At 45.8% G+C, this 108,222-nt stretch overlaps 4 protein-coding genes across 6 annotated transcripts; all 4 read left to right on the forward strand.

The window, feature by feature from the left end:
- Nucleotides 1-4,239: 4,239 nt before the first annotated feature.
- Nucleotides 4,240-32,861, forward strand: ZNF329 (zinc finger protein 329). Of its 2 annotated transcripts, XM_056136372.1 has the most exons (3): nucleotides 16,637-16,744; nucleotides 16,847-16,961; nucleotides 30,694-32,860. In XM_056136372.1, exons 2-3 carry the CDS (start codon nucleotides 16,922-16,924, stop codon nucleotides 32,304-32,306), a joined length of 1,653 nt encoding a protein of 550 aa, XP_055992347.1. In that variant the 5' UTR covers nucleotides 16,637-16,744; nucleotides 16,847-16,921; the 3' UTR covers nucleotides 32,307-32,860. The 2 variants fall into 2 exon arrangements, with proteins under 2 accessions (XP_055992348.1, XP_055992347.1); XM_056136373.1 differs by lacking the exons at nucleotides 16,637-16,744; nucleotides 16,847-16,961 and adding an exon at nucleotides 4,240-4,329 and having other exon boundaries at nucleotides 30,694-32,861.
- A 15,187-nt stretch (nucleotides 32,862-48,048) lies between these two features.
- Nucleotides 48,049-58,965, forward strand: ZSCAN18 (zinc finger and SCAN domain containing 18). Its single transcript, XM_056137189.1, has 9 exons — nucleotides 48,049-48,536; nucleotides 49,918-50,009; nucleotides 50,685-50,790; nucleotides 51,418-51,519; nucleotides 52,739-53,373; nucleotides 57,152-57,281; nucleotides 57,401-57,499; nucleotides 58,306-58,407; nucleotides 58,568-58,965. The coding sequence occupies exons 1-9, from the start codon at nucleotides 48,137-48,139 to the stop codon at nucleotides 58,963-58,965; spliced, it is 2,064 nt and encodes a 687-aa protein (XP_055993164.1). The 5' UTR covers nucleotides 48,049-48,136.
- LOC130043873 (zinc finger protein 606) lies at nucleotides 58,738-78,973 on the forward strand. The gene is made up of 7 exons (XM_056136360.1): nucleotides 58,738-59,070; nucleotides 60,009-60,089; nucleotides 61,413-61,469; nucleotides 61,928-62,016; nucleotides 73,260-73,386; nucleotides 73,630-73,725; nucleotides 76,719-78,973. The coding sequence occupies exons 2-7, from the start codon at nucleotides 60,059-60,061 to the stop codon at nucleotides 78,695-78,697; spliced, it is 2,379 nt and encodes a 792-aa protein (XP_055992335.1). The 5' UTR covers nucleotides 58,738-59,070; nucleotides 60,009-60,058; the 3' UTR covers nucleotides 78,698-78,973.
- A 7,734-nt stretch (nucleotides 78,974-86,707) lies between these two features.
- CUNH19orf18 (chromosome unknown C19orf18 homolog) lies at nucleotides 86,708-99,760 on the forward strand. 2 transcript variants are annotated; one of them, XM_056136395.1, is made up of 6 exons: nucleotides 86,708-86,790; nucleotides 91,989-92,087; nucleotides 95,263-95,346; nucleotides 95,971-96,073; nucleotides 96,998-97,161; nucleotides 99,430-99,760. In XM_056136395.1, exons 3-6 carry the CDS (start codon nucleotides 95,316-95,318, stop codon nucleotides 99,546-99,548), a joined length of 417 nt encoding a protein of 138 aa, XP_055992370.1. In that variant the 5' UTR covers nucleotides 86,708-86,790; nucleotides 91,989-92,087; nucleotides 95,263-95,315; the 3' UTR covers nucleotides 99,549-99,760. The 2 variants fall into 2 exon arrangements, 1 of the variants encoding a protein (XP_055992370.1); XR_008795373.1 differs by lacking the exons at nucleotides 86,708-86,790; nucleotides 95,971-96,073; nucleotides 99,430-99,760 and having other exon boundaries at nucleotides 91,847-92,087; nucleotides 96,998-97,101.
- Nucleotides 99,761-108,222: the final 8,462 nt, after the last annotated feature.

A 108,222-nucleotide genomic window follows, 5' to 3' on the forward strand; every position in this document is an offset into this window, starting at 1 on the left:
AAGACATGGGGCCAGGTGTTAACAAGCCTGAGCATAGCCGCAGCTTGAGACATGCAGAGACAGGACAGATTTTTCAAGTTTTTATTCACCCACACCGAAACTCACTTATACAAGGGACTCCGCACTGAGGGTTCACAAGCTGGGACCACTCCTTAGGCTTGGATCCTGCAACACGAGGCTGACTCTTTTATACATTTTACTACCAAGACAAAACGTATGTCCATAATTTTTCTGTCTAGGCAAAGCAGATGCACAGAAGCAAACCAACTGGTTAATCAGCTAATCCTGCCTTTTCATTGCAGGTTACAATTTTTTCTTGCTTTTTGCTTTTTGGTCACACCCAGTGATGCTTAGGGGTTACTCCTGGCTCTGCACTCAGGAATTACTCCTGGCAGTGCTGGGAGACCATATGGGATGCCGGGGATTGAACCTGGGTCAACTGTGTGCGAGGCATGCCCTACCCGCTGTACTATTGCTCCAGCCCCAAAAGTTACCAATTAAGCATTGTTTCAAACCATGTCATAGGGCAGAGGTTAGTCAAACATCTATATATCTTGAGTCATTACCTCCTTATTTATGGTTTGGCACTGAAATCTGCAAGTCACTGCCCTTTGGTTTTTTCCTCATTAATTTTTAAACTTACTACCTTTACATACAAAATGAATTCTAGTTTCAAAATGGAGCCACAGTGCTCTTGTTATCTTTCACCAGGGAGATGACAAATTGCTGGAGTTCAGGCTTTGCATGCATGAGACTGGGTTCAATCTCTGATACTTCAGGGTCCCTTGAACACTTCCAGCGGTGACCTTGGAGCACTGCACTGATAGTAGTCTCTGTGCACTGCTGTGTGTGGATCAAAAAGCAAACAAGACTGAACTACAATAAGATCCAACTTTGTGCTATGTACAAGAAACCCTCGTTAAGTATAATGATACAGGGAAGTTAAAGACAAAAGTATGAGAAAATATACATGGCAAGTACAAATGAAAGAAAGCTGCAGTAACAATTCCATTATCAAGGTACACTTCACAGCAAAGAAAATGATCAAGGATATTGTGGCCAGGGATGTGGCTCAGCAGTAGAACACTTACCTGGCAAGTATGAGGACCTGGGTTTCCATGCTCCAAATTTCCAGGAATATTACATTCATTATACAATGAGAGAAGGTGAAATTAATCATGACAAAATTTCTAAATATGTACGCACTTAGTACTAGAACTCTAAAATAAATGAAGCCAATATAGATAGAATAAAAGTGTCCTGGTCAATTAGCAGTGGTGAACAAGTTCAAAGTGCTGGAAGACTTTAATCAGAAGACTTTGATCTCTGCACTTCATGACTGAAGCATTACCAGGTATAGCCTGCTGTGCCCTGACCACTGCCCAAGGATCATCCCTGCAAGCTTCAAAAAATAAAGATGAACTAGATCGAAAATAAAGTTGGAATTCTAACATTCCTCTGTAGTAGAAGTTTGACCCTATGATAATAAACTGTAGGATAACACTGTTCTGTCCTTCCTGCATAACCTCAGGAATAGTTGCTAGTTTATTCCACTGAGGAAAAGAGAAAAACACCTTAAGAGGTATCTTGCCCTTGAGCAGTCAGGAAGGGCTTTCTTATGTTGATTTGGCTACCTGACTGGGTGGAGTGTCAGCCCAGACTAGAGGGGAGCTGGAGAAGGAGAGAGCAGGGCTGAAAGATGGACCACAGGGAGACTAGCTAGGGGAACATGTGCTTGAGAGAACCTAGGCCCTCCATAACATAAGGTTCTTCTATGGGATAAACTTCCTTGTAATAAACTGCCACTAAGATCAACCAGCCTGGCCCTCGTCTCTTCCTTCATTTGCCCTTGGCCAACAGCCATCCCGATGCAGGCCACACACAGCGGCTCTAGGGCACCAAACGCGGGCAGTGAGATAGAGCCGCCCAGAGAGCCCGCGAACACACAACCTTCTGCGTGCGTAGTTTTTTACAACTCATTTCTTCTTCCACTTCTTCTGTCTTGTGTGTAAGGCAAACCCCTACCTGCTGTATTATTGCTCCAGCCCCATAATTTTTCTAGCCTTTTAAGAATGAAAATGAGGGGCTGGAGTGATAGTACAGTGGATAGGGCGTTTGCCTTGCATGCAGCCAACCCAGGTTTGATTCCCAGCATCCTTTGTGGTACCACCGAGTAGCCGAGTACTGACAGGAGTAATTCCTGAGTGCAAAGCCAGTAGTAACCCCTGTGCATCTTCGGGTGTGACCCAAAAAGAAAATAAATAAATAAAAATGAGTCAATTCTGTTCAATTTTTTTGCTTTCATGATTTACTTAGGGCAGGAGCGATAGCACAGCGGTAGGGTGTTCGCCTTACAAGCGGCCAACATGGCCGACCCGAGTTTGATTCCTCCGCCCCTCTCGGAGAGCCCCGCAAGCTGCTGAGAGTATCTCGCCTGCATGGCAGGGCCTGGCAAGCTCCCCGTGATGTATTCAATATGCCAAACATAGTAACAACAAAATCTCCAATGGAGATGTTACTGGGCCCGCTCGAGCAAATCGATGAACAACGGGAGGGCCTTTACCTTTTACCTTTATGATTTAGTTATACTTAAGTGATTAAGTTTAAGTTTAGAGATTTCTTCCTGAATTTTTATTTTAGAAATAGCTCTACAGAAGAGTTTCAAAAATAGTAGTTTCTAGTAATCAGCCCCCCAATGTTAACACTTTTCATAACCATGATGTTTATTAAAACTAGAAAATTAGTTGATTCAAATAATGATATAATTACAAACTTTAGATTTTATGCTTTTTACATTGTGACTTATTTGGGGGGTTGTAGATTCAGTATCCCACATTGCATTTATTTTTGTCTCCCTGGTGACCTCAAACTGTGACAATATGTCATTCTTTCACATCCTGAACACTAGATTGCTACTCATTTTGCAGAATATTGCTCAATTTTGTTTTCTTGTTTGTTTGTTTTGTTTCATGATTAAATTGAGGTGATTTTTTTTATTTGGGTCACACCAAATTGGCGATGCACAGGGGTTACTCCTGGTTCTGCACTCAGGAATCACTCCTGGTGGTGCTCACGGGACCATCTGGGATGCTGGGAATGGAACCCGGGTTGGCCACGTGCAAGGCAAACGCCCTACCCTCTGTGCTAGTGCTCCAGCCCGTGATTTTTCTTTTTAGTCAAGAATTCCAGGAAACTAATGGCTAAAGTGGCACTTAAAATAGCATTCTTCCTGTGTTTGAGAATCGCCTTTGATTTTGCTTTGCTGGCAGGGACCTAGCGGGTTCTCTGGGTTTCCCACAACTCCTGTTCTTCGCGGTGAGCCCACGCCTTCACCCACTCCCAGGGTAAATGAGTGGTGGGAGTGTGTAGATTCATCATTTCTTTGGTGCACATCAGTGTTACTTTTAAATTTTATCTTACGTGCATACATAAAGCTGAGAAGTCCATTTTCTAGACGGTTAAGTTGATTTTTGTGTTGCTTTCACCCTGACACTGGTTTCTGAAATCCATCTTTAACAGTCTTAAATGTAACAAATGATGTGCATTTTCAGCTTCTAAGTAAAGACTGTTATTGAATGAACGTGCAGTTTAACATTTTAATTAAGAACATCATCACATGGAATGACTTTTGTACACGATGCAGTAAATAAAATTAAGGCTCTATGATAATATCTCCCAAGTGCAGGTTGACATAAAAACTGGAATTGTTGTCCCGAGGTAGTGCAGGTTTAGAGAACACTCTGCATAGCGCTGCAGGCACCTGTACCTGTCCGGGTGCCCAAGACCCTTGAGCTGACACGGACCAATTTGTCTGAGTACCCGGAAGTGGTCGCAGGGTTTCTTAGCATGGCTTGGGTGTTCCACCCTTATCAATAGAGAAGCCAGAGCAATAGAGGCAAGCGGGTAGAGTGCTCGCCTTGCACGCGGCCGACTGGGGTTTGATCTTCATAAGGTCCCACAGCACCGCCAGAAGCGATGCCTGAGTACAGAGCCAGAGTTATCCCCTGCGCTTTGCGGTGTGACCTCCAAATTAAAAAAAAAAACAAAAATGGTAAATGGGGAAAAAAAGTTGCACTCGCTGCTCTGGGCAGCTGTGCTGGCGAGACGCGCGGGGTCCCGGAGCGCGGAGCTGGATGCAGAGTCGGAGCGCGGAGCTGGATGCAGAGTCGGAGCGCGGGGACGCGCTCTCGGTCCGCCTGGGGATCCCGAGCTCGGGCACGCGCACATCCGGCGCGCGCGCTGCGTCCCAACATGGCGCCGCCCGCGTCGCGGGTGAGTGCAGGCGCTACTCCGGCCTCTCGGCCTGCGGCTTCCCGCCCGGCGTGATCGGTGAGTGTGTGGAGTCTCCCGGCGGGGGCTGGGCGCGTCGCGGGCGCGGCCGGGGCTGTGGATCCCGAGCCGCTTCTTCCGCTCGGGGTGGGTCCCTCTCCGCGCCCGCTCGGCCGCAGCACTGCATGGCGCAGGTGGGTCGTGCCCGTTGCCATCAGTCCGCGATCTGTATGGTTTCCAAACGTGCTGGAGTCACACCGGCAACCCAAAACTTAATTGGGATTAATCACCGTCCCCCTTCTCTCCCCCGAAATGTCCTTATTCTTGGCTAGTGAGATTTCGGTTGTTTGAAAGTTGGGCTCTTTAAGGTCACTTTTCTTTGTTTGGGTGCTCAAGGGCTGCCCCGCGCTCTGCTGCGGCCAGACACGCGGGATTTAAGAGAGGTCACTGGCGCGCCAACCTGTTAAGTCGGCCTCCCGGACCCCTCCCAAGGGCTGGCTGAGTCTCGCGCAGAGATACAAAGAGAGATCAAACACAGAAGCAGAGTTTATTCTTACTCACGTAAGGGATGGTGCTGCGGGTTCACAAGCCCCAAAAGACTTGGAACCCTGAGCATTGGCAAGGCAGACAATATATATTCTTTCCCAGGCTGATACAACAGTTTATCCAAACGGGACACAATTCGTCCTTACACATGGTGGTTGTATTTCAGTTTTATCTAGGTACAACAGATACCGATGCAGGTTGCCACATGTTCCTTTTCTTACCTTACACGGGACAGAATCTGGTGGTTAGAACTTATGGGCCACCCATCTTTGCATTATCTTCAGGGAGACATTTGTTAGAATGAGGCAACGATCTTGGGTGAAGTCTGTCTCTGTTGAGCTTAAGAGGAGGCCAGAGGAGCCACTCATTTAAAAATTGCTGCATTTTTGTCTCATATTCAAAATGGCTTCACTACTGCCTCACATTTCCCTCTCTTTGATGACCAACTTGAGTTGGTCATCAGACCCAGTTGTCCTCGTACTCTGGGCATTCTGATTCTCCCAAGAGTAAATACCACTGCTGAACTACCATAACCTTAATGCTGTCTAATCTGTCAGTTACAAACTTAGCCAACCTATTAAAAGTGCCTGGTCCAAAAACTAGCACCTTAAGAGCAAGCACAGAGGACCTTTATCTGCAGCGAGCAGCCCTGTTATCCAAGGGGACCAGTTAAAAAGAGATTCATACTAATTTATTTCATTCACAGTTCTTATCTTAGACTATGCTGGATGATTCCTGAGTTATTAGCATAAAACCAGCACCTCTCTCCTAGTGCCATACACAAGCCTGCTTGTTTTGGAAAGAGGGGATCCAGCCCTCTCCTTTTCTGGAGGGCAACCTCAGCTGGTATATCTAAAGAATGCTCCAAATGTCTCACATTTGATGCGAGTGTTGCTAAGTTGATTTACTCAGTTTACTCAGCTTCTTCCAATTCTGATATGCCTTTACTAGGGTGGCTGTTCCTAAAGCCACGATCACTGCAATTCCCAGACGGACAGCTATCAGAATGAGTACAGGGACCTGTTTCTGCCTGAAGAGCTCTAAATGCTGCTGCCCACCTTCACCCGAGTATGTTACATCTGGGGCATTATGTGTGCTAAGATGCCCACAGATGGGGGCTGGTCTTTGCCCACTATTAGTGAGGAAATTTTGCATGGGCTAAGGCCAAAGGTGCAGGCAAACTAAGAGCCTTCTGGGGCCGCCAGTAGATAGGGAGTCTGTTCATCATTGTTTGGACAAGACATGGATATTCCATCAACTTCCCTCAAACTGGGACCCTTCCAAGGTATACTTCTCTGAAAGGAAACATGTTCCTGCCCCCTGAAGGTCTCCTAAGGTAAGTTGGGGTTGTTCACCCCATGTACACCTGGGCAGGTAGAATCCTTGAACACTGCTCACCAGGGAAAGATTTCTTATTTCCCCTGAGGTATTACCCAGGGGTGTCTCAATCCTAACCCCATGTAGATGGGTGGCTCAGGTTTCACATACAACCAGCAGTACCTAGCTATTTCAGGGGCAGTTTGGTTAAACAGCTGATGAATCGAGTCCAACTCTTTTAGACTTGAGCTCTCTTTTACCCCTGTCCCCTCCTCTGCTTCTGATGGGGTAGTCTTGGTGGGGGCTGCAGTGGTTACTGAATTGATGAAAGTTGCAGCTTCCACGTCTCAGGGCCTATGACCAGGTCAGGGTGCCTGGGCTTGCCCAATTATAATTCTTGTAGGGGTGCCAATGGGCTGGTGGGGTTGGGCGACCCTCTTTTATAGGGTAAATAACACTCTGGGGTCCCGGCTGCTAATACATACCCTGATTCTTCCAGTATTTCCCCATATCAGTCAGCAGTCAACTATGAATTTCCTGTTACAGTTAGTACCATAGATTTCATGACCCTGCAGTGCAGTTCTTTTTACCAGCATCTCTCCTTAGATCTATCTCTTGGCTGCTATGCTTCCAGGGAGCTTCAGAAACACAGTCTTGAGAGACACAGTAAGTCTTCCTTCCCTCACCCCCTGAGGCAAACATAAAACTGAGTGCCTGCAAGGGCCTTTTCCAATCTCTTTTCCACACCTGTATGGAGCCATTAACCTGTTTTGTCATTACTAGCTATGGCAAAGTCAGTCACACAAATCAAACTGTGAGTGGGGATGCCTACTGTAGTCACTTTGCCAACAAATCCCCCATCAGTGGTGTGACTGAGAGTCCAGGTGTAGTGTTGAAGTAGGTTTGAAAGTATCCTCCCCTCCCACAGACTCACAGCCAGCAGACTCAGAAATGGTGGCAGGATCCAGGTGACTGCTGTTCCCAGGTCTCATGGCATCCTTTGGGGCTGAGTTGGAGGCCAGCTTAAGTTTCAGTGGGTCCTGTGGATCTGGGCAGGAGATTATCCACCTCCGAGTGTTGGATGGAGCAGCTGCCTACTTAAGTGAGTTCAATAGATCCACGGCCACAGTCCGTTCACCTTACCGACAGTAGGAGTAATAAATGACAGCATAAGGACCCTTCCATCAGGGCTTCAAATTACAAGCCCCATGTCTCTGTACCAGGACCCAGTCACCAGGGTTCACGGTGTTAGGACTTGGCTGGTCTGCTGTCTTTTTTGCCTTGGTTGCATTTTTCACATTCTTCAGTTCTGTAGAACTGGCTAGCTGCTGGAGCGACCTAGTGATCTCAGAGGGTTTAGTTAACAGGACTTCCAGGAGAGTTACAGGCAACAGTGGGAAAGGTCTGTCATGTTCAACAGGGGAAGGGTTTTCCAGGTACGGGGAGCACAGGACCCACAGCAGGGCAGAAGGAAGGTGCATCACCCACCTTTGCCAGTTTCAAGGGTTAATTTAGCCCACACTGCCTTTAGGGTCCGATTCACTCTTTCCACTTGTGTTGAGCTCCGTGGTCTCTCTGTACAATGTAATTTTCAATCTATCCCTAAAGCTTTTGCCACTTGCTGTAAAAACAGCAAAGGCCAGACCATTATCTGGGCCTATGGTGAGGGGAATTCCCCACCTGGGCACAATTTTTTCTAAGATTTTCTTGCTTACCACTTTTTTAAAAAATTTTTTAAATTTTTATTAGTGAAACACCATGAGGTACAGTTGTAGACTTACAAATTTTTGTGCTTGGGTTTCAGTTATACAATGATCAAATACCCATCCCTCCACCAGTGCCCATTTTCCACCACCAAGGATCCCAGTATCCCTCACACCCCCCATCCCTCCCATCCCACCCTGCCTCTGTGGCAGGGCATTCCCTTTTGTTCTCTCTCTCCTTTTGGGTGTTGTTGGTTTGCAAAAGAGTCATTGAGTGGCAATCAATGTTTGGTCTATAGTCTACTTTCAGCATGCTTCTCCCATCCTGGGAGGATCCTCCCAACACCCTTTCTTGGTGCTCCCTTCTCTATCTGAGCTGCCTTTCCCCCTAGCATGTGTGGCTCGCCTCCAAGCCATGGAGTAAACCTCCTGGTACTAATCTCGGCTATTCTTGGGGGTTAGTCTCCTATTTTGTTACTTTATGTTCCTCAGATGAATGCAATCTTTCTATGTCTATCCCTCTCTGACTCATTTCACTTTTGCCCCCTCAGTCCTGGTGGGAAAAACTTCAATCCAGAAAAAGTGTCAAACACTGACAGGTATTTATAACCATATTTCCCTTGCTTTACTTCCATAAGGTCCATCTCCCAGTGCCTCTGGCCTCCTGTCCCCTCTCCTGGTTTAACTCCTACATGGACTCAGTGTTCACCAGTTGGCAGGTTCTCACCCTGATGTACTCCTTAAGCCATCTCTGTTAGTTCTGAGATAATAAAAAATATCCCCATTGGTTCATCCAGTTTATTAGCTTTCAAGTTTGTGCTCCACTGTAAATCCCTCACCAGCCTCTCCCCCATCTTCCTAGATGAAAGGACTCTACCAGATTCAAGCCTCTGCCATTCCCCTGCTTCTCTCAGCCTGTCCTGCCTCTCCTCTTCCTCCTTACTGTGTATTGTATACGAGGGCAACTGGGGACCTGGGAAGGCAAGAAAGTGTCTGTCAGGACTGCTGGGCGGGCTGTTTCATCAGCCTTCTGGTTTCTCATGGCCTTGAAGGATTTTCCTTTCTGATGTCCAATGCAGTGCATTGCAGCTACTTTCTTCAGGTCCTAAACTGCTTTATTAGAGTCAGAACCAGGGGCTGGAAAGATAGTACAGTGAGTAGGGTGTTTGCCTTGCATGTGGCTGAACCGGGTTCAATTCCCAGAATCCCATATGGTCCCCTGAGCACCGCCAGGAGTAATTCCTGAGTGCATGAGCCAGGAGTAATCCCTGTGCATCGCCGGGTATGACCCAAAAAGCAAAAAAAAAAAAAAAAAAAAAGTCAGAACCAGTTCTTTGTGCTGAATCTCCTTCCCAGCTGGAGTTAAGAAACTTTGCTCCTTGTACAGTGCTCCATGGACATGTAGTGTGGCAAAAGCATACCAATTATCAGTATAGATGTTTACTCTCTTACATTCTGCCAGCTCCAGCACCTTAGTCAAGACTATCAGTTCAGTCTTCTGGGCAGATATATTTGGCACCAGCTTTTCACTACAGAGAACACTATCAGTGGTATATGACACACCCACTCTACTCGTTCCCTCTCCTTTATGGATGCTGCCATCTGAATAGAGAGTTCTTTTGGGGTCCTTTAGAGGCATGTCAGTCAGGTCTAGTCAGCTGCTGTAGGCTTGGAGATTACTTCACAGCAGTCATGCAGAAGTGGCCCTGGGTCTCGGGGTCTCCCTTGGGCAATAGTGGCTGGGTTTAGGCCAGTGGCCACACTCAGCATTCCTCTGGACTGATCCAGGAGCAGGGCCTGGTATCGTGTAAATTGGGTTTTGTGATCCACCCGTGGAGGCTCCCACAACAGCCCTTCCAGGGCGTGAGTTGTCACCACTTCCACTTGTTGCCCTAAATGACAATTTGTTGGCTTCAAGGACAGACTACGCCACTATCTGTGGCTATGATTCTCAGGCATTTAGGCCACCAGCTGCCACTGGGTCCAGACCTTTGGACAGATAGGCAGTGAGTTTGTGCCAGGGCCCAAGCCTCTGGGCAAGCACTTCCCGACTTATGCCAAGTCTCTCATCCACATGCAGCCTGAATGGTTTATCTGTGTGTGGTATTGTCAGTGCCAGGGCAGACACCAGGGTCCTTTTTGGCATCCCAACTGCCTCTATTGCCTTGGGAGTCATCTGCTAGTCCTTCTCCCTCCATCTTTAAGGTTTCAAACAGGGACCTCTCCAATTCAGTATAGCCTGGGATCCATAAATGGCAACCCACTGCTCCCGGGAACTCCCATGCCTGTCTTTGGGTCTAGGGGACAGATTGCTGCTGAATTCCCTGGATCTGAATCTCAGATAGCTTTCGCTTCCTCTGCATCAGTCTATAACCCAGATATGTTACCTCTTGTTGGCACAGCTGCGCTTTCTTGGCTGGTATCCTGTCATGGAGGTCACCATCCCACAATGACCTGAGGGTTCCCTGGTGTGTTTGGGACTGATCCGTGTGTCCCTGCACAGCCGATGTTGGACAAAGAAATGGGGACCACTTGGTTGGTATGTAATCAGTGCCTGTTATTCAAGTCTCACAGCAGTTAGTTATAGAGAAATTGTAACGGGTTGGAGGTAGCAATTACATATAGGTGTGGTTGAACATTATCGCAAACAATGAACAGATGTAAAACCCCTCCTTCAAGGTACGTTCTAGAAGAATCACCCAAGGATAGAATCTTTTAGAGGCTTAGCACTCTAGATCCCTACTAGGATATCTGCCCAAGAGTAGAATTCCATCTAAGGATGTATTGCTTTCTTCTTTCCTTACTAGTAATCCACTTAAATAGTCATCTTAAATTTACTGCTTAATAATATTTCTAGTCATTTTATATGGACACAGTAAGAGATATATTAAGTATAAAGGGTGGCTCTCCTGGGACCATCTCCCTATATATCCCAGATCACAGTCCTCAGGCCAGATTAGTCCTTCCTAACCCCAGAAGGGTCCTACTTCAATCATTACTTTTTGGGTCATATCAGAGTTTGTTTTATGACTGTGCTCTTAACTTATTATACTTCTTATGGTGCTTAGCCTTTCCCTTTTTGATGCCACGGTAGCTTGCAGCTTGCCCTGAGTCCATCCTCATCCTTCGCTTGAGCTCCCCCTCCCCACTTTTGGGGTGTTAGAAACTAAGGGAACTGAGGCTTAAGTGAGGAAAATATGAGGAATGCTCAGGAGTAAATATTATTCAGAGTCAATAAACTCCCAATTTACAAAAGCATAGCATTACTGTCTTCCTCTGTCTGTACAAAAAGGACATTGCACTAAAATAAACTATGCAAAGGACATAGGGAAAGAGAAAAGCAATATTTCACTTACGTATACAAAATCCAGAGCCCTAAGAAGAATTTGACTTTACAAGTTACAGAAGCAGAGCACAAAGAAGAGGTTATAGATAAGCACAGAAGATTGGGAGTGCCTGATATAGTACTGGGTGTGCCTCCGGAGCACTGTGATGGGTATAAATCAATAAACCTGAGCTCCTTGTAAGAAGCATGGTGGGGAGAGAGGACAAACCAAAGGTAAACCTAAAATGCTTGGAACTATAATCCAACAACCCTGTAGCCTTTTTCATCCAGTAATTTAAGCCACATCCTGGATGTCACTCTCACACATTGCAGCTTCAGGGCTGGCTAGTAGCAGATCGTCCACATACTGCAACAGCTGAGAATCCAGATGCTGGGACAGAAAGGCCTCCAGTCTGTAGCTGGAGCTTCCCCAAAGGGGGTTGGTCATTTCTTAAAGCCCTGAGGGAGTCTGGTCCGTGTGAGCTGATTGTCCGTGTCAGTATCGAGCTCTGTCCACAGGTGAAAGCAAATGGAATGACTGACCTGAGCAAGGGGAGTGGGGACACAGAAGAAAATAATCTTTCAAGTCTAACAGTATAGACCTTGAGAGTTGGAGATAGAAGACTCTAATTTTGTTTATTTATTTATTTATTCATTTATTAAGAGTATATGGGTTTGGCACCATGGAATGCAGGGTCTTGACTTGCTTGTTGACTTCCTGCATTGGGCAGTAATCCTGTGTCCCTGGTTTTTGGACTGACAGCAACAGGGTGTTACAGGGTATCAGAATGCCTCTGTGGAGCAGCAGCTGAATGTGCTTCACCATTCCCTCCTGCACCACTTACCGGAAGGGGTATTGGCATTTCATAGCTGTCCCCACTGAAGAGCTGGACCACCACCAGGGTGAGATGTTGAGCAAACCCAGGAGAATTTGTCCTGTGCCCAGACAGCTGCAAAAAGAGTCTTTAACATAGTCAACAACTCTCCTCCATACACCCCTTCCGTCTGTCCCACTTGGATGATGTAATAATCTTCCAAGGGAATCATCATAGCTATTACCTGGGGTTCTCCAAAAGTCACCTACAATCCTCTTCTTCTTCAAAAAAAAATGTTTGCCCTTACTTTGTGTAACAGGTCTCTTTCTATCAGAGGGCATGGGCAATCTGGCATCAGAAGAAATGAATCGGTCACATTTCGTTTTGCCAAATCTGTTGGTGGTGAATTTTTAAGTAGATATCTTCCCCATGTATCTTAGCTGTTTGTCCCGAGAGTGGTCCCAGTGGTTTCTTTAGGACAGATTTTGCTACTCCTGTGTCAACCAGGAAGTACACTGGTTGTCCCCCAACAGTAGCAGTGACCCTGAGTTCTCCAGGGGACTGAGAACACCGGCCTTGTTCACCTCATCCAGATTAAGCACCATAGTTGTCTCGGTCATCTTTCCTTGGTCTGCCTGGGACATTCCCTCTCCTGGTAGCCTTTCTCCTTGCAAAGGATGTACTGATCTTTATTTATTTATTTATATTAGTGAAACACCATGAGGTACAGTTGTAGACTTACAAATTTTTGTGCTTGGGTTTCAATTATACAATGATCGAACACCCATCCTTCCACCAGTGCCCATTCTCCACCACCACTGATCCCAGTATCCCTCCCACCCCCTATCCCCCCCATTCCACCCTGCCTCTGTGGCAGGGCATTCCCCCTTGTTCTCTCTCTCCTTTTGGGTGCTGTGGTTTGCAAAAGAGGCATTGAGTGGCAATCATGTTCGGTCTATAGTCTACAAAGGGTGAACTGATCTTTTCCCAGTCTTGGTCTCCCTGGTCGTCTCTGGTTAACCCCCTGTCTTCCCTCTCCCTCTCCTTTCCTAACAGACTTGGCTAGCTTCTTGGTCTACGTGTGCTCTGGAGAGTCTGTATTCATAAAGAACCATTGAGCATCTTCCATAAGCTCACTTGTTAACTTTCTTTTACATTTCTCCATATTTTCGCAACTTTTTCCAGATTTCTGGAGCTGATTGAGCAACAAAAAACAAATTTCATGCCCTTCTGTTTTCCGGTGCTTTTGAGTCCATGGGTGTAAGATAGGTAAGCACCTATCAGTCCTTCCAACAAGGCTGAAGGCCTCTCCGTAGGTCCCTGAAGGAGCATACTAACCTTGGACAGATTTGTAGGCCACCATGCAGACCCTGGAGGCCCCCTGAGAGAAACTGGTGATAGGTCTAAAGATGCTCCCTACCATCATTGCTGTTCAGGTTCCAGTTGGGGCAGTCTGCGGGGACTCTCAGCTTCTTGATGGCCTCAAAGGTGGCCATTGGCTATGAGGTCGTTCTTTACAGCCTCTCGCCTAGTTCAGTCTCTCTTCTGTGGTAAAGAGGTCCTCGCAGCTGCTGGCAGTCATCCCAGGTTGGCTGGTGGGTATAAGAAATAAACTCCAAGAGAGATAAGTCTCTGGGAGTCCTTCCTACAGGAGGGGTTCTTTACTTTGTGTAACAGGTCCCTTCCTATCAGAGGGCATGGGCAATCTTACTTCAAATTGTAAATATCAAATTGTAAATATCAGAAGTGGGAAAAGGTTGGTAAGCAAAGACAGGACCATGTGCAGCATCCCCAGCATGGGAGCTTGTCTCAAAGGAAACATAGGATAAGGGGCTCTCCGCTAAGATGCCCCTGACTGACCATACTTGCTGCCCTATTGCGTCTGAGGAGACAACAGAGCTTTCCCATCATGGTCTGGGGGCCATTCCAGATTCACAGAAAGTGTTGTGAGAGGAGGTGGTTTGAGCAGGAGTGGAGGAGACCAGAGTCAGATTGTCAAGGATATTGGCTTCAGAATCTGTCAGAACAGAGGCTGCGGTAGTGCTCTTTTTGAATGGTAGGGTTGAAGGAAAGAGTCCTAGTTAGCAAGGCGAGTAAGGAGAACCTTGAGGATCAGAAAGACTTCAACCTAGTTGGCCGGGATTTGACAATGTCGATCCGGATGATGGTGTAAGGAATTTGGCCAGGATGATCAGACTTCCTGAGTCACTTGCCAAAGATTATCTGCCTAACACGGTAACAGAGATTCAGATCGGTTGTTTCCCTGCTTAGGCCATTTCACCTCAAAGAGGGCCCTTCCAGTTCACAGAGCGTATGCAGACTGAAATGGTCAACAGTAGCACCAAGGCCCTTTGCCTTTTGGTCCCCTACTGACCAATGCACCATCTCCTCCAGGACAGTGAATTCCTTAGCAGATGAGTTGCCCATTGTCCTGGAGAACACAAGGATGGCTAGGCAGCTCTCAGATAGATGCTCACACGGCCAGACCCCCTCAGGATCTTAAGGTCACCTTGGCATTGAGGAGTATAGGTATAGTTCCCCCACTAGGTTGCCACCTGTCTTCATGGGGGCAAATCTCCATAAGCCTTTACGGTGTCCACTGAACTGTGGATTAGAGCCCACTCAGATTCCATAGCTGGCACTGTGGGACCACCAGGCTCTCACCACACCCTTGTACTTTTGCCTCCTCTCAAACCAGGTGACAGATGTCACATATCAGAGAAAAGTTTAGAGAACAAAAGTGTATACATTCACCAGAAGCCCTCGGTCGCAGGAGCAGCAAGGACCAAGAAGTCTCGGTGTAGCCTCCAAATGTTAGGCTCAGCCCTCACTGGACCTCTTCCAAGACCTGAGTCACTCAGAGATATAGAGACCAAACACTGAAGCAGAGTTTATTCTCATTCACACAAGGCAGTGCTGCGGGTTCACAGGCCCAAGAGACCTGGAACCCCAAACATTGGCAAGGCAGCAGTATATACTTTTTTCCAGGCTATACAACAAGATACAGTTTATCAAAGCGGGATATAACTGATCCTTACACATGACAACTGCATTTGTTTTATCTAGGTACAGCAGATAAAATGTTCCTTTTTATGCCACATGTTCCTTTTCTTACCTTACATGGGACAGAATCCAGTGGTTAGAACATATGGACCTCCCATATTTACATTATTTTCAGGGAGACATTTGTTAGAATGAGGCAGCAACCTTGGGTACTGTCCGTCTTTTCTTTTTTTCTAAATTTTATTGAATCACCATGAGATAGGTACAAGCTTTCATGTTTGGGTTATAGTCACACAATGATGGAACACCCATCCCTCCACCAGTGCACATTCCCCACCACCAATATCCCCGTATAACCCTCCTTTCTCACCCTCCCTCTGACTCCATGGCAGACACCATTCCACATGTTCTCTTTCTACTTTCGGGTATCATGTCCATCTTTCTTGAGCTTAAGGGGAGGCCAGAGGAGCCGCTCATTTAAAAATTGCTGCACTTTTGTCTCGTACTTCAAAATGGCTTCGCTACTGCCTCACAATGCAAGCACTAACCCCTGTCCTGTCTTGCGCCTCTACAGATCATTGTGCACTCCGGCTCCTCTAAAAATTATTTAAAATAGAATAATAGTAAGATTTGCCCTCCCCCTCTTAGCAAGTGACTATTAGCTCTTCGGCACTCTTTCCCATCCAACATTTTATTTTGAAAAGTTTTACATCTTTTTCAAGTTGCAAGTGTAGTTCAGTGAGCACTTGTGAAGTCATCCAGATTGTAAAGTTATGAATACTTTTCCACATTATATTCTTTCTTTTTTGCCTCAAACACAATTGCACACACATTTACTCATTTATTTTTGCAGCTGGGGTTGGACTCAGTCTTACACATGCAAGATAATTGTTCAAACACTGAGCTACATCTCTGACATCTTTTTTTTTCTTTTTTTGTTTTTTAGGTCACATGCAGTGATGCTCAGGTCTTATTCTTGGCTCTGCACTTAGGAATCACTTCTAGCGGTGCTCAGGAAGCAGAGGGGGTGCCGGGGATAACACCCTGCCTGTCTGTGTGCAAAGCCAACAGCCTACTTGCTGTATTATTGCTCCAACCCCTGACCTCCTTTTTCTTTATTTAAAATTATTTTAACTGAAAAATCTTTTCCTTTGTTGTTAGTGTTCCAAATGGGAATCACATATGACTGGCTGTGGCACTGAGTCATCTCAGTCATGGTGCTCACCAGCTGTCACGTGAGGATTCTGTGCTCTCATACTAGTCCAACTGAGGCACTTACTGAAGGTTGCTGCGCTTCCTTCATTGTGGTGCTTGCACACATACTTTTTGGGGCCACGGTTTCTCCTCCCCTCCCCCACATTGATTTTTAATGATAAAAAATGTGTATCTTTAGAAATAGCTAACAGAAGTCAATTTAAATGATCCCATTGTTGCTGGTAACATCTAAGGCATCGTGGTCAGAGCCAGCCAAACACAAGCTTGCTTTTCTCAGGTTTAAGGAGAGTGATTTGGTCACCTCAGTGATCAGTGTCACAGAGGTGCTTCCCCCGCTGTTTGATCCGGTGCTTGTTGACCTCAACAACCACAGTAAACACAGCTAGTTTGTCTTCATCTTCCTGACTGACTAGGTGCTCAGAGAGAACTTGGTGATGGGTCATGGTCCGGCTGCTCTCGGGGATGCTCTTCCAAGGAGACTGTGACTGCTGGATGAACTGCAAGGAGATTGGAACTGCTAGATGAGCTGCAGTGTTTTGGACTGGCCGAAGGTAGGAGAGACTACAGTCTTGTGTGTGTGTGTATGTTGCTGTGACATGTTTCAACATTGCTTTGTTGACCATAAAAGCTTGTTTTGTTGTTTTTGTTTTTAGGCTACACCTAGTGGTGCTCAGAGCTTACCCCTGATTTTGCACTCAGGGATCTTCTGGTGATGCTCAAGGAACCATATGGGATTCCAGGATCGAACCCAGATGGGCCATGTGCAAGGCAAGCGCCCTCCCTGCTCTACTGTCACTCTGGCCCCTGAAAGCTTTTTCTTTGCTTTATCTTGGGGAGGGCGCTTCCTTCATGCCTTTGTGAAGAGACTAGGGTTGCATTTCCTCCTGACTCTGAGCTTGGGCCACTCCTGGTGGCACTGGAGGAAACCATATATAACTGAGGAATGGAACATGGTTGGCCGCATGCAAGACCAGCACCTACTCCCTGTCCCGTCCCCCAAGTCATAGGGGTTCATTCTTGTGCTCACACACATCTTGGTTATGGTGCTTTTTGCAACTGCTTAGTACTAATGCATGTGCTTCTTGGGTCATACTTCTTGCCATGATGTCTGCACATCTTTTCATAAAATGGTGTTCACGCTTCCAGCATTCTGCACCCCTTTAGTTATGCTCAAACAGATCAGAAATTGTTGGGATGCTGGCAATCCAGAAAGCAAAGCTATTAGGACTGTGCTCAGTACTTATGGTGACTTCTGGGTTTGCACTTGCTCGCACTACTAATTTTTTTTTTAATGTAGGAGTACTGCTATTTATTCAGCCATTGATTAAGCTGATTGAATTGGGAATGAACTCCACGTTACTTTTTTTTTCTTTTTATTGAACCACCGTGAAATACAGTTACAAAGCTTTCATGTTCGAGGTTCAGCCATACAATGATCGAACACTCATCCCTCCACAAGTGCACACTTTCCACCACCAATGTCCCCAATATATCCCCCCCACCCATCCCAGGCCTCACCCTGCCTCCATGGCAGGCAATTTCCCCAATACTCTTTCTCTGCTTTTGGGCATTATGTTTTGCACGAATTTTCCCACCACCATTCAAGTCTGCCTGCCAGGGGCAGATGCTAGATTATTTATTGTCCATTGCTCATTTTGAATATTATGGGTGCCGTGGCCACACGCTTCTGGAATCCTAGATTGTAAATGGTTGGGTTCCAGAGACATTTCTGTAGGGCACGAATCCATTTTGGGATTCAGTTGGGTATCTCCGGACCAGGGCTGTTGGTGCACTAAGACAGTGCCCGGAGGCACATTGTGGGGGTGACAGCCAGACCGATGAGTGGGCGGGGAGCCAGGGAAGGATAGCCCTGTGCCTTTGCTGCTATACAGCATGAAGATTTAGTCCTGGAACCCGCATACCTGGGTCTTGTTTGTGGAAGCTCTTGTTCACTGGGATTCCATCTGGAGTAGGTGGGGAGACTGCACCTGCTGCATCTGGGGTGCCCCAGTGAAACTGGCTCGGTATGGGGCCTGGAGAGATCTCTGGCTCTGTGATGTCTTCTGGGACTCGTTGCTGTGGCAAAACTAATTTCTAAGCTGCTAAGGTATCCCTCACACCCTCCATACATGCCTTATATGTCACACTGTGCAACACACCAGCAGGTTATCACACAGTGAGGCCTTCTGGGGGAGCTTGGCAGGCTTCCCAAGGTAATTCAGAAGTAGACTGAGAACATGAAAGGGATACTGGCTGGGTCACTGTGGTTAGAAAATGGAGCTGGGATGAGGGTGGTCTGTGTTGTTGAAAATGGAAACTTCCTGCCAAGGAGAAATTGCCTGGACTTTAATGTTTACCTGCTTAGATATGGGGTGGAAGAAGAGGGGCAGTAGGTCAAAAATAAGGGAGCCTGAAAAGGAAAATAGCCAATCACTGAAAATGGAGTTAGGGCCTTGGGGAGATCTCAAGAGCTCTGGTGCACACCTGGTGTGTTTAAGGCCCAAGTTTGATCCTGACACTACACTACTGCAGTCCTCTGAGTATAATTCTCGTGGTCTTCACTAAACACCATGGTTTGTGGTCTTTGTAGAAAGGAGGGGATCAGATTATTGCATTGAAGATCCTATGGATCAGTAAAGGGCAGTACTAAAATTGGTAGTGACCGATCTTTGTTAAAGAATGCCTCACAAGGAATCATTTTCATGGTGGTTATTCACAGAGGTGGCAAATTGGATGTGTTTAGAATGTTCAGGCCAAACATAGCATTGGACCTATGTGGGTTCATTCGCAGAGTTTGAGAGACTGGGAAAAAAACTCTTAAGGGGCCAGGGTTGTAGCTTCATGGTACAACACATGCTTTGAAACTGTGCAGCCCATGTTCGATCCTTTGCACAGCAATGAACAAAACCCTTCAGAGATGAGTACCTTGGAGTAGAGTGGTATACAAGCTTTTATAGGTACATACCTATAAAACTTATTTTCTAAGGCTCGAGAGATGGTACAGCAGGCAGGACACTTGCACACTGCTGACCTGTGTTTGATTTTCAGCAACCTATATGGTCCCCTTAGACTGTCAAGAGTGATCCCTGAGCACAGAGTCAGGAACAAGCCCTGAACCCACCATGTGGCCCAAGCGCAAAACTTTTTTTCTCATGAAAGATTTTACTCTGGAGTTAGGATGGGTCTTCAGAGTGGAGCTCAGGAAGCCCAGGGCAGCCTTCCTGCAGTTGTCAGCCAGCTGGACCAGCAGTTCAATGCAAGAGCCGAGGATGTGGTGCTACTCAGGTGTGCAGTGCCAGGGATTGCATGGACCACCCTAGTAGTACTTACTGGTAAACTCCAGGCTGCACCCAGTAATGCTTATGTGCCAGGTATCGGGCTAGGATCAACTGCGTGCAAGGTGTGTACCTTAAGTTCTGGTTTGCCTCTCACTCAGGCTCCACAATAACACCTTAATTATAATTAAGGTGTATGGATCAATGGTATGTTGCTAGGTTGTATATTACTAGGTTGTGCATCCATCATTATTATCTGTTTCTAACATTTTTCATGATCCCCTCAGAGGAAAATAAGTGCCCCTCAGCAATCACTCCCTATCTCCTCCATCCCTCCCAGCTTTAGGCAGCTGAAATTATACTAAACATTTAGTTTAGTATATGTTTGTCACTGTATCACTTTTGGTCGATTTACTTGAGTGGGCGCCAGTAACGTCTCTATTCGTCTCAGTCCTGAGATTTTAGCAGCCTCTTCTTACTTGTCTTTCCCAACAATTGGAGGCTCTTTCAGGGTCAGGGGAATGAGACCTGTTATAGTTACTGGTTTTGGCATATTGGATATGCCACAGGGAGCTTGCCAGGCTCTGCCTGTGTAGGCGGGATATTCTTAGTAGCTTGCCGAGTTCTCTGAGAGGCATATATGTATATTTCTCTCTATGGTTTGTTGCCTACTGTCTGAACTCCATCAAATATGGGGTGGTAATTATGGAAAATGGATAGGAAGTGTCTTATGATGTGTCCAGAAAGCGGCCTGGAGCATGGTGGTGGTTGGGTAGTGGAGGTCGCCTGCTGGGGCTGGGTCCCTTGGGGTAGGGAGGGCTCTCACCCGACCCTTCTGGGGTGCCCCGAGTGAAAACAGCCTGGTGCGGAGTCATAATATATTTAAATAGTATATGTTTAGGATAATACATACATTGAATATACTATAAACTTTTAGTATACTATATATGTTGATTATACTATATTCAATGTTTCATATAAATGACCATTCATTTTCTAATCTTTCTGGGGGGCTTTCACTGAGCATGTTTTCAAGTTTTGTGTTGTAGTTTATCAGTATTTAGCATTTTTTTTTTTTTTTAGCTTTTTGGGTCACACCTGGCAATGCTCAGGGGTTACTCTTGCCTCTGCACTCAGGAATTCCTCCTGACTCTGCTCAGGGGACATATGGGATGCTGGGAATTAAAACCGGGTCGGGCACTGGCAAGGCAAACGCCCTACCTGCTGTGCTATCGCTCCAGTCCCCAATACTTAGGTTTTTGTTAAGGATGAATAAAATTCCACTGTATGACTGTGCCACATTTTGTTTATCCATTCACCAGATGATATCCAAACACCAGAATGTTTGAGTTGCTTCCATTCTTTTGATTAATGCTTTAGTAAACATTATAACTAATGCTTCAGTAAACATTACACATTTTTGTGTTTGAGTACATAACTTTTCTTTTTGTTACCTATAGGAATGGAACTGATTATAGCCACACTGGTTGGCTTGAAATGGAATCATTTTGGTTTTGATTTTCATTTCCCTGATGGTTGATGATGTTGATTATCTTTTCTTGGTTTTTTGTTTGTTCTTTTTGTTTGTTTTCCGGGTCACACTAAGCCATACTCAGGGGTAACTCCTGGCTCTTCACTCAGGAATTACTCCTTGCGGTGCTTGGGGGACCATATGGCATGCCGGGAATTGAACCTGGGTCGGCCGCATTCAAGGCATATGCCCTTGTACTCTCGCTCCGGCCCCTTGATTATCTTTTCATGGTACTTACTGGCCATTTGTTTTTCTAAGGGACAGAATGGGATTGCAAGTGGTCAGGGCCATCCATCTGGCGATTCTTGGCCATCCAAGCACAAGGCCCATGAATGCAAGGTTGTAGTGCTAGAGATATCCAGTGATGGCTCTTGGTCTAGAGTGGTGGGAGTTACCCTGGATAGCAGTGCTTTAGCAGGTACATTATTTGTACATGATTTACCATTTTGAATTGTCTTTCCACTTTTTAATTTTTTAAGTATTTTTTTAATTTTTAAATTTTATTTTTATAAGTAACGTCTCCATTCGAGACTTTGTTGTTACTATGTTTGGCATACCGAATACGTCATGGAGCTTGCCAGGCTCTGCCGGACGGGCGAGATACTCTCGGTAGCTTGCCGGGCTCTCCGAGAGGGGCGGAGGAATCGAACTCGGGTCGGTCATGTCGGCTGCGTACAAGGCAAACGCCCTACCGCTGTGCTATTGCTCCAGCCCTTTTTATAAGATTGTTCACATTAATTGATTACATTCAGTATTTCAACACCAATCCCACCACCATTACACCTTCCCACCACCTATCAAGCCTGTCTGCCACAGGCAGAAGCTAGATAATTTATTTTCTTTTGCTTATTATGAATATCATGAGAGGTTGTGCGGCTGCAAAAGTGGCTGCACACTCCTGGAATTCTAAAATTGTAAATGATTGGGGTCCGGAGACATCTTCGTAAGGGAGCTGTTCCATTCTGAGATTCATTTATGAGTGTCTGGATCAAGGCCATTAACGCGCTTAAAAGGCCGTGTGGCCTAGAGCCTTCAGTCTGGTCCCGCATACCTGGGTTTTTCTTCTGTAAGTTTATGGCCACCGGGGATTCATTTGGAGTGGGCAGAGAGAGGACACCTGCTCCATCTGAGGTACCCCAGTAAAATTGGCTTGGCACAGATCCAGAGAAATTTCTGGGGAGCTGCTATCTCCGGGATTCAACGTTGAATCACTGGATCAAGGCTGTTGGTGCACTTACATGGCTCCCGGAGGCAGTTCGTGGGTGTGAAAGCCAGGGGCGAAGGTGCGGGGAGATGGGGAGGGATGGCCCATCCCTGCCTCCCCCATGTGGCCTGGAGGTCTTTCCACTTTTTTAGTAATGTCCTACAAAGCACAGAAGTTTTCTATTTTGATTAGTCCAGTTTAACCTGCTTTTTCAATTGCGTGCTTTGGCATTTTATCTAAGTTTCACAAAAAAATGCTTGGATTTCCAATGATACTCCCAATGATACTCACCATGGCAGTGAAGGCAGCTTCAGTGCTTGGGATGGCCATGAGATGTTGGGAGCCACCATTGCCGTATCTGGCAGTGCTGGAATGGGGGCAACATTCCAGGGGTTAGTGGTGGGGTCTTGTACCTGCCAGGTAACAGCTTTGCTCAAAAGCTATCTTCTGGGCCTATGTGATGTTCAAATTTTTGTTATATTAGGCTGTGACCCATCTTGCGGGGGTTGGGGGTGGGGGGGAAGCTTTTATAATTAATAGTTTTCACTGGGACTTTTACTTGCCTATAAGGAATTTAATTTATTTTTGGCTTTTAAGCTGTACCTGACAGTTCTCAGTGCTCATTCCTGTCTTTGTGCTCAGGGATCACTCCTAGTGGGACTAATGTAACATATGTGGTACCAGGGAGCAAACCTGGGTTGGCCACGTGCAAGGCAAGTGCACTACTTGCTATACTATCATGGTTCACCTACCAGGAATTTTATAGCTATTACTAAATAGTCATATGAATTCCTATGAGAATCAACAAATGGGACTCAAAAATGTGACTTAGGGGTAGCACCTGCAGTGCTATGGCTCCAGCCCCATGTCATTAACTGTTTTTGTCAGAGAAGGGCAGACTTGGGAAGAAGTTCCACAACTCTGGACAACTTTTGAATTTCCTTTTTCTTTCATTGTTTTCACTGTAGTTGTTTCTAGTGGGAAGGGGTTTATGCCACATCCAGAAGTTCTCAGGGTTTAATCCCGGCCCTGGACTCAGGGATCACTCCTAGTGGTCTAGCGGAGACGTTACTGGTGCCCGCTTAACAAAGTGGTGAACAACGGGAGGACAGTGCTTCAGTGCTTGGACTGGAAAAGAGAACAGAGATCAGTGGGACCGGTATGTTAAGTCTGACCTTTTACCTGTAGGGGTCAATCTGAGGAAGCATTGAATGCAGTCTGGTGCCAAGTGGGTGTGAGTCCTGTCTTCATGATGGGGCAGAGTAACTCAGATTCCAGGAATGTCGCTATCTATCAGCCCAGGGCGTTTTATTCTATGAATTTCTTAAATTTTCTTGTCCATTAATAAATTGATAGACATTTATTTTGATTGTTCCCATTTTTATCATGAGTAGTGCTGCTATGAAGCCATAATTTATATGCACATTTTTATGTGTGCATAATTGCATTTTTCTTGAATAGATACCTGAGAGTGGAATTGCTGGGTCAACAACTCCATAACACCAGGGGCCACCTGGTGGTGATGGGGTTATTCCTGGAATGCTGCTTGAGTGGTGGTCAGTACACTCTGGAGTGCTGAGGATTGAAGTGAGTCCTCCAGCCTTCTGAGCTATCTCCCCAGTGCTCCATTTTTCATTTCTATGGGAATCCCACTAGCTACTCAGGCCTCACCATACTCAGACAAGATAGACCAATTTAGAAAGTGTGCAGCGAGGTGCTTGGCGTGTGTAAGGAGCCCTAAAGCATGGTGCCTGGTCACCTCTCTCTCTCCATACCACTGTTGAACAGTGAGAAAGTAGCAGACGTCAGAGGTCTTGGTCAGACCTTCAAAGTGAAATATTCTTTTTTTTTTCCTTTTTCTTCTATTTTAAACAATTTTTAAAAATTTTACAGACTTACAAACTTTCATGATTACATTTCAGTCATATATTTGAGTACCCATCCCTCCACCAGTGCCCATTCTCCACCACCAATGTTCCCAGTATCCCTCCCACCAGGCTCACCCCTTCCTACCCCTTGCCTCTGTGGCATTCCCTCTTACTCTCTCTCGGGTGTTATGGTTTACAATACAGCTACTAAGCAGCCATCACGTTTGGTCCGTAGTCTACTTTCAGCACACATCTCCCATACTGAGCGAGCCCTCCAAACATCATTTACTTAGTGGTCCCTTCTCAGCTGCCTTTTCCCTCAGCACGTGAGACCGGCTTCCAAGCTGTGGAGCAATCCTTCTTGCCCTTATCTCTGCTACAAAGTGAAATATTCTTTCTGCTTTCAAAATGAACAGTTCTGCTATTTCCTTTTTGGATGTAATGTTCACCTTAATGTCCTGTATTTCTAAGTTAAGATTTTTCCTAATGCATTACAAATTTCCTTAAAGTGTTTTCTAAACTTCCTGTCATAGGCAGAGCGTTTTACTGTCTTGAGTATTTTGATCATGAATCTAGGTGAGAGTCTCTCACGTTTCCAAATTGAGATAAGGTGTAGGGACTGTTTACTCATGTTACCTAGTAACATAGAGAATTGTACTAACAGGACTTAGCTGCATCCTCATTTTTCATGCTTTTTGAGTGAGGTGGGATTGGGGTCATACCGTGTGGTATGAAGGGCCTACTCCAGTGGTGGCAGGACTCAGGGAATTGAATCCAGGTCTGCCGCATTTAAGGTCTTTCCTTCTCTGTGCTCTTTTGCCCCTGTTCCTGACTCTAATCTGAATGCAGTGTAGTTGAGATTTTGCTGTGTCCCATTGTGGTCTTAACTTTCTGGTTTTTGTTTTAGGGCCACACGTGACAGTCATGACTCTGTGCTCAGGGATCACTCTTGGGACAGGAGACTGATCCTATAAGGTGCCAGAGATCAAACCTGGGTCAGCTGTATGCAAGGCAAGCACCCTACCCATTGTACTATCACTTTGACCACCAGTCTTAAGCTTATCGTTTGATCTAGTTTATGATCAGTATTAATGAATATTCTACTAGTCAACTGTTTGGCTCTAATTATTGGTACATGCTTTCCTTCCAGCTATGTGATCAGACTGGCTAATAATAGTGTCTACTGCTTATCCATATTTTGTTTTCTGAATTTTTTGTTTGTTTTGGGACAACACCTGGCAATATTCAGTGCTTAACTCCCTGTCATACTTAAGGGAACATATGGGGTTCCAGGTATCAAACCTAGGTTGGCCATGTGCAGGGCGAGCACTCTACCTGCTATACTATTGCTCTAATTTTGTCTAACCCACGTTAAAATTTTTAAAAAATTTTTATTAGTGAAATACCATGAGTTACAGTTGTAGACTTACAAATTTTTGTGCTTGGGTTTCAATTATACAGTGATCAAATACCCATCCCGCCACCAGTGCCCATTTTCCACCACCACGGATCCCAGTATCCCTCCCACCCCCCAAGCCCCCCATCCCACTCTGCCTCTGTGGCAGGGCATTCCCTTTTGTTCTCTCTCTCCTTTTGTGTGTTGTGGTTTGCAAAAGAGGCATTTTATTTTGGTAGAGGGCTTGGCCACACTGGGTAGTGCTCAGGGCTGACTACTGGCTCTTTACTCAGCAATCATTCTTGGTGGCTGGAGCTATGGTACAGTGGATAGTGTTCTTGCCGACCTAGGATTAATCCCCCAAATTCCGTATGGTCCCTAGAGCTTCAGGAGTGAGTCCTGAGTGCAGAGCTAGGAGTAACCCCTGAGCATTGCTGGGTGTGGCTCCAAAACAACTACAACCAAAAAATTTTAAAAGGGAATCAATCACACTTGGTGAGGCTTGAGACACCATCTATCTATCAAGTCCCTGTCTGACCTACAAGAGACATTTATGTTTATTGTTTATGGTGATTTTGTATTATATACTTTCTTATATTATTATATTTCCACCTAACCACCCTCTGATCGATCTGGCTTTCTTTTATTCTTCTTTCATACAGCAGGATTTTTCCATCAATGCTCTTTAAGCAGATTATTTAATACATTATTTAATACATTTTAAGCAGATTATTCTCGGTTGTGTGCTGAAGGGTTACTGATCTCTGTCCTCTACCCACTTGTGCTGATAGCGTCTTACCCTCCCTAGTCACAACATCCTAAACATCTCCAGATACTGTCTTGTACCCTTTGTTGGGCTGGAGCGATAGCATAGCGGTAGGGCATTCGCCTTGCATGCAGCCAACATGGCCGACCCGAGTTCGATTTCTCCTCCCCTCTCAGAGAACCCGGCAAGCTACTGAGAGTATCTCGCCTGCAGGGCAAAGCCTCGCAAGCTCCCCATGGCATATCTGATATGCCAAATTCAGTAACAACGAAGTTTCACAATGGAGACGTTACTGGGCCCGCTTGAGAAAAATCGATGAACAATGGGAGAACAGTGACAGTGACCCTTTCTTGGCTAAACCCTGTTTGAAACAGTCACTCAGTGGGCTGTGCACCTGCAAAGTTTTACCTTATGTGTACAGTTTTGTTTCATTTTTAAATTTTATTTATTTTGGTGTGTGTGTGTGTGAGGGGGAAGCACACCAAGTGGTGCTCAGGGCTTACCCCTGGCTCTGCACTCAGGATCATTCCTAGTGGGGCTCCGGGGACTATTTGGGATGCTGGGGAATCTAACCTGGGTTGAATGCGTGAGAAGCAAATGCCCTTCCTGCTGTACTATCACTCTGGACCCTACACTTTTTATTTATGAGTAGGGGTTTGGTTACACCTGGATGGGCTCACAGTCCCCTATAGGGTGCCAGGAATTCAATCCAGGTCAGCGGGTTAATAGGCAAACATATTATCTGTTTTTCTGTCTCTGTGGCCCCAAATACTCTGTTCCATACTTGAGCAGGTTCATAGATCAAGAAGAATGTAGGGACTTGAGTACACTGACTTTTCCCATCTTCCCAACATTTTCCCATCTTCCCCAGGCCATTGATACCAGTTTTAGCCCAGTGTAGTCCCTGAGTCATTTGATACTACCTTTCATTTATCTATGCCAGTGTTGGGTTTTTAAACTATTCCCAGTGATTCACAGGTCCAAGGCTACTTTTAGTGATACTCAGCTCAGCAGTGCAGACTCGACAGTTGGTGGTTGGGCCTGGTGATGCTCAAGTGTAGAGGCTGGGGGCTCACAATTCTTAGTCATGTGCTTTCTGATTTCTTTTTTCTGCAAGAGCAACTTTTTCTATTAAATTTCGCTAATGTCCTCTGCAACAAACTCTTCTTTTCATTTTTTTCTTTTTTGGAGGGGTGGCACACCTGGTGGTGTTCGGGGTTTATTTCTGGTTCTACACTGAGGGATCACTCCTGGTAGTGCTTGGGCAACCATATGAGGTGCCGGGGATTGACTGTGGACAAGGGTCCTACCTGCTATACTATCGCTTAGACCTTCCCAGCTTTAGTGTTTTCTTATCATCTCTTCTGAAGAATAATATTTGATGGGATTTGATGGAGGCCTGAGTGATAGTATAGTGAGTAGAGTATTTACCTTGCATGTGGCCATCCACAGCTTGATCCTCGGCACCTTATGTGGTCTCCAGAACCCATTCAGGGGTGATCCCTGAGCACAGAGCCAGGAGTACGCCCTGAGTACAGCTGTGTATGGGCCAAAAAAAACAACAAAACCAAAACAGAACATTTAAGACAATTTTTTCCCCATAGACTTTTTAAGTCTCCAATATTTTTTTTTAAATTGAATCACAGTGAGATACAGTTACAAAGTTTTCATGTTTGAGTTTCAATCATACAACAATAGAATACCCATCCTTCCACCAATGCATATCTTCCACCACCAATGTCCCCAGTATCCTCCCCCATTCCAAACCTCCCCCTGCTTCTATGTCAGACAGTTTCCCCCATACTCTCTACTTTTGGGCATTGTGGTTTGCTCAGATTTTCCCACCACCATTCAAGCCTGCCTGCCAGAGGCAGATGCTCGATAATTTATTCTCTATTGCTATTTTGTGGCTGCATGTTTCTGGAATTCTAAAATTGTAAATGATTGAGGTCCAGAGACATCTCTGTAGGGAGCAAATCCATTTTGAGATTTATTTGGGAGTATCTAGATCAAGGTCGTTGATGTGCTGTGATGGTGCTCAGGGGTGGATTGTGGGCGTGACAGCCAGGACTCCAAGCTGGCAGGGAGACAGAGAGGCTGCTGTCTTGAGGCTTGGAGTCTTAGTCCTGGAACCCACATACTTGGGTTTTGCTTCTGGAAGCTCGTGGCCACCAGGGTTTCATCTGGAGCCTGTGGAGAGGGCACACCCACTCCATCTGATCACTAATACTTTTTATTTCATTATTAGTAATGTTTTCTTCCTGGATTCTCTGTGTTGGTATAGATTGGTTTTTATTTCTACCTAGGATGCTTTCTAAATCTGAAATGCCTAAGAGGGACTCCTGGTCAGGGAATTGAACCTGTTCTATGCCTTGACAACCATTAAGCAGACTGATCACCTAAGCCTGCCCAAACTATATATCACACTTAGTTTAATTTTCATTTAATCTAAAATATGCAGAGTTTCTTTTAAAAGTTTTTTTGGTAGTTTTTATTTTGGGGCAGCACACCCAGCAATGCTCAGGGTTTGCTTCTGACTTGGTGCTCAGGGATCATTCCTGATGGCGTTCAGGGGACCTTATGTGGTGCCAGGATGAACACAGATTGGCCTTGTGCACGGTAAGTGGCCCACCTTCTGTCCTATAGCTCTGCCCCTGTTTTTAAAGTTTGTGTTGCATTTTTCTGAATTATGGTGAGAATGAAGGTATATTTTTCTTAGAGAGATTTTTCTCTTCCTCAGTTAAATGCAATTTTTCTGTTCTTTACCCATTTTTGAGTAGGATTTTTTTTCTCTTTGGTCTACACCCAGTACTACTCAGGGCTTATTCCTTTCTTTGTTGGCTAGGGGATCATATTAGGTGCCTGGAATTGAACCCAGTTTGTCTGTGTGCAAAGCAAACAGTCTTTTCTTTTCACTCCCAGATATTTAGTGATTATTTATTGTATTTTCAGTATTAGAAATCAAATTCTGAGCCTTGCATATATATAACATGAAATCTATATTACTTTAGCTACATCTCTGTTGAAATCAAATGTGCTATTTCTGGTCTGTATTTCTGTTTAATGTATGTTAAGCCTGAAGACAGTAGCAGACACAGGAAACTGCCTGTCCCTAGTTTGATTTTTATATCTACTCTAAGGACTACCCCAATCATGAAAGCTTATATATAAACTTTGATTTGTATGTTTAGATCTTTATCCAAGTGTGTATTTATGTGTGTATATGTGTGTGTTTCTGTGCTAGGGCTCAAAGCAAGAGCCTCACACATGTAAGACATGAATTCTTATCACTAGACATAGCATCTTTCCCCCACTCCTATTTTTAATATTTGTTTTTGGCCTCTTAGGTCTCACCCAGTGATCCTCAGGGTTTATTCCTGGCTCTGCATTCATAAATTATTCTTGGTGGTATTTGGGGTACCATGTGGGATACCAGGAATAGAACCCGGGTGGACCGTGTGCAAGGCAAATATCCTACCCACTGCACTAGTGCTCTGGGCCTCCCACCCATATTCAAAAAAAAAATTTTTCCCCCTGGGCTGGAGAGCTATTACAGCAGGTAGGACACTGGCCTTGCATGTCCTGATCCCAATCTTCTATCCAGCACCCTCCAGAGTTCCTCAGAGACCTACAGACAATGATCCTTGATCACAGAACTGGGAGTAAGCACTAAGTACTGCCCACAACCAAAACAATAAACTGAACAAACTAATTTTTCTGAGGTAGGGCTGTAATTTTTCGTAAAGCAATATGGACAAGCACCTGTGTTGCTGTTATGAAGTCAGTGAGAAGAAAGGTGTTAAAAGACAGTAATGGTGAAGACAGTAGCAGGCACTTAAGGAAGTTGTCTGTTCTGTAGTTTAAACCTAGCATCTATGCTAATTCTCGTAGTAATTCTGAATTCCAGTCATTGAAAGATGCAGACCTTTCAGAACTTTAAGGTCTGTGAACCTGTACTGTGTCCAATGCATGTGGCAAGAGTCTGATTATAAAACTGAGGTGAGACTTGCTCATTTAGTACTATCATAAGCACATTGTGAAGATTGGACTTTGAAAATGTGTACTGGTTGTTGGTATGCGCAGTGGGTAATGTGGGTAAGCTTGCATATGATGTGACTCACGGTTCTATAGAGGTTTCCATATATATGACTCAGATTTCAGTAAGATATGACATCTATACGCCATCTTCCATGCTTCCAGCCAAAAGCTAATCCTTTTGGTAATATTTGCTCGCATTACTATTTTTGCTACTTTTCTCTAGAAATGCTGTGTGTTTCTCTTGGACTTATTTCCACAATCTTTTACTCACGTATCTACCCCTTTATACAGATGTAAATAAAAGAGAAAACAGGTGAAAATAGCACGTCTACATGCTTGGTATACCTACATGCTTGTCCTCACATTATTCAATCCAATTTCATGTACTTAAGTCTGTCTTTTCATGTTCTACTTTTCAACAGGGGATACTAGATTGATTATGACAGCTCAAGATCTTCCTCAGGAAGAAATTTCTAGTCACAAGACAATGGAAGGATTTAAGGGAGAGAGTTTACATTTCTCCATTCTAGGTGAGAACTGGGAATCTAAGAACCAGGAGGGACCTTTGAAGCAATCAGCTTTAAGTCAGGAGAAATCAGGGACTCAGAAAGCCATTTGTGAATATCCTGGATTTGGGAAGCATTTTATTGCAAGCTCAGACCTTGCAACAAATGGTTTCCATATATATAACTCAGATGTCAAAAGTTTGGATTGTGACCCAGTCTTGCACAATTGTCAGAAAAGTTACATATCTAAGAGATCTGGTGATAATGACAACTCTGGAAAATCCTTCAGCTATTCTATGGGAGTTAATCAACTTGGAAGAAATCAAATGAGAGAGAAATGTTGTAAATACACGGAAAGTGTTGAATCTTTCAAACATTTTGCCCCTCTTAGTGAGCAAAAAACAATTAAAGGAGGGAGGAGACTGTATAAAGATAAGGATTTTGGGAATATCTTTAGCCTTAGTTCGTCTCTTAATGAAAATAGGAGGAGTCACTCTGGAGAGAAATTACACAAGTGTACTGAATGTGGCAAGTGTTTCAAAAGGAATTCTTCCCTTACTTTGCACCGCCGAACTCATACCGGAGAGAAACCTTATACCTGTACTGAGTGTGGAAAATCCTTCTCCAAGAACTACAACCTGGTTGTACATCAAAGAATTCATACAGGAGAGAAGCCCTATAAATGCAGTAAATGTGAGAAAGCCTTTAGTGATGGGTCTGCTCTGACACAGCACCAGAGAATTCACACTGGGGAGAAACCTTATGAATGTCTAGAATGTGGCAAATCCTTTAACCGAAATTCATCCCTGATTTTGCATCAAAGAACTCACACAGGGGAAAAACCATATAGATGTAATGAGTGTGGGAAACCTTTCACTGACATATCTCACCTCACGGTGCATCTCAGGATCCACACTGGGGAGAAACCTTATGAATGTAGCAAATGTGGCAAAGCTTTTCGAGATGGTTCATATCTCACCCAGCATGAGAGAACTCACACTGGAGAAAAGCCCTTTGAATGTGTAGAGTGCGGTAAATCCTTCAACCGTAACTCTCACCTCATTGTGCATCAAAAAATCCATTCTGGAGAGAAACCCTATGAGTGCAAGGAATGCGGGAAAACTTTTATTGAGAGTGCTTACCTTATCAGGCACCAGAGAATTCATACTGGTGAGAAGCCCTATGGTTGTGACCAGTGTCAGAAGCTTTTTAGAAATATTGCTGGCCTCATCCGACACCAGAGAACTCACACTGGTGAGAAGCCTTATGAGTGTAATCAATGTGGCAAAGCTTTCAGAGACAGCTCCTGTCTAACCAAGCACCAGAGAATTCACATCAAGGAGACCCTTTACCGATGTTCAGAATGCGGCAAATCCTTCAAGCAGAACTCTCATCTGGCAGTTCATCAGACACTGCATAGCAGGGAAGGTTCCAGCCACTGTCTGCAGTGCGGAAAAACATTCCAAAGGAATTCATCCCTCATCCGACACCAAAGAGCACACCCTAGCGAACAAAGCACAGAAACATAATGAATGTGCATCATACTCAGTTCTTGTCTGGCTCTCCTTAAAAATAATGTCTTCAGAATGACTTCTCCAGTCGGGAGAAAAGTCCATTTGGTAACTCCTGCAGAAAATGTAGGTGGTAATAAATGTGAGGGAAAAACACTAGGGATAATTCCGTCTATAGCAAAAATAATAGCATGCACACTGGATTAAACTTGTGAATGTCAGAAGAAATTTTCCCTGAGATACCCACCTATTCTTATAACAGAATGTTTAAAAACTGTAATGTTTTTTGATTGCTACGTAATTTATATGAGAATTCTTTAATAGTTGTATTTACCTTTTTGTACCTGAGCAAACTCTTAATAGGATCAAGTTAAATCTCTGAGGGAACCATTCTGCAGGAACTCTTACTCTCATTTCTATAGCAGAGCTATTCTGGTAAAAGATTCCACACTATACAGCAACGAGAGAATTAGAAATTTTGCTCTTTGAATGTGTTGTTGACCTTTTAGATGCTGGGGATATATTTCAGTTTTTTTTAAAGTTGAGTCACAGTGATATCCACATTTTCAAAGTTGATTATGATTGCATTTCAGTCATAAAATGTTCCAGCGCTCTTCCCTTCACCAATGTACTTTTCCTACCACCAAAGGTCTGTTTACCTCCTGCTCCCTGCCCCTCCCCCACCTGCTACTATGGCAGGCACTTTTCTTTTATTCTCTTTACCCATCCCCTTCCCCTCTCCCCCCCTCCTTGTTCCCCTCCCTCTCTCCTTCCTTCCACCTCCCCTTCTTCCCCTACCTCCTCCTTCTCCTTCTCTCCCTCTTCCTCCCCCTCTTCCATTTCCCTTTCTTCTCCTTCCTCTCTCCCTTTCCTTTTGGGCCTTATGGTTTGCAATACAGATAATGAAAGGTTATCAGGTATGTCTCTTTACCTACTTTCAATATTCAGTTGGGAACATGTTTCAGAATGGGCAACTGGACAAATATGAATGAACAGTGAATTTTTTCTCTTTGAAGAAGAATGAAAGAGGCTTATACTAAGATGAAAAGGGCTACCACTAACGAATACGGTATGCTGTTTTTGTTTACAAAAAATACTAAGATTTTATGCTTGTTATTACATATCCTCATTGTTGTTGAGGACTTTCTAAGGTGTCCTGTGTAACCAGTCTGAACTTTAAAGGTTTTGTCGCCAAGTTTCAAAATGCTTTAACATGGCAGACACCAACAATACCACTTAAAATAAAAAATTTACTGTAACTTTAGTCATTTAAAGATATGTGTACTTCTGCTATAGATTGAAAATTGATAGTGAAAAAATAAACTCTTTTTTTTAGGGGAATAATTAACCTTTTGTTACAAGTTGTACATTGGTGTGTTATTGTTGTTGCTGTTTGTGGGCAGGGCACAACTGGCAATGATCTGAGATTATTCCTGACTCTGCACTCAGAAATTACTCTTGGCAGTGCTTGTGGGACCATATGCCGGGGATTGGGCCCAGATCAGTTGCATGTAAGGCAAGCACCCTACCAACTGTGCTGTTGCTCTGGCTCTTAGCCTTTTTCTTTTTTCTTATCAAAATAATGGGGCTAGAGTAATAGTACAGTGGGAAAGGCGCTTGCCTTGCACACTGCTGATCCAGGTTCGATCACCAGCATCCCATGTGTTCCTCTGAGCAACTCCAGGAATGATTTTTGAGTGCAGTGCCAGGAGTAACTCTGAACATTGCCAGGTGTCCTCCCTTCCCCCTAAAAAATCATATCAAAACAATATACAACTGCTGGGATTGGAGAGAGTACCACAGGTAGGGCACTTGTCTTGCATGCAACTTACTCATGTTTAGATCCCCAGCACCCCGTATGGTCCCCCAAGTACTTGCAAGAGTAATTCCTGAATGCAGATGCAGGAGTAACCCCTGAGCATTGCCAGTTGTGGTCCCCAAATTAAAAAAATATAGTTTAATGTGCATTCAAAAAATGAATTTCAAAGGGCTGCGGCTGCTCTCTCTCACCATTTGCATTCGGTGGTTCTTGCACCACTTCTCCCACCCTGATGCGGCTGATGGCGATCAGCGGATAGAGGAAACAAGGGCCAGACTGGTTGGTATCAATTGCAGTTTATTCCAATCTCATCTCCGTTCTCTGATTCTCCTTCTGCCTCCCCAATCTCCTTCATCCTTCTCTTGGATCCTGTTCCTTCATACTTCTCCTTCCTGCTTCTGCCTCTCCAGCCCACTCTTACAGCCTTTGTATCTCCCAAAGCATGAGGAGTTGGGGTAATAACTACATGTAGGTGTGCTCATTCAATCAATAGAGGTAAAGTCCTTCCCTCAGGGGAAGCTTCTTCTAGGACATTCTCATTCAGTAAGATGACCACCCAAGAGTGAAATTCCATCAATGGGTATGTTTCTCATCTCCTAGTTCAACAAACATATAAGCATTCATAATATTAGTCATTTTGTATGGACACAGTAAGAGATACATTAAACTTATAGGATTGATCTCCTGGGGCCATCTCGCTATAGATCTCAGACTATAGTGCTCAGGCCAGATTAGTCTTTCCTAACCCTAGCAGATTCCTAATCTCGTCGTTACTTTTTGGATCATGAAAGAATTTGTCCATGACCATACTCTTAACTTATAGTTAAGTATTGTGGCCTTTTGACCTGGGCCATTTCGTTGCCAGGGTAGCTGAGTGTATGCTTTGCATGAGGAAAACCTGGGATTTTATCCTGGACACCACAGGTCTCTCAGGCACTGCCAGGGTGGCCTCCCCAGAACGGGAAATAAATCTGGGAGTTTTATGTATGTTTGTCAGAAGGGGCTCTATCAGGTCACAGACCACCCATAAACCTGAGTGATAGTGGGACATCCTGGAGGAAATTCACAAAATTAGCATACCCAGACTCAGAGCCTTAGAAAAATTTCTTCTTTATGACTTGGATTTGGTGGGAGTGAGGGGGTGTCATCTTGAGGAGATGGTGAGTCTCAAAATAGGTAGAAGCAGGCAGAACAGAGAGCTATGATGAGCTGGCAATTTACTCTTGAGGCACTGCTATGGTGGTCCTGCATAAGCTGGTGTCAGAGCCCCAGTGCTCAGGCTGCCTCCTTCTGGTAATTATTTTCTGTTGCAGGAAAGTTAAGCTTAACACCATTGACATTTTCAGATCTGAGTTAGAAACCTGGTCAGTCTTCTCAGAATTTTCTCTGCTATTCTGTGATCCAGGAGCCCATAAAGAATCACAAAGAGAGAACCTAGTTCCCACTTGCCATCAGTATATGGACAATCGAAGTGAAAATAGGCTGGTCCATGTACAAAGCAGCTGTTTTTTTTCCTTCCTTGGCATAGGTTTTTATTTAATCATTTTCTGTGGAAGTTATTGTTGAGTTCCAAGATGCCATTTTCTCTATGTGGGACCACCATGAGGCATGCATTTAAATCACTACTGTTCTGTGCTTGTCACATGGCGTTTTACCAGCAATGTTAAATGGAAGAAGGGAGAAGTCTTAAACACATTTGCGGCCCCACCAAGTTCTTTGCTTTTCAAGTATGCCCCTTTTCTGCAAATGACCTGACTTCACTAGGTTTTCAAGCCAGAAATAACTGAGAATGGAAGAGGACAGAGGTTTTAGTAAGGAACTGGAAGGAGAGAAAAGAAGAAAAGGAGAAGGAAGTAACCTTAAATGAAGGGGTGGAACCAGTCAGTAGCCTTGGGAAATCTCTGACTTTAGATTAGCTTTCTCATTGTGCAAACACTGTGTGGTCTCATCCTTGATACGTCATCTTCATATTCAGCCAGATTCTGCCCATGCCTCTCCAGTTCTCTTGGGTGAGAGGGTAGACAGAACTTGGATTGGGTTTTTGCTGGAACCAGGAGTGTAAAGGTGAGCACAAATAGTTCATGAGTAGAACATAAACTTTTATGAAAGAGGCTCAGGTTCAGTCATTGGCACCGCATGGTCTCCTGAAGGGCCCCCCCTCACTTATGTCTATGTGTACATTCATGCTGCAATACTCTTCTAGACAAAACAACTGAGAAAATATAGTCCAGATAACATGAAAGTTCTTGATAGGTTTTTTGGGGGGGGAATCCACACCCAGTGATGCTCAGGAATCAATCCTACCAAACTCAGGAGCCCATATGAGGTATCTGAACCAGGCAAGGCAAGCAGCCTACCTGCTCTGATATTGCTCTGGCCTAGGGTTTTTACCTATCATGCCAAGTTATAAGAGTAGATCAAGCAAGGTCTTTGCTCCGTGCTCAGGAATCATTATGGTAGTTTTTTTGGTTTGTTTGTTTTTTTCTTTTTGGGTCATACCTGGTGCTCTACATTCAGGAATTACTGCTGGCGGTGCTCAGGGGACCATATGGGATGCTGGGAATCAAACCCGGATAAGCCACATGCAAGGCAAATACCTTACCCACTATACTATATTCTTGAATGGGACTAGGAAATAGAAACAGGGGAGAAGAGAATTGCCCTGATAGTATAGAGAAACATGTTTCTGGGTAAGGAGTTCCTGGGAATGGAGGATTAGTCAGAGCCTTCATTAAGTTCCAGATAGGACCCATATGTTGGGCAGATGACTGCTGGATTATAGAGAACCTGAGACACTTGTTCTCCAGGAGGTTGTTCAGAAATTTACAAAAGTGATCTTGCAGGGCTAAGTGTCTTCAACACTCAAGCAAAGTCCAGAATATAACTGTCAACTGACTCACCTGCAATGCCTCCCCTACCATCTGGCCCCAAGGGTAAACAGTATCCTGACTGGTAATCTCAGAGTTTTGCTTTTGTATATTTTATATGTGGTATTGATTCAGGCAGGTAGATTAGGTAAGGGTCTCCGTATATCTTGGCAGTGAAATTTCTGGGAAGTATTAAAGCCACCAGTTTTAACTTTGACCCACCTTGTGGATACAGTGGATACAGAAAGCAAGATGTGGTAAGACCTCCTGCAGCCGCCCCTGAGGAGACTGAACCCATCCCTACAGAAAGGGCCTGAGGAAATTACTTGAGAACTTCCTTTAATCTAATTAAACCTTAGCTAGCCCAGACCAGCGAAGGGTGGACTCACCATCAGAGAGAAGATTCAGCACGGACAAAGGTCTAGAAGAGGAGTTTTCAAAGTGGATCAGTGACCACAACCACTCCCAACTCTACTCGCTTAGCAACCCTATATTTTTATCTAGCTAGAAAGCCCCACTTGGGGACGGATTGGAAAAATCCTGAAAAAGCCACCTTGAACAAAGGATGGGCAGGCATATGCTGCCCAAGCATGCCTAAGCACGTGTGGCGCCCGCATCTCCCCTCTTGAGATGTGTAATTTCATGCTTCCATATCTAATACTGGGATGTGTGTAGGTGCTCTCTCCACCTTTGGAGAAGCCTGCGTTCCCGCTTGAGCACCTCTCTCTCTCTCTCTCTCTCTCTCTCTCTCTCTCTCTCTTCCTTTCTAAAAGCCTCCAAATAAAATGTTTTATTTCACTGTTTGTCTATTTCTGAAATTCTTTTCTGCAAGGCAAGATAAGAACCTGGTAAATTCTGGGTGAGGTCCTCAGACTGACTTTCTTACACAGAGCAGTTCCTCTTCCCAACCGTAGTCCATGGCTTCTGGAGAAACTGGGTAGCAGGGATCATCTCCTATGCCAAGAACAAGCGGACGTCAAGTGTGGCTTGACAGCCACCTCAGGGGCTGTTGGGGCTCTGGCACAGAGCCAGATGCACAGGGGCTCACCACGGACTTTATCAGTCCTAGTCTTCCAAGAGGACCTAAGGGTGGCAGAGGCAGATCAGTAGAAAGACCATCTCCTCTCCACCTCACTTAAGCCACCCATGGGGGCCACCTATTTTATAGTAACAATGTATGTTGTGTTTCTCGGCATTATTTCATGAGCTGGATTTATGCATACTCTAATTCCATGTAGTTAATTTCACAGCTATTTAATATTCCAGTATGTATTTATGCTTTAGCCTATTCTGTAAAACAGTAGTTCTTATCAAGAGGTGATTTGGGAAGCGTTCAGAATAAGAGAAGGAACACATGGAGGGTGCGGGATCCCGGAGGAAAAGAAAAAAGAAAAAACAGGTTCCAAAAAGAGCCGAGAGCACCGGCAAGTTCCAGATGGAGTAGGCGCCGCATCCCGCCTCCCCCAGATGGAACCCTGGTGACCAGAAGCCTCTACAAACACAGCTAGAGTATGCGGGAACGAGGACTTTTTCTCAAAACCGCGCGGCCGCTTATGCGGCCGCGCGACATCTCTCTATATACAAAGTGATCAATGAGAAGTAAACCACCCAATCTTTCTCCCTGAAAATCAGAGTTAAGTTTGGAGCATGGCCACAGCCCCAGAAACACAAGGACTCAATGCAGAAAACAGCAGCTTAGAGCAGAAAAGTGAACGGACGATGAGTTAACCCAGGCCATCATTTCTGCCCAGAGTGGAAAGGGTGTTGCCCCATTCGCCCTCTCTTCTCTAGAAAGAAGGATGGCGGCCGCATGGGAGCCTTGTGGACAGCAGGTATGAGCCGGGGGTGTGGGGGGCGACTAAAACTTCACGAGAAGGGGGGCATTCCGGTCCGTCCTTCACGCCCTACCGAGGTCAACAGTTGCCCCCCACGAGCGACTCCCCAGCACGGCCACAGTCCCAGAAGCACAAGGACTTAATGCAGAACCCGGCAGCTTGGAGCAGAAAAGTGAAAGGACTATGCGTTAATCCAGGCCATCAAGTCTGCCGGAGGGGAAAGGGTGTTGCCCCATTCGCCCTTTCTTCTCTGGAAAGAAGGATGGCGGCCGCATGGGAGCCTTGTGGACAGCAGGTATGAGCCGGGGGTGTGGGGGCGACTAAAACCTCATGGGAAGGGGGGCGTTCCAGTCCGTCCTTCACGCCCTACCGAGGTCACCAGTCACCCCTCACGAGCGGCTCTCCAGCACGGCCACAGTCCCAGAAGCACAAGTACTTAATGCAGAACCCAGCAGCTTGGAGCAGAAAAGTGAACGGACTATGCGTTGATCCAGCCCATCAAGTCTGCCGGGGGGAAAGGGTGTTGCCCCATTCGCCCTCTCCTCTCTGGAAAGAAAGATGGCGGCCACATGGGAGCCTTGTGGACAGCAGGTATGAGCCGGGAGTGTGGGGGCGACTAAAACCTCATGGGAAGGGGGGCGTTCTGGTCCGTCCTTCACACCCTACCGAGGTCACCAGTTGCCCCCCACGAGCGGCTCTCCAGCACGGCCACAGCCCCAGAAGCACAAGGGCTTAATGCAGAACCCAGCAGCTTGGAGCAGAAAAGTGAAAGGACTATGCGTTAATCCAGGCAATCATTTCTGCCCAGAGGGGAAAGGGTGTTGCTCCCTTCCGCCCTCCTCCCTCTGGAAAGAAAGATGGCGGCCACAAGGGGGCCTTGTGGACAGCAGGTATGAGCCGGGGGTGTGGGGGCGACTAAAACCTCATGGGAAGGGGGGCGTTCTGGTCCGTCCTTCACGCCCTACCGAGGTCACCAGTTGCCCCCCACGAGCGGCTCTCCAGCACAGCCACGGCCCCAGAAACACAAGGACTTAATGCAGAACCCAGCAGCTTGGAGCAGAAAAGTGAACGGACTATGCATTGATCCAGGCCATCAAGTCTGCCGGAGGGGAAAGGGTGTTGCCCCATTCGCCCTCTCCTCTCTGGAAAGAAAGATGGCGGCCACATGGGAGCCTTGTGGACAGCAGGTATGAGCCGGGAGTGTGGGGGCGACTAAAACCTCATGGGAAGGGGGGCGTTTCGGTCCGCCCTTCACGCCCTACCGAGGCCACCAGTTGCCCCCACGAGCGGCTCTCCAGCACGGCCACAGCCCCAGAAACACAATGACCTAATGCAGAACCCAGCAGCTTGGAGCAGAAAAGTGAAAGGACTATGCGTTAATCCAGGCAATCATTTCTGCCCAGAGGGGAAAGGGTGTTGCTCCCTTCCGCCCTCCTCCCTCTGGAAAGAAAGATGGCGGCCACATGGGAGCCTTGTGGACAGCAGGTATGAGCCGGGGGTGTGGGGGCGACTAAAACCTCATGGGAAGGGGGGCGTTCTGGTCCGTCCTTCACGCCCTACCGAGGTCACCAGTTGCCCCCCACGAGCGGCTCTCCAGCACGGCCACGGCCCCAGAAGCACAAGGACTTAATGCAGAACCCAGCAGCTTGGAGCAGAAAAGTGAACGGACTATGCATTGATCCAGGCCATCAAGTCTGCCGGAGGGGAAAGGGTGTTGCACCATTCGCCCTCTCCTCTCTGGAAAGAAAGATGGCGGCCACATGGGAGCCTTGTGGACAGCAGGTATGAGCCGGGAGTGTGGGGGCGACTAAAACCTCATGGGAAGGGGGGCGTTTCGCTCCGCCCTTCACGCCCTACCGAGGCCACCGGTTGCCCCCCGCGAGCGGCTCTCCAGCACGGCCAGGACTCCAGAACACAGAAACCAATTTCTTAACTATCTGACTTTCAGTAGAAATACTTCCAGGGTCAATAGGTAAAAGAGCAGAAATCCAAAACCAACATTTAATTCTTGAACCCAGCTGTAGAAAGCAAATCACTTCACAATGCTTTTTCAGCATGTCTGATTTGGGGGGGGGGGGGTAAACTCTAAATAATAGTGGTGAATCTTTTATTGAAACAATGAATCTAATCAAAGCAGATAGAGTGTTAACTAGAATTCATCTGCCTCACAGGGACGGGGAGGGGTGGGGGGTGGGGTTTTATTGGGGTTCTTCATGGTAAAAAATAAGTATTGGTAAAGGGAAATGTGTTTGATATTTGCATGACTGAGACATAAACCTGAAAGCTTTGTAACCTTTCCCACAGTGATTCAATAAATAAAAAAAAAAAACTTAAAAAAAAAAAAGAGGTGATTTGACACCTTAATGGACCTATGGAGATATTAGACTTGCCATGATGATTGCTGAAGGAAGGCAGAAGCTAATAAGGACTAGTGATACAGGATTGTTCCCACAGCAGTAAATTAACTCAGAATATGAGTAGTAGGTTGACATATGTTGGATTATAGTTCTAAGCATTTTAAGAAGTAATATTGATTTGTCCTTTTTCTCCCCACAGGGAGCTTAGTTGTTGGTTTTTTTTTTTTTTTGTCTTTTTGGGTCACACTGAGTGATGCTCAGGGATTACTCTTGGCTTTGCGCTGAGGAATTACTCCTGGTGGTGCTTGGAGTACCATATGAGATACCAGGAATTGAATCTGGGTTGGCTATAGAACCGGATTGTCCACGAGGAAGGAAAACACCCTGCCCTCTGTATTATCACTCTGGCCCCAGCGAGCTTTGGTTTACTGAGTGCTTCCACCACAGTGCTCCCAAGGCACACCCAATTCCATCAGGCATTCCCAGTCCTCTGTATTCATAGTTAACCTCTCCTTTGTGCTGTTCTTCCCCTGTTAATCGTGTATATTCTCAAATCAGACCCTGTAACTTGTGAAGTAAAATTCTTCTAAGGACTCTGGATTTTGTAAATGTAAGTGAAATATTGCTTTTCTCTTTCCTTTATGTCCTTTACATAGTTTATTTTAGAGCAGTGTTCATTTTGTAGAGACACAGGAAGACAGTTCATGCCATGCTTTTGTAACATGGGAGTTAATTGACTCTGAATATTATTTACTCCTGGCCATCCATCATATTTAGTTGACTTACACCTCACTTACCCTTTGTTCCTAACACCCCAAAAGGGGGCTGGTGAGGGATAAGGATGGATCCATGGTAAACCATCAAAGAGGGATAGGCTAAGCGCCATAAGAAGTATAATAAGAGCACAGTTATGGAACAAAATCTGACATGACCTAAAAGTGAGTGACTGAATAAGGACCCTGCTGGGGTTAGGAAAGACTAACCTGGCCTGAGGACTGTAGTCTGGGATACACATCAAGATGTCCATTTTAAAGCTTAATATGTCTTTTACTGTGTTCATGGACTGGAGCGATTGCACAGCGGGTAGGGCATTTGCCTTCCACGTGGGTGACCTGTGTTCGACTATTCCGTTCTCGTGGAGAGTATCTTACCTGCACAGCAAAGTCTGGAAAGCTACCCTTGATGTGTTTGATATGCCAAAAACAGTAACAACAAGTCTCACAAATTGTTGTGCGATGACTGGTGCTCGCTCGCTCAAGCAAATCAATGAACAATGGGAGGACAGTGCTACAGTGCTACTCTGTTTATACTAAGTGACTAGAAACATTAAGATGTAAATTTGTGGGGGGAGGTCACACCCAGCAATGCTCAGGGGTTATTCCTGGCTCTGCACTCAGGAATTACTCCTGATGCTGCTTGGGGGATCATATGGGATGCCAGGGAATTGAACTCGGGTCAGCCAAGTGCAAGGCAAACACCCTACCCGCTATACTATTGCTCTGGCCCCAAGACATAAATTTAAGATGACTGTTTAAATGGATTCTGGCTAAGGAAAGCAGAAAGCAATACAATCTTAGATGGAATTCTGCCCTTCGACAGATCTCCTAGCAGGAATCTAGAATGCTGAGCACTTAGATGAGATTTTGTTCTTGAGTATCTCCTAGAACTTCCCCTGAAAGATGGGCTTTGCATCTGTTCATTGTGTATTGTAATGTTCAACTGTGATTTCTCTATAACTTAAATGCTGTGAGACTGAATAAACAGCCACTGATTACCAAACAGCCTGGTGTCCCCCATTCCTTCATTTGTCCACCACCATCGGCCGACTGGGGGGATGGTGATGGGGCCTGAACACACCAAGGGGACTCTTTGGTCTCCATGTGCAGACCGGTGACGCCCCACCCAGAACCGTGACACATGTATATGCATTTTTGGGGTTCATATTCTAAGATAACTCCATAATTACAAAATCTTGTCTCATGTTCCCAGTATGTATTTATACCAATTAGTGTTTTTGTACCTTGATGTGGTCTTGGTCGCTTTGGCTGCTATAAAATACAACTGAATGTTGTCACACGGGACTTACTCCACTTTGATACATCTCTAGCCCGCAAGCTGTTGGAAAAGGTCTCTGCCTTATTTGGGCTTTACATTCTGGACTCAAGACCATTAGAGCTTCTACCCCATGTTACAGCTTCTTCCACTCACCCAAGGGATAGACTTGGCAGAAGTTTGCCATTCACGGTCATGTGGTGGGTGTGATGTGCTTTTTTTGCCCACAGTTACTTGCTCTAAGCCATTCAGATAACCATTCTCTTGGGGACTCACAGGGCCTTCTGTTCCCATAGGCCATCCCCAGTCTTTTTTTTTCTTTTTTGGGTTACACCTGGTTCTACACTCAGGAATTACTCCTGGTTGTGCTCAGGGGACCATATGGGATGCTGGGAATTAAACCCAGGTCGGCTGCGTGCAAGGCAAACGCCCTACCCACTGTGTTATTGCTCCAGCCCTGCCATCCCCATTCTTACTTGCCCTCCGACACCAGTGTTTGCAACACTCCGTCTTGTGTCACCAGGTCCCCTGGGAGCTGTAGTGGGTTTTATTTATTTATTTTATTTTATTTTGCATTTTGGGTCACACCAGGCAATGCTCAGGGGTTACTCCTGGTCTGCATTCAGGATTTACTCCTGGCGGTGCTTGGGGGACCATATGGGATGCTGGGAATCGAACCTGAGTCGGCCACGTGCAAGGCAGACGCTCTACCTGCTGTGCTATCACTCCATCCCCATGTAGTGTTCATTTTGATAGCAAGGTCTCATATGCTTCCTTTGTGAGGAAGCAACAAATTTTATGTCCTTCCTTTGTTGGGCACAAGTGGGATTGCTAGGGGCCCTGATTTGGACTTCTTAGGGACACGGGGCCGAGACTTTTGGACTGAAAGGAGCAGGTCATTTTGGATATGGGGCAGTCATTCCAGGGGCTATTCTTTCCCACAGCAGGGATAACAAACACAAGGGCACAGACAGGTTGTATAGATTTATCAAGAAGTATGACTAATAGAATTGTGAAGAGCTAGCATTTCCCAGTCCACTAGAGGTCAAACCACATTTACAGTGTGAGATGCTCAGAGAGGCCAGTGGAGTCTACTGGACTTGTTCAAGTTGTCCCCTCACTACCCCCGACAGAGCTTGGGAGGCCCCCATAAAGAAAATTTGGGAAATGTACAGAATGCAATTCCTATCTAACTTCCAGTGAGGTCTTTTGTAGACGTAGAATAGGGAAACTGTAAGGCCAGGTAGGTGACTCACAGGGTTGGAGGGCAAGCTTTGCATGTGGGAGCCTCAGTGGTCCTCAAGCATGTTTTAAAATGCAAATTAAAATAACAAAAAGTTATCACACATCTGTCAAAATGGCTGTAATAAAAATGAACACCAGGACTGAAGCAATAGTATAACGGTCAGGGCACTTGGGTTGCATGTGGCCAAACCAGGCTCCATCTGGGAGGGCCATGTGATACCCCAAGCCCCTCCAGAAGTGATCTCTGAGCTCAGAGTCAGGAGTAAGCCCTGAGCACTGCTGGAAAAACAAACAAAAAGCACCAGAGTCTGGTAGGAATGTGGAGAAACTGGTTCACAAGCAAATTTGAAAAGAGTGGCAGTTTCTGGCAATGTTAAACATGTGCTTGATTACTGGATGGGCGTGTGATTGCACTCAGGCACTTACTCCAGAGAAACGAAGACTCAGACGCGTCACACTACTGGTGACTGTTGTAGATTGCTCGAGGCAACTTTATTTTTTTGTTTTTAGGGGGCACCCGGCTAAGCTGTGCTCAGGTTTACTCCTCCCTCCTCATTCCGGTTACTCTTGGCTCTCTCTACTGCATAGGTCTCCCTCTCCATCTCAGACCCGGGACTGCTCTCTGCATCTCTCTTTATCCTTAAACTCTTAGGTTGCTGCCACTCGTCTCTGCGGCACTGTTTTACCCTCTCTTAGTCTCTTTCTTATCGATTCCTCTTATCTCCGTTGCTTCCCGTGGTCCCGCTTAGTTCTTTCTTGCACTTTCCCTCCCCGTTTGCCCTGTTGCTATGGTAGCTACGGTGCGGCAGGCGTGGGCAGCGCCGCCTCTGATTGGCTGTCTGCCCTGCCAGTGCAGCTCGCCCTGCCCTTCCTATGCATTGTGGGAGTTGGGGTCGTGGGCTGTGTGTGGTGCACAAGAGCGCTCAGTTGTCCGCCATCGCGCCGAGCCCACGGCTGAACCGAGGTTGACGCAGTGGTGTGCAGCGACCGAGCTTCCAGTCATCATGCTGTGAGCTGCGCCAGCATCTTCTTTTGGCGTTCGGGGAGGAGCAGAGGAAGAGAAATCCTTGAAGTGGGAAGAGGCGACGGGAAGTTCCCGGGGTGCGGGAGGAGGCGGGGCGGGGACTGGGAGGGTCAAGGCGCTTCTGTAGAGGAGAAGCAGATACAGAGATGTGGAATGCAGGTGCAGGGATCCGGGATGCAGAGCCAGGCTCGGGAGAGAAGTGGCCATAGTGGGGGTAACAGGGACGGGCGCCCCTAGTGTGACCTGAGGGGGTTTGCCTCTAATGTGACATTTGGCTCGGGTGTGGGGCACCCCTACTGCGAGATCCGGGGCATGTGTGGGCTGGGGTGAGTCCGGGCTCTGCTCCTGCCCGGGAACGAGGGTGCCTTTCCTGGAAGAGGGTTCTGCGGGCTGGAGCGCGCCGGGCATGCGCAAGGCACAGGGTCTGGTCTCTGTCCTGCGCTGTGGCCCTTATGGCTGAGTCCGAACCATATCATGAAGAGTGGTGGTCCTGAAGGGGGCAGATACAGATACAGATGCTTTCGTAGAACTGGCACCACTGAGGGTTTTTCAGATGGCTTTTTGAAAAAAAAATTTTTTTTTTAATGATAGAGCAGTCTTAAAGCAAGGCCATAGAGGGCTAGAGAGTGGGGTGTTAGTGCCCACTGCAGAACCGACTGTGAAGGCTGAGATGAGCAGTGCTGAGAGAGCGGGGCAGAGGGCAGTGTCTCGGAGCCCTGACCTCCTGGCTTTTGCCAATCAGTGTGCCCAGTGTTTACTGAGAGTTGGGCTGTTTCTCTTCCTAATTGTCCTCGGTTGAAACTGAACCGATGAGAGAGCAGTTTCTCCCCTGTGTCCCCACCCTGGTAGGCCTCAGCCTTCCGCTGAACCCTACAGTGGCTTCTGCAGGACAGGACCATCCTAACACTGGGCTCGCACATCTCTCATCTGCTTTGGAGGAGGCCATATAGTTAACCTTTCTATGTTGTTGGAAATTGAATTCCCTGTGTGTTTTGTACTGTTAGACTTTGAATTTTGGGGGCAAGAGAGGTAACTCAGTGGGCTGAGCACATACTAGGTTCTCTCCCTGGTACATCATGGTCTCTGAACACTGGGGTGTGTGTTGCAGAAAAAAAAAGGTTTTGAGATAAGCAAATCTGGTGATGGTAGAATGAATATACATTGTTGGAAAGCCTGGAGAGATAGAGGGGAAGACACCTTGTGGAAAGCCTGGAGAGAGTAGAGGGGAAGACACCTTGCATGCACTCCACCTGTGTTTGATCCCTGGCATCCCATATAGACCCCTGAGTCCTACCAGGAGGAAGCCCTGAGCACTGCCAGATGTAGCTCAAAAAATAAAAATAAACGAACATACATAACTAGGATGAGTTTGCTAATGCTTTAAGATTTTTACATCTGGGCTAGAGCGATAATATGGAATTTCCCTTGCACACAGCCCACCCCAGTTTGATCAGCAACCCACAGGGTCCCCAGAGCATTTCCAGGAGTGATTCATGAGCACAGAGCCAGGGGCAGGTCCTGAGCACTGTTGGGTATGGTCTAAAACCCTATATATTACATCTTTGTTAGTTCATACTATAATTTCCCTCCTTTTATATGACTGGATTTTTTGCATATATGTGGTTCCAAGGATCAAGCCCCAGGACCTCAAGCTTCACATAAGCCAGATACATTCTCTGCTACTGTGCAGTATCCCTCATTCCTAAAATTTCTTGGGGGGACAGAATGAACCACACCCAACAGTACACAGGACTTACTCCTATTCTGTGTTCGCGGGGGGTCATTCCTGTCAGGGCTTGGGTGCCATGTGTGGTACCCCAAGAGATCCTGGGTCAGCTGTGTTCAAGGCACATATCTCCTCTGCTATTTTCTCCAGCCCCTTGAATTTTTTTTTCTTTTTGGTCACACCCAGCGATGCTCAGGGGTTACTCCTGGCTCTGCACTCAGAAATTATTCCTGGCGGTGCTGGGAGAATCATATAGGATGCCCGGGATCGAACCCGGGTCTGCCATGTGCAAGGCAAATACCCTACCCACTCTACTATAGCTCCTGCACCCCCACCTTGAATTTTTTTAAGCCTAATAATATTCTTATAAAATGAGCTTCATCGCCTTTTTTTTTTTTTTTGGCCACACCTGGTAATGCTCAGGGGTTGTTCCTGACTCTACACTCAGGAATCACTCCCAGTAGTGTTCTGGGGACCATATGGGATGCCGGGAATTGAACCCGGATCAGTTGCATTTAAGGCAGGCACCCAACCTACTCTTGTCCTCACTTCATCTCCCTTTTATTTTTGTGTGAGAAAACCTTACTAAAATTTTTTTCAGTGCTGAGCTCAAACACAGAGCCTTATACTTGTAAGGCAAGTTCTCTTCTGCTGATGACTTCAAAATAATTCTGCATGGGCAATAATCCTTCATGGGCTCTGGCTGTGGTGGGACTGATGGATCAGAGGCTCTGTGAGTTTGGGCATGGTGCCCAGCCCTGGTTCTCACCTTGTGACTTTCTTCCTGTCCTCTGTAGGCCTGGACTCTGACTGACATTCTGTCATCCAATTCCACAGAACCGTAATTCGGTGAGCTCATCCTTGACAATTCACATTCTGCCACTGACTAGGGGCAGTCCCATTTCCTGCCGCAATTTGGGAAGATGCTGCCTCTGGAGAAAATATCTGCTCCCCGGAATGTCCCCACTCCCCTGGAACTGTGCTCACTGGGCTTGGCCGCTGAGGACCCGCAGGCGGATTCTGAGACTGTCTCTGGGAGGACTGCCGCAGATGTCGAGTTTTCCCGTCTGCATTTCAGAAACTTCACCTACCCAGAGGCAGCTGGGCCCTTCCAGGCCCTTGATCAGCTCTGGGTGCTGTGCTGCCACTGGTTGCAGCCAGAGACATACTCCAAAGAGCAGCTGCTGGAGCAGCTGGTGCTAGAGCAGTTCCTGAGTGTTCTGCCCAGCCACATCCGGCCATGGGTAGTGGCACAGCATCCTGAGAGCTGCAGGAAGGCAGCCTCCCTGGTGGATGACTTCCTCAAGTCTCTAGAAGAGCCAGGTGAGGCTCCACCCCAGCAAACAGGCCCGGTGGGTGGAAAGTGGCCTAAAGCTGCAACCCTCAGGGCTTTCCTAACAATGCTGTTTCCTGTGGAAGGTTCAGGTGGTAATAGTGACAAGCTGGTGCAGTAACTCCTACAGCAGTCTTACCTAGTGCCCTCCCTCTCAGGCATCTACATGCGCCAGGAAAACTCTAGGGGGGTAATGCCCTCATATCTGGAAAGGTACAAGAAACTGGAAAGTACTTTTAAATGGAAATGGACTGGAGGACAGCATAGTGGGTAGGTTTCTTGCCTTGCATACGGCTGGCCTGGGTTCAATCAATGCCTGGGCATTGCATATGGTCCCCTGAGTCCCTCCATTGAGCAGGGCCAGGAGTTTGGAGCACCACTGACAGCCTACCCCACCCCCGTCCTGCAAAAAAAAAAGTCAGTGTCCTGGGCATATGTTTATGTTCTCTCAGGATGGGAAGAAGTAGGTGATCTTGTAAGTGTCTCAGCCACTTGGGCTCACTTTCTACTGAGGTGTAGACAGATACTGTTGCGTTCTCCTGGGGCCACTTGTAGATCTTCGTATGCATATATGTGTGTGCAGAATACTGAACCTTTGCTGTCTGCCATGACCAGATGGGCAGTGAGAGCCAGGGGATACATAGGAGACTTCCAGAATTTAAGAATGAGCAGCCTGCCTTTGGGTGAGGGCGGCAGGCACTGGGTAGGTGGCAGCCCAGTCTGGTGAACAGCTGTCCTCTTGACTGATTATCTGAGGCAGGCTGACATGGGCTTGTGATGTATGTTGAGTCATGCATGACCTTTCCACTCCCTGGTATCCCCTGAAGGTAGAACCACATGGTATCTTGCTGCTTTCTACATGGCCTATACTCTGTACACCTCACCCACAGCCTGGGCAGAAAGCTTATGGCTGGTTCCTGGAGGTGGCATGCATATCCTAATTCCTGCTGTGTGCATTGCAGGCCCTGGCATAACCAGGCCTTCAGTGGGGCCCAGTGTTCATCAGTTTTTGCCCTTCCTTGGCAAGGCAGCATCTGCCCTGCCTTGTTCAGACCTTTCTCAGCTGATCCATGGGGGGCCCCATCCCTTTCCCTAGCGCACCTGTCTCTAGTAAGGTTCTGTTGGCAGTCGGTGAGGACAAATGTGCTCTCTGCTGTGACTCACAATCTTTGGTGCCTCTGCTGAACTTGAGCAAGAGTCTTGCCTAGCTACCATCATTGGGGCAGATGTGTTGTATCTGACCATAGCACCTGGGCTTCTCTGCTTTAAGTTGGAACAGGCTGTTCTCCTCGGGAGGCGGCAGCATCCCCTGCCAGGTTTCAGGGCACCCAGCCATGCGGAATTGCTCTCAGCTTTACCTTCCCTCCCCAGCCCGTCCCACACCAGGTATCGCCATGCTTCCAGAGCAGGGATACATCGAGGATCAGATGAGCGAGGCGAGGCCCACAGCCGCTGAGCCAAAGGTGGGTGCAGCTACATGTTCTGATCCTCTTTTGCAGTGTGAGGGAGACACGGGGTCCCACACTGCCATCCAGGGGTATTGGTCTGACTAGGGAGACCCCACACTGCTACCTGGGGGTGCTCACCTGATTGGGGAGTCCCACAATGCCGCCCAGGGATGCTGACCTGACCTCCAGGCCCCTCAACCGCGTCTGGTGCTCCTTCCCACCCACAGGGATGCTAGCCTGCAGCAGTAGCTTCTGCTGTCATCTCTCTCCTGCCACTGATCCTCTCCCTCTGCCCCACTCCCCCAGCCCCACACCCAAGCTCCTTGCTTCTGGGACATATGACCTTTGTCACAGGGTCCATGTAGATGCCTGTCCTGGTCCTGTGTCCACCCCTCTACTTGTCCAGATCCCCTATGCAGGGTGGGCAGGAGTGGCCTCAGAGGCCTTGCCTCTCTGGAGACTATTCAGTTATATTTAGGAACAGCTTCCGTTGTCAGCATCACCTTGGGGGCTGGGGTGGGGGCTGGCACTGAGGAAGAATAGGGAAGCCAGTGCTTCATGCTTCTCACCAAGCAGGCTGAGAGCTTCCCAGGTTAGGCCCTGGGAAAATGGTAGGTTCGAGGCATGAGCCCTAGGAGGTGCCACCTCAGGCATGCTTGATGGGAAGTGCTCACAGGGTCTACGCTGCAGTTGCAGAAGCTAAAGTTTGCAGAGGCGCCTCTGTGTGAGGAGGAGTGGGGCCATCTGGACCCGGCTGTGGAGAACCTAAAGATCTACAGGAAGCTGCTGCTGTGGGGTGAGTGAACCCCTTCCTGTTTCCCCAGCTGCCAGCCTGGGTTTGCTTGCAGTTTGGACAGTATTTGAAATATGTGGAACCTCAGTGAGTTTTTGACATGATTTGCCTTGGGTGCATGTGCCTTGGTTCCCCCCGCCTCCCTTCCCTCATAACCTCCTCTCCCTCCCCAGCCCCCTGCTCTGCACATCTGAGCCGTGCTGCCAGGACCTGAAGCTTCCAGAGATGGAAAGGGCTCCCTCCCCTCCATCCTCTGCCCATAGGGCAGACCTATGGGTCATATCATGTAGACAGCTTGCCCAAAACAGATTCCCAGACTTATAGTCCTCATTTTGTTTTTTACTTTGGTTTTCCCTTGAATTCCCTCACTTGCCACGAGCCCTTGGCCCTCCCAGGCCTTCCTCAGCAGAGAAAAACGTCTTTCTCCATCATCCACCATGTTCTCAGCCCCAGCTCATCAGGTCTCTGATGGAGATACAGCTCGGGGGAGCACCAGCAAGTGTCCCAGTGCAGAGAAAAGAACTCAGATCACAGCCAACGGTGACCAGCTGTAGGACACAGGGCCTGTTAGTGAGTGCTTCCTGTTCAGGGTTGCCTTTTTAGTTCTTTTTTTTTTCCCACCCCACTCAGGGTATCAGCTTGCACAGCCTGATGTTGCCTGTAGGCAAGAGACCGAGGAACTTGAGGAACTTCGGCTGGTTGACAGGGAACCCGGAGACAGTAGCTGCTCAGGTGAGGCTGGGCCAAAGTAAGTGGTTGCAGAGTGGGGAGCAGGGAAGGTGTGCTGGCTTTTGAAGTCTGCTGCGAACTTCTCACAGTGCCACATCCTTAGCAGAGACCTCAGTTCTTACTTTCCTCATTCTTCCTCCCCCACTGCATAGCCTCTGATCCATGCTCTGTCAGAGCAGGAGGCAGTGTCTAGCTGTTTCCTTCATGACTGTGCAGTAAACCACGCCAGAACTTAGGCAATAGCATAGTTTCTGTGAGCCCACAGCAGCCCACACTGCTGGTCCAGCCACATGGCCTCATTCCCAGAGCATCTCACACCGTTGGCCAGCCACGCAGCCACGTTCCCTGGAGTGGAGATCTCACATTTACTTGGCCTGGGGCCCCATTTAAGAAAAATCTCTTGGCGTTCCCAGAAATCTTTCCTCTTCATGTGAACAAACCCCCTTAATTGCACCCAGGACCTCTCCCACCACCTGAATCATGCATTCCTGGACACGGAAATGAATGTTGACACCTCTAGTCAATATCACCCTCTCTGGGGAGCTCCCCTAGAGACTTGACCTGGTAGATAGCTCAGCTGAGGTTGTGGACCTGAATTCTCCTTCACGGAGACTCTGAGAGGCCGGTTGGGTTTCAGCAGGGGTCAGGCCAGGCTTGCTGGGCAGGTGTTTGGTAAGGCTTCTGCACTCTGCATAGGAGTATCTATTAGGCCACAGTAGGTCAAGTAGGCGAGCAGAGACCAGGGGGCGGTGGTGGTGGGGAGTGTGTGTGGCATGTGTGCTGGGCACAGTATACAGTCTTTAATAGAGCCAGTTGATGTACCGCACTGGGGCTCAAAGGCACTCCTGGTGATGGACCTGGTCCATAGCTCTACCTTCACGTTCCTGGACTCCTCTGTCTTGTACCCACCAGCTATCCCCTTTAGTTCACACTGGTGCTCCTAGCCACAGCCTATTCACCGGCACCTTCATTACATAGGGAATAGTATTTCTTCCAGGTAGCTCAGGCACTGATAAAGAAGGAAAGCAGGCGGCCCCCCAAGTCCACTTCTCCTGGGTTTGCCAAAATGATTGAGATGTACATTTTATGCTTCTCTGTCCTCAGCCCCTTTCCTCTGACATGCTTTCCCATGTTTTCTAAGGTTCTTTTGTTCTGCTCATGCCACATGGCAGTTTCCTTCTGTGTCCTGGGGCTGTAGCTGCTACATTCTGACCTCTTTCAGGTGGTAGGTGGTGCCAGCAAGACAAAGATGGCTCCTTACGTGAGACCATAATGGAAAGTCTCACACATGAAATTCTCAGTTACTCCTCGATGGGTACCACTCTGAAGAAGGATGAGCCACTTCAGAAAGATCTGGATCCCCAGGAACAGGAAGCAAGGTCTGTCACCATAGTCCAAAGGCAGTCGGTCATTCAGCAGCCAGGCCAGGGCCAGGGCAGCACTTTGCAGAGTCTTCCTCTGCCCATGGTATCAGACACCCAACTCCCAGGCCTTGGAAGAAAGCGGCCCTACCCCAAGGATGGGGCTGGGCCAACTCCCAAATGTGGCTATGGTGTGAGTGACTATCAGCAACGCCGTGAGAAGCAGGAAGCAGCCACTGAGACGGGACCATCCTCAGAGAAGCCTTACATCTGCATCGAATGTGGGGTGGCCTTTGCCTGGATCTCCCACTTCACTGATCATCTCATGAACCATAGTGGTAGGAAGATCTATGCCTGCCGGGAGTGCTGGAAAACCTTCCACTTCAGCCTGGCCCTGGCTGAACACCAGAAGACTCATGAAAAGGAGAAGGGGTACGTATTGGGGAGGGCCCTTGGCTCCTATCCTGCCACTTGCAGAGCCCTTGCCAGTAGAAGGGTCAGCACGTTCCCATAACATGTTAAAGGGAACGTTTTCCCTATGCCATCCAAGCCACAGAGATGAGCCACTTTGCCTTTTGAACAGGACAGCATGTCTGCCTGGGATTCCCAGAGACCTCTCAGAGTTCTTGTACTAGAGTGACTCCCTTTAGTGTCCATGTGGATGTTAGTGTCCTTATTTCCATAGGCATTAGTGTGGCTCACAGTGCCGAGAAAAAGGTTTTGTGGCTCTTCTCTTGTGAACACACCCACGTGGGTGCACATGTGGCCTCAGGTGTGATCAGCAACACCCAAACACTGGAATATTCATGGTCTTGTCAGGTGGGCTGTGTGTCCTGCAGCTTTCTCTTAGTATCCACTGTTTGCACTCCCTAGGGCTAGTCTAGTGAACATCCTACTGCTTTTTGGCCTTTTCAAAAGTATGTGATGCCACTTTGGAATTCTTAATAGCAAGCTGCTTTCTAGTTTAACTCACATGTCTTTACGTATATGGAGTAGCTAACAACCATCACAAAAAATGCCTGGAGCCTAGTAAATCAATGCTTTCAAACTATGTATCACATCCCATTAATGAACTGTGAAATCAAATCACTGGGTGACACTGGCATTACAGGTAATGAAGTAGAATAAAATGGGTCAAAATATGGTAAAATAGATACTATTTTATGAAACTTTTCAGCCATGTATCTATAAGTGGTTGCAATGTAAATTGTATTAATGGGGTGGAAGATGGTTATTGTAATTAAAATGGGTTGAAAACACAATTTAAGGTTAATGAGATGTCTGCTTGAGTAAAGGGAACTTCTTGTAGCACATGAGGTGAAACTAGGATAACACTGTTATTTTCATTGCCTGACCATAAACCTAAGTGCTTCTTGTAGATGCCTCGTACTTCCAGTACTGCCTTTTCATTAAGCAGTCAGTACTGGAGGGATGCCCAAATCACACACATCACAGGTTGAAGGGCATTCTAAACTGTGGTCGTTGCAGTTACTTGTGTGTTGTGGTGTAGGGATCCAGCTATTATCCAGTTGCCACTCTGCACTCAGCTAGATTTTTCCCTCATTTAGACTATCAATGGCACTTACCTAGAGAAATGACCCAGTGGCCCAGAACAAGAGAGGAACTGGAACCATACGCTAGGAGCCTGACCTTGCTAGTCAGTGCTCTGAACCTTCCTATTCTCTACCCCGATCAGTTTCCCAAAGGGGATGTTCTTGCCCCCTGCCAGGGCTGGAACAGTCTCAGAGCCAGCAATAGCTTGCCTATAGTAGGGCACTTTATATTTCGTTCATTTTAGGAATGTAGATTTTCAGGTGGGTTTAGAGTAATTCACTTAATGAACGGGGTGGTAGGATAAATACACTTGAAAACCACTTGAAAATATCTGCCCAAAATTAAAAATTACGGGTGGCAGGGTCAAGACAGTGGCCGCCACCAACGTGGGAGCTATGTCAGGTCTTGGGCACCAGACATTTCCTAGAAGGTGGTGCGCTAAATTCTGGTTGGTCCTTGAATGCCTCGGTCCCACCTCCGCATTGAAGATTGCGCATGCTCTCTGGAGACAGATGCCCCAACCACAGCCTACTGGAAATGCTATTGCATGGGCGTGCACAACTACAAGTCCCAGGGAGCCACACTTGAATTAAAAAAAAATGTTTTAGAGCTGGGATGCCAAATTTAGCAATGAAAGATACAGACCAAACACGAGGAGTGATTGCTGAACATGGAGCCAGAAGTCAGCCCCGAGTATGACCCCAGAACAACCAGAAAGTGAAGTTAAAGTGGAAAGATAGGGCCAGAAAGCTCAAAGGACTAAGCACATGTCTTGCATGCAGGATGCCCACATTTGAGCTCTGGCCCCACATGATCCCCTAGCACCACTATGTATTTCCCCCAAACAAACATATAGTCTGCATTGAGAGCGCTTAATGAGTCGGAGCACAAACTTTGCATGTTTAGGTCCAATCCAAGACCACATGTTCCCCTGAGCACTGACAGGAGTGACCCCCAAACACTGAGCCAGGAGTAGCCCCTGAGCAACACCAGGTGTGCTTCCTCCTCCAAAAAACAAGCGTTTTTTTTCCCCCCATGGGTCACAGATGCTTAAAGGGCCTTGAGGACAGGTGGCCTGAGAGCTACTGCCTGTGACAGCTTGGACCCCCGGGGACTGTCCCTTAGCTTATCAGTAATGTGGTCCTTCATTCCCCAATTTCTACGTTACATCAAAAAGATTCATTCCAAGACCCACAACAGGGCAGAGATCTGATGCCAACAGAGGCATAGGTGGAGAGTTCAATATCTCTCAAGGGCAGAAGGCCACAGTAGGTGGGAGGCAGTTCCACTTTGTTTACACAGGCACATTCTAATTCCCCCACTTCAGGGAAGGCAGTGTGGGTCCATCCGGTGGAGCAGCTCCAGATGTGTTCCCTGGGTCCTGGCAAGTCAGAATGTGGGTCTGAGGCTGTTAATAGATATCCAAAGTGGGCTGCCTATAATGGGTGGCTTTTGTTAAGTGGCCACAAACCTGGGCTCAACCACTGATTGAAACACACAGAGACAGGACAGGTATTTCAAGGTTCTATTCACACACCAAAAGACACTCATATAAGGGATTCAGCACTGAAGGTTCACAAGGAGACTTGGAACCACTAGTGTCTGTGTTGCAGATATTATATACTTTTTGTTTGTTTAGGTTACAAAACAGTACCTCTTGTCTTTTTTATCAGGGGGGGGGGTCACACCTGGCTATGCACAGGTGTTACTCCTGGCTCTGCATTCAGGAATCACTCCTGGCAGTGCTCAGGGGACCATATGGGATGCTGGGAATTGAACCCGGGTCAGCCACGTGCAAGGCAAACGCCCTACCTGCTGTACTAATGCTCCAGCCCCACCTCTTGTCCTTTCACATTTCCATCTTACCTTGAGCAAACCAGATATACATAAGCAAAATCGAGCGTTTCGAACATCCTGACTTAGCCAAACATCTGTAGTCATGTGTCAGTGGCCTTGGGTCTGGCTGTTCTTCCTCCTCTTTTAGTTGGTGGGTTATCAAAAAGGACTGTATTTCAAAACGGAGCTACTTTTGTCTTTCATTTTCCCCTCTTTTAGTAAGTTAAGTCAGTCATCAGATCGATTCCTCTTCATCCTTGTTGCATTTTATCCCTCCCATAATTCTGGGAGGATCACAGGCAACAGTGGTGGTGGTCAGTGGTGGGGGTGGGGGTGGGGGTCTGCCATACATGATTGAAAAGGGGGAGAGCTTTTTCACATCCACAATAGGGCAAATGGCAGAAGCATCACCTACCCCTTAGATCCCTCTAGTTCCAAAGTTTAATTTAGCCAAAGCTTCCTTAGATCTGATTCATCCTTGCCCTTGTCCGGAGCTCCTGGGTCTGTAAGCACAGTGTAAGTTTGTCCCCAGGGCTCTTGCCACTTGTGTGAAATGTCAGCAGCATCACCCATATGTCATGGGAGTGGGTCACCATTTCCTTATTGGGCTGTGGGCCACTTGGTGAATAGCTAAGTTCAAGGTCTGCTTGAGTCTGCTTTTAAGGAGAAAAAGTATCTTTTCCCTACAAAGGAGAGGCTATGCTTGTTACCTCCTTTCAGCTTTCTCTTCGCCTTCCTTCTCAGCCACATCAGGTCCTCCTGTGAGGGGCCATAAAGTGTTTATCAGCATCAGAGAGGAAAAGACGTGGCTAATGTCAGCTAGCAACCGAAATATTAGTATGGGCATTAAATGGAGACCCTTCATTCTCCCCTCGGTATGCTAGGCGGGAGGTGGGGACACCGCCTTCACGCAGACTATTCCCACGGGCTCGTGGGAGGCCGTTGCTGAACCTCCAGCAAATGTAGTTCTTGGACACCGAGGTGAATGCACCATAAAGCCCACAGTCCCTTCTAGTAAGTGACGCAGACTTCCTGGGGCCGCCCACTGCGTGTCCCCCTGACGGCTCTTGCCTTATAGGAGTCAGAGGAGGGAGTTGGGGAGGCAAGTGTCCATCTGTTGCGGTGTTTCCTAGAACTCCCAAATGCTCTTCTCCTGGTTTCCCGGGCTCACCGGACCGCTGACCGCTCTTCCATCCGGAGACTGGCGCCTGCCGCAATTACAACCACCACTGGTAAATTTTGGGAGTTAAGAGTGGTTTCTTACAGGGACCGAAGCGATAGTACAGTGGGTAGGGCTCTTGCTTGCACGCAGCCGGCCTAGGTTTGATCCTCTGCATCCCATATGGTCCCCTGAGCATTGCCATGAGTGATTCCTGAGAGCAGAACCCGGAGTAAGCCTTGAGTACCTCCGGATATGGTCCCAAAACAAAACAAAAAAGTGGATTACGAATCAACCTGGATTACGAATCAGAACTCCCTGATTGCACCTCAGAAACCCAGCTCAGAACTCCTGGATTACCTTTAATAACCCCGCCTCAGAACCGGTTCTGCAAGTCTATAAGGTATTCGCACCCTGCTGCGCTTTTTGGGAAATGAAGTCTGGGTATCAAGCTCCGAGTCGCTGATTGGAGGACGCTTAAGACTACGACTCCCAAGAATTACCGGAACTGGTCCGGTGCTGCAGAGGTCCCGCCTCGCATCCCATTGGCCGGGTCACTCCGGGGTCTTGGGGTCGCCGTGGGTGAGGGAGTCCTGGGACATCAGCAATCTCCATCGGGCTGAGGGGTGGCCGGTCGCGGACTCACGGTGTTCGGGGGTCAGTTGAGACCCCACCGCCCTAGCGCTCTGGTCGTCTCTTACTCCCGTTGGGTGCGTGTGGCCTTTCCACCGAGGACCTTGGCGCACCCCGAATTTTGGGTCTGCTTCAGTTCAAGCCTGAAGTGATGGTTCAGAATGATCCCTGAGCTGGAGCCAATAGTCAACCTGAACACCGTCGGTATGGTTCAAAACCCACATGATATCTCCCTGTATCCCTTAGGTCCATCCTTTCTCGGAGTTCTCCTGCCCCCGTCCTGCAGAGACTCTGTTAGCGCAGCAGATGTCTGGGTGCAACTTCAGGTGCAGGGAACCTTTGGTGATGGTGGGCGTGGTCCAGGAGGAGCTGGGTCCTCCAGGCCCCCGTGCCATAACGTGACGCTCGTGATACAAGCCCCGTGTTTCCACCTGCCTGGGCTTGACAAGAGGCCTGACCTCGGTAGTGGGAATATAGGGTTTCTCATAGCCCCTTCTGCCCGTTGAAGTGGCCCTTGGATCCCCAAGTCAGTCGTTATTGCTCAGTTTCGATTCCCGGCAGCCCGCGTGGCGCGTCCTTGGCAACGCGCGACCTGGAACTACGACTCCCGGCAACCCGCGGGTCGCGCGTCAGGGTGACGTCAGGGGACTCGCCGCCATTGTCCGCGGCCGAGCTGAGGCGGTTGCCGCGTCGCGCTGCCTCCGCCATCGCCACCGCGTCTGCCTCTGCCGCGGTCTTGGAGGACGGAAGAGGCGGCGCGCGCTGGGACAGTCACGGATCGCGTGTCGATTCTTTCGCGTCCGGGCCCGGACGGATGCTCCTTGGCCGCGAGGCCCCGAGCCTCCCCGTGAGCGCTTTGGGCGGACGCCGGGATCATCGCAGCCAGCCCAGCGCGCCTTTGTCTGAAAGCCCCGCGCCCCGCCGGCCTGCCGGTCGCGGGACAAAAGCCGAGGGGCCCGGGCGACCTCGCGCAGTCGCCTGGCGAGAGGGCGGAGGCCTCGCTGCCGGCAGGTGAGGACCCTCCCGCCGCGACCCAGGGGAGGCCACGGTACCGCCGCCTTCTCCGCTCCAGAGCGCGGCTCCTGTGCGGGCTCCGCGTCCCGGGTACAGCCGCGAGCACCCGAGGTTTGGTCGCGGTCCCGGCGCCGCGGCCCGTGGTGTCCCGCACGCGGGTTTGCTTTGCTCTGCGAAGGTAAGACTTGCCCGGGTCGAGCTCTAGGACCGGGGGAAGCACATGGTTTGCACTTGACGACGCGGTTCGAACCTGCCGCCACACGGGGCCCAACGAACTCCGACTGAAGTGAGCCCTGAGACCAGACAGGGTGCCCCAGAACCCGAAAAAAAAAGGTGAAATTCACGTGAAAAAAAAAATCAGTGTGCGTCTTTTGTGTCGAATGTTCCGACGACTGCGGTCGTGCTTGTTTAATTCCCTCATATTCTTTCTGCCTCCGTGATTCCCCGGCCCCAACCGGCGACCACGCCTGAGTAACCAGTTTATGTGCTCCAGCTGGGGGAACTTGCAATGTTTGTTGTTAGATTAGACAGCAGTTTGAGACCTAATATGGCTCTGGGCTTCTAGTCCTTCCCAACACCCTTCTCTCTCCAAAAGGCCAGGCAGAAAGGGCATGAGTGAACAGGGAAGCACAAAGCAAGGGTTTTCTCCAGCTTCTGCGAAGCTTTTCACCACATATGGTCCCCTGAACCCAACCATGAGTGATCCCTGAGCACAGAACCAGGGATGTGACCCCAAAATTGTCTTAGGGCCCACACCTAGTGGTGCTGGACTGGCCAGGGCCCCGACGTCTGTGGGACTGGACTTGGGTGAGTGCAGTGCTTGCTCTCCAGTAACTGAACCAGCTCCTTACTCCAAAACTGCTTTCTTACAGCTCTTCCTCTTTATTTTCATGGATCTTCTGCCTGATCTTGTGTCTTTCTACGTTTTTCTTTAGGTTGATATTGTATTTGATTTCTGCCTGTTACTGGACTCAGTGCCTGAGGTATGGCTGCCATAAAGCCTTGGACCTCCTGGGGTGAGTTCAAGGATTTTTCCTTCTGGACCTCCCCAGCAATGATACTGTAGCTGGGGGTCGAAACTGGGGAAGTGTTGAGAACTTTGGGAGTTGTGGGGGGTTTGTTTCTTGATAATTAAAACTTAGGGGGTCGAGTGGTGGTAAAGTGGGGAAGGTGCTTGTCTTTCATGAGGCTGACCTAGATTCGATCTCCAGCGTACCATATGGTCCCCCAAACCCACCAGAAGTGATTCTTGAGTGAAGAGCCACACCCCTTAGCACCATCAGGTATGGCCCCAAAAGAAAAAAAAACACTGACATTTAAAAAACAAAACTTGTGGGGCTGGAGCGATTGCACAGCGGGTAGGGCGTTTGCCTTGCACGTGGCCGAGCCGGGTTTGATTCCCAGCATCCCATATGGTCCCCCAAGCACCACCAGGAGTAATTCCTGAAGTGCAAAGCCATTTCCTGTGCATCATTGGGTGTAACCCAAAAAGAAAAAAAAAATCCTTGCAGGCTGCAGTGATAGTACAGCAAGTAGGATGCTGACCCTGCACATGGCCAATACAGTTTTAATCCCCATTTGTTTCCCTGAGCACCACCAGATGTAAGTACTGAGCACATTTGGGTGTGGCCCCAAAGCAACACTCGGGTACAAAGAAAGAAAAGATGACTTGCTTATTTTTTTTTGTTTCTGGGGATGCTCCGGGGTTACTCCTGGCTCTGCACTCAGAAATTACTCCTAGTAGTGCTCCAGGGATTTGTGGCATTTCTTAGAAAGTAGTTGTTACCAGTCCAGAGAGATACTTGGCCTTGCATCCAGGCAATGTACTTGCCTTGCAGAGTACAGCCAACCAGTGTTCAATCTCCATACTTTATATGTGTTCCTTCTGAATACCTGAATGTGGACCCAACACCACCACCCCCACCCCAAATGAGAGAAGATAGTCATACAAAGAAGCAAAATTTCTATACGATGGTTTAATTTTCACGATTCTCACATAGCATTGGTCTGTAAAATAATGTTAAATAGTAGTGTGATGTCATTGTGTCTTTAAGGAAAGTCCTGTATTTATAAGATAGATACAATTTCCACCATTTAAGGATTTTGGTCTTTGTTCTGTGTTGTGTGATTATTTGTTGGTGATACCATGTAGGCACATTTTCTGAATGATTCACATGTGTACTTCTGGTACAAATGTTTCTTAATGAATTATTTCAGGAGCCCCTAGACTCTTGTGTAACTTTGTTCTACACATAGACAGGTCTTTATTTCCATTTTGCTGACTTTGTCACTAGAATCAGTGTCTCAGTGTCTTATCCTAATCTGGTCCTCTGATGCAGGTATTCTTACGAACCAGTCCTGGGGGATGGCAGCTGTTGACCCGTGGGCTTCCTGGGGTAAGTCAAGAGCTGGTGTCCCCATTGTTTGTGTTTGCTGCTTTGTTGTGGGTGGCTGCTCCCATTAATCATGTGCAGGGATCAGCAGTGGGAAACCAGGTTGGGATTTTAGTCCACGTCTCTGCAAAGCTTAGACAGTGATGGATCAGAGCGCTCCATTGGGGTATAAATTATTTGTGATATTTTCCAAGACATTGCGCATGAGAATAAACATGTCATCACTTAGGTATCAGGTCTAGAAAGACTGAACAATTTTGCTTCAAATAGACTGCCTCAGAAAGGAATATGTTGTCATTTCATGTGTCTCTTCTCGATCCTAATTTCCTTCTCTATATAATAAGAAAATGTGTCTCTTTCCTTAACTCAAGAGGGTGGGCTAGGGGCTGGTACAGTCCCTCCAAAGGGAAACACTTAAGGCAGGGAGAATGGCTTTCGTGACTTCAGTTTTCCTCCCCCAGCTCTGTGTCCTCAGGATTCTGCCTGGAGCATAGAGGAGAACCCTGACGAGGGGAGGAGGCCCACTAGGATCCCACCAGACCAGGTCCAGGTGAGATGGGGCTTCTGCTTTTTCTTAGAAAACTGCCCTATGCTTGAAGATGTTTAGCTTTCCCCTAGCCATCTGAATTGGTGTGGTTTCTTGGTTTACAATAGAGTGTAAGTAGTAAAGAAATCAGGCAGAAACGATCACTTCCTAAGCATACACAGGGAGATAGTTTTCCTGACTAATTGTCAGACAAGCCTATATAATTTGAGCTCAGTGGACAAAAGGGAGCTGCCTGATCTAGCAGCCCTCTCTTTTTTCTCCTCATCTTCTTTTATCTCTCAGTGCTGAGTCAGGTCGACAGTGTCTTAGGGACCTGTGTGTTTTTTGGAAGGGAACAGGGACAGGTGCAAAGCCATGTCCTGAGGATCTTCAGTCCTTATAAGATGGTTTAGACCTCAGGTTCAGGACAGAGAGAGACTGAAATGATTTGGGCAGTAGGACAGAGTCTACATAGGGGCTCCCAGGACAGCCAGGATACTTTTCTTGAGGAGAGAGAAGCTGTCTGGGAGACTCAGCTTACCAGAGCCAAGAAGTGAGGAGGTGCATCAGCCAGATGGGTATGACCCTGTTTAGCAGGGTGGTGACACGTAGGTACATGTGTGACCTGTGCTCTGGGTGAAGTCTGATCCCAGTTGGAATTTTAGATTAGAAAAGCCAGGACAAACCTCGCTAGGCCTGAGTTCTGCTTCAGAGATGGGGTTTCATCTTGGTAGTATGGAACCCGTAAGTGTTGGTAGCAGGATTCATCAAGGTCTTCATTGTGGCTGGGGAGAGGCTCCTTGCAAGACGGTGAGATGGGCTCAGAGACCAGGCTCGTGTTTTGACCTTTGATTAGGGCTGCCTGGAAGCAGGATCTGAGAGGTAAAGTTCCTTGAAAAAGGACTCTTGATTATCAGGACACGAAGATGACAACCAAGAGAAAAGAATAGTAGCATAGTTGATGTTAGGGACATGTCACATGCCCAACTTCCTTACTGGAGGTAGCCACTTAAGTATTTTTAATCATTGTTGAAGTGTCTTTTTGCATACTGTAAAGTTCACTGCTTCCAGAGAGGGGGAGAGGGATGAGGGAAACTGGGACCATTGGTGGTAGGAAATGTACACTGGTGAATGAACAGGTGTTGAAACATTGTATGAGTGAAACCCAATCATAAACAACTTTGTAACTGTGTATATCACTGTGATTCAATTTAAAAAAATTTTTTTTAATTCAGTGCTTCAAAATACAGTACTGGGGCAGGAATGAAGCACCGTATCTCTCATGTCTGAGGTTCTGGGTTTGAATTTCACACCCATCAATTAAATACAGCTCAGTAGTTCTTAGTTAATACTAGTTCTTAGTATAACTTAGTAATACTCGCGCCAGCAGTATTTTTTTCTAGAATGTTTTTATCACCTTGAAAAGAAGCCATATATCTATTAATCACTTTTTCATTTTGGGAGGTGAGGGTGGGGAGATTGGGCTATAACTAGGTGTGCTCAGGGGTTGCTCTAGACTGTTCAGGTGTTACTCTTGGCAGTGCTGAGGTACCTTACATAGTATAGGGTATTTGAAAAAGGTAGTGGGTTACAGAATAAGTGCCTTAACCCCTATACCATCTCTCTTACCTAGTTGTCACTTTCTGTGGCAACCACTAATCTCTCTACTCTGGGTATCTTGTAAAGGGAATCATAGAATATATGATCTTTTGTGTCTAGTTGCTGCCATTTAGTCTGTTTTCAGTGGTTGGAGCCTATATTGATTTTTTGTTGTTGTTGTTTTATGGTGGGGAGATGTGCAGACCCAGCAGTGTTCACGGCTTACTCCTGGCTTTGCAGTCAAGGATCGATGCTGAAGGATCTCAGGGGACCCTGTGTGGTGTTTGGTTTAGAACCCAAGTTCACCAGGCGCCTACAAGGCAAGCACCCTAACCACTGTGCTGCTGCTCTGGTGCTGTGTATTTTTCTTTCTGTGACTCAGAGGCGGCCATTTTAAATTGTTTCAGTTTCTTGGAACCATCGTGATATTTCTAAGAAATTTTTTCCTTTTGGTCTTTATCAGGTTTAGTCTGTAAATTCCCTGTTATGAAAGGTAAAAGTAATTTCCTTGTGTGGCCAGAGCAGTGGTACAGCAGGTAAGTGCTTGCCTTGTCCACAGTCAACCAAGGTGCAATCCCAGGCATCCTATTTGATCTCTCGAATACTACCAGAAGTGATTCCTGAATAGTCAGAATTGTCCCTAACATCGCTGGATGTGGCCCTAAAACCAAACAATTTCATTGCTTTTTATCTGTTATTTCTAAGTTGAAATAAGCAAATGTGTGATACTATAAAATATTAATGTTTCTGTGCCTTCTCCATTGTAAAAAATAAAAAAAAAAACAGCAACCCAAAGCTAAGAGTTTCACAACTGACTGGTGAAGTGCATCATGAATGTGCTGTCGTGGGGATTCAGAAAGCCCTGAGTCACATGCCATGGGTGTGCTTGCCTGGCATCAGAATTTGGGGGAACTGATAATTGCTACTGTACAGTCATTTTTAGATCCTGTAACAGACTGAAAGATGGGCCATGAAGCAATCTTTGGGAAATAAGTTAGTTGTAATCAAACACTGAATAATCCCTGGTAGCTGTTATATGCTGCCATTAATTTACCTGAGGTTTTCTGAAAAGTATTGCATTAATACCAAGAAAACAAAAACAAATATTTAATGAATAACATCATCCTCCAGTGTCTGAAGAGTTGTGACTTCTGAAACCATGTTCCTGGCCCTCTTACCACACTCACTTTGGATTTTTCCCTATGGGAAACTCAAGACTTGAATCGTGAGTTTTGTGTCTTCGGAAATGCAAATGAAAGCCTCGTATCCTCTATACCCTCTAAATTAAATACTTGTTGAAATAAAGCATTCATCTCTGAAAACCTCAAATCCCTTGTTATCTGAGTAGTCTGTTCTTGGGAACTCAACGGATAGTAATGTAAGGGGGACCCCAAATGCCATTATTTTGAGAAGTACAAAAAGTCGTGTCCCAGCCTACCTAAAAGTATATCTAGCCTCCCCAAATAGAACATTCACCCCCTTTCACAATCCATTTAGGACTTCTGCATGATAAATGTATGGCACGTATTAAGCACCCTTGATACTTTGCACCCATCCTTGGTTTTCTTGACAATGTACATAGTTGATGTCCTCTGCAAAGAGCTTGCACTAACATAAAAAATCAAATTCTAAAGATACCAGTGAGATCTTCTGGATTTTCCCAGGTTTTATGAAGGGGCCAACTATTAAGAGTTTGAAGGAAGGTGATAATTCAGGAGAGACTTTTGAGTTTTTCCAGGTGAGCTGAGACCCGTAGCTGGAGCGATATCACCAGTAGGCACTTGCCTTGTTTGAGTTTGCGTTTGATTCCCCCCCCCCCCCCCCCCCCGCATGAGCACCATCAGAAGTAATTCCTGAGTTCAGAGTTAGGGGGAAGCCCTGAGCATCGCTGGATGTGGTCCCAAAAAAAAACAAAATCTAAGACTCGGATCAGTGCCCTATACTTTCTCTCCCTCCCTCAAAACTTAGTGATTTCAACATTTGTCTGGTGTTAGATTCTAAGACATGATTTTTAAATACCGAGATTAACACTTTCACATGTGTATTAGACATGAGAATATTTACAAGGATTTGTGTGAAGCAATTCTTCCTATCAGATGATTATCAAGAGAGGCTTGGTAGGGCCCAAGCAACATATAGCAGGTAGAGCATGTGCCTTATAGCCAACCTGTGTTTGATCTCCAGAATCCCATATGGTTCCCCGAGCTCTGCCAGGAGTGATCCCTGAGTGCAGAGCCAGGAGTAAGCTCTGAACATAGCTGGAGCTGGCCAAAAAAAAAAAAAAAAAAAAGACCTGAGAGCTAGCTCAAAGGGGTGGAGCACATTTGAGGAACTACTAGTTCCATGCTTGGCATCATATGCCTCTTCCTACGCTCTACCTCCAGCACATCTAGTGTGGTGCTGGTAACCCCAGAGCACCTGTAGGCCTGAGCAGTGCCATAGGACCTGGTACCAATTAGGACCACACCCATGAGTCTCACCTGGAGTACCCACATCCTCAGCACTGCTCAGGAGGCTCTGTGAAGGACAGTTAGGGCTGGGGATGCAGCTCAGTGAGAGCACATTTGCCTTGTAGACGGAGATCTGGAATCCAAACCCCGGTTTGGCCAAGAAAAAATCTGAGATTTCAAACAAGAGTTAATTACCTTTGGGCAGAATGACTTGTTGACTCCCCTTTAGTGGGCTCCTGACCCTGAAGCAGTATCAGAATAGTATATTTCCTCTCCAAGACATCCAGAATCTGTCTTGGCTCCTACGCTGGTGATACTAGATACTTCTCTCATTATCTTGCCTCTGTTTCACATTTTCCTTTGTATTTCCGAGGCCTCGGTGAATTGTGGATCCTGGCAGGGGCCTCCTCACTGGAGGTTGTTTTATCTTTCTGCTTGGCAATTTGTGGACCCTTTCAGTTTGTACAGTTTAATAGAATCTCCGATTCTGCACTTTGTATTTCCTTTAGCTTTTTGGATCAAGCCCAGTGATGTTCAGGGGTCACTCAGGCACTCAAGAATCACTCCTGGCGTGCTTGGGGACCATATGGTATGGCAGGGATCAAACTGCACATGCCAGGCAAACTCCCTACCCGCTGTACTATCACTCCAGTCTCTTGCAGTTTTTTAAATTTTTCTCTCCCTCCCCTTTGGTGCTGGAGATGGAACTCAGGGATTCACTTGAAGAAAGGGACACTGCTGCTGAATCACACCTCCAGTTCTAATTCTGGAACTCTTTATGACAAATTCCATAATTAGGGAAATAAATGAAAAGTGACCAGTAAGTATGGTCAACACTACTTTGACTTAACATTGAATAAGCATGGTCAAAATTACTCTGAGTTAAGGATTCATCATTTTTGCTTTATCCTTTTAATAATATAGTCCCCAGTCACATTCTCTTCTCACAGTTTCTGATAACAACTGTTCATGTTTATGAAGTTAACTCATTTCCATGTTCATATGGAGTCACTTTTGAGGCATATTTTAGCAATATTCTCACTTTTTAGATGTTTATTTATTTGGCCAAAAATTAATATTCTTTATCAGTGACAATATGCTCAATCATACACAGCTGAACCAGGAGGATTCTGACAAATTTTCTGAGACTGCAAAACCATAAATGATTTCAATCTTTTGTTCTTTCCTTCTGACCTGACATTTAGATAAAACCAATAAACTTTCATCCATAATACCATGACAATTTTTTCTTTTTTCTTTTTTTTTTTTTTTTGCTTTTTGGGTCATACCTGCCGATGCACAGGGGTTACTCTTGGCTCTGCACTCAGAAGTTACTCCTGGTGGTGCTCAGGGGACCATATGGGATGCTGGGAATCGAACCCCGGGTCGGCTGTGTGCAAGGCAAGTGCCCTACCCGCTGTGCTATCTCTCCATCCCCTACCATGACAGTTTTCAAAGGCAATATTCCAATTTGGAATCTTAGTTAGCCAAACTTCCTCGGGCTCAGATTCAGCGTGATTTTTTTTTTCAATTTCAATTTTATTATTTTTTTAATGTAGGAGTACTTCTATTTATTCAGCCACTGATAGATGGTTACTTTAAATGTAGCTTTTCTGTAACTATATTTACTGATCTCCCACAATGTTCACTCCATTTGCTCCCCTGGGGCTGTACACTGAATTTTTTCTCTGGACTAACTAGGTTCCCTAGTCCCCCAACCAATATTGCTGTTCCAGTCAGAGATTTTTGTTTCATTTTGTGAACACATGTTTTAGGAGATTGTGTTTGGTGCTCAGACTGGCCGTGTGGCACTTCTTGGAATCGGCAATGTTCAGGGTGCCACCCTGCTGTGCTTGGTAATCAAACTCTGGTACTTGAGATTGCCTCCACCCTTCCAGCAAACCCCTAAGCCCTTATTTTTTCCTTCTCTTGTCACTCCCATTCCTGAATTTCTGTCGACTGACTGATAATGTAGACATTTTACATGCATTCTAGAACCTGAGTCTTGTTTAGATAGAAATTACCTTTTTCCAGCCTGTAGTTTGTGCTAGGGCTGGAGCGATAGCACAGCGGTAGGGCGTTTGCCTTGCACGCAGCCAACATGGCCGACCCGAGTTCGATTCCTCCGCCCCTCTCGGAGAGCCCGGCAAGCTACCAAGAATATCTCGCCAGCACGGCAGATCCTGGCAAGCTACCCGTGATGTATTCGATATGCCAAACACAGTAACAACAAAGTCTCCAATGGAGACTTACTGGGCCCGCTCGAGCAAATCAATGAACAATGGAAGGACAGTGACAGTGACAGTTTGTCCTAACTATGGTATCTTTCAGCAGTTTAATACAGGTTTTTTTCAAATATATCTGTCACATATGACTAGTGATTTTGTATCTCTGAAGTGAGTAAACAAGTGGGCACACCCAGTGCCTACACATGGAAATCATGTGCTTTTCTGCTGAGTCATATCCCTAGCTCCTATTTTGGGGGTGCAGGAGTTTGGGCCAGAGAGATTTGCCCCAGCTATGCTCAGGGGTCACTATTGACAGCTTGAGGACCACATAATGTGCCAGAGATCAAACCTCAGTTTGGCAGCATGCAAGGCCAGCACCCTACCTGCTATACTATCTGGCTCCTATTTTGTGATTTTTTTTTTAACCCCAGACTGGAACATGCACCTTGTTTTTTTCTTGTCGCCTGTCTCAGTTTACCACAGACTGGTTTACAGCAGCCTGAATTTCTTGTTCTGGACTTGGAGGCGTGTGTGATGTGTGTGTGGCCATGTTCCTTCTGGTGTCTCCAGGGAATTTGCTTCCTTCAGTGTGCTGCTCCAACCCACCTGCCTTTGCTTTAGTTTTTTAAGCAGGGCCTTACTGATCTGTGCCTCCTTTATCACACCCCCTGCTCTACCGGCATGTCTCCCTCCCTCCTCTTGTGAGAATCAAGAGATTCCAGTAACAGTCATTTCATCGGGAAATCCACAGTCACCATTCATGTCCCATGCCTGTATCTGGAGTTCCTTTTGTTATACTGAGGGGTTATGTAATGTATTGCTGAGATACTTATATCTCAGAAGCTGGCAGTCAAGAGTGAACTCCTTTGCAGCAGGAACATTTTTCTGCTAAGGCTCCTCATCTCCACCCTCAGCTGTCACCTTTCTGCCTTCTTTATTCCAACACAGACCTTTTCTTTTGGGGTGGAAAGGTTTGTGCCACACTGGAGGCACTCAGAAATTAGTCCTGGTTCTGCAGATCACTCCTGGCACGATCAGAGGAGGGATTGAACCCAGGTCTGCCATGTGCAAGGCAAGAGCTCTAGCTTTGAGCATAGACCTTTTGGAGTGGTTATCGGAGCCACATCTGGTAGTGCTCTGGGATTGTTCTTGGCATCGTCTGCGGGACCATGTGGTGCACCTGGTTCTTCTGAATGTGAAGCATGTGCACTAGATTTTGCGCTGTCTTCCCTGGCTCTTCGGTACTGCATCGCCACATTACCACATGGTATAATTCACAGTACCACATGTCTACCATATCACATGATACGATACATAGTAGTATTATATGACTGCTATTCTCCATGGTACAATCCATAGTACCGTGGCCACCTAGGCCCCACCTGGGAGCAAACACCAATTACTGAGTTGGGTGTGAACCCTGAACAACACTGGGCATAGTGCAAAAACAAAACACAAAGAAGAGTCAGGAATTAATCAGGGACTACACATTGCTTAGATAGATAGATTTTTTTTTTTAATTTAGAAAAGTGTCAGGCGAGAGAAAGGGTAAGTACATGTTCAAGAGAGAACACAGGCTTCTCCGGAGAGGAAATAAGCAGGAAAAGAATGAAGATACATGTTCAAAGGAGAACACAGGTGTGAAGAACAACCACATTACATATGCTGAAGCAATGAAATCACTTCTGTTTCCCGACTTTGTCCTTGTGTCATTGGAGTTTTTTTTCATCCCTTGGTTCACTGTAAACTGGGCAGTGGACTGAAAGATTCTGTTTCTCTTTTATGTTTTGTTTTTGGATCATACCTGGTGATGCTCAGGGCTTGCTCCTGGCTTTGTACTCAGGAATCACTCCTGGCAGTGCTCAGGGCACCATATGGGATGCTAAGGATTGAACCTAGATCAAAGTCTTACCTGTTGTATTAGCATTCCAGCTCTCTTTCTTTTAAAGGGAAAAGCAGGGACTGGGGTAAAGAACAAAGTTCTGGGCCAGAGAGATAGTACAGTGGTTGAGGTCTTTGCATGCAGCTGACCCCAGTTAAACCCTTGTCACCACATATGGACCCTCCATGCACCACTAGTAGTGACTTCTGAGCACTGAGGCAGAAGTATCCCTGAGCACTGCCAGGTTTGACCCAAAACCCCAATATTAGAAAAATCAACTAAAGAGCCTTATATGTGCAAAGCATGTGCCTTAACATTGATTGAGCTACATCCCAAACTGTTTCTCTTTCTGCCAACGCTACTTCTTGCGGGCCTGGAGTTCATGGCATCCCTATGAACACAGCAACTCTGGTAGTCCCGGTTTCAGTTGATGTGATGGAATAATGGATACAGATATATCCAACCTGATTCCTTTAGAAGTTGCCCTGCCTTGGGGTTGGAGCAATAGCACAGCGGGTAGGGCATTTGCCTTGCACGCAGCCGACCCAGGTTCGATTCCCAGCATCCCATATGGTCCCCTGAGCACCACTAGGGGTAATTCCTGAATGCAGAACCAGGAGTAACCCCTGTGTTTCGCAAGGTGTGACCCAAAAAGAAAAAAAAAAAGAAGTTGCCCTGCCTTGCATTGATGGTTTGGTAGCCATTGATGATCTCAGGCAGTGTCCATTGTTATAGAGGTTGAAGAATTACTCAAATGATTTAAAACGTTTCCTGCTAATCGATGTTCTGTTCTTTTTAAATGTGGCTATGGAATTACTGGCCTTTTGGATGAGTGGGAGCTGAACTTGTGACCCAAACCATCAGCTTTGTAGCTACTGGGGATAAGGATTCAGACCTGCTAAAGTGAAAAAAGTGAGCTTATTTTGGTGTGATGGAGGAGGAGGTTGTGCAGGATTGACTCTAACTCCTCATACACGTGAAACCACTTGGCAACATCTTCCCCAGTGTAGTGAACTGTGAAACTAAGTAGATGTGACTTTCTCGTGAGATTAAGCAGCTTGAGATGGCAAACAAGGAGCATTTGGGACAACCTATGTGTGCTGGGGGAAAGTCCCATCCGGTTTCCTGACTGAAAACACAATGATTGTTGCTTCTTACTGTCTTAGGCTTGGGGCACTTCTTTCCGTATTACATTTTAGTAGAAGCTCCCTAAAATGTACAGTGGCATTCATCAAGGAAACAGACATGAGCAGGCCTCTTGAAGGAAAGTCAGCAAGTTGTCATTGATGAATCCAGGTTTGGGAGGATTTTACCAAGGGAGGTTAAGGTCAGATTCAGGGACTTACTGGAGCTGAATTCGTTGTGGATTTTAGGCTAGTGTTTGTGAAAAGGGAGAGGGAGCTTGTCAGCTAGCTATGATAGAAGTTGACACGCTGGGACTTACTGGAGCTGAATTTGTTGTGGATTTTAGGCTAGTATTTGTGAAGAGGGAGAGGGAGCTTGTCAGCTAGCTATGATAGAAGTTGACAGGCTGAGGTACCAGCAGCAAGCAGCAAAAGCGGAGAAAGAAAATGCCACTACCAGGCACAGGAAGGAAGGCTTCAAGAAAAAGGCTGACTGCAGGTAGAAGAGAAGTGACTTGGCAGGCTGCAAGATGATTCCTGATGCAGATCCCTCAGTGGGTGAATCTCCAGCAACTGTTTCTTTTAAAACTCTGCATTGACACAGAAGTAGAACAGAAAGTCTGTTTCCAGGTAGAGGAGACATTGCCAAGGAGGGACCTGTAAGGGAACAGGACTGGGTTTGCTGCATGACTTGAATGATGCACCACTCACTCCCTCACAAGAGAAGGCATGCCCAGATACCTAAAACGCTGCTGACTATGTTCATTCATAGGCTATGCTTCATCTTCCTTTCTCATTTTCTATTGTGTGTTCTTGGTTCTATTTTCCCTAAATATGTGTGGAGTTTTAAGGACTTGAGTGCTTTCAAATCGATTGAAGAGGGTGGAACATATACTTTATTTACCTGAGGTTCTGAGTTCTATACACTTTGGGGGTACTACATACCCTTCTCCCCAAAACTGCCTGTTTTATCTTCTATAATATATATGGAAGGCCCAATGTAGAAACAAGAACTTGGGCCAGGAGATAGTATAGCACATACCTGTGTTGCCCTCCCTGCACCAAAGGGCCCTTGACACTGCAGGGCCAAAGCAGCATCACGTCCTCGGGCCCTTGGCTGGTTGGCCAAGAGTCACCAGTTGGGCCCTTGATTTTCTAAACACCACTTGGGAGTAAGAAGTCACCACTTCCAAGCCCCCTGAAGGAAAGAAACAAAAATAACTTAAAGGGCTGGGAGATAGAGCTCCTTGGGCTCAGGGCTTGCACATGTTTAACCTTCTTGGATCTGTGGCAGGACATGGTTCTCTGATGAGTTTTGCTGCATGCAGCCTCAGAGGCCTCTAGTGCCACTTGGGTGGCCCAGGTAAACACCAGCACCTCAGGGCTGAATAGCATCACATTGTCAGGCACTCTTATTGGACTGCCAGGCTGAGAATTGCTGCTGGATCTCCCAGGCCTCCTAAGCACTATTGGGGAGCCCCCAAAATAACAAGAATTTATATGCTGTGATGGTATTCTAACAGACCCACTTTGGCCTGATGGATAATCTATGGCTGAAACCTTCCCTACGGCAGCTAGGAAGACAGTCTGTGTAAATCACCCTTGAAGACCTAGATGATGTTGATCAGACTAGCCAAGGTTATTGATCTATAGTCCATGCTTGTAATTGGCATCTATCATGATTCTGGACATGGTTTAGTGTTTTTATCTCCAGAGAAGGGATCATCTGCTAATACTAGCCATTGTTACTGAACTGTGAAAATGTCTAAAACCTGCTGGTGTTGTGATTATTGTGAGTCTGGACATCTGATTCTCTTAGGGTATATCCCAAATGTGGGCCACTGGTGGGGCCATGGCACTCATGTGGACCATGTCAGAATATTGACTATATCCAAGACTGCTCCTAGATATCCTGTTGCCTCCCAGGAGTCCACCCCCAATATACTGGTGTTCTCAGACTGAGGAGGAATCTGTGCTCTTCTAGGAACTAGTGACCTTCAAAGATGTGGCTGTGAACTTCACCCGGGAGGAGTGGGAGCAGCTGGACTCTGTTCAGAGAACCTTGTACCATGATGTGATGCTGGAGACTTATGGGCACCTGCTCTCAGTGGGTAAGGCTGGTGCTACTCAAGTAAACAAAGTTATTCCCATTGTAATACTTTGTCATTTCCATAGTGGTCTCAAAAGGCCAAGTTGATATTGAGTCTTTAGGTTTAAGGATGAAATTGAAATTTTTGATGCTTACGAAACATGAACTAAGAGAGGCCATGTTTATTCTGCCCAGATATGAACTTAGGAATTGACAGCAGAAATGTACCTGGCTAAACAAGCCTATGTTTTTCCTCTATGCTTAGGAAATCAAATTGCCAAGCCTAAGGTCATCTCCCTGTTGGAGCAAGGAGAAGAACCATGGATGGTGGAGCAAACACATTTTCAAAGCATCTGTCCAGGTGAGAGGAAGCCCTCAGTGGGAGCAAGGAATGTTCTTCTAAGCCCTCCTTGTGTGAGAATTGGGCTGAGTCCATTAGAATTAGCATCCTCTGGACCTTCACAAATTTCTTCCTGGAGATTTATTGACTTTTCTTTTTGCTGTCATTGATTCACAGTAAAGTTGCCAGCTTACTATTAATGGTGCACTTTCATTCCCTCACTGTCTTCTCTCCTGATGCCGCTCCTATTCTTAGATGTCCCTTTCCTTTAGTGAATTCTTATCCACATACTTGGCTGGTAATTTGCAGGGGAGAGAGCCTCCCAAATAGTACTGAGAGGCTCTGAGGCCACTCCAGGTGATACTTGATCCTGGCCAACTGGGCTGGTTCATTAAGCTTCTGCTGCTTCATGAGCCATCCAGTTCCAGACCACCCCAGTGGTTCTAGGAACCACTGGAGTCACATCTGGCAGGGTTCACTGGGCCTCCCAAACTACATACGATAATACCTGAGAGTCCATGTGGAGCTATAGATTAACTGAGGATGTGTGCATGCCAGACCTATGTCTTCACCCCTTTGCTGTGTACTAGCCCGGCCCCTGCTTCGTAATTTTAAAATTTCCTTCATTTCCCAACTTGTACCTTGTAGCCATAGACTGTTTAAGAAAAAGGCGGGGGTGCTGGTGGTAGTAGTGGTGGTGGTGGTGGTAACATCATCAGTGACTAATGGGACCAGATAATACACTGAATAAGGTACTTGGCTTACACGTGATCAACTCAATTTTAGTTCAGCAATCTGTATTGTCCCCTGAATCCTACTAGGTGTGATCCCTGAGTGCAAAGTGAGGAATAATTGCTGAGTACTGCTTGTGCCTCCCCCTACCCCTTCCAAAAGGGCAGAGAGAGAGAACTCGATGGATTGGTGCACATTTTTTGCACCTAGAAAGCCCAGTTGAATGCCTGGCACTGCATTGTTCCCCCAAGCGTCATCAGAAGTAATCTCTGAGCACTGAGTAATGCTGGGTGAGGCCTCCCAAAATTAAAAAATTCTTTTAATATAGATAATAGAGTTACATAATTTGTAAAAATTAAAGCTGTATAAAGTAAATGTGTGAACTGAAAGAATCTCATTTATATTTTCTTCTCTTGTCAAGGTTACTTTTTTGTTTATTTCTGTTGTGGGGCCACACCCAGTGATACTCAGAGTTATTCCTGGTTCTCTGATCATGAATTATTCCTGGTAATGCACAGGGGCCATATAGGATGGCCCTGTGAAAGCAAACGCCCTGTTCGCTGGACTATCTCTCCAGCCCCCTTTTTTTGTTTTATTTTGAATCACACCCAATGGCGGTACTTAGGGATTATTCCTGGTTTTCATTCATGGGTCACTCATGGCATGTTGGGAACCTTATGGGGTGCCAGGTATTGAACCCTGGTGGATTGTGTGCAAGGCAAGTGCCTTAATCACTGCACTAGTGCTCTTGCTTCTTTATAGTCTTCTTTTGGGCAGGGGGAGGGGATGCAGGGTGTCACACCCAATGGTGTGCAGGGCTTACTCCTGGCTGTGAACTCAGAGATCATGCCTGACCAGGACTCAGGGGACCATATGTCATGCCAAGGATCAAACCTGGATCAGCTTCATGCAAGGCAAGTGCCTTTCCTGCTGTACTATCTCTCCAACCCCTTTTTTGTTGTATTTTGAATCATACCTAGTGGTGGTACTCACGGCTTACTCCTGGCGCTCACTCAGTGATCACTCTCGGCATGTTTGAGAACCATATTGGGTGCCAGGGATTGAACTCTGGTTGACTGTGTGCAAGCAAGTGCCTTAATCCATACACTACTGCATTACTATCTGGTTTCTTCACATTTTTTTTTAAAGTGCCTTACTCCCTACACCATTGATCTAGTCTCTTCACATACTTCTTTTCTTTTTGAGGGGTGAGGTGTCATACCCAGTGATGTGCAGGACTTACTCCTGGCTCTGCACTCAGGATTACTCCTGGCGGGGCCTGGCTTCTTTTGTGGTACCAGGGATCAAACCTGGGTCAGCCAGATACAAGGCAAGCGCCCTAACACATACACATACACACATGTCCTTTTTGTTTGTTTGTTTTAAATGGTTGGAAATTGAATGAAGGTTTCAAACACTTAATCCCTTTTAGTATAACCCACTGTGATTTTTGCCCTATGACTTAGTGAATTTGGTGTCATTGAAATGCAATGTGGCTAGAGCGATAGCACAGCAGGTAGGGCATTTGCCTTTCAAGTGGCCAACCTGGGTTCAATTTCCAGCATCCCATATGGTCCCCGGAGCACTGCCAGAAGTAACTCCTGAATGCATGAGCCAGGAGCAACCCCTTGTGCATTGTTGGATATGACCCCAAAAGAAAGAAAAAAATATCATGTAACAGAGACTGTGATAGCATCATAGATGACACACTGACATGAAGCCTCTGTATCCTTTCTGTTCTGCTGGGAAAAGACTATTGAAAACATACTGTATTTTCTCTGATTTTACCTCCCTTTACCATTTCCCTCTGCTGAATATGCTTTGTGATCTTTCAAACTATGACTGACTTCTGAGTTCTATGAGTACTTTCAGTGAAGCACTCAATTCTGGGATGGTCATTGATCTGACTCGTGACAAAAGGAAACAGTGAATTCTCCTTAGGTGAAGTTAGATGATAGATGATAGATGAGCAACTAGACATTTTAAAACTAATATGTAAAGTATTAAAGGCCAGAAATGGAGCATCTCAGGTGTCCAGGATTATTCTCTCCTGCACATCCAAATTTGGTCATCTTTTCTTGGGAAAATACTTTTTGATTGATATGTTTATCATGAGCATATACTTTGTATTTTGGTTAACTTCTTTTGTTTTTCACTATTCTTGTTATCTTTCTGGATTATAATGCATTTTCCTTCTTACTAACATAGAAAAAAATTTTTACTTTCTAACATATTCTTGTAAGTTCTTTATGTTCTCATGGCTTTTCTCCCCTCTATTTCAGAATGGAAGAAAAAAATTGAAAGTAAAACATTGATCCCAACACAGAATACTTCTCAGGAAGAAAAGTCCCATAGCATGAAATTGGAAAGGTATATTTGGAATGATCCTTGGTTCTCTAGGTTAGAAATTTTGGGATATAAAGACCAATTAGAAATCTACCACATGAACCAGAACACAGCTATGAGGCAAATGGTCTTCATGCAAAAGCAAGTGCTATCTCAGAGAGACTATGAATTCTGTGCATCTGGGGCGGATTGTAACCAGAGTTTAAATTTTGTTCCATCTCAGAGAGTTTCTCAAATTGAACATTTCTATAAGCCTAATATAATTCCTGAAAGTTGGAGATGTAACTCGGCCATAATGTATGGAGACAATATTACTTGTGAAAATAGTTATGACAAAGCCTTTTCCCAGTCTATGCAACTTATTCACCCTGTAAGAATGCAAACTGGAAGCAACATTTTCAAACGTACTGATACTATTAAATCTTTCAACCACATATTACATTTTGGTGATCATAAAGGAATGCATACAGGAGAAAACCTATATGAATATAAGGAATGCCATCAGATTTTTAACCAGAGTCCACTATTCAGTGAACATCCAAGATTTCACACTGGGGAAAACCAGTATGATTATAAAGAATATGAAAATATCTTTTATTTCTCATCCTTTATGGAACATCAGAACATTGGTACTGTAGAGAAAGCATGTAAATACAATGATTGGGAGAAAGTCTTTGGATATGACTCATTCCTTACTCAGCAGACAAGCACTTATGCTACAGAGAAACCTTATGACTATAATGAGTGTGGCACATCTTTTATCTGGAGCTCTTACCTTATTCAGCATGAGAAAGCACATATCGATGAGAAACCCTATGAATGTGACAAATGTGGAAAGATTTTTAGGAATCGTTCATCCCTTACTAAACATGAACGGATTCACACTGGAATAAAACCTTATGAATGTAATAAGTGTGGAAAAACCTTCAGCTGGAATTCTCATCTTATTGTACACAAGAGAATTCATACAGGAGAGAAGCCTTATGTATGTAATGAATGTGGGAAATCTTTCAATTGGAACTCCCATCTTATTGGACACCAGAGAACACATACTGGAGAGAAGCCTTTTGAATGTACTGAATGTGGGAAATCGTTCAGCTGGAGCTCCCATCTTATTGCCCACATGAGAATGCATACTGGAGAGAAACCCTTTAAGTGTGATGAATGTGAAAAGGCTTTTAGGGATTACTCAGCCCTTAGTAAACATGAAAGAACTCACTCTGGAGCAAAGCCATATAAATGTACTGAATGTGGAAAATCTTTTAGCTGGAGCTCCCATCTTATTGCCCATCAGAGAACTCATACGGGAGAGAAACCCTACAATTGTCAGCAGTGTGGTAAAGCATTCAGAGAACGTTCAGCTCTCACAAAACATGAAATAATTCATTCTGGGATTAAACCCTATGAATGTAATAAGTGTGGGAAATCATGCAGCCAGATGGCGCACCTTGTTAGACATCAAAGGACTCATACGGGAGAAAAACCTTATGAATGCAATAAGTGTGGAAAATCCTTCAGCCAGAGCTGTCACCTTGTTGCACATAGAAGAATTCACACTGGTGAGAAACCCTATAAGTGTAATCAGTGTGAGAGATCCTTCAACTGTAGCTCTCACCTTATCGCACACCGAAGAACGCATACGGGAGAGAAACCGTATAGGTGTAATGAATGTGGAAAAGCATTTAATGAGAGTTCTTCCCTTATTGTGCATCTGAGAAATCATACTGGAGAAAAACCCTACAAATGTAATCATTGTGAGAAAGCATTTTGTAAGAATTCTTCTCTTATAATTCATCAGAGAATGCATAGTGGAGAGAAACATTTTATATGCAGTCACTGTGGAAAAGCATTTAGTGGTCACTCAGCTCTTCTTCAACATAAGAGAAATCATAGTGAAGAAAAAGTCTGTGAATAGAACTGATAAAAGACTTTTATAGTACAATTGATAATACACTGGGGAAAATACTCTATTAGTAAAATCAGAAGGGGAAATTTTTAGTAAGAGTTCTTCACTAATGGAAAATATATTCATCTTAGATAAAATCTATGAATAAAAAGAATATGGAAAGCTTTTAGAAATCACAGACCCGTTTTAAATACTAGAAAGATTGGAGAATTTAAATTTCCCTCATGATCAATCAGGAACCCTGCTTAAGAACATGAATATAGTAGTGAAATATCTCAGTACAAGATCCCAACTGTGTGTGGATCAGAGTGCACTGTTAGAGGGAGAATCTTATGTAGGAAAGCTGTTTTAACTGAAAATAATGATTTTTTTTTGTCAAACTGGAGTAGTGGATGGGAAACTTTACAGTAACATTTTGTAAATAACTGTGGAAAAACAGACTTTATCACGGATAAATAACAGAATATTGAATACTAAATCTGAACTTACAGGAAAAAGTATGAATGGCATATTTACTGTTGGTCAAGATTAAACCTAGAAAAGTTTAGTAAATTAGATTATGAATAGTGGAGAAGTTAATGACTAGGAGTATGAGATAATGGTAGAACAAAAAGTGATACTGTAAGGGTTGGAATGATAACACAGTGGGTAGTGCATTTGCTTACACGCAGCCCGACCTGGGTTTGATTCCCAGCATCCCATACGGTCTCCAAACACGGCCAGGAGTAATTCCTGAGTACATGAACCAGGAGTAACCCCTGTGCATCGCTGGGTGTAACCTAAAAAGCAAAAAAAAAAAAAAAAAAAAAAAAAGATACTGCATAGCACAGTGTATAACACGGTGTATTGTAAGTGTATTTGACCACTCCTCACTGCATTGTTGGACAGTTTGTAATATATTTTAGGCAATCACTGTACTTTATGATTATGGACATTGCATCAATATATACAGTGTGAGGGAATAAAAATAATATATTTACAATAGTATCTAAAATATATATGAATAAGTAATGTAAAGAAATATGGGGTATGGGGACGAGAGTGGTAATACAGTGGTTAGGGTGTTTGCCTTGCACATGTCCAACCCAGGTTTCGATCCCCAGCATCCTATATAGTTCCCTGAGCACTGCCAGAAGTGATTCCTGAGTGCAGAGCCAAGAGTAACCCTTGAGCCTCTCTGGGTATGACTCAAAAAGCCAAAAAATAAAAAAAGAAAAGTGGAAAATCAACATGGTTAATTTAAGATTTTTTTCTAAAGCTTTACAGACAGGGTTCTTAACAATGTGGTAGACACTGTTTTGAGTGAGTTTTCAAGCACTAACTTTTCAGTTCCTTTAATTCTATGAGATAGGTACTATGACTCCCAGTTTTACAAGAACAGAAACAGAGGTCGAGATACTGGGAAGGCTAAGGATACACCTAATATAACAGAGCATCCCGGCATTGCTTTAGTGGTGCTAAGATGACCATGTGGTGCCAGGCATCAAACCCTTTTGAATTATTGGTCCAGAGTTCATGTTTTTGACCACTATATTATGCTGCTTCTCAAGTGATTTCTTTTGGGGGGAGGAACTTTTTGGGTCAGATCCAGAAATGCTCAGGGATTATTCCTGGCTCTACACTCAGGAATCACTCAGTGCAGTGCTCAGGGGACCATATAGGAAGCTGGTGTTCGGACCCAGGTTGGCCGCATGCAAAGCTCTATTTGCTGTACTATTGCTCTGGCCCTCCTGTGATTTTTTTACATTTGCTTATTTTGCTACACCAGGGGTGTTTGGAGGCCACTCCCAGCATGGTGCTCAGGGGTGGCCCCCAGCACTGCATTGGAAGACTGTATGGTGTTTTGGATTGGAACCAGCATTCCTCATGCAGAGCAGATATTTCAGCCCTTTGAGCTACTTCCCTGGGCACTCCCAGTGATTTTTTTAGGATATTGGGGGCCCACACCTGGTTACTCCTGTCTCTGCACTTGCTTCCTAGTGGGCTCTGGGGATCATATGGAATGCCGACAATCGAATGAGGTCAGACCGCTGCAAAGCAAGTGTCCAACCTGCTGTACTATCTCTCTGGCCCCAGTTATTTGATAATAAAAAGAAAGAAATGCCTAAATAATGAGAAATAAAGTTCTCTAGCTCTCTGTCTTGAAGGAAGTTCAATAATATGAGTGTTAATATCCTTTTAGAATACAATATCTGGATTGGACATTCAGAATTACTGCCTTTGGTGAGAACTGTCCCTAGAATGTCACTGCCCACACCTAAGTATTATACCATAACAGTGGCTGGAGGACACAACTGAGTTTTGACAAGTCAGGAATGCACCTTATTGGAGTTAGCATGTTCCTTATGGTCTCCACTACCAATGGGAGTTCTGTTTCTCTAAGTATCCTGGAGTTCAGTGTTTTTATCCAGATGAGGATATCTTTAATAACAGGATTCAGAAAGGAAGAGAGGTAGGTCAGCCATCTCCTACAGTAAGGAAGTTTCCTTCTCTCAGGTGAAAGGACAAGATGGATAGCAGGACTTGGGTGATTCTACCAGTTCACAGATGTTTTCTGTATTTCACCAAAGTAGGTCTGTTAGAGACCAACAGTCTTTCCTGGATGGGCTTACAGGATATTAGATAAAAATACAGAGTTGAAAAAGATTCATCTAGTTCTTGATGGATATACATCCCTTGTAATTGAAAATCAGTGAGCCACTGGTGTTATAGGTACTTGAGTTCAACATTCGAGTCCCATAACTGTGCTTCATTAGGTATCTAACATCTCATTCCCTACCTCTTGGGCTTACTGCATGTGGTCACCCAATAAATGTAACAGGAATGAATTAAACAAAAGAACTTTCTCATGTGATTTTTGCCAAGAGATTTGTAGATAACATTTTGCACTATTACTTGAGAAAGCAACTTAATATATTGAGTCATAGTACTGACCTTTAATACTGAAAGTCGGACACTTTACAAATGTAGTGTTTCTAAGATAGGGTCTCCATTGCTAGCATTCGATATCACACAAATATCCTGGGAAGTTCCTCTGTCACCCAGCTGCTTCCTCCTGAAAGGATTTCCCTCTTCTGTCACCTACCCCACAGCTAACATCAGCATCCCCATGTATGTAGTACTCCCTCATCCCATCTGACCTTCCTTGTCTTCTTTGTATGGCCCAGTGTATTGCTTTGTGTCCCCATCTTCCACTCCTCCCTAACTGAAACCTATTGGACCCAGTTGGAACTCATTCAGTGATCATAATTTCTTTCTTCTTCCTGCTTTGATTGACAGTTCTTTATGAGTGTCTTTCATGAGTATACCATGAATGACAATTCCACTCTTCTCATTTGCTACTTGAGGGTTGTTCCCCTGCATTTCTTCTAAAACCCAGCTGGAAAGACAGCACAGTGGGTAGGGTGTTTGCCTTGCACGTGGCCAACCCGGGTTCAATTCCCAGCATCCCATATGGTTCCCTGAGCACCGCCAGGAGTAACTCCTGAGTGCAGAGCTAGGAGTAACCCCTGTGCACCGTTGAGTATGACCCAAAAAAAGCAAAAAATAAAAATAAAACCCAGCTCTAATACTCATGACCAAATTGTCATTCACTTCCTTCGTCATCATTCATGAGTTGCTTTTTTTCCCCCATTTTGGGGTTACACCATCTTGGAGTGGTGCTCAGGGCTTACTCTTGGCCCTGCAATCGGATCACTCCTGGTGTGTCTCAGGGTCTCTATGAGATCCCAGGATCGAACTGGGGTCAGTCTTGTGCAAGAGAAATACCCTATCCTTTGTACTGTGACTCCACCCCCTATGGATTGCTCGTTTACACATCAAAGATTTTAGCTCCTCCCTCACTTCTATAATCATTTATTATAACACTTAAACACTGCATTATCCATAGAGATAATATTCTAGTAACCTGACCTCAAGGTTTCTTGGTTGCATCAAAACACTGCTCCCTTCCCTGATGCCTTTCTGTTACCAGCACCTGCAACATCATCATGTTTCAAACCTTTTCCTAAGCTAGTCAACCACATCTACCTGGATTCCAATTAGACTGACAGCCTTTTCACATGCTCAGTCTCAGCCTATGGTATATTTCCCGCAGAAAATAGAAGCAATTAGCTGAGGTTTTTCATCACATATGACTTCCTCCCCATTCTCACAGTCTTCCTACCAGAGCCTGTATGATCTAATTGGCTGTGTTGGTCCTTAAACCAGTCCCCTTTCTAACATTGCTCCCTCAATTTTCCCTTATCTCCTGGACAGTTGGGTTTCTCAACTCGATTATTTCCACTTTTTTTTTGGGGGGGGGGGCACTCAGTGATGCTCAGGGGTCACTCCTGCTCTGCACTCAGGAATTACTCCTGGCAGTGCTTGGGAGACTATAAGGAAAACTGGGAATTCAACCCTGATTGACTGTGTGCAGTGCAAGTATCCTATCCCTGCATTCTCTTCAGCCCCTCTACTGGATTATTTCTATTGTCGAAATAGACTTTTTAAAGGATTGATACCAAATCCACTTCACTCTCGCATCATTTGTGTCATTTTAGATAACAAAATTTGTCTGTACTTCCTTTCCAGGAAAAACTACATCACTGCCAGGTAACCCTATAATGTAAATTTCAGTCTGTGTGTGTTGGTGTGTGTGTGTGTGTGTGTGTGTGTGTGTGTGAGAGAGAGAGAGAGAGAGAGAGAGAGAGAGAGAGAGAGAGAAATAGGCACTGAGATTTACAATACTGATAAGAGTATCATGCAATTATAGTGTTCCAACACCATCCCCTGCAATAGTGTCCCCCTTCTCAGTCCCCACCCCATTATTGTTCTTTTCTCTTGAATATCATTAGCATCTTCCCCTTTTTTCTTGTTTTTTTTTTGGGGGGCACACCCTGCTGTGCTTACTTCTGCTTCTGGCTTTGTGCTCAGGGATTACACCCGGAAGAGCTAGGTGGGTCATATGAAGTAACTGGAATTATTGAATTTAGCTGTGTCATGGCAAGAAGTGCCTTCTCCACTATGCTATCTCTTTGGCCCCTTCAGTTCTGGGTCATTTGCTGCTGGAAACATTATTCAGCTGACTTTCAGGACTTTGCTGCCTAGCTAGCCTCCAGTCAGGCTATCTTTGCTGTTTTCTTTCAACCTAAATTATCTCACTCTCGGGAGTGCACATTCATATCTGCCCAAACATTTTTTCTGGTTTCAGAGACTGAACCCAGCCAGGCTGCTTATACTCTTCATAGTCACATAAAAAAAATCTCAAGGCTTTAAAAACTAGCAGTACAACTGAAACTTTTAAAGATAACTGTGATGTTTTTAGAAATTATTTACAGCTGTATTACAAGGGTGCTTACTACTACAATAAAAATAGAGAAGACTTGTGTATTTTTCCCTCATCTGGTGGTTTTCAGGGCTTATCTCTCTTTTTTATATTAAAACTAATAACCTTTATTGTGGCATTTAAAAAATTTTATAGGTTAGTTCACAATATTTGATTACATTTAATATTCAAACATCAATCCCGCCACCATTACACCTTCCCACCACCAAGTTCGGGATGTTTCCATCTCAGGGCTTATCTCTGTTCAGTGATTATTCCTGGCAGTGCTGGAAGAAGGCTGTCAAACCAGGGCCAGCCAGGACCAGCCATGTTCAAATTAAGTTTGGCTCTTCAATAAATAGTACTTGTTCTTCTCTTGAAAGTTCTTAAGTTAAACTCTACATTCCCGAATTGTGGGTAACCACCCATCTGCATTACCCACTACGTATTACAGTTGTCTTAATTTGGGGGCCAGAGAGATAGGTAAGGCACTTGCCATTATGAAGTCAATACAGGTTCAATCCCTGTCACCATGTCACCAAAATATGGTCCCTCAAGCCCTGTTAGGATTGAACCATGAACACAGCCAGTAGTGAGCCCTGAGCACAGTGGAGTGTTGCCCAAAAACAAAGTTGTCTTTTTTTAATTTTAAATATATTTGGGCTGTACTTGGTGCTCAAGGCTTACTCCTGACTCTTGAGCTCAGGGATCACTCCTGGTGGTATGCTGGGAACCATATGGAGTGTAGCATATTGAACCTGGTTCAGCTGCATGCAAGACGTGATATCTTATTTGCTGTACTATCTCTCTGATCCAAAGGGTTTTTTTAAAATAGAAATAGAATCAATATCCTAATAACACTAACTTTTGTGTCTGCGTTCTTTGTTCTTTGAGAGTTATTAGTGCTGTCCTCCCATTGTTCATCGATTTGCTTTAGCAGGCACCAGTAATGTCTCCATTGTGAGATTTGTTACTGTTTTTGGCATATCAAATATGTCACGGGTAGCTTGCCAGGCTTTGCCATTGAGAATTATTGTATGGCATATGTGCCATATTACATGGCATCCCTTTCCTCATGTAGAGTTACATTACGTGCCATAATTAGTTGTTGCATTCATCTTTTTTAAATTTTGTTTTTGGACTATACTCAGCTATGTTCAGGGCTTAAACTTGGCCCTGTACTCAAAAGTCACTCCTGGTTGTATTTAGGAGATTGGGGCCAAACTTTGAACTTGTTTGCTGTATACAAGGCAAGTTCCCTATGCCTTATATTGTCTCTGTCCCCTGATCATCTTTTGATGTTCATGAAGTTGTTTCCAGTTTTGGTTCTTGTAAATGTAGCTACTGTGGGCATTCTATAAGGCTTTTATGCAAGTTTTCATTTATCTTTGGTTAAAAACTGGTTATGGAATAACTGGATTGTTTTGTAAGTAGGAGATAAACTGGGGCAGGGTATGACTGGGTAATGTCCTTTAACCTGAGATCTTTAATCTGCTTTAACTTCTGTGAAACTGATTATTTTAAAATATTTCATCCCTTCATTGAAAAATTGTATTTATCAGCCTCTTATTCAGATGTTAATCATCTATATCTATTTGTATATCCTACTTTTCCTTTTCTGTTTTCTCATTAACTTTTTGCTATGTTTGACTATTTCCTCAATTTTCTTCCAGTTTGCTATTTTGTTCCTCAGTTATTTACTCCCTCTATTGTGATTTGATTTTTTAACAATTGTTTGATATTCTTAATCTTTTTACAATGTGCTGTTGTTTCCTGTTTTTAATATAGTTATCTCTTTAAGTGTATTTAATCAGCTGAGACACACTTGGTTCATGTGTTCTAGAGTCTTTGTTTATGATGGAGTCTGTAACCCAGTATGTTACTGTTCTTTTGAACTAGTCTGCTCCAAAACTTGCCTATTTTTGACCATTGTATACATTTTCCTTGGGGTTACTGCCTACTCCCTTCATTGCCTCCATGTGTTAACATGAGATCCAGCTCCTGCAACCCCAGTGGGTTCAGGGTTGACTGATGGATTCAGGAATAGTGAAGTTGACTTAGGAAGGACTATCTGGGGAGATGAAACTAATCCTTAAATCTGTCAATGACCAGAAACTAGCCATGAAACTCAGCATCATTTCTATTGCTGAAACTCTTTCTCTTGGTCTCTCTCTTCCTCTCATCCACCCCCCAGGTACAATTCCTGGCTCTTTGCTCATGGATCACTACTGGTGGGGCTTGGGAGACCCTATGTGGTGCTGGAAGATTAAACCCAGGTTGACTGTGTGCATCCCTTGGCACCTCAGAATGCCCCAAACACCACTAGGAGTGGCCCCTGTACACATCACCAAGCCCAGTGCTCTCCCTTCCCATCCCCTGCACTACAGACCCCTGGGCCGGTGTATGACTTGCACATGCCTTATTTTCAATCAGTTCCTTATAGATTCTTGAACTCCTGGAAGTGGATGCCTTGTGGGGCCTGATATGGTTTAAAACACAAGAGGAGGGAAGCCAGCTCAGCCCACGGCCCAAGCACACCTGCCAGGGATTCAATCTCAGCCCTTGTAGCAATGAGGGACATCAAAGGAGAAGGTGATGATACTCCAGGCTTGTTTCATGGGTACTAAAGTGCCAGTCCAAGCATCTTCAAAGGGTGCTGGGATAAACAGACATATAAAGTTTGACTATGTGGTAATACTGAACTTTACCTCTAGGTTTCAGAAAAGTAAGGATTAAATTCCTCCAGACTTCTGTGTTTAAGGTTTACGTCAAAGGATTGCCCTTTTGCAGTTGACAGGTAAGTCTCTCTAAGTTTCTTTCATTTCACATAGCACAGAGCTACATACAGACTCCAGTATTCAGTCAGAGCAAAAGATTGGTAAATTGATTTTATCAAACTTTTGTTAAGTGTCTTCCCTCTCCAAAGATCCCTGAATTTTGACACCTTCTTAAGGTTAAATGAGTATTAAAATGCACAACAAACTCCTTCTCAAGAACCAGCTGATTTCAAGGTCTCTCCTGTACCTCTGAAGGCAGGTCATCCCCACCACACACTCCACTCCCTCTTCCTTCCTGTTCCTTTCACTGCTTTGAAAATTCTGTTGGGACAGCGAGAATAGTTCAGTGGTCATAGGGGCTTGCTTCCCCTAGTGTGAGCCTGGCAGACCCTGGCTCCTCTGGGATTGCTGGTGGTCCCTGGAACCTCAGGGCTGGAGTAGTTTCACATCCTTGGGCCTTAGCCTTGAGCAGCCTGGCCTAAGCAGCCTACTATCACTGGAGTGACCTTTGGGTCCCCTGAGCACTGTTTGCAAGACTCTAAGAAATTTTTTTAAATAGGGTTGGAGAATACAAGGGATAGGGCTCTTGACTTCCATGCTGCTGACCCTGGTTCTAGTCCTCAGCACTGCCACGGATAACTTCTGAACTCAGCCAGGAGTAATCCCCAAGCATAACCAGGTATGGCCTTCAAATACCTACAAAAAATGCTGTTTTGGGGGGTGGGGGTGACACCCAGAGCTTACTCCTTTCTCTGCTCAAGGATCTCTTGGCACTAGTCAGGGGACTATATGTGGTACCGGGGATTAAACTTGGGTCATTTGTGTGCAAAGTAAATGCCTTAACCTCTGCACTATCTATTTGGGTCTCCCAAAATGCTTTTTTTTTTTTTTTTTTTTTTTTTGGCGACACAAAATGAAACTTACTGAGATGTGGGCAGAGGAAAAACACAGAGAAGTGTGTATTCAAGACGCTTTTCCAGTGAAAATAAGCAAGCAAAGAAATAGACAAGCAAAGAAGCAAAGAAATTCAAGCAAGGGAGATACATGTTGAAGGGAGAATAAGGGCTTGAAAAGTAGGTCCCAGAATGCTTTTAAAATAAAATTAGTTCATTTCTTAAGGTCTTGAGAGAGAGAGAGCACAAAGGGATGGAGTGCATGTTCTGTGTATAAGAGGCTGGAGTTCTAGCCCCAAAACTATAAAGTATCCTAAGCATGGCTGGGAACAATGATTTAGGCGTAATCCCTAAGAACTGCTGGCTGTGGCCTAAAAACCAGAAAAAGAAAATGCGCTTCTGCTTGACCTTTGAGTTGTTTGAGATTTTACTCTTTTCTGACCATAGCAGTTTGTGTGAATAAAGTCTTTCTCTAAGGTTGACTTGGTTTGTTCTGTAAATGTTGGCTTCCAACTTGTTGGATATATATTGACCCTAAGTGTTTTAGGCTTCATCAGTGAGTTGCCTCTTTTTCTCCTTCCAGAGAAGTTAACTGTGCTCTTACAAGCACCCCTGGTCCCCTGAGTTTATCTTTAACCTTTCCTTTGTGTTTTACATCTCATCGTTATAGTTCCCCTTAGTCAGTCTTGGTTACTTACAAGCCAAAACTTTCTGGTAATTCTGGATTTTGTATTTGTAGTGAATTACTTGCTTTTCTATTTCCCCTATAGCCTTTTTATATTTTACTATAGAGCAGTGCTCTTTGCTTAAACACAGAAAGACTGTGAGTACTATGTTCCTAATATTTGGGAGTTGATTGATTCTGAAATATATCTATTTCTGGGCATCTGTCATAATTACTTGACTCAGGCTTCAGTTGCCGTAGTTCCTAACACCCCAAAAAGGAGATCCCATCATAGGACTGGGATGGATCTGGGGCAAGCGGTGAAGCTACCCCAGCATTGAAATGGGACAGTCTAGAAAGCATAAATGCGTGGTCTTGACGGAAACCATTTTGACTTAAGAGACAGGACCCCCATGGGGAAGGACAAGCTGGACCAGCCTGAGGACTTATTCTGGAATTTATGGTAAAAGCCTTGCTTTCCCTCAGAGCTCACAGAACTAAGTTTTGAAACCTTTATCTCTTACCCTGTTTATCCAAATAAGTGCAAGTATTAAGAAGTAAACTTAATTGTTTAATATGTACAACTAGAGGGAAAGCGAAAAGCAACTTAGATGTCTCTAGGAGACAGTGTCTCCTTGAGTTAACCACTCCAAGAGAATTTCCTCCACCAAAATGCTTTACCTCTGTAAAGGATCAATCACACCTACGTGTAGTCCTATACCTCAAACCCCTTCAGATATTCTTTAAATATGCTAACAACTCTGCATTAAATGGGCCATTTTTACCATCTGTCCATGAGTCCCCCATCTTTTTGTTCCTCTCCTGGAGAAGCCTGGGGAGGCAGCTTCCAGCCACCGAATGCACGTGTCCTGCACCCATAATTTGAACTCACACCAGCTAGGGTTCTGGGTTTAGTCAGGAGGCACAGCTGTGGAGCTGGATAGTACAGTGGGTAGGGCATTTGCTTTGTATGTGGCCAACCTGGGTTCGATCCTTGGCATCCCACATGGTCTCTGAGCACTGCCAGGAGTGACTCCTGCCAGGGGTAACTCCTGAGCATTGCTGGGTGTGACCCCACCCCACACCAGAAATAAAAATACAACAAAAAAGTAGGCACAGCTATAAGGCCTGGCTTCTACCAAGGCCTGGTGACCTGCCTAATAACCACAGGGAAGCTGTTTTTGGGACTAAAATGGCCACACCTTGGAGTTACTCCTGGCTTTGCACTCAGGAGTTACTCCTGACAGTGCTCAGGGGACCATATGGGACACTGTGACTGAGCACAGGTGAGCTACATTTGCAAGGCATGCGCCTTACCTCTGTACTATCTCTCCCACCCCTAGGAAGGCTGTTTTTGTGCTAAGATGCTCTGGGGACACAGACCTGGCTAATGCTTTATTTTATTTTCCCCAATCCTTTGGTCTCCCTGGCTAGCACTTTAGCCAGGACAAAAAATGGGACCAAAAAAATGAACCAAAGGACTGAGCGCAGACTTTGCATATAGGAGGTCTGGCGTCAATCTCTGGCACTGCAAGGTCCCCAAGACGTGACTCTTAAGCAGGGAGTAACCCCCAGTGTCCTTTAGGTGTGACCCAAAGTTAAAAACAAAATGGTCCCTATGTAGGAAATGAACTGATGTAGACAACTGCGACTACATGGCATGAAGATGACCACAACACTGCTTGACTACACGGACCAGTGCATCATGTACAGAGAAGATGTGAAAGGGGAGGGAAGTGATGGACCCTACAGACTCAGAGCTTTGTAAACCTCGAGAGCCTCAAAGCCACACAATCAGAAATCCCAAAAGAAATTAATGGCAGCAGAACAATTGGAGTCCATGATGAATATGTGTGAGTCAGCAGCAGGAGAGAAGGGGCGGTGAGCCTCTCAAGAAGGAACACACTCGGATAAGGTGCTGGCCATGCATGTGGCTGACCTAGGTTTGATCCCCAACATTCTATATGGTAACCCAAGCACTGCCAGGAGTAAATCCTGAGCACAGATCTAGGAGTAACCCCTGATATTGCCTGGTATGGTCCAAAAATCAAACTTCACCACCAATGATATAGACTCCAGGTGAGACCCAGACAGGGTGTCTCAGCATCAAAGGCCAGAGGAGGACTTGCATGGAAAGCCACGTTCCTCAATGCTGAGAAGGCAGCAGCTCTACAACAGGGCTGTAGAAAAGCTGAAACTAACTGGAGCACAGAGGAGATCCTGAGAATATCTGTCACACTCTCCACACAAAGGAGAGGCCTGACATCTGTAAACATATTTTCCATGCAAGAGAGATAAATCATATCTGCACTCACATTCTCCACACAGGGGACACCTCACATCTGCACTCATATTCTTCACACAGAGGAGATGCCTCACTGAATTCACATTCTCCATGTAGAGGTGATACCTGACATCTGCACTCATTCCCCGCATAGAGGATATGCCTGATGTCTGCACATTCTCTGTAGAGGAGAAACCCGCCATCTCCACTTACATTCTCCATGCAGAGGAGATATATGACATTTGCATACATATTCTCCATGCACAGGAGATACCTCACATCTGCACTCACATTCTCCACACAGAGGAGACACGTCACAAGTACCCTCACATTCTCCATGCTAAGGAGGAACTGCACATTCTCCACACATCCATCGCTAGCAAGCACATAGCAGAGCAGGGTCTCCTTGGATTCGACAAGAGCTTCATGTGCTCCAGCCCTTTGAGCTATTTTCCTATCCCAAATATTGAGAAAAGTCAAGTGTCCTTTTGGGGTATTTAGTGCAAGTGGAACCGATTCCTAAACCCACAAGGGCTTTCTACACATTAAAGATCTTATGGACCTTTATTGTTCTTGTATGAGGTTGAATAGAAATGTGCCATTGATTGTATAATTACTGGGTAGATGAACTACCTGGCAAGGCGTCTTCTGTGCCTTTTAATTTCCAATCCATTTTCCACATTTCCAGGCGATTCCATCAATATCCCTTTAATAAGCTTTCAGACATCCTCTAGGACTGGGTTTCTGAAGAATGCTAAATTGCTTCCTGTAACAATTGTCTTTTATAAACAAGGAAATGGAAGTTTAGAGGTTAAATAGTTGAATAAGTTCAAACATCTGGGAACTAGAGATCAGTGTGAATAACATTTGTGCTACAAAGTCTGGCTGCTTACATGTTTGCTGCTTATGATGTTTGATTCACATCAAATTATAATATTTTTCTGCCTCTTCACCAGGGCTCTGCCCTTTTGTTCTGTCCTCCCAACTAGTTTATTTGTTCCATGAAGAATGCATGTGGCAATGGGAGCTGACCTCACAGTGGCAGCTCCAAGTCAGAACCCAAACATTCCATAAGCAGCAGTGCTGTTAGTTCTCTGGAGAAATATAGGACAGAGGTTGGACTATAGATAAATATGTTCTTTCCTCCATAAGACAAAAGACTTAACAATTTTGTAATGATAGACAAGGCTCAAATTTCTTGTATCTTCTTATCTTTGTTTTTAATTCAATTCCCACTTTGTTTTTGCTTGCTTTATGCAGGTGAGTTCAAACAAGTTTGATAAATAATAGGCCTAAGGAAAAATTTTTTCATTTGTTTCAGGGAAAGTGCAAAAAGGGGGGTATAATTATTTCACTGCTAAAAGTTTTCTTTTCAAGGCTTCAAGCACTCACAGTTACCTGCAAATGTCTCCAAACCTTCACTGAAAAAGGAACATCACTTGTCTCAAATTCAACTGACTTCCCCATTGCACAGAGGTAAATCACTGTGGTATCCACAAAGAGGGTGTGGGGAATAAAGACCCCTGCTTCGAATATCAAAGTCCTATCTAATTTTTTTGGTGTGGAGAGTAGCTTGGAGGACACCTGGAGGTGCTTAGGGCTTCCTCCTGGCTCTGCAATCAGGGATTACTCTTGGTGGGACTTGGGGGACCATATGGGGTCCCATGGATCAAACCGGGATGAACCATCAGCAAGGCAAGTGCCTTAACACCTGTATTATTGTCCAAAATATTGTGAGTGGCACACAAACCCTAGGACAGCCCTAGGAAGGGAAAGTGCAGGGTTTATTGAAGAAAGTTCAGTTTCACTCTCCTCTAAGAGAGGAGTGAAGTAGTCCATGCTCCAGTTCTACACTGTTATTTCTCACCCCTGGGGGTGACACCAGAATGGGGATGTGTGACAACTCCAGTATAGAATGTGCTCCTTGCTTTTGTAATGTTGAGTTTTTATTTTGCTCCATACTGCCTCAGCTTTGATCTGAGGGTCATTCATTGCGAGACAGCTGTAAAGAAAAAGGAACCTTGAGTTTTGCAGCTATTGGGTTGTTCCCCTTAGTCACACCAGCCACATTCTTTTTTTTTTTTTTTTTGCCCATATTTACCCCAGGCTTATGCTCCTCCAGGCTGGAATGATAGCACAGCAGATAGGGTATTTTGGAGAAACGCCGACTGATAAACAATATATACATATGATCATTTATTTATAAGATGTAGATCAATTTACGAGAACACATCCATGCTAAATCATCGTACCACACTAGGACTGAGAACAGGAAGTGTTGCTAAATGGAGGGGGGAGGCAGAAGTAGACTGTGTGATCTTAGATCTTGAGTCTGAACCATGGGCAGGAAGGACAAAAGGGTATTTCAGCACGAACCAGAGCCAGGATTCGGAAGAAAAGGAAGCACCTCCCTTGGGCAGAACTGGAGGAGCTGATCAAAAATCATGGAATGGCCTGTCCCTCTTGGAGAGCCCCACAAACTACGAGAGTATCCCGCCCGCACGGCAGAACCTGGCAAGCTCCCCATTGGGTGTTTGATGTGCCAAAAACAGTAACAACAAGTCTCATAATGGAGACATTACTGGTGCCTGCTCAAGCAAATCGATGAACAACAGGAGGACAGTGCTACAGTGGGTCACACTCAGGGATGCACTGAGGTTACTCCTGGCTCATGCACTCAGGAATTACTCCTGGCAGTGCTTGGAGGACCAATGGGATGCTGGAAATAGAACCCGGTTCAGCCGCGTGCAATGCCCTACCCACTGTGCTATTGCTCCAGCCCCACCAGGCACTTTTTTTTGTTGTTGTTTGTTTTTTTTGCTTTTGGGGTCACACCTGGTGATGCACAGGGGTTACTCCTGGCTCATGCACTCAGGAATTATTCCTGGCGGTGCTTGGGGGACCATATGGGATGCTGAGAGTCGAACCCCCAGGTCAGCCACGTGCAAGACAAACGACCTCCCCACTGTGCTATCACTCCAGCCCCACCAGGCACATTCTTGACCTCAGGTTTTTGAGCTGGTGGCTGCGTGATTCGTTTTCAGAATATATTTTGTTTCTCGTGGGATGGGGTTGGAGGGTGGGAGGGACACTGGGATCCGTGGTGGTTGAAACCCAAGCACAAAAATTTGTAAGTCTACAACTGTACCTCATGGTGTCTCACTAATAAAGGCCGTAAAGGCCCTCCCGTTGATCGTCGATTTGCTCGAGCGGGCCCAGTAACATCTCCATTGGAGACCTTGTTGTTACTGTGTCTGGCATATCGAATACTCTCGGTAGCTTGCCAGGCTCTCCGAGAGGGGCGGAGGAATCGAACTCGGGTCGGCCATGTTGGCCGCTTGTAAGGCGAACGCCCTACCCACTGTGCTAAAAAATTTTTAAAAAAGAATATATTTTGTTTCTCAAAAACAATTTTGGTGTTCTATTGTTATTTTTTTTTTGGCTTTTGGGGTCACACCCAGCCATGCTCAGGGGTTACTCCTCGCTCTTCATTCAGGAATTATTCCTGGCAGTGCTTGGGGGAACCACATGGGATTCTGTGGATCGAACCTGGGTTGGCCGCATGCAAGGCAACGGCCGTACCTGCTGTACTATCACTCTGGCCCTGGTGATTTATGTTTTTTTCTCTCCCTGAAAATTGCCAGCTTCAATTGTATTACTCATTCAGTGAAACATGAACTATATACTGGGGTTTTCTTATCTACTGTATGAATGTAGTAAATATTCTATATTTACTGATGACATGGTTCGCAAAATAATATTAAAGTGTTTGAAAATTAAATTTTGTGGGTGGGTAGGGCCCTTACCTTGCATGGCTGACTTGAGTTTGATCCCCCGGCACCATATATGTTCCTGGGAGCCCTTACAGGTCAGATCCCTAAGCTCAGAGCCAGGAGTAATCTCTGGGCATGGCCAGCTGCGATGAACACCCCAAAAATTAAATTTTGTATTCTGCATTCTCTGAAAGCTATAGGAGTAGAAATAATTAAGAATTGCCACTTCTTTTTCATTTCAGTTAGTACACACAAAATCCCAGAACTCAGCCAAGATGGATAAGACAGAACAGCAGGGCAAAGTACTTGCTTTGCAGGCAGCTGACCTATGGTCAATCTCCAGTTCCACATAAGGTCATCTGAGCATTGCCACTGGCTAAAACAACAACTACAACCCAAACTGCCTTAAATTCCTCCAGATTCTATGAACATGTTTGCATATTTGTATGATTTATGTAATCTGGGGTATCTGTTTTAGTGACAGTACACATGAATGCAGACACAGATGCTTTGATGTGTGAAGCATTTAGAATGATAATCTGAGTTTTGTGATTTTCATTTTTAATCCACAGAGAACTCAATCTCACAAAAGAGGAGCTTTATAATCTGTAACACCAGGTAGCCACTCTTTCTTTATAAGATAGCAAATAAATAAAAGCCACTCTTTATCCGAGGTGATCACTGAGCGCAGAGCCAGAAGGAAGTCTTGAGCACCATCAGGTATGACCAACACTCCCCGCCCCCCCAAAAAAAGAATAAAAGTGAGGAAAGTTCAAGTGTGAGAAGAAAAATGGCTTTTTCAATTACCAGCTACTATAATCAATTACCAGCTACAACAGGACAAATAATCTACAAAATGCTCATTTATTTGTTTTAAGTTTCAAATGACATACCTGATCCTTCAAAGAACCATGATGTTACGGTACAGGACATGGCCCCAAACACTGGCTCCTGGAATTCAGGTGAGTGGACTTGCAGCCTCAGTTCTTCTGTAGCATATTGTTACTATACACTATCCAATCTGAGACCATAACAGGGCCACAGGACTCGGACAGCTGAGGTCTCTCTCCTCTTACTGATAAAGATAGCAGGAGTTGTGCAATAGACGTGAGCAGAGGGCTCTAACCAAGATCAGGAAGCAGATGGGAAAAAGGAATCAGGAATTAAATGGGAATTCAAATTGTGTCTATTCACACTGGCTTCACACTTGTTTGTTTGCTCTTTTTCTTGGCTGTGCAATCTAGCATCTGCAGTTTTTAAAAATTAGAAATAGGACTGGGCTAGAGAGAGAGACCAGCGGGAAGGTTCGTGCACACAGCCCAAACGTAGTTCCATCCCCAGCACCACATATGGTCCTCCAAGCCCACCAGGAGTGATCTCTGAGTGCAGAGCCAGGGGTAATCCCTGAACATTGCTGGGTGTGGCCTAAAATCAAAATAAATAATAAAATTTAAAAATTATATCCTTAGTGTATTTATGATATTGTCTCTCATTTGCCTTTGGAATACAATATTAGAAGATATGTGAACCAGTAGATACATCTTTTTCTTTGTTTTTTACAAAAACGTCTTTTCTTTAAATTGTAGCAATGATTCCACATAGACCTGCTCTTGTTCAAGTAATGGTAATCGCATGCATAGCTTTGACCGTTGCCCTGATATGTGGTATCACATTTTCATATATTATATAGTAAGTATATGCTAAGTAACATTTACTACTGTGAAGTCAGATATAGCAAATTAACTAGGCTCTTTTTGTTGTTTTATCTTGGATCACACCCAGTGATGTTCAGGGGTTACTCCTGGCTCTGCACTCAGGAATTACTCCTGTGGTGCTCGGGGGACCATATGGGAAGCCAGGAGTCAAACCTGGGCTGACCATATGCTAGGCAAGCACCCTACCTGCAGTATTCTCTCTCCAACCCCTGTGCTCTCATCTTTAATGATAATAATAATCCTTATAATCACTAAATTTCCAGGTCACTATTTTTAGAATGTGGACTTTATACTCTTTTTTTTTTGGCTTTTTTTTGGGGGGGAGGGGGTCAAACCCAGTGATTCTCAGGGGTTAGATCTGTTTCTGCACTTGGGACTTACTCCTGGTGGTGCTTGGGGACCATCTGGGATTCCAGAGATCAAACCCAGGTCAGCCTTGTGCAAGGCAAACACTCTCCCTGCTGTCCTTCCCGCAGAACACGGACTTTATACTCTTGTTGGGTTGGATGTGAACAAAGGGGAGGAAGAGAGAAGACTGGAGAGCACATACTTTGTGTTCGGGAGGCTGAGTTCCACCCCTGCACCTGTGTGCCCAGCATGTGCCCCAGCCCTGTTCCATGATTTTTGATCAGCCCCTCCAGTTCTGCCCAAGGGAGGTACTTCCTTTTCCTCCAAATCCTGGCTCTGGTTCATGCCGAGATACCCTTTTGTCCTTCCTGCCCACAGTACAGACTCAATATCTAAGATCACACAGTCTACTTCTGCCTTCCCCCTCCACTTAGCAACACTTCCTGTTCTTCAGTCCTAGTGTAGCACGATGATTTAGCATGGACATGTCTTCGTAAATTGATCTACATCTTATAAATAAATAATCATATGCATCTATATTGTTTTTCAGTCGGCTGGTACAATCTGAGGAAAGACAAAAACTCATACTGCTCTATAAAAATGTCAGGATACCTCCATTAGGGGAGGAAGAGGAATCTGAGGAAGAGAGCCAGGGGGAGTCAAATTACCTACTTCCAGAAAATGAGAAGGAGCTGGAAAAGTTCATTCATTCAGGTAAAGGACCAGTCTTATTAATGCTAGTTCTAAAGTCATGTGAAAGCTGAGCTGGTAGTGATGGTTTGATTTTTCTTCTTTTATGTTTCTGGGCCAGGGATGCAGCTCAGTGGTAGGTCACTTATCTCACAGGCCTCAGAGTAGCTAAGCACAATTCTTTAAAAATTGAAGTCCTAGGAGATGGAGTGATAGTATAATGTGTAGGCACTTGCCTTGTCTTATATGTGGCTGCCTCAGGTTCGATTTCTGGCATCTCCCTTTAGTCCCCCGAGCACCGTCAGGAGTGATCCCTAAGAACAAAATCATGAATAAGCTCTGAGCACTGCCCTATGTGTCTTCAAAACCACAAATAAATACATAAATAACTTAAAGTGAACTGTTCTCATTAAGCCATGCAGAGTGGCACGTACAGTATGGTTGCTTGACTCCTGTTTCAGTGCAGGCCCAAAGGCTGAAAAGAAGTTCAGGAAACAAACCTTTTCCCAGACAAGACACTTCTCTTAAACATTTTTATTAATATGTTGTGTTGTTTTTAAGCATAGTCTATAGACAGCAGATAGCTGCCTCCATCTAATGTGGAAACAACCAAACAAAACAGAAGCCGCTACCCCCAAATCAAAAAGCCTGATTGGAGAAATGCCTGTTGTGCTTGTGACGGAGATTGTAAACTTGTGCTATGCTGTGTAAACTTGATGATCTTAGATTATTGGGTAACAATTCAAAACATTCTAGAACAAAAATATGTAGAGTCTGAAGAGATAGTTCAGAGGAAAGGCACTTGCACATAGCTGAGCTGGATTCCATCCCTGACACCACATTACCACATATGGGCCACTGAATACTGCCAGGAGTGATCACTGAGCACAGAGGTAATGTATGGCCCAAAAGCGAGAGAGACACAGAGAGAGAGACAGACAGACAGACAGACAGGACAGACAGAGACAGACAGAGAGAGGAGAATGCTGAGGGAGGGGGCTGGGGAGAGAGCTCTGGAGTAGGCTGAAATGCAAACTTTGCATGTAGGGGGCCAGGGTTGGTTTCTTTGTTTTTTGGGCCACACCTGACCATGCTCAAGACTTACTCCTAACTCTGCACTCAGGAATCACTCATGGTGGTCTTTGGGAGACAGGGGTTCTGGGGGTTTAACCTGGGTTGGTTATGTGCACTGCTGTACTATACCTCTAGCCCCAGGAAATCTGGATCTGATCCCTGGTATTGCATGGTGCCCAGCACCTCCAGGAATGACCCCAGAAGCACCACGAGGTGTGACCCCAAAACAAACACCCAAAAGGGGGATGAAAAGAGAGAACAGGAAAAGTCTTAAAATTGTCTTCAAGATTGATACAAGTCAAGGAAGATTTGGGTAGTGGCGACTCAGGCAGTGGGGGTGAACTCTTGAGAGTCTTGGACAGGCCAATGAGGGCTTCAGATCAGACTGCCCATTAGCAGGCCCTGTGTTAAGTAAAATGACCTGCTTCTGTACCCACTGTGCTATGAGTCATAAAGAAAGGCCTCGGCGGAAAGGCTACATTAAGGAAAATAATTTTAAAATTTAATTTTTACCATCCATTATTAGTTAATAGAACCCAGTATACTCTTTGTGTGTGTGGTGGGGGGCATGCCTGGCGATGCTCAGGGTTTACTTCTGGCTCTTCTTTTTGGAATTACTCCTGGTGGTGCTCAGGAAACCATATGAGATGCTGGGGATCTAGCAAGCACCTTACTTGCTTACTCCAGCCCCAGAATACATTAGATTCTGAGAATAAAAACCCTCACTATTTGTACCTTTTTTCAACCATACTTTTTTTTTCTCCTCCCTGAACCATTTTTTGGATGAGGGTGTTTGGCCTTACTCTTGGTTCTGTACTCAAGGATAACTCCTGGAGATCTAAAGGGAGCAAAGATTGAGCTAATGATTGAATTGGGATCATCTGCATGCAAGGCCTTACCCCCTCTACATTCTCTCCGGTCCCTTTTTCCTCTTTTCTCCATTTATATTTATCATTTATAGTAACTCAATGGGCCGGAGTGATTGCATAGTGGGTAGGGCATTTGCCTTGCACGTGGCTGACCCAGGTTCAATTCCTCCGCTCTTCTCAGAGAGCCTGGCAAGCTACCGAGAGTATTCTGCCCTCACAGCAAAGCCTGGCAAGCTACCCATGGCGTATGGAGACATTACTGGTGCCCGCTTGAGCAAATCGATGAACAACGGGAGGACAGTGGACAGTGCTACCTATAGTAACTCAATAACATTTGTCTGTATTTTAGTTATTAGATCAAAAAGAAGAAAGCACAAGGAAAAAAAAGGATTAGAGGAAGAGAAAATGAACGTTATGACACCATCAGCAGGGAAATCTAAGTACAGTGCAAGAACTGGGGATCTGTGAAAACAAGTAAGTGATGCAAGACATGCTAGCCAGTATGGAGAGGTGGACAGCCCACTGACTAATGACTGAGACCATAGATACTTCCTCCCAGAGAACCCTGTCTTGGAGATTCTAAAGAAAGGTGATCTTAGATGACCGAAAATAAATTCCTGTGACATAGCAGTTCTTTCTCCTCAGCTCCCAGAGTTTATTATTAAATATTATTTATTGGAAAATAGAAAAACCCAACTTTGCAAGTGTGAAAGATGAATTATCAATTTGTTTTCTTATACCTAACTAGGAACAGACCATGTTGAGAATGGAACCATTAAACACAACTTTCCCAGATAGAGATATTACAAGGATTCGGGTGCTGACCCCAGTTCCATCCCTGGCACTTCATATTGTTGCCTTTCTCAGGCCCCTTGATCTGTCCAACTTAGCTCTTAAAGAAAAGGCTCAGTCTCCAGAAATCTGAGGACAACAGCATACTTACATACAATACATACAGAGTATGCACACCAGCCCTTTGTGTGATAGACTCACTTCCTCTTTATTTTTTAAAATTAATTTTATTTCTTGGAGCTACACCTAGCAGTGCTCAGGGATTACTCCTGGCAGTCTCAGGGAACCGTTTGGGATGCCAGGGATCAAACCCAGGTAGGCCGAGTGCAAGGCAAGCAAGCACCTTACCAGGTCTTATCACTCTGGTGCCTAGTCAAAGATATTTATGTATTTTGCAATTGTGTGTACTGAACATAGGGCCTCACTCAGGCTCTAGCACTGAGCTACACCCGTGGCTCAAATATAAATTTCAATATAAAATGCACGTTTTAGTCATTAAATAACCAGAATGAATGTGCAGTTGGGTTCGCAGCCACTTAGAACACCCGAAAAAATCAGTTTAGCGTCTGCACACACATTGTTCTGGGTGATGGGTTCTGACAGCATTCCCATGGAGACAGTTCCTTTAAGAAGAATCTAAGTCCCTCCAAGGCTGGGCCCCAGGGGCTGGGGTGAGGCTGGAAGGGCTTGGCTTAAGCACGGCAGAAACAGTACTCTGAAACTACATTAACCCCAAGGCCCCACAGCAGCGGGGGCTGAAGCTCCTCGGCCTTGGTGGGGTGGGGTCCTCGGTGTGTCCTCCCAGCCTAGGCTCGGGTGCGCCTAGGCAGACGCAGTCCTCGGCCCACTGCAAGTCTGGGCCCTGCTGCTCGACGGGTGCGTCGGGGCTCAGTGCAGGTAAAGGCTCGTGCTTTGGGCCTCCACTCAGTGCCCCAAGTCCTTGAAGGCGCCACAAGGGCCCAGTTGGCGGCAGCAGGAGCGGGAGCCCGGTACAGACCCCCTTGAGGCCGCAGGAGGCGCAGAGCGACCCTCCCCAGTCCCAGGCCGCGGCTCCCTGATCTTGCCAATAATACCCCTCAGCGGGTAGCTGTGACTCTGTTTCCCCCTGGCTCCTGAGCCCCGCTGGGTCTCGTCTGTGTGTCCCCGTTACCAGCACCTTGTGGCTCTGGGGCCGAATCAGCGTTTGGGGTGCGGGGAGTGAGGGAAGCACCCTGGCTCCGTCCTGGGCTGCACATGGACTGGCCCTGTCACACCGGAGTCCCACGGGCCACACTGTTCTGAGTTGACTAATCCTGCTTTGTTTGGAGGCCCCACCAGGCAGTGCTCTGGGCTTACTCCTCAGGGATCACTTCTGATAGGACTCCGGGGGCTCTTTGGGGTGCGGGAGTTAGAATTCTGTATTTTCGATCAGCCCCGGGACTTGGGCTTTCAAGAGGATGACTGTCTCTAGTCTTGTGCAGATTTAGGGGCCTCAGTGACCCCAGAGCAGGACAGGTGGAGAAAGCTCAAATGAGAAGTGTTCGTGGCAGTCGCAGGAGCTTTGGTCCTCTCACACCAGTGCCACATTTCTGACTCCCCAAAACATAAAAATTCACAGTATCGGGGCCTGAGCAGATAGGACTTACTCGTAGCTCTGTTCTCAGGGGTTACTCTGGGTTCTGTGTTCAGGGATAACTCCTGGCGGTGTTCAGGGGACCACATATTGTGCCTGGGATTGAACTTGGCCAGCTATAAGCTAGGCAAGCACTCTACCCATGATGTCTTGTCAGTGAACACATCCTTCAACACAGGTGTGTTGTGGGAAAGTCAGGTGTCACATTGAAGTGGAAACTGGCCAAGGGTACTGGGACTCTACACAGATTCTATGTCCTGAGCCAGTTTTTACCTCCAAGCTTGGGAGGAGATTGGGCAAGTGGTGGATATATGGGATAAGGGATTGTGGCTCTCAGAAGCAGGCAATTGGGGGATTATTTGTCACTGTTCTGGGGCAGGAGGGCATGTGACCTTGAGGATGTGTACTGGTGTGAAGCAGGCCCATTACATTACAATAAGTCTCAGCCACAAAGACTGCCACAAGATACACTCAAGTGTGTCTGCTTCCAGAAAGGATGTTTGGTGCTAACTCAAAAGATATTTTCTACTTGGCTGAACACCAGGACACATAGCACAGGCAGACTGTTCCGAGGGACCATGTGGAAGCCAATTCCATCTCACTGCAAGTCCTCAGCACCACAAGCTTTTGGAGAGAAGTGCTTAAGACACAGCATAGGCAGAACCTTGTTTTGAAAGGGTTGCAAAATGCATCAGTAAAATGCATCAGTAAAACCATTTAGCAACAAGGAGTTTGGGAAGGGCTTTTTGGCCAGCTCAGGTTTTCTTCAACTGATCACTGATACTAGAAAGAAGTCAAAATGTAGAACTGAGTGTGCTGTGACCTTCCACAGTGTAGACAGTCACTATATCTGGGGAAAATGCATTAAAATTAGCAGCCCCAAACACAAAGAGTCTTCAGTAAAGAAAGATGTTACCGGCACAGTGAATGTGGTAAATCCTTTAGCAAAAGCTGTAGCCTCAGTGACCCCTTGAGGATTCATACTAGAGAAAAGCCTTATGAGTGTGGTGACTGTGGGAAATCCTTTAGGCAAAGCTTTATCCTCATTCAGCACTGGAGAATTCACAATGGAATAAGGCCTTATGAGTGCAATGAATGTGGGAAAACATTTAGCCATAATTCTAATCTCATTAGAGAATTCACACTGGAGAAAGGCCTTATGAAACTTATGAATGCAGTGGATGTTGGAAATCCTTTAACCAGACCTCTCACCTCATCAAACAACTGAGTTCACTGCGGAGAAAGACTTTATAAATGCAGTGAATATGGAAATTGCTTTCGTGGGGGGATTGGGGGCATACCCAGCAATACTCAGAAGTTACTCCTGGCTTTGCAACTCAAGAATTACTTCTGCCAATGCTTGGGGGACCATATGGGATGCCGGGGATCAAGCCTGGTCAAACCTGGATCAGCCATGTGCAAGACAAACACCCTACCTGCTGTACTATCACTCCAATCCCAGAATGTTGAAAATTCTTTATGTCTCGCTACCATCTCTTCAAACATCAAAGAGCTCATTCTTGTTTAAGACCTCATGTCTGTGATGAGTGTGGACCAGCCTGTCCAACCTCAGTAAACATCAGAGTGTTAAAACCAAAGAAAGGCCAATTCTATGTGGCAAATGTGGAAAATCTTTTATCTGTAAACCCTACCTCATTACATACTGGATAACTCATACTGTAGCAAAGGCCTTATGATTGTAGGGAATATGGGAAATGTTTTAGTCATAGCACTTCAACACTGGTGAGTTCACACTAAAGGAAGGTCTTATGAGTGCATTCATTATGGGAAAGCCTTTAGTCACATCTCTGTTCTCACCAGACACTAAAGAGGTCATACTGGAGAAAAGGCCTTATCATTGTAGTATCTCACCAACCCTTGGTGTAATCATTGCCTTTAACTTTCACAGTATTATAAACATCTATTGTATATCCTTGCAAAAAGAAAGATGTGCCAATGGATGCTCTCATCATAGAAAATACAGAGCTCACAACATGGAAAATAAAACAGCTTTTACCGGGGCACCCAGAGCCATAGTATAGCTGGTAGGGCATTTGCCTTGTATGTAGCCAAACTGGGTTCAACCCCCTGCACCCCATATGTCTTCAAAGCCCACTAGGAGTGATTCCCTGAGCACAGAACCAAAAGTAATTCCTGAGAACTGCAAGTTTTGGCCCAAAAACAATAAAAAAGAAAAGGGGCCACTGTAGGGGTGCAGCTGGTTGAGGCGTGAACTGAGGAAGTAGACTTAATTTGTGCAAGATACATTAAGCAAAATGATCTTCAGATGTGTACATGAATTGGTTTGTAACATAATTGCCATAGGAAAATATATGAACTCACAGTCACACAGACTCGTACCATGTACAAATCTCAAAATTCCTCCTGAGAAGCCCCCTCAGTCCTGAGGAGGATATGAGTTGGCACCATCCTATGAGCATGTGCCAGTCTTCCATCACAAGGAGACTACCTACCACCCTGTGGAACAGCAGTCTCATCAGACACCTGGGCACTCTGCTCCACTGAAGAGGGTGGGCTGGTCAGCTCCAGACCGGGGGAAACCATTCAGGCAATACCCAAAATAGCAGGAGTGAGATGCAGCCCAAAAGCCTGTGAGTACCACTTAAGTATAGTCCTGGTAGCCCCCAATAGGACCTGGAGCAGAGCTGCACTGCCAGCCTCTGGCATTGTGCCCTCTGTCTTGTGTGGCATTATATGGCGGGAAGTAACCCTGGGGCGCCATCTGGCAGGCTCTCCAAATTACATATGTGCACACCCAATAAAGGTAAAGTGAAAACCTCTCTTTGTTGTCATCAGTAGTTAACCCACTGTGCAAAGTTGCCCCCGCACTGTGAAAATGTTAAGGCCAACTCCAGATTCCTGATGTCGGTTACTCAGCCTCCGGGCTGCCACCTTCGCAACAAGCACAGTGCGGTAGTGGGTGAGGCATGGCCTGGGGAGCCTGGCGTGTCTCCCCACATGCTTCCCTACAGTGAGGGCGCATCAGTCCTAGGAACAGTCACGGAGAGGATGGGGTTTCACTGTCACCAGAACGAGCAGCCACACTCCCTGCCAAGTGCTCACAGGGCACTGAGGCCCCAACAGGCAGGGAGTTGCTCGCGTCCTGGTCTCAGGTTGGGGGCACTGATGGAGGCGGCGGATGGGCACGGACCAGGTGGGAACCCTCAACCCCGCCATCCAGTCAGCAGTGTTCCCAGCTCTGTCACTGGCGCGGGATCCAAGCGAAGAGATAGAGCCTCAGACCCAAGAATGCAGCGAGGACGGTTCCTTCCTCTCGACCACTCCATCCCCCACGTCACCAGTGACTTGAGACACTCAAAAGCTCTGGAAAGGGGAAACTACCGAGCCCTGGAAATGAGGCCTAAATTCAGGCCTCCCAGGACCCACCGCTGCGTGGAGGCGATGTAGTGGCGCTGTCAGGCCATAAGAGGGCGCTATGGCCGCTCTGTTGAGCCAAGGCTTGCGTGGGACCTTGAGGTGAGAAGGGACTTTGCTCAGGTTCATAGCGATGGAGAGATGTTCAGCCTGCACGGGGGGGGGGGGAGGGGGGGGGGGGAATTTCTGAGATGGTCCCAGGACCTACTGATGGAAATTGCTCTGACGGGGAGGGGGCGGACAGTGAAGGGGAGGCCTCTGCCTCTCAACTTCTCTTGTGTTGATGTAATGTGCTGTGCTTCCAGATGATGTAATCCAGTTCTAAGCAGCAGAGGGCTCTGGGTCCGAGCGGTTTAGAAACAGCTCTGGAAACTGGTCACTATCTTTATCAAAGAGATAGGCTCTGGGGCTGGAATGATAGCACAGCAAGTAAGGCGTTTGCCTTGCACATGGCCGACCCGGGTTCGATTCCCAGCATCTCATATGGTCCCCTGAGCTACCGCCAGGAGTAATTCCTGAGTGCATCGCCAGGTGTGAACCAAAAAGCCAAAAAAAAAAAAGAGAGAGAGAGGCTCTGCTCATTTTCAAATGTAGCCAAGAGACATTATTCCAGGCTTGAAGTATCAAGACTCCATGTGGCTCAGGTGATGTCGGTGATTTAAAAAAAAAAAAAAGATTCTCCAAGATTACCTGATGGAATGACCAAGGAGTCTGGTTTGTGGAAATAGTTGAGCAAAAGTGCCTCCAACTTTAAGCAAGGGACACTGGCTGATGAAGTTAAGATTGCACTAAGATCCCACTTCTCTAACACCATTTGTTATACTAAAAATTTAAGAAACAACTGAAACATCAAAGTGACTTTTATAGTAATTCAATAAAAAATAATGAACCATCAAAGTATATCTGGGACCTAATAATTGCATTTGGTGATAGTGAATCAGATAGAAAAATCTAACATGTGCTTTCACCATTTTATGGAAAGAAAAAGGGAGATGGGGTGGTTTTAAAAAGGAAATGAGGGAGGGCTGGATAATGTAGCAGAGAAACTTTTGCCCTGCATGAGAACAAACCAGGTTCAATCACCTGCATCCCAAGTTGCACCAGGAGTGACCCCTGAGCAGAGCCAGAACTACCCGAGTGACCAACCCCTTAGCTGTGTGTCCCCCTCTGCTCCCCAAAAAAGACTGTCAAAATGTGCCAACTACTTTGGCAGTACATGGATTACTGATTCACAGAAAGAATTATAAGGGAACTAATTAATTCTGAGGCCTGACTCAGGCTTATAAAGTCAAACCTTGCGATCTGTATTGGGGTGGGAAATTTTCTTCAGCAATCTGATAAGACCGTTCTACATCCCTGGTGGTTGTTAAAAGTGTCGTGTCTCAGTTCACTGTGCCCCTTCCTTCACCACCGAAGGATGTTTGGATCATCTACATTATGACTGGGTTATTATTTATTATTTTTTATGGCCACAACCTGGGTCTGCTTCACCTAAGTTCTTAACCCCTGTACTATCTATCCTGCCCTCACACATTTAAACACTAGGCTCTAAACAGTTCATCAGTGCAGCCCATTGTAGCTGGAGGGAAGGAGTGGATTTGAGCCACACACAACAGTCCTCAGGGCTAATCCTCTAGCACTTTATACAGGGATCAAACCTGGTGGCATTCTGGATACTTACTGTTGTGCCCAGAATCAAACCTGGGTTGGCTGCATGCAAGGAAGCATCAGACCTACAGGTATTATCTTGCCTTGCATGAATCAGAACCAGAATTCTAACACCAATACGCTTACTCCCCAACCTGGACTGGGTATGGTCCTGGAGGTGCTAAGCACTGGTGTGGCCCTAGAAGCTCCCATTTTGCCAGGCCTAAGCACTGAACTATCTGGAAAAGCCAAGGAGACACAGAACCATCTTGTGATATAAATAGTTAATAAAAGTAAAAAAAAAATTGAGAGTCTCTCAATAATGCTTGGGGAGTCAGGGTCACTCCAGAGAACACTCCAACTGCACCCTACATTTCAGTGCCCAAAGACGTGCTGCTGTGGGCAACCAAGGCCACCCCAAAGGCACCAGGGACTCAAGGCCTCAGGCAGGCAAGGCACGGTTCTTTGAGGTAGCTCCTTGGACCCTGTGTGGGTACAAAACAAAAAAAATCCTTCCATACACCAACTCTTGTCAAGGACATGAAAGAAGTAAAATCTCACACACTGCTTTTAAGTAAAACCATATGTGCTGGCGTCTGGCATTTAAAATTTATATCGGACCAGAGAGCTAGTACAGGTTAAGGCAATTGCTGTGCACATGGCCAACTACAGCTCAATCCCCAGAATCACATGTGGTACCCCAAGAACTGCCAGAAGTGATCCCTGAGCAGAACCAAGAATAAGCCCTGACAACTGCCCTCTATGGGCTCCGGCGGCTGCCATTTTCTAGAAGTCATCGAGAAGCTCCAGGTACGAGTCGTGGCAAATCCCAAGTCTCACGGAACAGGGGAGGAGTGGGCCCTTCTTCTTCCCCGCCCCACCCCCCGCCTGCCCCGATGGGACTTCGAGGCCACATTCACCCACTGTCTACTTAAGCTCCCATACAGCCACGATCCAGAGACACACAAACGAATCTCAGGCCCGAGTATCTTGCTGCAGCGATTTCTTCAGACCCTAATTATTAAAATCTTAGAATTCCTGGGGCTGGAGTAATGGCACAGCAGATAGGGTGCTTGCCTTGCATGCGGCCAACCTGGGTTCTATTCCCAGCATCCCATATGATCCCCCAAGTACCGCCAGGAGTAATTCCTGAGTGCAGTCAGGAGTAGCCCCTGAGCATCGCTGTGTGTGACCCCAAAAGCAAAAAAATAATAATAAAAAAATAAAAATAAAATCTTAGAATTCCTAGAGTGCGTGGCCACTCTTCCATAGTATTACATCCATAACAAGCAATACAAAACACACTGTCTAGCATTGCATTTTCGGCAGGTATGAAGGGTGGTAGGACTAGTCTCAAAATATCGAAGGTAATTAACATAGAGAGAGTATTTTGCAAATTGCCACACAGGTAGGGGGAGGTGTGGAATGTGGGGGTGGGATACTGGGCATTTTGGTGGTGGAAAATGTGCACTGGTAAAGGGATGGGTGTTTGATGACCGTATGATCGAAGCTCAAACATGAAATTTTTGTTACTGTACTTCATGGTGAATTAAAAGAAAAAAAGAATAAGCCCTGAGCACAGCCACATGTGGCCCAGCACCACCCCCTCCACCTCCATGATATATACACACTCTGATTCAGGCATGGTGCGCCAAGAAAACAAGATAAAAAGGAAATAAACGTTTCAGTATCTAG

Source organism: Sorex fumeus, unplaced genomic scaffold (assembly GCF_029834395.1).
Source record: "Sorex fumeus unplaced genomic scaffold, SorFum_2.1 ptg000122l, whole genome shotgun sequence".
NCBI classification, from domain to species: Eukaryota; Metazoa; Chordata; class Mammalia; order Eulipotyphla; family Soricidae; genus Sorex; species Sorex fumeus.

Coding starts and splice junctions, on each gene's coding strand:
- ZNF329 (XM_056136372.1), top strand. CDS start 16,922: ATGGGATTCCAGGATCGAACCCAGATGGGCCATGTGCAAG. Junction 16,962..30,693: donor CCAGATGGGCCATGTGCAAG/GCAAGCGCCCTC, acceptor ACTTTTCAACAG/GGGATACTAGATTGATTATG.
- ZSCAN18 (XM_056137189.1), top strand. CDS start 48,137: ATGCTGCCTCTGGAGAAAATATCTGCTCCCCGGAATGTCCCCACTCCC. Junction 53,374..57,151: donor GAGCCCTTGCCAGTAGAAGG/GTCAGCACGTTC, acceptor TCGGTATGCTAG/GCGGGAGGTGGGGACACCGC. Junction 57,500..58,305: donor CGCAATTACAACCACCACTG/GTAAATTTTGGG, acceptor TGTATCCCTTAG/GTCCATCCTTTCTCGGAGTT.
- LOC130043873 (XM_056136360.1), top strand. CDS start 60,059: ATGGCTGCCATAAAGCCTTGGACCTCCTGGG. Junction 60,090..61,412: donor AAAGCCTTGGACCTCCTGGG/GTGAGTTCAAGG, acceptor CCTCTGATGCAG/GTATTCTTACGAACCAGTCC. Junction 73,387..73,629: donor TGGGCACCTGCTCTCAGTGG/GTAAGGCTGGTG, acceptor CTCTATGCTTAG/GAAATCAAATTGCCAAGCCT.
- CUNH19orf18 (XM_056136395.1), top strand. CDS start 95,316: ATGGCCCCAAACACTGGCTCCTGGAATTCAG. Junction 95,347..95,970: donor CACTGGCTCCTGGAATTCAG/GTGAGTGGACTT, acceptor TTTAAATTGTAG/CAATGATTCCACATAGACCT. Junction 97,162..99,429: donor GGAAAAGTTCATTCATTCAG/GTAAAGGACCAG, acceptor TCTGTATTTTAG/TTATTAGATCAAAAAGAAGA.